This window comes from Labrus bergylta, chromosome 13 (assembly GCF_963930695.1).
Source record: "Labrus bergylta chromosome 13, fLabBer1.1, whole genome shotgun sequence".
Lineage (NCBI taxonomy): Eukaryota > Metazoa > Chordata > Actinopteri > Labriformes > Labridae > Labrus > Labrus bergylta.
Window position 1 is genome coordinate 6,577,215 of NC_089207.1, and position 144,179 is coordinate 6,721,393.

Consider the following 144,179-nt stretch of genomic DNA (forward strand, 5'->3'; position numbering starts at 1 on the left):
CTGTAAATAAGCACCAAGCTATGGACTGTATAACAGTCCTAAAGTACACGTAGAATAATACACAAATAAGATGGCAATACACAATAAGACTATGGGAAGCAACACAAATCACAGTGGGACGCTAAATACATAATAACACTTGTCAGATCAAATGGAATCTGTTTAAATGGCTTCCTGGAAAAGAAAAAGGACCACACACAGTTTATTCATGGAAGTCAAAGTGGTGTTTTCAGATTCTGTGGTGACAGTTTGGAGACTTGTGATCTCAAAATTGCGAGCTTAAAATGATTCAGTGAATCAGACGTTGAAAACATAATAAGTACTCTACCGCTGTTTACCATATTTTAGATGAGTAAGGCCGTCAGTGAGACTGCAGTAACACATCAGTCTCTGGTTGTGTCATTGTTACATTATGATTATGAAGGTCCCACTGGAGCTATTTTTGAACGGATTGTGTAAAAGGCTTCATTTACAGTCAAATTTCTACAGAGACTACAGAGACTGATACGTGTGTGTAGGTGAATACTTAAGAACCCATAGATAATAACCTAGAATTCACCATTAATGTCTGCTAATGTTAGGGGACTAAATGTTAAGGGGTGCCATTCAATAGTTTCCTATATAGGGATGGATTTTCCTGGCGGTTTTGTTGAAGCATTTTACTTATGGGTCTTAAATTAGCCGAAATGTCCCTATCATGCAGATTTATAAAGGTAAAAATGTAAACTCCATCAAGTCTGTCCTCAAGAGGAGAATAAAACTACTTGAATAACTCTTTTTAGTTGAACAAAGGTTGGATTGATCATTTTCTGATGCATTCAAGGAGGTCAGGAAATCTTAACCATGATGCTGCGATGAAGCATTAAGCTAAAGTTTAAATTTTGGTCTAAAATGGAATTTTAGCTTCTATTGCATGCAGATGCAGTATCTGTTTATAATGAAAATTAAACCGTCTTCATATTACCATGATCACTACAGCAGATTGTATTCCACCTGCTTTTGCTCTCTGACTGTTTTTTCCTGCATTCACCAAAGCCTGCTGATACGTGACTGGTCCCGTGAGCTGGTGACAGATCATCTCTACTTTGGTGTTTTTACGCCATCTGAGTAATGTGGTGCTCCCTCTAGAGGAGTCCTCCAGTAACAAGCGTTGTAAATAGGAAAGTATGTGAGCGTTTGCCGTATGGGTACGTGTGGTTCAAAAGCAATTATATTTGAGCCTTAAGTCTACAACATGAACATTAAGATATAAGCTTGAGATCTACCATGTTAGTTATTTAGTGAAATCCAACCAAGAAAAGAATGAAAGAATGATGTAATTTGCCTACCCCCCCCCCCAATATACTATCTACCCCTCCAGTACACCGAATACAAACTGTTCCACGATATAATAAAAAATGGGTATTTTTTCGATACTGTACAGTATCCTTTAGGGATCCTTATCCTTTAAGTTTACATCTTGTTCCCGTTTACCTACATTTATGTATGAGTATGCAATGTACATAAACCTAAAGTGTTACCTAATCCACAGCTGCAGAGTAAACTTAGCACTTCAGTCCAGAAATGTAAGTGCAAAGCAAACACCAGCATGAGGGACAATCCACAGGAAAGCAGAGAGGAGGAAGGAGGACCAGGTTTATTCTGGTAAACACTGTCTGATCTGATGTGCACTGAGATGGAAGAGGAGAGAAATAGAGGCTGCTGTCAAAGATAATGTCTCCCCCCCCTTTCTCTCCTTCTCTGGATCTGTGCATGCACTGAATAATTTAAAGCTTTACAGTACAGCGGGTGATAAAGTCAACCAAACGGCAGAGGCTCTGACTGAGACACGGGAAGAAACATCACTGCTCGATATTTGACTCTGTGTGATAAGAGGAACATGTAGCGCTCATCGTCTGCACAAAGAGGATGATTTACTAGATGAATATTTCAGAACAAGCTGGAATGTTACCTGATTACGCCTCAGTTCTACTTCATCATGCAGAGAGGCTTTTACTTATTTGAGCTTCATGTGTGCGTAGTTGCATTTCTCCTAGGAAAATTGGCAGCACTGTTTCCCTATGACTACACCTCATTGATGAATATATACTCTAGGCCTATCACACATGATTGCCTGTTGTGTTTTTGACATGATATTTTAATCCAGCAAGGTTTTTAAAACAACAATTTAAGACACCACATGTTTGCAAATGTGTCAATAATGGGCACAATGTCCTATTGGGATGTTTGAGATCATCAGTAATTGACAAAATAGATCCAAGGTTTATCACTTAATAGATTTCTTACTTATTGTTTACTTTTTGCATAGTTTCCCTACATCACATGGAATATATGATCATGAATTGTTTTATTATTATGCTAATGTTATTTGCTTTTTTTGGTATGTCTGTTATTGTTATAGGATTTTGATTCAGTCATTTCCTGTTGTTCTTATAGCGACTCAATATATGTTACTACCTCTGTTCAGGGTTTAAACACTGTCAGTCAGTTTTCAAGTCAGTCAGAGAGAAGTTGTAAAATCAATAGAGGAAACATGCCCTTGCTTGCAATTTTTACAGTTAAGACAGCACGAACATTTCTGGAAATTGCTACTAAATCCTTAAAACCCATTGCAGTGTCCGCCTTAAATTTTTACTTCATCATTATTTTTCGACCAAGTGTGGCTGATGAAGAGGGTTACTGATGTCAAACTCTGCCGCACTGATAAAATGAAGATCGCCCACAGGCTGTACTTACTCCGTGAATGTGTCTACATTTTAGTTTTTAGTGGCTAGTGGTTATTTAGCAGTGGAAACCTTTTTAAACTTTTACTTTCATTTAAAGTCAGTCAAGGGATTTAATATTTCAGATCTGAATTCTAATCTTTCCTGTTTAAATCCACTGGAAGTGTTTTTTTTAAATGAAGCTTTTATTTTTTGTTCACATGACATTTAGTTGTTGTGTTGGCTATAACCTGGTTCATTTAGGAAGCACAACACGTGGACTTATGTATGTGTGCGGGAGAGAAAGAGAGTTGAGAAAGAGAGTTATTGAAGTGGAGTGGGCAGGAAGCAGTGACTGACGGGAAGACAGAGATTAGCCGGATAGCGGGCTAATGTGTGTTTGACCTCCTGAGTGGCTGTAAGCAGCAGATAAGCTAAAGACCTGATTGTCTGTGGACCTCCTCAGACACTCGATGTAATGAGTTCATCTTTCTGAACATGTACAAAGGGAACTTACACAGACCACTCCACTCCTCTACCCCTGACCTCTGGGAGTCCAGACTGTCTACCTTAGACCTCTGCCTGCTAAGCTACTGGTAGTTTCTCCAGAAGTGTAAAAATACTTTTTTTTTTTCTTCTGTAGAGCGTTTTTAGAGTGAAGAGTGAAAAACTGCACTCAGGAGAGAAGCAGGCAAATGCTTTCTCCACTGACTGCATGCTGAAGCTGGTGTTTAAACTCAGGAAGACAGAGTCAAAACTAATCAGGGTTCCCACCCCTGAAGCTGGCAGAGGCTGTATTGAATTTGGCAGCCTGAGACGACCCAGAACACCAGGAAACCAACCTGCGGAGAAACATCCACCTGTCCGAGAGCAGCAAAGTGTGGGCGCTCTTGGGTTCCTTCATATCAAACGCATCACAAGTGCATCCACTCACACTCCTCCCCAGGGTTGAAGAGGAAATATTAATAAAGGATTAATAAGATTCTGTCTGCAGAGCATCTGGTCACAAGACATTTATTAATGATTTATGTTGTTTAAGCTGCAAATGAAATGATGTCTCACCGTATTAAAACGGCAAAGAAATTGTTTTTTCATCCATCATAGCCATCAACTAGGCTTGGTTCCTGTTTTTCCTCATTGTGTTTGAGTTTTTTCTTGACTCTTGGTTTCTATTTTGGGCTCATTCCTTCAAAGTCGGGAAAATGGTGGAAGGCTAAGTTAGCTGTGGGTTGCAGGATACAAAGTTTAATGTTGGAGACACATTGAAAGATCAGATTGGATGCAGACACTGTAAACAATGCTATTAGAGCTATTACTTTAAATTGTCAGGATTCACTGTTTTTCATGTTGTTTTCTAGTTGCCATGGATGTTTTTAGAGCCGCTTTTTAGTGCCCAATTTATTTCTCTTCCATTACAAAGCAGCATTGTTTGGTGGGTGGTGGTGGTGGACAGTGCGGTTTAACAGTCACACAAATGAGCTGACATGGTTCTTCTGGGAGATATACAGAATATGCTATGAGGCAATTCAACACATTCCTGTTTATTTCTGCTCTTAGGGAAAGCTGATGCTTGCTGTTTCTGTAAACACTTACCGACACCACACAGACTAATGCTGCAGAATAAGATTATAAACAGCTCACTCGTCTTGCTTTTCTAACCCTGACAAAAACTGAATAAGCTTGCAAAACTTCAAAATGCTCACACTAATCATCATTGTGAGTCCCCTTTTTCCAGCCAACACAGCCCACTGCTGAGAAACGATAATAATCCTCTGCGTTGGCTTTGCTGAAATGTCTTCATCCAGCTTCTTAAGCACTCTGAAAGCAAAGAGAATAAAAGCATGTGTGGAAATGCAAAGCCTGTATTTACAGAAAAGCAGAGTGACCATTTAAGATGATTTAAACTGAATGAATAGATATAAATTCTGTCCTTCCAGAGAAATACTATCAGTTTGGTCCCTTTTAATTAGTTAATTAGCCATTTCTATGTAGGAGGACACACTCACAGAGCAGATATGCTGTATACGAGCTCCCTTACTTCTGCTTAATTGATCCCCAATCAGCCATTCATTATTTGATTACCTCATTTAGTGTGCATGTCACTGGTTTGTACATCAGCTCAGTCAGTGACAAGTCAGCTCTAATTAAAGACCAGGACACTATAAGCAGCCATTTACAGGCAGGGGAGAGCCATAGAAATTCATGAGATTGTTTTAATCAGTAATAAAGACCTAAATTAGCAGCTTTATTGAGAATACGAGCCTTTCTGTTGTAGTAATGCCACACTAGGTCTCCGTACGTCTGTGCTCTTGCCAGCGGCTGGACAGGATGTGTCCATCTGCCTTAAATGGCCATTAAGATAGAATAACGTGCCACCATGGTACTCATAATTAAAGTCGTCTGGGTGTCCAGACAGGAGTGATTTCAGTCATTCAGTAGAAGGTTATACTCAGAATTTAATGCCTGTACAGCAAAGGCACACAGTCTCTGGGGGGAATGAAACATGTGACAGTTCAGAAGAGACATGTTGGTCATGTGCAATATTTTTTACAACTGGTTCTTGCAAAGCCCGCAGATGTACTTAAAAGTAACGATGTGATGAAACAATCATTAATTTGCTTTCTTTGTCATTTGGCATTTGGTGGCATTTCAAATGTTCATTGCTTTGGTCCCTTCGTCCTCTGCCATTTCTCTCCACTACTACTTCTCGTATTCTCTTTGAGGATGGCTAATTTCCTTTTTTGCAACAAACAGTGACTGCTAGCTGGATACCTTATTGACTAAAGTTATACTAACTGAAAACACAATAAAAAACAGAAGACATAGTTAAGTAGTGGGGACAGGATGTGTAATCAAGGGGGGAATAAGCAATAGAAATAGCATTTTAGGGGATGTGTGCTTAAACCTGTGACACCGTACATTAAGACAAAACTGGTTGGGAAAAAAAAAGGTTAGAAAAGGTTTGATGTTTTTCTAGATCTGACTGTCCTCTCATGACTGACAACATTTCCAGCATGGCGACCGCCATCAACAGGCTTTCAAAGCCCCCCTTCAGTAACAAATAGGGGACATCGCTCAGGCTTCATCCACAATAGTTTACAGTCTATGTTCAATTCCTGTACACAAGACAAAGAGCCATGTGAATTTGTCAACATTAGAACATTTACATTGGTTCTCTTTATCTTCCAAACAGTATTTTAGAGCACATTTAGACAACAGCTGCAAGGTAAACATTGCTGTCACCAGAAAAAGAAAGCTAGAATTTTTATTATTTTCATTCACTTAGTTTCAAGTTCAATTCAAATATCTGAAAGTGCAGTCAGGGAGGATTCTGCATCAAGTAGAGGTATGTCCCTTATTGCATTGAGAAAGAAACCCACAAACCGGTCTGCAGTATTTCAAAGTGTGTTGTGAATTGGGAAAGAGAGGTTTTGATAAGGTTTAGTCTTAGTTACATGTCATTGAACAAAATATCAGAGAGCCATGAGCAGATTCTACCATTTATTACACATATTACATTCTTAAATAAAAATGCTCCACTTAACAGTTCTTGCATAGATATCTTACAATACCAATTTAGAAAAGAATTATGAAACAGACCAGTAACAAAAATAAATTTTCTTCTTCCTTAATAAAGAACATTACCATACTAACATCATATAATACAAATAATATTTTAAACACTTTGTACAGCAAAAATTGTAAGTAAAACAACAGAAAGGAAAGTAAAACGTAAAAAAACCCAACAGATGTGAAGGTGATGTCGGAGAGGAAGGTGGGTGTGGAGTGAAGGTTTATGGATTGAAGGTTGAAATGAAAGGTATCAGAGTAACAGAGCCCCGGAGAGACAGGTGAGAGGGATGTTGTGATGGAAAAAAAACACATCTGCTGTCTTCTCTTTTCTCTACATGTCAACTCACCCCAGGAAATATAAAGTTGGTTTAGTTTGAGTTAGATGCGTATACAGACTGGATGATATAAAGGGGCTTTCTCTAAAGACAATAAAGGACTTGTCACTTATTTCATTATGTGACATGAACATTGGCATCCAAGTCATGTCTGTCTGTTCATCAGATTTTTGTTGTATGGGTGCTAATGCTTACTAATTGAGAGTATGCTCAGTTGTTCATTATAACTTTGGTCTCATTTTGACTATAACCCCGTTTAGAAACAGCCATAATTATTAGGAACGATGGGCAAAAGTAAGAAAATAAGACCCAAGTTTGGGAAGAAGAACCAAATTTAAATGTTCTCAATTGAAAGAAATAAAACAAATCTAATTTACAGCCAATCACTAATAGAGTTCTGATGATGATAATCAACAATATGGAATACAATAACTTTTTTTTTGTTACTTATTGTGAAGGCATTGCTTTACCAAAATTGTAAAAAAAATTGGTAGCAATAAAGTTGTACTATTTGACAAAGCTTGTACGTAAGATGAATAGAACATTTCTGAGACCAATTTGTTTGGCACATACAGAGGGGGGAACCACTGCCCTTAAGAAGTACTTGAACTTGAAGTTACCCATACAAATCCCTCAAGCATCAGGGTCTAGCTGTGCAGATAAACTGACAGAGATGCACCTACACGGACGAGTTGTCCGTCCTTTCACTGTTCTGACTGACGACATTTGGATAGAAAAGTGGAAAAGATATGACAGTCTTTCTGAAGAACTGCTTGGAGCTCAAAAGCTGCATAGCGCTTGAGAACAGCTCTCAGAACAGAACAGCTGGATATGTGAGGACTCTGAGCATGTTTAAACCCAAAGGGGCTCAGATGGTCGAGGTTTGGGTGGAGAGGGTTTCGGTTGGAGTGAGGTGAAATGTACAGACACAAGGACAGGGGCAAAGATCTGTGAATCTCTTATATACTGACACTTCAAGCAAGGACAAACACAGTAGAAACAGACAGTCACTTCAGGATGCTACTGACGCCAAGAAAATTCAACCAAGTCCCAGTTTGACTGAATGTTTGAAAGTACAACCTATTCCCCAGAATAACGGTGATGTAAAAGGCATTTCACCAGAGGTTTTAGTCTGTATGTGGACGTGTAGCAAAATGGTTCTTGGTGGCAAAGTGCATCCTGGATCAGTGACACATGTTAAGTGGATATTTGACAGAGTGCTCCAACAGACTATGCTAGCAGTGCGTGCACATGGAGAGTGTGATAGCTAAATATGATTATGTAGCGCAATGTTTGCGAGAACTAAAGCCGATCTATAGATATGCTGAAATGTCTGAGACAGTGCTGTTGCCAAATACAGATCTGTATGAAAGATCTCACACTATTTACAAAAGCTGCCTAAATTGACAATCCTTCTTCTGAGTAATATGTTGGAAACTGTGGAAACCGGAGCCTGGTCCCTGAAAGGACAATGTTAGAAGAACTGCCTGGAGTCAAGGACAATGTTTAGAGACTTTTTTTTAAATGGGTTTGTTGGTTTGAGTCTGAATTTGCTCTTCTTCTTACTCGAAACCCTTTCAGGCTATTTACTAAGTCAAATGGTTGTTAATTGCAGATACCTTGACAAGTTCTCCAATGAGTGACACGTGTCAAGACTATAAAGAAGAATGTTTAAGTTTAAATGGATGCATGAAATTTGGTACAATGAGACCATGTTCTAGGCTGCACCTGCATAACTTGTCCGTATAATTGGCCAATGTTTATACCTGTTGGTAAAAAAAACAACATATTGGTGTTCTATTGGACAAACCTACAGAAAGTGTGTAGACTTTATCCATCTTTTCAGATGAAGCTTGGCCATCCCAAGCCTCTCTGCTTGCTTTTGCATCAATACGTATCAATCCCAGATTCAGACCAACCTGCCTTCAGTAAGTTCCCAAGGACAGAAATTTCCTTTTAGGATTTCTTCTGAACTTTACACATATGACACATTGGTAAACTCTTGAACAGTTGGTGAATTGAAATTGGTTTCCAATGTAAACGATTTCCCAAGACTCCAGACCCACTCTGACTGCACTTTGATATGAAATTCACTGGTGCTATTGGCAGTGTGCTAAGCAGCTGACGTAATCTAAACTTCCTCACTCCTGCTAACCCTGCTAGCACAACAACACCAGACACCTAAGACCATGTGAATATTATTTTACATTTGTGAACAATGAGTTCGGCTCCAGCTAGCAGTAGACAAGGGACTGAAAATGTTATGGAGCATGAAGTCCGAGCACGCTGGTAATTAAGATTTAATGGGCCGATCAGGTGAGAAAACACTAACCCTTTTCCCTTTTACCTCCCATCCAAGACTCGTTTTCTGCATCTCTGCCTCTCAGCTCGTCACTAAATCTACTACATTCACAGCAGTTTACTTGCAAATATGCAAATCTTTGGGCAAAATGTGTAAAGTGTGCATTCCTGCAGCTGATAGTGCATGGACAACTGCTGTGGACAGAAAGGAAGAGAAGGGGTGAGGATGGATGGAAACAAAAATGGTATTTTATCGTTATAGGAATAGAGACGGTTGAGACTTTGCGGATAAATGGTCATTCATTTTATCTGTAATCCATGAGATAAAATGCAAAGGCTGATGTAATGATTTAGATATTCATGTGGGAAAATGTTTTCTTTAAATCTTTTTTATCACAGTTTAGTGTTTATTTTAATATATCTCACTATCTCCTGGCATTTCTCTATGCGAACAGGATCTCTTGTGTCTACATCAAATCTGTCCACTGGGTACAAAGCGCTGGAATCCGTCCATCTCAAGGTTTGCTCCAGACCACTCAGTTTCCCTGTGACCCAGAGCGATCTCATTAGCTGAACTGCGACTGGAGAAGAGGACCCGGGAGTGCTAATGCTAATCAGGGCTGTGGGACAGCTATAGCTGGCCTGGAGGAGCCTGAGAGACGACATGAGACCCGGAGCAACACTGTGACAGGAAACCTGCTTCTTCAGGCAAAGAGACGAAATGTGCTATGGTATCTGAAGTGACTTTGAGATCTGTTGGATGTCAAGATGGATTTTAATTCAAGGGGAGAAGAAGAGCTATGAGTCAAATTTATTGAATACTATCCAGCACAATTCCTTGAATCCTCTGTATTTATAGTTTTGCGCATATTGTCCGATATCTTGTTCCTTAAAATCCAGAAATGTACTGCAAGCTACACATTCTCTTAAGACAGTACAAAAGGGTTATCATTCACCATGGTTTTCCAAAGGAGCAGATCAATGTCAACCATAAATTAGTTTCCATTTTTTGTCAGCATGCAGGCAAAGGTTTGCCCTCGACTGCAAGACAACACGGCATTCGTCGGTTTTCTGTGAATTAGGTTCTCTTTTGGGGTTAGCAGCTCAGAAAATGAGTCGGCTAACGGAAAGCGACGAGACACATGGGGACAAAATGCAAATGAGCAGCTGATTATGTGTCCTACTTCCTCTTACTGAGGAAAAAACTGTTAACAACAACGTTTGTGCTGAATATGGTATTTTAAGGATATGATTTACGCGCAGATAATCGAGAGGCCAAATACTGATACTGATCTCAGCATTCGGATGAACAGGTGAGTGGATGTATGGATGAATGAAGGGTTTAACCAAAAAAAGAATAAACACATTGTCAGCCATCGCTTGGATTAAGAGCATTTTTCACCAACAGAAGTAAAAACCAAAATTTCTCCCACAAGGTTGCACACATGTTCAGCAGTTAAAAATCTGTTATCAACCACCTTGCTGAATCACTGCTTCCCTCACAGTTTGCCTAATGTGGACACACACACACACACACTCACACACACACTCACACACACACACACGCACACACACTCACACACACACACTCACTCACACAAACATACACACATATGCACATTCATGCCATCAAAAGCTTCACAAAAGTGCTACGATCCCCGTCCCTCTATGATTGTACGTCCTGTATAGGGGGGGTTCCTTCTACATCCCATTGCATGTCTCAACATTTTGGCATGACTTTTGCATCATCCAAGCTGAAGAAAACAACCATCAATACAGCTTTTGTTACAGAAACCAAACAATGAAGTAAAATCAAAAGTGAAACACTGGATTCATCCCAAACGTGGGTTGCTTTACGCTGTATTTAGCAGAAAGAGAGAGTTAGTAGAGAAAGCTGCCGCTGGATACAGAGGCCTCATATGGAGGCGGTCTCCCGCTGATCTCTCCTGACCCGGGAGACTTTGCCCGTGGCTGAAGGGCAGTTCCACGCTGGAGGTTTTTGGTATCGATTGTTCGAAGCTGCACCATAAAACCCCCTTGAAGGGGAATGTTTTCACTGTTTCACCTAATGAAGGCTGGCAAGGCCGACTGGCACGATGACTGGGCATGCTGGGATATGAAAACCCCCGCCAGCTTCAGGAACCGTGAACCCTTACCCAGTCGTACCAGTCAGAAGTGAGTATTAGACTGTTAGCGTGCGCTACAGGGCATAAAGGTGGTGGTGGGCGGATGGAGCAGCGGTGTAAGTGTTGGAGTTGGCGGTATCAGTAATGCCCTGATCACAAGGCGAGTTTAGATTTTCTACAACCCATTGAGCAAAAGAAGCAGGTGTGGATATTTGCTCTCCCCAGTTTTCACCTCTCATGAGATATTTTTTACATCAGAGATTCCAGGGTAAGTGATTACCCTTAGGTTAGCGATAGAAGCCATTGTTATGCATTAGTCTTCAGCGACATGGATTCAAAATCAGTGATTATTCTTTTAATAAAATGTGCTGACTTTCATGGAAAGTTGCCTACATCAATGCTGCAGTAATCAGATGATAAGAACAAAATGCAAAGACAAATTGTACAACAATAATGAATATTTCACATTGGGTTTCAAGGGGAAGTATTTTCAACTTGGAAAGAGTTTAGTGCAAGTCACAATGCAACAAATCCAAATGTCTCAGTTGGAGCTGATTTGAAAGGTAGGCTACCTCGCACGTTTTCTTGTAAACAACACCATGTTTACTTTGAAAGATTTCTGACAAAAATAAAATTTTCTAGTTTTACATTCAATGAAAAGGTTCATTTTACGTCCTTCTTCACAAAGTCATATTTATTTTTAAGTACTTAATTCTGCATTTATTCATGTGTTGGTTCCTTAGCAGTCTCCTTCTTTCTTGCCTTTGTTGGTACACTACTTCATATTTCTTGAGCATCACTACTTCCATCTGTTGGTCTGTTGATCTGGGTAAATAGATGTTGATTATGAGTTTTGGGATGTATATGGAAACTCAAAACTAAAATTGCAGTTCTGGTGGGCCAAAATCTTGCAGGGTAGCTTTAAGTGTGATAATCAGTTTCTCTGAATCGTCTTCATATAAAAATTTGGTCTTTTGTTGATTGCTGTTCTGTTGACATCAATTGTAGGAAAGTTTTCCGAGGATGTGATCCCACCAACAGTTTGTGCAACAGCCAAACGTCTGTTTAAGTCAAATTTGTCTGTTTTTTTTGGAATTGAAAAGCTGATTCACGATGTTTTCATAGAACCAGATGGGACCTTGAAAATTCAAATTCTCTGTACATTATCGACAGGATGAAAGCATCTTTTTTGGATTATCGATATGTTTTCAGCAGTTGTATGAAGTTTTGATAAAAGGCCTGTCGGAGTTGATTTATTTCTATTTACTCGAGATGAAAGTCTGATAAAAGTGGCTTATACCCCCGATTGCAGCTAAGAGTCTCTGAAGTAAAAAACGCTGATTAAATGAGAGGCAGAAACTGTAGCGAAGGATATGTGGGTGATTGTTGGAACTGAGAACAAGCTGATTTCTCACTTCAAAGGATTTGGAATCGTTTGTTACCTCCAGCCGAGAGCTAAGATACTCCTCTACTAAACAACAGTTGCTAAATTCCTACTGTGAAAAAAGATCTGGGAGCAGAACATATAAATCCAGGAAGAGTGTGTGTGTGTGTGTGTATGTGTGTCTGTGCGTACATGAGCTGGTGTGTATGTGTGTGTGTGTGTGTATTTGCACTAAAGGCTGCCATGCAGTGTTTTGTTTTCCAACTCTGTTCATTAGTTTAATAATTATTTCCTAAATCTTATTAGTCTTATCTCGAGAGGAGCCGTAAGCAAAAAGAAACTGCAGTGTAAGTCTGTGTGTGTGTGTGCGTGTGTGTGTGTGTGTGTGTGTGTGTGTGTGTGCATGTGTGTTGACGGAGTATGTGTGCTTGTTCTGTATACAATGTGTAGAGCGAGACAGGATTGTTTTTTGTGTTGGATTTTTTTTCAAGTCTTTTTATCATTTTTTTGTCTTTGTGTTCCTTTTTTCGCTGTAGAAAAAAAAGCACAGATAACATTGAAAAAAAGAAAAAAAAGTCAGTGCAGTCAATGGATACGAAACAGGCAAGTTTGACCAGGCCGTGCGTGTGACCGTGTCTGTCCGGGCACGGCGCACAAAAGGTCCGTTGGTGTCTTAAATCCCACGTGAATAACCAAAAAGCGGCTCATCAGCCTCTGCTCTTGCCCTGCAGTGATGCCAGGGGGATGAGATTTTAGAGTCTGTGAGAGCGCTCCAGGATGAGTTTTCATAGAATCAACAAAAAGAAACAAAGAACGAGGAACAAAAAAAAGAAGAAAGGTTTTGAGTTTTTTAAGCAAGTCCTCTGCCTGACTCCGACAGAGTGCGAAACCACGGAGGGTCATACGAGGGTTTTGTTTTCCATCTGGAGTGAATCGCAGGGCAGAAGGAGCAGCACAAAAAAAATGAAGACCTCTCTGCTCCTTGCTTTTATTTTTTCTCAAACAAAAAGAAAAATTACAAATCCCTTTTCTGAGAGTCGGTATGTTTCTGTTTTTTTCTTCTTCTTGTTCATCCGCTGGTTGCTTACAGACTGCAAAAGTACAGCCGGTGCACATGGGGATTAAAAGACCAACAACGTCCTCCTTCTCATCCCACACATTCTGTTGAAGTCATCTTAGATTTTTTTTTTTAGTCCCCCCCCCCCCCCCTCCCCCCACCTCAAAAACACAATTCAATGAGTTTTAAGACATTTTCTCCAAGAGAGAGAAAAGAACAAAGTGTCATTCTTTGTATCAACAACAATAAGAAGAATTATTGTCCTCAAAGTAGAAAAAAAGGGAAGAAAGTGTCGCTGCGCATTTCTGTCAGATGGCCTGCGGAGGCGGCAGGCGTCTCAGTGAAGGTGAGAGATGCAAACACTAACTGGAGGAGAGCCTGAGAGCTGCAGGAGCACCCGCTGACTGAACCGAGGTCCCATAGGTGCACTGAAACACCCAGCGTCCAACACGGGTTAGGATAGTCAGCTCTGCTAGAAGTCAATCTGTACAGTCTCTCTCCTGCAGATTTTGGCATTGTTGTTTTCTTCACGTAAGTAACTGAAGCTGACTGCGGCAGATGATGGTTTATTTAGTTCCATGTATGAGAAAAAACAATGAAAAAAGTTGAGTATTTGATTTAAAAATCCGGTTAAGCACTAACAAACTGACTATTATATGGATATTGAAGTTTCCCCACTGAACTATCTCCTCACCCAAAGTGACTCACACTGACTACAGAGAAAGAAAAAAGGCGGCGTAATGTTTCATCAAGCAAGTTAAGTATATGTTGGTTTGGCAGTGTCCAAGCCCCCAGAGCCGCATGAGAGCAGCCCGGGGTTCACCGGGATGATGCATTCAAAGACGGCTGTGTTGAGTGTTTACTATTGCAAGTGTGCGAGTGTGTAATTTTAAAGAAAATCAACAATCTAGCTACTCCTCGTTTTCCTCTGACTCCTGTCTGCGGTGAGAGAGGGCCGTCAGTCCGTTCGTTTTTTTTTTTTTTTTTTTTTACGGTCCTCTCAGATGGATTGGCCGCCCTGCAGGTGTCATGGCTTGCCGACTGCTTTAAGGACGGGGTGAACGAGGCGGGTGGTTGGTAGCTTGACTGCCCATCCCTCTCTCCTCCTTTCTCTCCTCCTCCTCTTCATCTTCATCTTCCTCCTCTCCCACTCCTTCTCCCTTCTGCCCTCAGATGTGCCTCTTCATGTGCAGGGCCAGGTGGTCAGACCGGGAGAAACACCTGCAGAGAGAAATAGGGAAACTGTGTCATTAATATTTATAAAACCTCCTGAAACCGCAGTAAAAAATATGTGAAGAAATAGGAGATATAATGTAGGGTTGATTTTTCATTTAAACTCGGAAAGAACAGGACAGGGGAAAAGATAAACACACAATTTGAACAACAATTAATAACAAAGTTCTAATGGAACGATGTGCTGTATGTTAGAGGATATGGCTAGTCACAGCCAATGGCTCTGTGTATTAGTCATACATGGGCCAAACTTCCAGGCCTCCTGAAGCACCCACTGGCTCTGTGTATGTCTTGGGAGCGCTCCATAATCTCAGGCCTTTTGTATTTCCCACTGGCATTGCGCATTTCCTGGAAATGCTCCACACTTTCCAGCCCCTCCCTGAACTCAACATTGCCTCTGTGTGTTTGAAGGAAAGCGTCCCACTGCTACTGTAGGGAACAATTAAATACTCCCTGAATCTGTGTTATTTCGAGGAGAACCTGATATTCTCAAGCCCGCCATGAACGATATGTTTTTATGCAGTCATGTTTTTGTGGATAGATATCACCTGGACAATCTAAAAGAGAGAATACTATTTAAACACAAAGACAGACAGAGACTGGCAGAGAGGCCGTGCTCATCTCTTAGTAGTCTACACACATTTAATAATTCAAGAAACTTCAGATATTTTCGGTCTTTGGTCGTACTTCATTGTGTCACACCAGTGACCCCAGATGAACATATGAAAGTCTATGTATTCAGGCTCTGTGATTTCCTAAACACGACTCCAACACGATCATAAATCACAGCCAGACCTCCACCGCTCTGCAGTCAGTCCTTGAGCTCCGGGTACAATACTATTGTAGAAACTAATTAGATATGCATCATGAACATAGACACTAATGCAGACAGGCTGGCAGTGCTCTCTGATGCCGGGCCATTTAACTCTGCAGTGACTGCACCTGGTGTGTGAGAGACATAAAACCAGGTGCTGCCCATGTGAAATGTAAAAGGAATCGTAATGTCACCATGATTTTAATTTTACTACAGCATGGTGAAGACATTAAAGCTGAGCATTCACAATAAAATGCATCACAAATGATATGACTAAATGAGAGGGGGAAAAGCAAAACGTGGGAGAGAATAAAATGGGAAATTAAATATTCACTTTGCCAGAGGGTTTATTCATTATTAATTAGTCAAGCCTATTAGATGTGTATGTGTGATGGTGTGTGTATTTAGGCAGGCTGTTGTTCTATCCAGACAAATGTGAACAAAAAACGCACAATGGAAAGTTTGTCACACCGTAGAAATATCTCTCAGGTGCTTCTACTGTGATTTATTCTCTCGATGTGCAGAAATGAACCCGTGATAATTGGGGTTGCCCAACTGGGACATTGACTTTTCCAGGGATGGCCTGAAGTTTGTGTGCACACACACAAATGAAGAGCCTTTATTTCCCCCTTCTGTCTGCACTAATTACATTGACTTTTAAGTAACACAAGATAAGGGCAACACATGCATTGTCAAGGCGTAATTCTTCATGGACTCAAATAAAGATTTATGTCCAAAGTAAATGAAAAAAATCGCAAACTTCTACACACTGAGTCCCACCTCTGGCAAGGCAAATAGTCAATAATAGTCAGGGATTTTGGGGTGGCCAATTAGATTTTAAGGGGGGGCCCATGCTCCTGGAAACGCCCCTGCTACTTGACAATTATGTCATCGCACATCATCTGACACACCTGTTGAATATTAGCTATGACAACTTCACCCCATAGGTTGACGGTTTAAGTCAATACAAAAGTGTATAAACAATAAAATATGAATCTGATAGTGATTGAAATAACATCCATAACATGTCACTCTATTCACATTCCCAAATAGTTGACGACTGCAATTTCATTGCTTCTTTCTCTATCTCACTTTCTGATCCCGTCCGGTCACAGCAGATGGATGTACAACAATGAGTCTGGCTCTGCTCATGGTTTCTGCCGGTTTGAAGGGAGTTTTTCTTGTTTATGTTTCCATTCCACTCATGCTATAAAAAATCTTGGGTCTCTTAAGTATGGTCTCGACTCTTTTTGTATAGTGTCCTGAGATAGATTTTGTTATTAGATTGCGTTAACTAAATAAGTAACTACATTAGTTACCAAAGCTTTGCTGTGCCCCTCAGTGCTTCCAGTTGATGTCTGCATGAGACACCAAGTTTCTGTCAGCAGGAATATAAAGATAAAATACAACATACAGTATCTATAATGTGGACAAAGAGTTTGTAGAAAATGAATAAAACACAGTGTGGACAGAGCTGACTTTGGCGTCTTCATTTGTTAAAGTTTTCAGACTTCACAGCATTAATGTGAACAGTTGAACTTTGCTCTCTGTTGTCTCTGTTCCAGTGTTTGCCCTCAATCCTCCGCTGGCCATGTGTTACCTAATGTACACCTCCACCAATATGTGTGTGTGTGTGTGAGTGTGTGTGCGTGAGTGTGTGTGCGTGTGTGACCGGACAGATGGCCATGCCAGTTACTGTGTCACTGTTGGGGTGTGGAGCAGCCAGACCAGCTGGTACCCGCCCCCCTTCTCCTCCGTCCGTCCCATCCTCCTCTTCTCCTCCTCTAAACTCTCTCTCTCTACTCCTCCTCCTCACTTCTTTTTGTCCTTTTCCTCATCACTCCTCCTTCTTCCAGCTCCATGGAAACATCAGGGGGTCCTCGCTTGATTAGGCAGGATTAATGACAGACTGTGTGTGTGTGTGTGTGTGCGTGTGTGTGTGTGTGTGTCTCCCAGGAGAAATTGTGTCAGATTGAACATTCTATCTAATGTTAACTTCTCCGTGGCTGCCACTTTCTGCCATTCTCATGGTAATATTTGGGGGCTCCACCCATCACAGATGTGTGTCTGTGTGTGTTACTGTAAGACATCCTGGTTGTGTTAAGCCGATTTCCGACAAACTTGTTATTTGAGCATCAAAAGGCATAAAAGGGAAACACTAGAATCTGAAAATTAAGGTGCTTCCAGACTGGGAGCGGTTACAACCTGCAACATTATGCATAATTTGAGACTTTTTTTTCTTCCATTTTGGGATCTGCAGACAACCTCAAATTGTATCAGACTGCAAATCACAGACTACTGCCACCCATCCCACATTATTGAAATGAGAGCAAAAGAGAGCAGATTAAAACCCAGAAATTGTTAGCAATATGCCCAATATAGTCAGGAATATGGCTTTTCTTCACTGATCTGACTGTCTTCTAATAAATAGATTAATGATTCACATAACTCAGATAGTGTTGAAATCAGCTCCTGTTTCATTTCCTTGTCTCTCTTTCTCTTGTGTCTGATCGCCATGATTACGTGGCAGGATGCAGCAGCAGGTTTTAACATTTCAACCAAGAACAGAACTCAAATTTGCCTGAAATAAATTGTGCTGAAGATTGACAGTAAGGAGTGGCGGCTCACACAAAATACAACAGTTCCGATCAGCCTCAGCTTTGTTTCTATACAAATATGGCCAACATAGGCTGGTGCTGATGCATATTCAGAAAACTTTGTTGTTGCAATTGATAAGAAATCTGCACAATATTTTAAAGAAATACTTTGAGATTGGATGTTACTTTCTAAAGATGCCTCGTGGAAGGTGATGTTTATTTTATATCAGCACATATTAGAGCAATTCTTTGGTTTCCTTTTGGAGTCAAAGAAGTAGATTTTCCTCAAAGAGCTCAGATGTCAGTTATTCAACAGTTTACAGGCAGACAAAGAGCAGCAGTAGACACACACAATAACTTCTACACTTGCAACACTGCAGACTTTGAATCAGTCAGGGTCTCAAACGGCTTATGTCTGTGTCATTGTGTAACCAAGTTTGTTATGTCTGCACATTTAAATGCTCATGTGTGGCAATATGACTTTGCATTTAAATGTCTTTGTGCTCTGTACACACGTGTGTGTTCTTATTGTGTCTGCGCCGTGAGTGTGTGTGTGCCAAAAAAGAGCTAATACAGTCCCCGCTCTCAGCCAGGATTAGAAGCTTCCAGCAGGTTTCTGGAGGGTTTTATGTCTAAAACCCCAACTAGAGGGAATCCACAACAGCCAATTACACTGTCTCTAGGGCGAAAGTGGGTGTGTGTCTGTGTGTGTGTGTGTGTGTGTGTGTGTGTGTGTGTGTGTGTGTGTGTGTGTGTGTGTGTGTGTGTGTGTAGTTCAACAGAAAGGTAGTGCAGACACACACACATACAGACACATACAGAGAGAGTGTATGTTAAAGTGGAGCTGGCATCTGGTGCCACTCAATTAGTCGTGACCAGTCTGCCAATAGCCAGAATCCATTTAACTGCCAACACAGGGGCATGAGTAAGCATTCAAGCACGCACGCACGCACGCACGCACGCACGCACGCACGCACGCACGCACGCACGCACGCACGCACGCACGCACGCACGCACGCACGCACGCACGCACGCACAACCTTTTTGGACTAAATACTGAACCTTCCCTGCATTCTCAACAAAATAACTTATATCACGTGTTCCTGTGGCCACGTTAAAAAAAAAAAAAAAAAGATTTCATTTGGGTCATAACATTTTATATTAAAGAGTTGACACCATAAGCTATACTTTGATCTTTTATTTTTGACCAAGTCAACAGAAAAGCAGGAGCTCCACATAAATGCTGAAGGAAGCAAATATATGAACTTCAAACTGACTCATTTACTGCATTTTGACTCCTAAGTGTTTATATCGGAATTTTATTTCCTTGTATGTATGGCAAGAGATGTGAAATGGGGTGTAAACTAATACAATGTCAATGCATGCTAAATTAGATGCAAACTCCCTACTGCTTTAGATGCATAAACATTTTTGGGAGGAAAAACTAAGTTTAAACATTTCAGTTCCCCACTTCATTCGAAAAAGAGAAACATTCATGCTAATAGAAACATTTATATTCGCTCTGATACCAAACAAGCTCTCACACCTCACATTTTTACTATCGCAGCCTGGTTAGTGGCTCCTTGTTCAGAATATAACATCTAGGTATAACTCAAGCGGCAACCTCTGTTGTTAAGCTAATGCAGAAGTACCAAATACTGTAGTTTCTCTAGTGTCCTATAGGCTGCCCTCAAAGCCAAGGAATCCCCATTAGGTCACAGATTAAAATGCACATTTCTATATTTGTAATAATTGTAAGAGGTGGTTTTGTATATATGTAAATATTGGTTTTGATTATATATAGGCTAAGAGTTATGCATAAGTAGATATGAAAAGGGGTGTGGCTGAGTTGATTGACAGGTGTCGCGTTGTCTGTTTGCCAGGAGGCTTAAGCCCCGCCTCAACTCCACCTCCTAACCAGTGACTAGATTGATCACAAGTTAGGTTAAAATGGCATTTCCAATATTGCCACCACCACCAATGGGCTTCAAAAGTCTGCTTCTCAAACCAGTTAGTGACATCACCGAGACCTCGTCCATGTTTATATACAGTCTATACTATATACCACAGACACCTGCTGTGTTGCTTCAAGCCTCCATTACTCCATAAAGGAGTAATTATATTCAGACTCATCCACTGCCTGAAACCAAAGCCCCTTTTGTGCTCTCCATGCAACATCACCAGACTTCTACAGCAGATCAAAGTAACAGGTCAGAGGTCACCAGAAAAGGTACTATGACTGTACTTAGATGGTTACATTTGATGCATCTGGCAACCGATCGAGCGTCGAAGTGTGACGACTTGTGAGGTTTTCTGTGGTTTACACTCAGAGGTAGCTTTATGATGTATTTTGCTTAGCTAAGCATAAAGTCTGTAAACACGAGATAATTAATAACCAATTTTGACAAATAAATATTATGACGGATTCTCTTAAACTTTCAATAATTCACTTTCTGTATCAGTATGTAACTTTTCATAGAAGAAGAAAACAAGTGTTACTTATCACATTACAAATGCACAATGATAACCATTAATTGTGCCTGAATATTGACATAAATGTGCTTCACTTTTTGACCTGACACCCTTTCTGTTGTTCTGTGTGACTCACATATTTTTGGAGTTCGACTTGTTGACAAAGACGGGTTAAACACTCGCCCTTGAAAGCCGAAATGCATCAACATACTTAAAATGTAAACAGACTGATTGTTTGTCATTGTTTTTAGATACAGCCGGTGCCTGTGTGTGTGTGTGTGTGTGTGTGTGTGTGTGTGTGTGTTTGTGTTTGTGTGTTTACCTGTCGCAGTGGTTGCACTTGAATGGCTTCGCTCCGGTGTGTTTGCGGTAGTGTCGTGTCAACTCATCACTGCGGGCAAAACGCCATTCGCAGCCCTCCCATGAGCACTTATAGGGCTTCTCACCTGCCAGAGAGAGAGAGAGAGAGAGAGAGAGAGAGAGAGAGAGAGAGAGAGAGAGAGAGAGAGAGAGAGAGAGAGAGAGAGAGGGAAACAGGAGGAGATGTCACATTTTATTATAATTTCTACATCTAATTTCACACGTCTAAACTACAGCTGCTCGCTAATGTACAGGTTACCACCCCTGGCTTTCTCTAAACCCAAGCACACCAACACACACACACACACACACGGTCACACACACACACATATAGCCCAGGGGCCCAGGCACGCAGACCAGTTTTAACACAACAGCCATTTCAATGAGCCAATACACTCAATTAGCTGTAAATGAAGTCTTTCAGCACTGCGGCGTGTTAATTCATAATCCCAAATTCACCCTGAAATGAATCTCGTTTTGTTCCCTCCATCACCAACCCACACACACACACACACAAGCACGGACACACACACACGTGCACACACACGCGCACACACCCTGAGGTGGTGGGATCTGAAATGTAAATGAAGTTTCATCCCCCACTTCACCAGATGGGAGAAGAGATGCTCTATTGTTCTCAGCCTGTAGTTATCTCTCCATGATAGAAAGCCTTCCAGCTGTGTGTGTGTATTTGTGTGTATTTTGTCTTGGGGTGTGTGTGTGTGTGTGGGTAGTGTGTTGGAGCAGACTGTCTTCAAATGGGATTTGATGATGTCTGAAGCTACATCCACACTGATATGTTTCTCTTTTAACCGTAGAACTTATCCTACCTTTACAGCAAGCATTTTTCTGATACCCTAAAACAAAGGCCTCATTCTCTCATATTTCTTTCCTTAGCTGTTTTCACACATGTACTCCTGAAAATTAAAAAAAGAAAGAAAGCCCTGAAATCTTCCTGAGTTGCTTATTAACACAGGTCGCTCACAGTGTTAGGTTTCCAGGTCGGACTGGAGTGGAAACGTGTGACGCAAAGAAGACGCTTGGAAAATCCAAGATGACAAACACAACAACAGAGTCCAGCACTATGATGACAGTTTTTGTCTTCATTTCAATACTACTTTTAACTTTACGAATTCACAGAGTGAACTAACGAAATGATCAGAACATACTGGTGAGCAGAGAGGATACCGAAGTAGCTTCTTTAGTTTGCGTACTGGTCTGTTATATATCATCACCTGCTCGCTCTCTGTGAATTGTCCTGAACATTTCCTTCTTTATTCTCACATCGACAACCCCAACTTCATGTGGCTTGAACAAAAAAGTAGGGCTAAAGTTGGGAGAAAAATTTGTCCATTTGAGTTCACACATCGAGCTCTTTCTTTGTTGCTGGTAATTTCTGGAATTTTTGAGGAGTTTTGTTCATGTGTGAAAACACTACTTGTTTCTGTCCTTTAAACCTGCGATGCAATCAGAAGATACAAGGAAGAGATACAAGAACAGAGGATCCGGGCAACAGGCATTTAACCCAGATTTGTTTTAAAGCACCTCTATATTTTACGATCTCTTTAAAAACCGCAGTATCATCAAAATGTAAAGTTTTGTATCAACTTACAGTACATCATGAATTCATTATGTAACCTCTAGTATACCCCAGGGGACAAAAAGACATCTACAACGGATACAACTGTGCATCCATGCTCGCTGCTCCTCTGGGGGGAGAAACCTCTCACCTTGTCCTCTTTACTCAAGACACATGTACATAGGACATCCTTCAAGATGACACACTGAGATTGATTTGTAGGTCACAGGCAGGAAGCCAGAGAGAGAAGACAGTGAGTATGGCTTTGAGAAACTGCAGAATCAGCTTTATTTAGAAAACTATTGGGTTCGCCATGTCTTCAGGTAGACTGGGAGATCAATTTGGCTTCTTAAAGAAGCAATAATGGTAACCAACGGATTAAGCTTTGAATGGTGATCAATAGATAATCAAAACATACGACCCCCAGTCCCCTAAAAGAAGGGATACAAATGACACTGCAGCTGTTTTCACACATGCACTCCTGAGAGTTTCTTAAAATAAAATTTCAGCACAACCAGAAACTGACATTTTCCAGAGTTGTTGTTCACACATGTCCCTCACTGTGTGTAGTTTCCTGGACGGGAGCAAAGCGGTTGCAGTCGTAATGTTTACAAGATATCCCGAATGGCGAGCACAGAGAGATAAACGCCATAATGACAGTTCTTGCCTTCATATCAATGCTAAGTGTTATCGAAATTATTTAAAGGATCGACAAAAGAGTGGAAAGTAAAGAGTATGAAGCTGCTTTATTACTTGCAGGATGGTCATCACTTAATATAAACATCACCTTCCCCCTTCTGCTGCCTTGCTCACACAGACTTTCTCTGAATATTTATTGGTGCGTTCAAACATTGACTCACCTAACTTAATACAGATTTAAAAAAGAAAATAAAAATTCCAATGAAGTAAAAAAACCTTAATGAATAAAAAATGAAACGAAAAACATAAACAAGTTGTTCTTTTCTCTGAATACACATTGATCAAATATCTTCCTCTTGTAGCCATATTAATTCATCATTGGCCTGAGTCTGCTCAAGGCTATTTCAAATGTCATCATGGCACGACACCTACATTGGATCCTATTATGTTACCCCATCTTTAACACGGTCACAAAGCACTTACACCCATCTCTGAGTTATTTATCAAACTGAAAGACATTTTTTTTTTTTTTTGCTCATGCACAGCTGCAGTTCTGTGTCTCTGTTCTGTTTTATTTTTTTTCTCGACAGACTAAACTTGTCATTTTCCATTGAATTCCCTCCCTGCTGCTTCTGCACCGTCTTTTACAGGAAATCCAATTCCTTTACTATTATGAGCCTGTTTGAGCATAGTTTCTGCGGTTCATTTCATTTTCACTATAACTCACAGTCTGGGTTGGGAAGAGAGAAAATAAAACTCAGTCCGGGGGGTCCAGTTTGCTCAGTTTAGACACCAAAACAATGTATGGTTAGTTAAAATTTTACTACTACGATTTTTACAGCTGGAAGATTACTGTATCCTTTGTTTGACAGTTTAAGGGAATCTTTGTCAAGATTTAGGTGGTCTCCAATACGTATTGATAGTAAATAACGTTAATTAAAGCAATAAATTCCTCTTTGTGTGCTTTATCGACAGAACACTAAGTCCTCCTGCTACAAAGCTTTACCAGCACTGCCTACATGTACCAAGAAGCACTGGTGCAAGCATCAGCAGCCTCTGCCTCCAACTCTTTTGTATTTTATTCGGCTGTTTACTCAGACTCAGAAACACTCTAAAACAACTACAATCGAATCCCCGCAATACAAGATAGTAGATTTTTTTTTAAACTGATTGGGAATGCCAGTTCCCTTTGGCTTTCTGTACTGTACAGGTGTTCTGGTGCTTTCACCTACAGTACATTTCCACCGCTGGGTGTTAGAGACATGGGTGGTTAAAAATTCACACAAAGGTAATTTGTTCAAAAATAGTTGCTTAAGGAGCCTGCAGTAGCTACCAACTTTTCAATCAACAGAATAAATCTGAAAAATAAACCTGCTCTACAGACCTGACTCTGGTAGATGGAGTTCTACCAGTCCCGTTCTTAACAGTACAGAGTTATTTTGCAGATTTGTGCACATTTTCATTTGACTATAGGTGAGTCTTGATGGAAGCTGTTACTTTGCAGCAAGTTGACCCTTCATTGTTTCTGAGGATTCCCGCTGCTTCAATAAAGCAGCCTCGTCTAAGGCTCACTAATTAAGGGGGAGACATTCTCAGAGTCTGCTCAAACATGTACTGTTATTGAAATCAGATTTTCAAACATTTACAGTATTAATAAAGATAAGCACACAAGCCTTTCTGGACTGCGCTCACTGTTTATAAAAAGTGATGAACCAAACTGCGACCCCCTGGTGTGTGGGTAGTGTGTGTGAACCAGGGGGTGGTAACTATAATTGGGGTTTTAATGACTCCTAATGGGGAGTAATACAGCAGCTTACAGTCAGTTAGCCAGATGTCCCAGCAGCCCCTGCACTGCCATCACAGCACACACCGATCTTCTTAAGGAGACAAACACAAACACACACCAGTCCAAAACTAAATGGAAGGAATTTGATCTAAAGTGTTTTACATTGGGTGAAGAAGTTTCTCGCTGCAGCAGTAAAGGATGTGTTTACAAGAGCTTCAGTTTTCTTGGGATGTTGAATTTGCACATTCAACAAACACAATAGAACCAAAAAAAAGTCCCTGACTGAGAGGTTCCAGACCTCCGCAGAGCTACCCACATCCTGCTCTTCCAGTTTATCTTATAGGCGTGATTCTGCACAAGTTAAACCACCCACTGATTCAGAACTGTTGGCTAAACTAAAAAACCTATCATCTGCTTTTACCAGAGCCAGGAGGGTTGGGAAAATCTTGGGTTTGATTGAGAGTAACACAAACCCAAAATAGAGGAAATTGAAAAGCAAAATCTGTTGCTGAAATCATTTGTTGTGCAGAAGCATCACAGTTGCAATCATAGTACAATTAAAAACCTTTTATAAAAAAACAAAACATGCAGCCACCTCCAAAAAAAAGAGAGAGAACCAGAAAACTGAACAAACGAAAGTAAGATTTTTGATGGCGTAAAATGACAAACAGATTACTACCAAATCAACTTTTAGATGCATATTGTCACTTTAAATTGATCACAGAGTCTTCACATCACACAGACACTAGCCTGTGAAACGAGACGGGAGGGACGGTGAGATGTGGACACAGGAGGGGAGGAGGGAGCTGAGGGATGAAGAAGGTGTGTCCAAAGACAGTATTTGTTTTGGTCTGAAAGTCTACTCTGAAAGTCACAAAGACAGAAGGCCTTGAGGGTTAAGAGTTATGCATACATTTGCATAATTAGGGGCGTTGCTGAGATTGACTGACAGGTGGGCACCATCTACCTGTTTGTCAAAAGGCTAAATAATCGCTTCAGATCCAGCAATTTGCCAGGTATTAGACTGGTTCAAAAGTTAGGTTTAGATAGCATTTCCAATATGGTTACCACCATCGTTGGGCTTCATAACGGCGCTTCAGAAATCAAAGGGTGGCGTCACTTAGACTACATCCATTTGTCATAGTCTACAAAAAAAATATATTATAGTGAAAGGCAGTGAATTTAAATGGTTACCCAGAAAAACAGAGGAGGTCCTTTTACTGTCTATACCTCAACAAAGGACACTTATTCAGCTTCCATCTGTCTGCTCGTCCACTGGATCATGTAAAAGACCTCTTGCACCATTTTCATGAAACTTGGCTGAAAGAACATCGACCAAGGAAGAACCCCTTACATATTCATAGGAACCCAATCACTAAGATGGAATATTATTGGCCGAAATCTAGCATGGCTGTCTGTAGAAGTGGATTTGATATCTAAATGTCTTCTTTGAGCAAATAAAGTTTTTACGACACTTGTTTTGATCAAAAATTAAGAATGAAAGAAGCTTCATTATGCAAACCCAAATGTCATACTGCTGCTATATGATCAGAAATATATCCAGACATGTAGTGGTTACACAGATTTGCATATCAGAGAAGATTGGGGTCGGTTACTTTACATATTTTCAAACTCTAACCATGTGGGTAAACAACAGATGCAGCGTCCTATATATATATATTCTTGTGCCTCCATTATGTTTGATGCTGTTTTACGCTGAGTTCCAATACATCATGTCAAATTGCGTTTCAGAACTTCACTAGCTCTAACTCTCTGTCTTGAATCCCCATGACAAAATAACAAAAGCAGGAAAAACTAGCCCTTCTCCCGGATAAATACGTGAGGTGCAGAGAAGGTGATGCAACGGCAGGTAAAAGATGATGTCCTACAGGAACATCCAAGAGTGAACGCTGCCCTCTTCCACTTTACTTCCCCCCACGTCCCGCATCCCCTTTGATCAGAGTCGTCTTTCATCCACAAACACAACGTGACTGCAAGGTGACGCACTTGTTCTCAGACTAAATGAATTCCACATCATGAGCTTGGCTTGGATTTGCATATTCAAATTCTTCAGTCAAATCTCTTGCAGTCGTTTGCTGATTTGCACCACAGGGATCTGGCTTTTGTTGCCGTCTCACTATTGTGCGTTTTTTTTTTTTTTGGAGGTTGGGCCTTCCTCTACTCATTTACTGTTTCTGATTTGTTAATGGACTAAATCAGAGTTCATGCATCTTCTGTTTTCACAGGTGCTTCTTATAAAGTTGTTTCTTCATGAAGGGTTACTCACATCACTCTTTTATACTAGCTGAATCGTGCTCAAGGGATGATTTTAACAAAAATGGTATCTACTACTGTAGAATCTTGAGCAACTATTTGGTGGGATTAAAGAAAACAACAACAATCACTTCAATCACTTCATTTCTCATCAACAACAACATGCCCCGAGTGGTAGAAATAAAACTCCACCAACTTTAATCATCATCAAACATCAAAGTCTGTGTACAGGTCTCGGGGAGTAGAACTGCTCATGAGAAGAGGTTTTAGTCTTCAACTTCAGTGGAAGTTGAAGACTAAAAGTTTCATCTCTCCCTTTAGGCTAACAGCTTGAGGCTACTTTAACCACCACTAAAAAAACACCTAAAACTCTTTCAGAGCTGTTGGTGTTTGAGTTGCATTTTGGGTAATGTAGAATCCAAGATTTGAGAGTAGATCAATAAAAGGTGGCTGCTGTGGTTTTACTGCATTAATATCCATAATCAATTAAAAAAAAAACTTTCCATCATGAGTCCAACAATATTGGAAGGCACAATGCAAAACTGATGAGATACTCTTTTGGTGAGCGGAAAGTTTTCGGAGCTATAAAAGTATAATGGGTTTTTATAAAGGCCTGTGAGCTTGATTGCCAATTCGGGGCATCGGCTGCAGTTATGAAGGCTTTGTGTCATAATAATAAAGTAATGAAAAGGCCTCAAGGTTTGGATGATGACCAAAAAAAAGAAAGAGAAGATGGATAAAAATGATATTGGTTGTTTCTAAGACAATAGTCAGCATGTTTTGTTCAGGGAGATTTTTTTGTTTATTGAGGTGTGCTTTTGTTTTGCATTTAGAAGAACCATAGAGGTAGTTCAGACACCATATTACACAAATAATCCTGTTTTTAAGTCTGTGTTAGAAAACCTGCGATCATGTCGAAGCGATTATGTTTGGTCCATCGATATTTATGTATGAAAATGGACAGCCCTTCTCTGTCTCCTTCCATTTTGCTGAATTAAAGCCAAACGAAACAATGTGACGGGCACGGACATATTTAACTGGTGACGTAAATTAGAGCCAAGACATGTACAGAAGGGAGCTGGCTGATTAAACTGTGGAAGTGACTACCACAGCATCAAAACTTTCTGGTAAAATGTCAAAGAACCCCAAAATGTCCTTACATTTTCAGGGTGTGCAGCACAAAGGGCCAGCCCCCCACCCCTCCAACTATACCCTGAATTTCTCTGCTTAGTAAAATGTCTGCATAAAGTCAGGGTGACCTCTGTGTGAACACAGCATGGTTTAAGTCAGGAAAATTCATTGTGAGCCAGCGGGAAGGGTGATGACGTTTATATCACGAGACCAGTAAGTGACTGGTGTGATTGAGGTGGAGGTAATGAAGCGGCTTCATACGCTTTTCAGCTCGCCAGCATGTTCTTCTTCACTCTTCGGTCGATAGTGGATACAGCCAATAAGACGAAGCATCGCTATGAAGGCCCTAACTGTCATTATAGCGTCGCTCTCCATCTTGGCTATCTCTTACATTACGATACATTACATCCTCAGCATCTTTTTTTTGCATCCCGTCTCCCCACCCATGTCTGACAATCAAAACTTAACATTGTGAGGGACATGTGTCAAAAACAAATTCAGAAAATTTCACAAAACTTAATAAAAAAGGTACAAATGTGAACTGTACTTTCTAGGTAAAGAATATTCTGCAACATATTCAGAGGGCTTGATTCTTCAACAGATTCTGTCTAGTTCTGTAAAAAAGAAAAAAATCCTCCGTGTTGAATCTTCAGCAGTGATGTCTGGAAGTGTAAATCCTCCTCCTCACTCTTCAGAGTCTGCCTCGCTCAGGAGTGAATACAGGACCAATATTTTCTACATACAATAGCAAACCACTTGGCAGCTTATCCTGTTGGAGAAATGCTACACTCAACCTGCATGTTCCTGTCCTTGTGTGTGTGTGTGTGTGTGTGTGTGTGTGTGTGTGTGTGTGTGTGTGTGTGTAAGTTTGTGTGATATGGGGTATGAGAGGGGGCCGCAGGTGCCAGACAGGCGGCCGTTTCACACCCGTCTTCTGTAATTGGCCAGAGCACCCACTCTTTCTTCAGTAGGACCCCCCTCAAACACACACACACACACACACATATAGATGCTATAACACACACTCACACACACTGTCGGAGGAATGAAGCAAGGCCAGCTCAGGCCTGACGCCACAGCAACCATGACGCCAGCCAATTATAGCACAGCAAGGCAAGGATGCGTGATAAAGTCACCTAGCAACTGAGGGAAGAGAGAGAGAGAGAGGGGGGGGGGGGGTGGGAGAGAGAGAGAGAGAGAGAGAGAGAGAGAGAGAGAGAGAGAGAGAGAGAGAGAGAGAGGGTGAGAGATTAACAGGCATGGACAATCAAGCAGCCACCAACCAATTATGGAAGAGTGTGATGCAGTTGCTTGGCAACCCAAACTGAATGAGCAAGAAGAGAGATAGAATGAGAGAGGGCTGGTTGGAGGTTGGATTTTGGTGTATAGAGGAGAATGGAGTATAGAGTATGTGTGTGGAGGTCTGGGGTTACAGCAGGGGGTTTCCTAAATCCACATGAAGTTATGGTGGTACCTGCTGAGGGCTGGAGCGAAGGTTGAAGTCTCTAAGAAGTCAAACTGAAGTTGGAGTATTTTTTTACATGTTTTAAACCCTATGAACTGAACTTCACGTAATTATATCCATTGTATTATATCCATAAAATCACAGATAGATATTTTGCACATTATATTGTATGATTTCCAAAATCATTAGAATATCTTTGAAATGTGCTTCAGTCACATTGAAATTCATGGTGGACATGAAACTAATATTTTCCAAGTTATCATTTGGAGGTTTCCTCATGCATATAATTTAATGGATTCTTCTCCACTAGGATGGTAGGAAGGAGAATGCATAGCTATTACATTCATTTAATATTATATTATTGTTTGAACAAGTAAAGGAACTGTACACAGATGCATTAATGCACCACAAACTGTTCATGCTGTGCAAACTCTGGGACACATTTTGGGTCCTAAGCCAAGACTTTGGAGAGAGCTTCTGCCAAACCCACCATTATTAATGAATTATAAAACTAATAAGATTAAGCAATGTTTTTTTAACAATACAAAGATAAATGGAAAAGGAGTAAAAAAAATGGTCAGAAAAATTAAAGCTAAGGATCTAGCGGCTCTTCATAGAAGCATAAAATGAAAAGGATAACTGTATACATCTGTCATGACTTTCAAAAGGTAAGAAAATCGGTTTTCAAACCTTAAATGTCAGAGGGAGCATTTAAATGTCAAACAACACTGAACTGTCAGACATTTCAAATGCTGCTTGAACATGTTGACAGACTGATGGCCTTAAGAAATGTCTCACCGCAAAAAACCTGAAATCAGAGGAAGGTTTCCATTCTGATATTTGGCCAACTCAGGGGTTTTTGCGAAGGTTATTCCAATGGAAATCAAACATTTGGTCTTCAACCTATTGAGGAAAATAATATGTCTCAGTATTTGGTGTAGATTGATGTAAATTTGATCTGCTTGTAGTTCTTCATTTAAGGGGTTCTTTTTTGGTAATGTAGCCGTTTTGACAGATTTACAAGAAGAAGAACATGTGGGATTGTACTGAGCCACTTTCGTACCACAATACGTCTACAAATGTAAATTTGGACGTTAGAACTACCATTAAACTTAACCCATGTAGACTAGATGAATAGTGGCGCTGTCAAAGAGAGTTAAACTAGTCATTTTCCCCCTCCAGTCTTTCCTTTTTGGCTTAATTTGTCAGTTTTATTTCTATGGTAAAGGCACATAGTCATCTGACAGCACTGGGTGTACTTTCCAAAATGTGTGTTCATGTTTGCTGCAGTGCGTTCATTAGTTATGTTTTGCAGTTGTAGGAAAAGACGCCCACACTCTGAGTAAATGCTCCCCTCAAAAATTTCATTAAGTACAGCTAGGACATTTGAAAGACACTCTTAAACTCCTTCCAAAACTGCTCGTCTATTCTGCTATCTCGGATGCCAAGTATGTTGTTAAGTGAATTGTTTTTGGACTGCTGCTTCAATAACAAGGATGATACAATTATAAGCCATCTACTGTTTTTCGAGATCCAACCAGATCCAAGAGAGGGACAACAAGTACACGAGAAAGCCCTGGCTCTGACTCAGAACATCTCTTACAGGATACTTTAAAGATTTACTGAATTAATTTGTGCATTTAATAATGGAGCAGCTCATCCCTAATTGAGAATTCTCATATAGTATCAGGATATAAACCTGAATTCACATTATGGCTGCAGCTCAGGGAAGTAGTATTGGATCCAAACAGAGGAATATTATTACCAACATTATGTGGAATTGCAGCACATGTACTGTATCCTCCTGACAGACCTCACCGTAATGATGTTTCTAATGGCCTCTGGTGTGCTCTCTGTGACAGTAAGTGCATTGATGTTGTGCAGGCTTTCTGCAGTTGCTCCTCCCCGCAGTCTCTGCTACGCTAATCCCTCCCTACATGTATGTTCAATGATTTATGGTCATAATAACCCAAAAAGAGGATTAAGCTAATTAAACCACAGTGCTGCGCTTGTAGTGAACACATCGGGAGGGAATACGCCGCCCCCACATTTATATCACACACATTCACATACACACACACACAGTAAAGAGGCTGCATTGCTTCAGGGTGTCTTTCTTTTCTCAGTGAATGATCCAGCCTCTAAAAGCTCATCGTTGGTTGGCATGACACGACTGTAGAATCACAAGAAGATAAAAGATACTGCAGCTAGCGGCCAGGCTAACAGAAAGCTAGCTGCAACTATAATAAAGCTGCAGCTCTAGGTCCCCGAGGCTACGCTAGGTGCTGCCCTGGGATGTAATGCTGTACTTAAAGGCGCCATGGTATGGTCCCTGGGATCATATAAGCCTGTAACACGCCGGATTAATGATGCCAAGGTTGCCAGTATTAACACAGTGGAAGGTCTGCAGGCTATATAGTGTAATCCAAGTGAATGTCAAGGAAACTGCTAACGCTAGATGATGACAACTGGAGGCCATGAACCACTACAGATCCTGTAAATGATGCTGTGGCTGAAGCTAAAGTTGAATAATGCTAGCTTCAGGTGGTACAACTCTGCATGGGCCTCGTGCTGTAGATTAGCAGCCTCAGTTATTATCGGACACCACAATCTGTGGTACACAGGTTTCTGTGACAACCGTAGACCAAAACAACCTCCAGTGTGAATGATTGCTAAATATATTTTCAGACAAAAAGTCATATTTTTTTTTAGCTCCTCTGAGTTTATTTTGTGATTTTACTTAGCTGTAAATGCCATCTTTGGTTTCACATTGAAGGAACAAGATCACAGAATCCCAGGCAGCAGCTCTTCCTAAAGTGTGTATTTTCTTATAAAGCAAGAGTGACAAGAGTGTTGTCAAGTTGTTCCTGGTCTTAAGCTGGTCCTTTGTTTTTTTTATGTTTTAGATGTATGTTAAACAAGAACAATTAAAGTGGTTTATTCCAAGATTTACGGAAAAGAAAAAATCATTTTCTTGATTATATTTCCTTTTCCCTATGTGTTAAAAGCAATAAATCGTAAGCTATTGCCCTTTTAATTGAAGCCAATCATCACTTCATCATAATCTGCATCAGTCAAATCAATTTTCACTTGTGTGTCTTCTTCATCAACCTCCGCCTCCACACTGTGACACTTTGGAAAGCTCACAGCAAATAGCCCCTGGACACATTAGCCTGGTGTGTGTTCTGTCTGAGGGTCAGTAAGAGGGCAGCTGTAGTTAGCAGGCAAAGCTGTGTGTCAGAGACGGTTGGACACGGCTGACTTCGCAATGTCATTTACTACCACTCTATCAATCATCAGGCAATTACTGAGGCAAGGTTTTTTGGCACTGAGCTGGAATCAAGGCTCACGAGGAAATTAATAAAAGCTGGAGGATCAACGGCGAAGCAGGAGAGGGAGGGGAAAGGTCCTAATGTCAACTGAATCTTAAATGTAAGGTATATTTTTATGTACATGCTGGGTTTTGTGCTTAGATTTTCTTAAAGTTCAAGGTTTAAGAACAAAACTGAAATTAATACATTTTGTAAAAACAGGGATGACATTGACATATTCTTAATTAGTTGGCTCAGAACCCAATCACATAGGCCTTCAAATAGATCAGCTGTAATTTAATTGTGTTAACAATTGTGTTTTTTTCCACCTAATTCTTGTGGACAGAAAGCTACAGGACAAGCTGTATAAACTTGAACAAGGTCCTAATTTTAAATCTTTGATGCCAGATCTCACAGACATCTTCAGACAATTGGTATCTTCCCCGCTGATGCTCTGCCAGGCCTGCATTGCAGCCAGCGTTGCTTTAATTCCAAGGCTGCTCATTTGCGGCAGTCTGGTCTTTGGCAACAAAACACAATCAGTTGGATTGAGGTTACATGACTCAACTAGACAACCAAGATTGGTACAATATTTGGTCATTAAAGTGCTTGGTTGCAATGTCTGTATTTTCTTCGGCTGCTGGGAAAACTATGGCTATTTCAAAAATGTTGGCTTGTCATGTTTTGTTACACAAATAGCTACATTAAAAAGTCAGATTGCTTTCTTGTTTGTGTTAACTTAAACATTTATTTAATGATGTGGTCAAAAAGTAGAGGGGATACGATTTTTTGTTGTTAAAAGGATTTCATTTTAGTTGCACTTACTTATCAGATTTTAAGTGTTTTTAATGCTTAAATTGTTGATGCTGAAGTTATCCCAAAATTTGGTTTTGACTCAAGGAGTGCCATACCAATTTCTTTGTATTGCAGATCAGTATGACAATCAAGCGCCATGATTTGTAATCCGTGGTTGTAGTGCGAGCAACCGTCATCATATAATGAATGTCTTACCTGTGTGAGTCCTCTGATGTGCCTTCAGATGAGAGCTCTTGGTGTAAACCTTCCTGCAGCCGTTGAACTGACACCGGTGGACTCTCTTTTTGTTCTCTGGTACGTCTCCTCCCAGGCTTCCTCCTCCACCATGCTCGCCGTCACTGAGGGCTCCTCCTCGGCTTGGCGGCGACGGTAATGCTCGCGCTGCCACCAGTTTAGCCGCTCCTAATCCAACCTTCTTTGCCACAAGTTTGAGTGTTAGAGTACCGTCTGCCGTTGCAGTCAGTGTTTGTGTTGGCTTAATGAGGTGGCGGCCGAGCTCTGGTGACGACGGCGGCGTTAGGGATGTAACTGCTGCACTAAGCTGTGCAGCGCTAACTCCTGCGAGGGCATGGTCTTTTGTTGTTAGGGTTTCAGTCCCTGCTTCTGACTGGGTCTTGCTAAGGTTGGGCACATGGAGGATTTTGGCCTGAACCTTGGGAAGAGTCACCAGTAGAGGAGGCGGGCTGGGTTGGTCAGGGAGGCTGGGGAGGAGGGGGTCCATCAGGTCCTCGTCACTGTCACCACCCTGCATGAAAGCCGGCGTTAAGAGACAGTCCAGCTCCTCGTCAAAGAGTTCGGAGAGTCGCTTGGGCTCCGTTTGTAGATACCGCTCCAACTCTAGGCACGTCTGCAAGAAACAGAAACAAATGGAAGCAAGAGTCAGACATGAATACACTTTGCATTGATTCTACAATGTTTATGAAGACTCTACATATGAAAGACGTTTTGTCACAATAAGGTTTAAATGGCTCAATCAAAGAATTCAACACAATTCTCATATTCTGTACAGATTTGTTTAAGCAAAGCTCATAAGCCCATTTATCTCAAACAAGTGTTTGATGGACGTTATGGCGTCTTTGTAACCAGCCAGTTTTGTTGTTATCCCACTGTTACCACATTGCTAATACCATTTACAACTGAACCTTCAGAACGGGTTACTTCTCTGATAACAGCTTCAATTACTCTTTTTGGTATTATAGACTTTGCTGTCATCTTTTGTTCATGATTTCAATATTTCTATGAGACTAGCAAACTGTAATTATTCTGTGCAGATACTTCCAAAGCTCCCTCCAAGTGGACACTTTAATTCAGTCATTCCCTAAATACGTCTGAATGAATGAAACAGATATCCATCAACTCTTAGACAACAAAGTATCAACTATGTTTAACTCACAGACTATACAAAACAAGGAAGTAATTCCAGTGGTGTCACCCATTGGTTTCCTTAAGAGGAATAATGAAGCCCATCAGTGGCTGTCGCCATATTTGTAGGGAATGCTGTCTCAACCTAACTTTCAATCAATCAGGAAATAGGCTGGCCTTAAACCTCCTGTCAAAGAGCTACAATGTGCCAATGTGGAAGTCAACTCAGCCATACCCAAAGTTATCTTGGGCTGTAAGAAATAAAATAAGATACCTTTTTATTTTAAATCATCCCCGGTAGAGTGTGTACCAATAAACAAATAATGCAACAGACCCTGCATCTTCTCTATTTAAAACTACTTTCAAGCAGTCCTCTTTCATTTCTTTGTTGGTGCACTTCTATGTATCTTTGCCAGCAGCAGCTGTTACTTGTGGATTGAAGCGACATAAAACAGAATGGGCAACTACTCAAAAAGCTCCTTAGCTGTCCATATACAGGTAAAAACGCAACAGGGACTCTTTATGGAGAGGGAAAGATCATGGCTATGGTTAAAAGAAACCAATTTGTAGGAATTGGGACAAGAAAACTAATCCCCAATATCAAAGTTGAACAGCTTGTAAGCACAGTTATCCACCATTTCTTCAAGGGGAAAAGGTTGATTGTCAGCCGATGGAGAAAACAAAATTGTGCAATTGTCAGTTCAACAAAGGAAAGTCAAGCGTCTTGCAGCTCCTTTGTTGTTGGGATATTCAGTGTTTCCCCCTGAACTCTCCACTTTTACATACTCTGTGTACCTGTGTATTTAAGTCCAGATACCCACTGCAGGCTTTATATATTTCTCTGCAGCTGCTGACCACGTCACCTGGCACACGGCAGTCCTGAGAGAAGAAGGATTTAGTCTGTGATTGATTGCTGCTGCCTGGGCCAGCTCTCTAGAGCCCTGAACTGTGGAAGCCTTGCCTGTTTCCCTCTGCTCACCCAAATCAACCAGCCGTGGAAGTTATATCTCACAATAGAGGAAGGAGGGAGTGCAAGATGATGGAGGGAAAGTCAAAGTAAGAAAAAAAAAGGTGAAGGAAAGGGGATTAGGAGAGAGAAATAGAGGAGAAAAACTGGTATTTCTGTAATTGTTTATTCAACCTTCATGCAGAGATTACTTAGACATCTGTGCTTTCAAGAACATAGCAGTGCCACTTTTGTAGCAGAGCACAACCACCACAATTGTTGGTCTGCTCGACTCCGCTGGTCAAGGGTTGGTCACATTACCTCAAGGGAATTATCCAGAATCCTTTAGGTCAATAACTTACTTCTCTTTCCTTAAAGGCTATACCTCACTTTACTCACTTTCATGTTTCTTGTGATGCCTGAATCCTCTTGCTTGAACTACAAACTGCACTTCTGAGGTCGACATGGCATCGCTTATTCGATCTGGCTCCTGCTTTGATGTCAAACACCTGCAACACTTGTTTCATTGAATTTCTGCTCCTTATCCAACAGGGAAAACGAGACAAAAGTAGCCGTTGTTGCTTTGAAGAGTTACAGATTCAAAAAGTAGTCCTTCAAACCTATACTGGTCCTGGTGATATTGTTTCTGTGATGTTTGTTGTTGTATTTGGAGAGGGGGAAGGACCGCAGCTTCATAACTGTGCACTCAGCACTTTCTTTGCAGGCTACCTGGCTCCTGCACTGTCCTGCAGCACAGAGCCTGCTCTGTATCTACTCAGAAAATGAATTTCCTATGTTTGGCCAAAGGCCTCTGGCAGCTGAAGGTTCTCATCCTGATCCCTTGGCTCTTTCCACCTCTGCCATCGGAGCAAATGACAGCCACTATAGATTTTTTTTTTTCTTAGCTGCAGCTGGTTGACTTGGTTCATTCAGCTGGGCCAGCGCTAGAGCTTTGCTCTGCTCAGCCTCAGTGACGAGACAGACAAACCAACACATTTAGTCTGAACATCTGTTGAGTGATGATAAGCTGAACTCCCCCCACCCCCCTCTCTCTTCTTCTCTCCCTTTCTTCTTCTGTTTAAAATAATATCTTTTTTTCCTAAGGATGCTCATTTGCATATGAACATGAATCAAAGTTATTTCTTTGGGGGGTTACACTGCTTCATAAAGAAACTTGAAAAGGAGACTCATGTACGCACAAAAGCAGTGTTGTCGACAAGTTGCAATGTCTTTCTCACAGCTGATACGAGTGCTGAGGACAACCTTACTGTTAGCCTTAAGTCCAGATTGTTGCTGTGATTTGTTAGTATTGGTATTCCTTTCAATAGTTGCAGCAATATCAAGTTAAGCATTGCCAAGGAGACTATGACGTTAAATTACACAAGGCTTATGCATCAAGAAACTAATACTGGAAATTTTGAAATATAAATCCAATATTTTAAATGGATCTTTAACAGTTAGAAGCTTTATATCGATCATGATTTAAACCAATCAAATCAACTTAAATGATTCATAATCACCAATGATGATATTTTGAGGTTTTTTGCAAAATCTTTGAATATCGGTTTGTAACATTAGTCTATATGGTTTTTAAGAAAACTTTATATTAGGTTTTGTACTTTTTTAGTGGATGTGGTGATCATTCTTACCAATCATGATAATTATAATGATTTATATGCCATAATTTAATTCAGTTGGCTTTTTTAGGTTAAACTAAGACACTGAGAAGCATTGACCTGTATATATGTATCCAATTAATACTCATACTTGTCCTTTGGTAGATATCTTATGCCAAAACATATCAACTCAATGTCAAAAACCTGAAGAGGGCTGCTTGTGTCACTGTGAAGGAGTAGGCACTCAGCTATTTAAAAAATAAAACATTTTAACTTTTTTTTCTTTTCAGGAGAGTGCCTCTGGAACCAACTCGACGTTCACTGGAGCTTTTTTCTTGAAATGTCAAATTTATCCTCCCGTAGAAAACACTTTATGTCATGGAACCAAAGTTGATGTCTCATGATGACGCTGATCCTGATTTAGTTCACGGAAGTTGGCCAGTGGATAATGTGGAAAAATTAACAACAATGCACAACGAGCTTGATGCGGTAATAACAGATAACATCATTGTTTTCCTGTGGTGGATAATATTCACATGTATTGGCCTTAATCTCACATCATTTGGTTTGTTATTTGTTATATTGCTTGGCCACATTAATCGTCAAGCTGGTGTGTGTAATTGCATCTCAAATAACTGAAATGATGATTAAAACTACAATAATACAAACAGACTTTTTGTTTTGCTCTTTAAATGAACCATAGTGTTGTTTATGGAGTCCTTGAAGGACATCATGATAACATTGTTTAGACTAGAAAAAATGGGAACCATTTCAAAATATGTATATTTTCGTTCTTCTCTGTGAAAAACTGAACCTGGGGTAACCCCAATATTATTGCGGACACATTTATTGAATTTGAATTCATACAGCTACAGATTCAAAATAGCACAAGGATGTAAAGGTCATGCAGAGGACTTTCATATAATTAATGCAGCTTTTCTGTTTCATTAATGTCACCAGAAATTAGGTTTTCCTCCTGAAGGATTTGGGCGGTTTCAGGACTCCCTTAAAATTACAATTCTGCCACTGTACTGCATGTCTTGTATACATTATTCATAATCACAGCAACCATGAATATCAGCTCTCTTTGATACAGTAAGTAGTCTCTGTTTGTGATTTCTGGCAGCATACTGGAGCATTGTTTCCACTTGGACTAGAAATCCAAAATAGAAAGGTCTGTGTGTCTCCTGGCGGGGGCTGGACTGATGCTGAGGATTGTGGGAGGTGGGCGAGGGAGGACAGAGGGTAGAGAGAGCCTGAGGCGGAGCGGCTATCAAACCCACGGCTGGCAGCGAACACACCGCCTCTGACATCACACGTATGACCTTCTCCTTGGTCTGTTTCTCCTACACACCATGAATATCAGGTAACAATGACATGTTGGGCCCGCAGCGTGTGTGTGTGTGTGCGTGTGCGCGTGCGCGTGTGTCTGTGTGTGTGTGGCTGCTGGCTAACAACTCAGACTGATAGCATGTGCAGGGCTCACCTCCTGTCCCTCTGCTCAGTCCCACACCATATGGAGAAAGGTCATATCGAAGCACACACACACACACACACACACACACACACACACACACACACACACACTTACACACACACACACACACACACACGCTCACACTAACACAAACAAGGGCAGCCGGTCACACTCCTTTAAATTTTTCCTATAAAATCATGTTATTCCATCGACTTTTGGAGCATTTCAACACTCGAATCCCTGATGGACACAAATCCCTTTGGTTGAATCGTCATCTCAAACAATTGAAGCACTGAACTGAAAAAGAATCTGCTGCGCTGACAAAAAAGTCAACGCTTCGAGACGGGGGGGGGGGGGGGGGGGCAACACAACTGCTTCAGGACAGGGGTCAAACAGAGTCCAAGAGTCTGCTGCAGAAAGAAACAACCAATCAGAAAGCTTCATGTTCTGATTCTGGCAATTAATGAGGGGCTGAGGTTAGCAGGGGATGCTCTGAAGCATTTATGAAAAACAAATATAATCAGTTTATATCAGTTTGCCTTGAAGATTGTGTATAGAAGCTGCATTGAAGAAAGAAATGTCATTATACAGACTCTGAGTTATAATGCTTTATTAACTCTTCAGACACTCCTCAAAGGGATGTTGAGCCCAGAATAGCTATTTCAATAACACAAAACCATTGAGATACATGTTTTTTTTCCAGATCTGATGCGCACGCCAACTTTGGTGAGTTTTGGGGGGCGTGTTCAAGCCTTCAGAAATGCGATGAAATTCACAAAAGACAGAATAATAATAACGAACATTTGCATTCCAACAGGGTCCATGCATCGGTTCACTGCTCAGGCCCTAATAAGTCATGAATACAGAAAATAATTACTCTGACCTGTCATATAGTGCGACGAAACTGCTTTCTGCAGTTCCATATGCTGCACTCTTACAAACATTTTTCATGACTGTGCTGTTCATTTCAAGAAATTCAATGCAGCTTGCATTCAATTTGTTTCTGCGTTAAAGGTCAAGGTTAAAAAAGGTCAAAGCAAAAGAAGTGTCAGGGTTATATTTATGGTCTGCTGTGTTCAACATCGGCATATACAGCTTTATTTTGAATGCCCGTTTAAGGGTTGTCAAACCAACTATAAATGCTGGACATCAGTTGGTCGATACATTTCACGTTTACTTTACATAAAAACTATCCGAATCGTCCATCTTGTCCTTCTGCATCCCCTCTGTCCTGCCAATAAATGGTTTTCCCCTCTATTTTTAGAGTTTCTGATTTAATATCTGGTCTAAAAAAGCTTCCAGTGATGTGCAGGTCCTGTTTCTCTCTGTGTGTGACGTGTGTGTGTGTGTGTTTGTGTGAGTGTGTCTGTGTGTGTTCTCGGGCCTGCTGAGGTCCATTAATAATGAATGCACAGAGCAGAGGGCTCTGGATGGAAGCGCTAAGAGCTTTTGACAGACAAAAGATCATCGAGGACGGAGCTCGGCAAACACACTGAAGTGGTTTCAGCAGGAGATGCTCCGTCTGTGTTTGCATGCACACACAGTTATGCCACCATTACCCACATTTCCATTAGGACAACAGTGAAATTAAGCAATTTACGTGATTCAGTGAAGTGACACTTCCTATAATGATCTACTTCACATGTGGTTATTGCCACATAAACCACCGGCTGAACAACATGAGGAACATCAAGAGCTCTCTTTGGAAAAGCATTCAGAATCTACAAAATGTAGAAACAATCATTGAGGGAATTGACTCAGCCCATTCAAGTATTTCCTAGACAAACTGTTGGTATATTTTTCAATCAAAATCTGGAGCAGGCACATTTGAAAGTTGAATTTTGTTCAATTCAGGGCTATGAAAAACACAAGAAACAGCTTTACCCTAATAAAATAAAACCATAAAGTCCATTAAAGATTGCTGAGGTCTCAGTAGCCCTTTGCGGAGTGCGATTCCACAACAGCACCGTAATGAAGCTCTGCCATCATTACGTCTTTGTGTATTCATATTGATTCCGCAACGATGATATTGGGGTCCAAATCTGCAAATTCACATTGCGTTATGGCGTTGCATTACAGCAGGAGCTTCACATACACACACACACACACACACACACACACACACACACACACAGTGCTGTTCTCCTTGCTGGCTCCACCGATCCCATCTCTCCCTTTGTTACTAACTCCAGTTGTGGCACAGATATGGGATCACTTGGTCCCTCCATTACGCCTCTGTGACAATCATATTGAAGGAGCGATATCACAGGGGTGTAAAGATCGCACCTGGAATGGGCAGTGTAAAAAGAACCAATTGGTTTCTGTAGAGGTGTTTTTGAAGCTCAACAATGGTGGTTGGAAATGTTATCTCAACCTAACTAATTAATGAATGTAAATACAGTCAGAGAGGTGGAGCTGAAGCATTCATTTAGCCTCCTGGTAAACAGCTATCAGACAATCTTAATGAATCAACCTTTTAATCTAACGTCTAGACCTTAGTCTGTTACATTCACCTGTTGGTCAACTCAGTCTCCCTCCTGATTATGCAAATTTATGAATAACTTCTAGCCTTAATATGATCAAAACGGATGATATGTATATAAAAACACATTCAAAACAGTTTTTACAAATAAATGGATTTGGATACCAAATTTGTTTTTTGAACGAGGTTGTAAACATGTTTTTGCTGCTATACAAATAAGCCTTTTTATATGGGACGTAATGGCGATTCCTTGGCTTTTGCAGCCAGCCTCAAGTGGACACTTATGGAACTGCAGTTTATGTACTTCATGTTAATATGGACAAAATGTATATCCATGAAAGAAAGTAGGAGAAAGTGATGATTTAAATATATATTCTAACCTGAGTGACAATCTGCTTAGTTGTCTCACTCGCAGCGCTACCAGCTTGCCTACCATAGTCTAAAGTAATTCTTTGCTCATGCTTATTCATGACTTTCCACATGAAATGAGGGGGAGTCTTTTTTTATCCCACACTTAAGATTAAGACGCGTGTGTCATTAGACAGACAGATGAAGCAGCAGCAGCTCAGCCAGCAGGGGATTCATGTTGGGACTCATGTGATGTAAATGTCAGGTGCACACAGAAACTGCTCGACGAGCTGAACAGTGATAATCGTACATCCACACCCGCTTCAGAAACAGGCCTGACCATCTCCAGCACTGCAGACATGTTTGATGGATTCAACAAAACCTCCTGGAGCTTGTCTACATTTTCCATACACGATCCATGCTGACATCAGCAGGCACAGGAACATTTACAACCAGGAACATGATTTTTAAGACACCTTGTCTGGGTTTTCAACAAATCCCCAGTTGAACTTGGTTACAGAAACCTCTTCAGCGATATCAGACCATCCACCATCAAGTCCATCGAGACTGTTCACACCAAAAGCAGCCATAGGTCGTTGGTGCAAGCAGCTGAGAACGACCAATGTTTAAACGTATTTTGTACAGTTTTAGTGGCCATTTTTATGAACAAGAGCAATGGAGGAAGTCAAGTTAGTAAAGGTATTGAGTATAACATTTGAAAAGCAGGATGGTCAATCCATCACTTTACATAGTTATTCTAACTTGTATGCCCAAGTTCGCCAATGTAACATCATTAATTTCACATTGTTTAAGAATGTGACATAAATTAATCACATGGCTTGACTTAACAAATGGACATACTGTAATAGAGAGACTAATGTAACAAAAGTCTCTCGTGTTTATCCTCAACGGTTAAAAATCTTTTGGTTTTTGTGTTGTTTTAATTGTTAATTCAACCTTTCCTGATATTAAGGCATGGGGAGGTGCTGTTTCCATCATAATTCTCAAATGCATTGATACAGATTTACAGTAAATTCCTTTTAGTAAAACTTAAAAATAAAATCCAGTGGACATGAACCGAAGTGTGGCTTTTAAGGTGAGGCAGTCTTCTCTTATAATTTAGTTATTGACTTGTTCGAGGGTCTTGGCACGTCTGATTGATTTGTACACTGAATGACGCTGTAGCAGAGTTTACACCTGTTGTAAAGGGTATGTCTTAAGGAATGACGGTTCCAACATTGGAGACCCAGGTCTTATGAGGACCCACACTTTCTTTGGGATTTCTTGGACACACAAATCTGAATCATTGATCAGAAAGTAGAATGGAGGACATAGAAAGAAAATGGTTACGTTTTGACAGTGACAAGTTTGGAGTCATGGAATTATTTTTTAATGAATGTTTAAAGTCTTTAGTTTGGACTGGTTGACTCATTTTGTCCAAACCAAAGGTCTTCAATTGCTATAAGTTGTCTTAAATTGAAGATGATAAGTAATGCAAGTCATAAGCAGATAACAAAAAACAGGGTTATGTTTCGTCATGTCAAGTCTCCGTACTGTGAATAGGCGATGAAGTATGTAATTTCGTATTTGCATGTTACTTTAATCAAACAAATATTGGCTTTTCACATCATTTTCATTCAACATAGACTATGATACCACAGAAAACCGATGTTCCAGTATATGGAGTCAGTTTCCTCTCTCTCTTCATCTCCTTCAGTCTAATCCTTTCAGTTTGTTCCTGTCTCTCTTTATCTTTGTGCGCATTAGAGTGTGTTTATTTTCCCCACACAGTCTACAGCTTTTGGCTTCAAATTATGTTTTTCTCTCCACTTTCTCGTACAAATAGGTCCTAATTAAAGTGCTTTGGCTTCTATAAACTGCTCTTTGAAGCTCTACCTCTTGATGGATCTCCCTCTCTTCGCACAGCAGGCTCTGATGGCTAATTAGCCACTCAAAAGCAAAAGGCAAAAAGAGGCTCTTTATTCAGCTAATTTGCTGATGCGGCTGTGTACACGGCGGATGTGTGTGTTTGTGAGAGAGAGAAGAGCATAATGACTTTTAACTGATGTGTGTGAATATGTAATGTCTCATGCTCCTCAGTGTGAACAGCATCAAACTGGGGCCATTGGAAGCGAGCTGCCTCCTTTATGTCTGAGCAAGAATCAACGCTGCAGAGAGCATTTGGTGTTTTGTTACAGAACAAAGTGTGGTTTGTGTGTGAAGTTGCCGGAGCTGTTAAGAGTTACTACAGCAGATTCTGTACGGAGTCGAATAGACTTACAACTGCGTATCCTGCAATCTGATCCAAACAGCACCAAACCGGATACATTAATACTTGTCTAAAGGACACTGAGAGGTAATAATATAATTTTCTCCTTCCTCACATGGTGTCAGATTCACCCAATCATATTAAACTCAAACTTAAGAGCCTGAATCCTCTTAATTATACACATTCACAGCAGTCACATGGCGGCCATTTTGCCAAGACATCACGTGAAGGTGCTAAGCCAGAAATGCAACGAACGTTATAATGTTGTACAGCTGTATTCCTGGTTTGTTAATATTTTAATCATGGGGAATCAGACATTTTTTTATTTATTCTTTACTGATTATCAACTTTAAAACAACAGGTTGTAAAAATGGCTTCATATTAAAAGGTAAAACAACACGTTTTATAACTTCTATGGGAAAAAAAACAACTTTTAAGGTAGTAATCTTTCTATTGGACTTTACTTTGTTTAGGCTTAAAAAAGTGTGGACAGGAAAATAACTACGGTTCTTTATCTTAACATCAGTGTTAAAGCTCCTGTTTGCTGTCATTTTGTTCATAGTGACGATAGATCTGTTATTTCTAAATAGATGACAAACAAACCTAAAGATGACCATCTTGTATATTATTCATGACACCTAATTATTACATAATTGACATAAAACATTTGTCAAATCAGCCCCCACTCCACTGGGTTCATGCTTTTCCAACATCTTTTGGAACCTGACTGCAGGGATTTGTTTCAGTCACAGAAGCCTGCATTTGGTCCAACACTCATGTTTGTGTGATAAGATATGACTTACAGTTGGTGTTTGAGTTTGTCCCAAAGGTGTTGGATTGGGTTGAGATAAAAATGTCTGTCAAGGCCTTCAAGCAAGATGGGAAAATTGTGTTTTCTTTGTGCTCGGTTGCAGTCTCATATTAGTGAAGGGCATAGCAAAGTCTAAAATGAAATAGCTAGCTGTAAACCCAACAATGAAAACCAGTCCAAATCAAGTGTATACAGGCATATAAATGAAAATATGTCTAAATATGTTCAGCCATGTGTTTGTGCACAGCAGCATACAGACCACATATTATTCTCTCCTCTCCTTCGGCCTGAACCCCTTTCTCGCTTATGGACAGCTGCCATTTTGGAGACACCAGTTTCCTCGTGCCTGCACAGCACCCGATCCAGAGCCAGCTGCAATAATGAGCCAACATCATTCTGCTGGATTGTGACCATCTCGACCTTCCTCTGCTTCCAATACTGCCAATGAAACAGCTTCAAGTACCAGTCAAAACCCTCTCTCTATCACTGTCAGAAGCGGGTATGATAGCGCTTTCAGTGCATTCATTCTGGGCTTCTGTCTCTGACATGCAAGAACTGGAATGTTTATATCCCAAGCCATTGGGGTACAGAAAGTAAAACACTTGAAAACATCTGGGATCCTTAAGCATGCCTGAATTAGCGTTTAGCGATGTTAAATGATCTGAATTTGAAAGCTGTCAACGAAAATGTTGTGTTTTCTATAAAGTAGCTGAAATCTTAAACTGAAGCTGTTGACACTTGAATGATATTTCCTCAGCCTTGTAAAAATGGCTAATTTCACATGATGAGATGTTTGCATCAAGGGGAAGCCCACTGTTTAGACACACTACAACAGCTGATTTCATCTGATGCACAGTTTGCGGACCAGTGGATTCAGAGTTCATCATACCAACACTGCTCAGCTTTGATGCATCAGTGTTTCATCTCTACAGCGAGTCTTACTCCAAAACTACTCATGTGCAAAGAAAATCCCTTTAGCTGGAGAGGCTTTGGAAAGAAGCTTGTCAATGATAAAAAAACCCCCCCAAAAAAAACCTGGATACGCTTATACTGAATCTCTGCATCTTCTGCTGACTTTGAATTGAACTTCTCATGTTGTATTTCTGACCCGGATAGTGGAATACACATGATGCTCTCTCATCATAATAAGAAAAACCTTGTTTTTAAAAGTCTCATATAAGCCTAACATCAATTTTTTGCACATCAATTGTAAACAGCATCGTGTCCTTACTTTATGAGGCTCCATTTTTATACAAATTGCACCACAAAGAGTGGTGCATGGGATGAGGAAGAACCCATACAATTTTTGAAGCTGATCCAGCTAACAAACAAGTACCAACAACAGTACCATTGGATTTTTGGCCTTGATAGATGTCTGCTTTGTCCAAGTGCCCAATTCTTCTTATTTAGGATATTAAAGAAATGATTGAATAGTCCATCTGCTTTGTCGCCAAATTTTGTTTCAGAGTTATTAACAGTTGTTGCAAAACGTCTTATGCAATACAACAAAGTTGCCCAAGAAAGATAATGGGAGGGGTATCAGGCATTTTCTCACAAATTCAAGCGCACTTTTTTGTAATCTACCCAAATATAAGACGATATCACACCATCAAACACACGGACACAACTGAATAGTAGGAGGTCAGAGTGTGGTCCTGGTTTTCCTCACTGTGTACACACACACACATAATCAATCTGTTCTGTATGACACTCTCAGCAGCAGTGATAAAGACGCTGACAAGGCACAATGTTTCCACAGCGACTGAGCCGACACTGTTTGTGTGAACACCTGGTGTGTCTGCTGTCGGCGTGTTCAGGTACCCTCTCAGTCTGCTGTAATTGAAAAAGCAGCAGCACAAACAGAGTCGAGTCCTGTGGGCTCTGATTTGAAAAAAAGAGGGGGGGGTCGGGGGGGGGGCTTTAATAAGAGAGGTTAATGGAGATGAGACCTGACAGAGGAACGAGGCGACATCGCTGGAATCACTCAGACTTTCATTTGAGAGACGATAAATCTGGAAATAACAAGGCTCAGTCCGGGCCTTCAGCAAATTACATCAACACTGAATATATCAGGGATTTATTTCAATTAACTAATTAACCTCTTTCCTTTTAAAAGTGACAAATAACATCGACAAGAGACCAAAGCCCAAAGGAAAGTCTCTGACCAGCTTCTTTGTCTGAGCAGTATGTGCTGAGTTGTATTTAATTTATTTATCTATTTTAATGGAGTACTGATGATGATTAAACATGATTAATCATTAAATCGTTGCTATTCGATAACTGTTCTGAACTTCTTCACATTCACATGATTAAACATGACTGTTTGATTTAAAGGGAGGAAAAAGCAGTAAATCTTAAAAAATGTGGGTCTGAAACAGGTAACACTTTGTTTTGTTTTACTGGATATATAGCTGTGTAGGGTCTTGGGTTTGGAACCAGAGGGTCCCTGGGTTCAAGTCCAGATATAGACCAATTATGTAAATTGGTCTGGTTGCTCGAATAGTCCCCTTTCCCTTCCTGAGTACCGGTAATATCTTATTCCTCTGTTGTTATTAAGGATATGCCTATAGTCGTTTATGCTGATAAATAAACAGGACATTGACTTTTGGAAAATTCTTGAATATCTTGATATGAATGTTAATAACTCATCATATTACAACAACCTGAAAACACCTATTTAAATTAGGCTCTTATATACCTGATGTGCTTAACAGCTAGTGAGGCAAAAAGAAAGAGACCGGTTTAATAGTTCAGAGAAATATTAGAGAGCAGTGAGCTCAGGAGGACGAGAGACAAAGAGAGATAATTAGCCAATGAGCGAGAGAGAACAGGAGTGAGTGAGTGCACCAAGAGAAAGGAGGCTCTGAGCTTTTATTGCACACACACACACACACACACACACACACACACACACACACACACACACACACACACACACACACACACACACACACACACACACACACACACACACAGACACACACACACCATCACCCCCGACCTCCAGCCTCAGCCAATGAAATTTTAATCAACAGTCTCTGATGGAGGAGAGCACTCAGACTCTCCTGCTGTGTGACTGCTCTCTCTCTCTCTCTATTCGCTCTCTCTCTCTCTCTCTCTCCATCTTCTCTATTCTCTCAGTCTTTTCAAGCATTTGAGTACGCCTGCCTCCGTCTCCCTCTCACCTTTATAAACACCACTCCTCCTCCTCCTCTTTTATTTTTTTTCCATCGCTCACATTTCACTTCCTCTTTCCCCATTCACAAAGCAAAGGTCGCCTTCTACCTCTCTTTCTCTCTGCTCTTTTACCTTTGTTTGTCTCTTTCCCTCCTTATTGTCATCATTTTTCTTTTCTTTTCTTTTCTTTTCCTCTCCTCACCTCTCCTACATACCTGTTTTTTTCTAAACTGCCTTATATAAAATCATTTAATTCATAGCTGATTTTAAAGATAAACAGTGAAGTGCTGCTGCTAATTTCTTAGAAAATTAGCCAGTTTTCTTTCTCTGTGTATTTAATAGACTCTCCAGATGTGCGGAGGATGATTCATTTACAGTTAAAAGAAAATTAATTGAACTAAAACAAATCACAAAGTACAAAATAAACAGCTTTCTACAAAAAAAAAAAGTGAGACTTTTTCATGTGTTTTGCAGCAGCTTTCTGATTTCCCAACACTATAACAGTGCACAGTTATAGTGTTGTCTGAATTCCTACTGAGTATTATCATACCCTGTATATACTGAATCCCATAATGCATTCTGAAAAAAGTCTAAAACCGATGTTTACTATCCAAGCATTATACACCATCATGCTAGTTATAAGGAAACTCTTGCGCTTCCTCCTCTCCACAGGTGGAAGTTCTCAGAGACGTTCAAAATAATTAACAGGACTCTTTCGCTCAGGCAGAATATTTAAAAAAAAGCCCCGGAGCACACGAATAACTTATTAAAATTAAAATTATTTAGGGGTGAAAGACTAGTTCTGGTGACGGCACAGCGCATGGGGGGGCCTTTGCACCGAAATAAATATACCATCATGCGTTATAGTCCAACCTTTGATGGGCATGAAGTGTTTTGCTTCACAGCAAATGAAGGTAAGCGTAGGGACGGGAGATATGATAGTCATCAAAAACAAAACAATGGTGACAGGCTGGTTTTAAAAAAAAAAAAAGAACAAAAAATTGAAGAAAAAACTTTGTAACAATAAGAATAAGCTGCTTCAGCAAAACATCTTCACCAAAACCCCTCAATGCTTTTGACGCAGTCAGTTGTATAAACATGAATATATCATTAATCTTGTGTGAGACAGATGAACAAGAACCTTCCGAGAAAAAAAACTTCTAAAAAATAAATGCTTCGCCTGGCTTCGTCTGCTCTTCCTTTCTTTCTCCCTCTCAGACCAAACTGTCACATCAGAGATATTACCCAGAACTCTCTCTCTCTTTCTCTCTCTCTCTGTAAGACACACGCACACATGCTCCCTCTCTCTCTCCCCCTCTCTCTCAAACACACACACTCTTGCACATGCACTGAATTTTCACTGTCCACGGTTATTAAATACGAGGACATAAATTTAATTAACAGCTTAATCACTCACATGCACACACTCACGCACACAGACAAAACACACACACACACACACACACACACACACACACACTGAGCTCTATGAGGACAGGGCAGGTACGGCCTTTTAATTTGAGGAATAATTTAATACTACTTAACCAGGCTTATGGCTGCTCTCTTTGTCCCCCTAGCTGTGTTTGTGTGACTGTGTTTTTGTGTGTGTCCCGGCTATTTCAGTAATTGGCTGAGATGTCGGGATTGAAATCTGTGGAACAATCATCTGTTCCTCTGTCTGTTGTGCTTTCTGTTAATGGAGCTACTTTCACTCTCTCTGTCTCAGGCTGTCTCTCTCTCTCTCTGTCTTTGTGTCTGTCTCTATCGCTCCTCTCTCTGTGTCTCTCTCTCTCTGTCTTTGTGTGTCTCTCTCTCTCTGTCTCTATCGCTCCTCTCTCTGTCTCTCTGTGTGTCTCTCTCTCTGTCTTTGTGTCTGTCTCTATCGCTCCTCTCTCTGTGTCTCTCTCTCTCTGTCTCTATCGCTCCTCTCTCTGTCTCTCTGTGTGTCTCTCTCTATCTCTCTTTTTTCATCTCTCCCTCCCTCTCTCACTACCTCCCTCTCTCTCTCCCTCTCTGTAGATCATTTATCATGCTAGTCCGACAGTCCTTCACCATTTGACCAGAATGGAATAAAGATGAGCTAACTGTCCATATGCAGACATTATATATACACACAAACGCACAAGCACACGAACACACGCACACACATATGCACATACACACAATACCCTTTCAGTCCTCCTGTGCACAAACGGCGCTTATCTTCTAGTACTAATTGTTTAATTGACTGTGTTTTGGACAATCTTGTGCAATTATTGTCAAGTCACACATTCTTTTATTTTTAAAGATTTCTTTTTGGGCGTTTTGTGCCTTTTATTGGAGAGATAGAACAGTGGATAGAGTCGGAAATCAGGGAGAAAGAGAGGGAGAGAGAGAGTGGGCAATGACATGCGGGAAAGGAACCACAGGTCAAATTCAAACCCGGCCCGCCCGCTTGAAGGACTACAGCCTCCAAACATGGGGCACTCTCACTAACCACTGCGCAACCAGCGCTCCTGGGATACTATTTTACAATAAAAAAAAACTCAGCAGCATTTACTCTGAAATTTTTTATTCATTTAGAGAATCTGCTGCAAAATAGTGTTTTGTTCTGCATCTCGTCTCGCATCATCTCATCTCTAAATGCGTGAACAGAAACTGAACATTACAACTTCAATAAAAGCTACATGTTGGGTGTTGTGGAGGCCTGTTGAATCAGAGTGCCTGCAGGCAACGCTCTTGAATGACTGTTGCAATTAAAATCTGTGTTTTATTTTTATTATTTAAATCATTTAAATATAAGTCATCGAGATAGAAAAGGCAAACGTTTAAAATCATGTGTGTGAGATCACATCCTGAAACCTTACTGTGATTGTATAAGACTATAAAGAGATACAATATAAAGTGTTTCTGATTGGTTTTCTTTGAGTAAGGATCCACTTTCTTTCATGAAAATCTAATATTTGGCTCGACTAGCTTGATATGAAATAACTCCTGTCTTAATATTGACATTGATAACTTGCTACTTAGATATTGTGGTTATTGTTTCTGTGATAACACATTTTAGAGGAAAGCTGGAGAAAGGAGTTCAATGTAACTGTAATTTCAGAATAGAGCGATAATAAATCTCATCCATGTTTTCATACTCATACAGTTTGTATCAGCCTAAGTGAAGCTGAGATACTTGAAGCTCTGAGGGTTTTTCACTCTGAGTGCCTTTGTTCACTTCAATTCACACCACGGTGCGAGAGCCACGGACCATCAGTGAACGCCGAACTCTTGACTTTACAAAAAACCCTTGACTCTGAAACTTAAAGAGGAGTAAATGTGAGGGGTAAAGACACTTCTGCCAAGTGCTCTGATCACAAAAAGCTTTGCAGGAGAGCAGGTAGAGGACAAAGAATCACATGAACATAAATGACACGATGACATTCAGCTTAACTTGTAATTCACCGACTCACTCATTCATATTTTACAGACTGTGGATTTTCCAGAAAGAGAAACTTTTCTGTCACTGTGGGACGTGTTCAACATGCTAACCTGACACACCTAGCAGCAGGTAAACCAACATGCAAATGTAGATGTCGCCATAGCAACAGTTTTTTTTAAATCTTACAGGAACCTTCAAGGTATAATATGCGATTTTCAGAGTACATGTTGCACTTCAGAAACGGTCTCTCAGACCAAAACAAAGCTTGTCTTTTGCCATACCTCTACTGTCCCTTAGCACACTGCTCCTCCCCCTCCCCCACCTGTCTCTCAATGTTCAGACTGAGTGCAGCCATCTATGAGACCAATCTCCACTCAGATGTGCCGCTATAGTTGATTTGCTTCTTATTTCTCTGAAGTATTTTATACCAAAGTGTCTTCTGCGGTGCACTGGATATTCTTTGGATGTTTCTCTACCCATATCTCAACAAACATTTGTTCTTATCAATTTATTCTTTGTGTTGTTAATTTAGAAAGCAGGCTATAAAGGCATTAAAGTATCATGATACAAGATGCACTGAAAGTTCCCAAATACTCATTTTGAATTAGTGATCATATTTCTTTTTACAATATTAGATTTAATTGGGGCAAAATCACAGTCATTTTAACATTCTTATAGTTGTATGGAGTACACTAAGTCATTTTCTAGACTCAATCTGAGAGCCAAATAATACATCCAATAAATGTTTGAAGTAGAGTCAACACAATCTGTTACATTCAGCGGGGAACAATAACGCTGTTTTATGATAAGCGTTTTTTTACCTGAGACTTTAGAGGTTTAAAATGCACCCTGGTCTGTTTTAAATGACACATTACAGTTTTTGATGCTGAATCACAACTCCTGCACATTTAATATCTGGAACACAAACACACAACTGCGCACACATAACCAAACAAATCAACACCAAAGTCTTGACACGGAATATTATCTCGTAAACAAATAAAGCACTGTCAGTTTGACATCAGCAACACGCCAGTAGGAGAATACGCGTGTTAGACTTTGCCTCTTTGGGGACGTCTGCTCTTATTTTCAGCTCTAACAACTTGCAGTTTGATATTGTAAATAGTTAATGTTTCATTATTTATGGATCATAGAAACTTGCTTTCAGAAGAGACTTGTTTCAAGCGTTTGAAAAAAAAAAAGATTTGACAAATATGCTTCTGCTCCACGATTTGGTTAGTTAAAGATCCATTAAACAATATTTTTTCCTCATTAATAATGAATCAAATGACACCAGGATAAGTGAAAATATTGCCAGAACTTAAAAAAATCCCGCGGAGTCAACAACCTAAACATTGCTGCGCAGCCTCGGCACAGAAACCAAAACAATGCTGCTTTAACTGTAAAAACAAAGGGATGCTGCGATTAGGGTACAAGCTAACATTATGCTAACTGCCTAGCATTAAATGACAGATTTCATGTCATGATTTTCACCAAGTGGGTCACTGAGTCAGGGATACACACTGAGTTGCTGCTCAAAGCTCTGAAGCATTTCATTCAAACCTGTTTTTTTCCCTGAAAGAGGGGAGAGAAACTACACTACCGGAGACGTTTTTTTGAAAACTAAAAATACCCTCGGCTGATTCTGCCTCTCTGACAACTCTCTGAGGGAAACTACAGCGATGCTACAGAGAGAGAGGAGAGGGGGAGTGTTTCTGAATGTTAAAAAACGAAGCTTGTTTGGGGATTTTGAATACTTGTGCAGATATTATTGAATACAACTTTCTTTAACTGAAGTTATCATTGGGACATTCTTCTGGTTATTTCCATACAGATCATCTGTCTGGATTTGTGCAACTCTAAATGCTAAAAGGTAAATGTATGGCTTTCTAGATTAGGCTGAATGATTCGACTAAATATTAAAATAGACACTACATTTGATCCAATAAAACAGCTCAGATCCAAATGCCAAATATCAGTCATTACAATTCATTCCCAAATGTCACAATTGAGGGTAAAAGGGACTCTTTTTTTTTTTTTTGGAGAGTCTTGGCATTTCATCACTTAATAACATTTTCATTTCTCTCTGTCACTCTAATGTCTGAACCCTCCTTCAGTTTAACGACACTGACCTTCAAGAGGGGGTAGAAAACGAAAGCCTGGCCCATACAAAAAAATGTTTAAAAGTTTGACAGACCCAAACAAATAATCGTACATCTTACCGTTTTGTTGCCATTGTATGCGGTGATCAACGAAATGACCATAACAGCACACCACACACAAACACATTCTGTTAACCAACAACCAGAGTCCCGACTCTTAAACTGGACATCTCACAAAACCTATCAAGGTAAAATGCGACTAACACGAGTCAAACGCAAGAGTAAACAAACACGGCGGACGACGGGCAGGAAGAATTTTGAAGAGGTCCAAATGCAACTAGCAACACTTGCAACATGAAGATCAACTTTATGGACAAATAAGACTGATGCGTTTCGGCTTGTGGCCTTCATCAGGGTCATCAGGAAGAATTTGCAATTGTTTTTGGACAACTCATGCAAAAGACTTAAAAGGATATGACAGAAATAAAACTTGAGCGAAGACGGAAGCAACAAACTTCATTGGTCCTTGAGATCCGACACTCAAACCTTCAAGGGCAGAATCATTTAGAAATATTTTAAGACTAAGGGACACTGGGACACACCTGCAGCCAGCTGAATAAAGTGAGATGGAGACAGTGACAGGATGGATCTGCAGGGAGGAAAAGCTTTCATAAAAATGATGTCAAACTTTATTATTCAGTCTGAAATATGAGGCGGTGGTGATACTCAGGTGACTCTTTAAACTGATATTAGTCTTCTAATCAAAATGTCCGGTCGCTCACATGTGTCCACTTCAAGCAGGGCGGATGTGATGAGGTTTGACTGACTGAATATTTATCGAGTGGTTGTTCATTCTGTCTACATACTGGTCTAAATGACACAATCAAAAGTAGGGTGGCTCGGGACAATATTGACAAAAGCAGGCGTAACCCTGTCTAAAGCTAATAAGCTCATATCACACACACATAGACGCCACACACACTCTCTAACCTCTCCTATCAGGCCTCTCTCTCCTCACTCTCCCTTCCTAATTGACCATGAAAGTACCCCATAAATCGAGTTACTGCATTGTGCCTGTCTCGTCATATAAAAGTGCTTTAATGGTTTTGCTAGGAGCTCTGTGGGGAACATTAGGCAAGAACTCTCCACATTCATTAGCCCATTAGCCTGTTCCAATATTGACACTGTCTCATTTGTCCCCTCCGCTGTCTGTCAGGGCCCAGACTCTCTGGGACCAGGTCTGAAATCTGCCCTCCGGCTCTTGCTTTGGTCCCGATCAATCCGTGCTGTTCGCTAACAGGTTCAACCATATCGCTGCGGGAAATGTCTAGATGCTGAATACTTGTGAGGCAAAAGAAAGCACAAACCAGGCAACACTTATTTGTAGTAGTTTGGCTCTTCGCACAGATTCCATGTAGTAAAAAAGTGTGGGGTTTTTTTGAGCTCAGGGGCGAATTATCCAGTAGTTTTAAATGTCTAATGTAAAAGTCAATGAAAACAGTTCTGTCATTCAAATACTGTTGGAGAGATAGATGTCAAACTTTTCCCCTTATACGAATCAGAATCTAAAGTACAAGAACCGACCGACATGGGATTTTTGGGGCATATACTGATATTGTTATTAGGAAGAGAAAAAATCTGATTCTGATAAATCGGCTTATATCTTTCTTAGATCTGTCTTCGACCTGATAGATAAAGATATACTTTTCTTTCTTTTTTTTTTGCGTTGATTGATCCCTAAGAAGAAAATGAAGAAAAGATGGTCAATCAACTGGAAAGTAGCTGAGCATGTACGTGCATCACAGCTTAACACTCTGGAGAGTGATAATGCTTGTTGTTATCCATACAGCCAGAAATAGAACTGTTAGTGTAATACAATGATTCTTAATTGAAACGCTATTTGAAAGGAGAATAAATCTAGTAATATCGGCACATATCTGCGATAAAATTAGCCGATAACGATAATCACTTGATGTGCTAATATCGGCCGGTATTATCGGCTGGTCGATTAATCTCTAATCTTAAGAAAAATCTGTAAGATTTAACCCTGATGTTTATATCAGATATACTACTTAACTCTTTTTTTCTTTTTAAAATCACTGGTTTACAACAAGTAAAGTTTAAATATAATATAAAAATGAAGGTGTAGATGTTTAAACCACAGAAAAAACAAGTGAGAATAGTTCAGGATTTCATATTCTACTTCGTTAAAGCTGCATCACTGAATTGCTTATAAATGTGCTTTTTGAAATCTCTGTTCATAAAAAGTTAACTTTCAAACAATAAAGCTGCTGCTGCAGCAAGAGAAGTCGCCTCGTATAACCTGCATATATACACATATACATATATATATATGCATGTGGTAATGATATTTTCAAAGGGAATTCTCATTATGAAAGCACATTGTGTATGCACATCCAATAAACACATTTCAAACATTAGCACAGAGATAATATACCGTCTCAGAGAGTTCATTCCTGTATCCACGAGTCTTACTTAACACACTGCACTGAACCCACTGAACCCACTGAAGTAGAACATAATGTAAATGCTGAGATAAGAGACTGAATTCCTGCCAACTAGCCAAAGAGGAGACAGCATGCGAGTGACTGCGTTTGCACACACACACACACACACTCTCACACATATTTTATATCTTGCATCCAAATCCACAGGGGGCTTCTGGCTTTATTTAGGTATATGAAAGGCATACCGCGGCGTGTGCGCGGCAGCTGGTCCAATCATGATAAGTATGCAAATTCACATGTGATTACTTTTATACTCGTGCTTTGTGAAGTGAGGTGAGTTTGACTTCAGTATTAGCAGCTGTCAGCAGGCAGCAGCGCTTTGAATCCTGCTTTGGAAAATGCTGATATTACTGCTGAATTTTCTACAGCGTGTGACAATATGACAACCCATCTATAACTGTGTGTGTGTGTATGTGTGTGTGTGTGTGTGTGTCTCGGCATGTGTGTGTGACGGAGTACAAGCCTGCTTAAGGTCAGTCAAGCTGTGTTGAGCGTGGCCTTTATAGCCCCACCCCCCTGTGGAGGGTCCTGGAGGGGGGTCTGACCAAGTTCACGGACATTTTTTTTCCCCTGTCGTGTTGGTGTCAGAGGAAAGTAGTGAGAGGATCAGGCTTTAGCACCTGAGGCCTGCGGAGTCTGTCAGAGGGCAGAACCACCGCTGTATATAACGAAGGCTAACATTGTTACCGTAATTCTCTGACTGAACCACCCTGCTGCTCCCGGAGCTGCTGACTTTGGGGATGCTGGGTTTCAGGAACATAAGCTATTTATGTCCCTGGTGTCCACTGAATGTCTACCCTTCAGAGGAACTGTTTGAGCAGGAACCTGCAGGATTCAGAGGTGTGGTCTGTAGTTATTGTTGGAACTCTTTCATTAGAATCAGAAAAAAATCTTAAATAGGATTCAGTCTACATTTGTATTAACAGATTCAGTTAATAAATAACCTATAGTACAAGTAAAGAAATCATGTTTAAACTTTGTTATATGCAATAAACATCAACAACACTCAATGAAACGCACCAAATGCTCCCAAGTCCGGAGTCAAAACAGCAGTCAGTCAAGGACTTTATATGAAGATAATTCCACTAAACCAACTAAGCTAAGCTTTACGTTTTTATACATGAGGTTATGTCCACTTCTTTTTTTTTTAAATTGCATATGTAAAACATCCTGCAAGGAGAAAGTTGGATGATTTAGGTAATATGACAGGACAAGTCATCCAATCATTAGGGAGCTATCTTAAGGAAACCATCATAATTAGCTGCAGCGTTCAGATTAAAAAAAATGTTGCTGCCAAATCTTTAGGAAAGCATTAGGCTATTTCTCACTAATGCAACAAAGCACAATTACATAAAACTGTTTTCAATTTGTAGGCCGTGATACATATATGAATCTTTTAATGAGCAGATAAAGCTGAGCATTATTAAGCTTGCTTCCAGTTGTAGCTCCAACTTCCTGTATTCATCCGGCCGCTGGCAGAGCTCATTAACTCTCCCAGCAGTTATTGGGCGAACTGTCGCTCATCGGCCATCCCTCATGCAGTTAAATGAGGTTATTGTTGGTGACGATCGTTTAGTTTAAATGGCTTCTCCTCCGAACAACAAGCTGGATTTTATCACCAGCACATCAGTCTGAACACAAACAGACACCACAAGCTGTTAAATGATGTTCTGCATGATGACGGCGTTTATATATGATGTCAGCAGCGTGGTGCTCTGTGAGTGTGTGTGTGTGTGTGTGTGTGTGTGTGTGTGTGTGTGTGTGTAAGGACAGACTGCGTACTACAGCACACATGCTGACTTTTACCCCCTGATGTATTCCTGGTGTATTGCTGACAGCCTGCAGTCTGAAGAATACATGGCTGTGTGTGTGTGTGTGTGTGTGTGTGTGTGTGTGTGTGTGTGTGTGTGTGTGTGTGTGTGTGTGTGTGAGCAGCTGGCAAGTGTGCAAACAACAGTATCTTTGCTGCTCAGTAGAGTCAGTAGTGTCACGGTGGAGGTCATAGCACAAAAATGTTACACACTTTTGTGGGTTGTGCATTTTTATTGAGAGCAGATGGAGTGAATTAAATTTAATAAACAGAGCAGATAAATTCATTAAAATAATAAAAACACATCTGTTAACCTTCAGCGACAGACTTGACCTGACAATAAAAAAAATCTGGATGTTGGCGATGGAGCGCTCCAAGCAATTAATGTTTGAAGCTGTGGAAGTGACAACTTCACTTGTGGCAGCTTTGCAAAAATATTTCAGCAAATTTCTTCATGAAAAATGAAACTAAAAACAATGTTTAAAAAATCGAAATGTTCTCCAGTGACAGGTAGAAAGTTACTGGACCAAATCAAATCAAAATGTTTGACTTCTTGTTTGGTTTTCACTATGACAATAAAGACTTGTGTGGGTCTGACTGTAGGTATGGACATGACACATGTGCCTGCCAATTTTCCATCATTTAAAATGACTAAACTTGAAGTTTGCCTCCGATATGATATGACCTCTGGTCTCCTGGGCAAAAGGTCTGGACTTGTTTGAACAAAAATTTCAGTTAATGAAATGAATGCGTTCATTTTTTCATTCGTATTTAATCCCATGTTATTTTTGTCTCTTTAGGCGCACTGTGGATGAGCCTCCACAGTGTCTCCCTTTAGTCACAGAGACACAAAAGAAGACCCTGCTGCATCGTTGCATGTCTCACTTCACTTTAAAATAAAACTCCTACACAGCTCATCTGACGAGTCAATATTAGTATTGATCTCATTACGTCAAACGTTTCAATTTTTAACCGTTCCTTTGAGTGGTTTTCATTTACTTTTTAATCTGTAACAAGTTCCTTTTTCCAGATAAGTAAATGTTGTGCCCTTAAAGGTCCTTACTTTATTTCAAAATAAAAGTAGGGTTGAATTAAAAAAAAAGCAAGAAAACTACTCTAATCTTAAGACTCTACAAACGTTTTAGATAAAAGCCTACATTTTTTTTTATTTTTAAATGCCGAATATTGGAATTTCAAACATAAAATTAAAAACGTTATTAATCATGATTAACTATTGAAATTTAGCGATTAATCGGGGTTAAAAATATTAATAGTTTGACAGCCCTGATTTTTATCTTTAAAATTAACAACATCAGCCTACTTGGGTAAGTATTTAACATTTCACCACAAAGAAATGCCCCCATATCTAAACCATGAAAATGACTGATAACAGCTGTTCAATGGGCTGATATCACTGTGAGTCTGAATGCAGCCTACATGGAAAAAGATACAAAATAATCTTCTGTTCAAACTGGAATTCAGGTTGAAGTCCAAGTTCAGAGAGTCCATGTAAAATGTGTCAAGCTAAAAATAGTTTTGCAGTGGGTGAATATTTAGTTGTTAAAAATAACTCTTTGAAAAAAAAAAAAACACATCAGGTAGAAAAAAAGAGATTAATGCTCTCAACACGTCTGCCGACCACAAAGACTCTCCACATGTTTCTTGTCACTTCACTGACAGTGAGACAAACATAAAAGGCAAAAGTGCTATAAAAAGGCATCATCAGTGGGACTCTTTGCAGATGTTTGTTGACGTGTGTGATCATGAAGATTAATAAAGATCAACCAAAACTCAGAGCAACCTGGAAACACAGCCAAAGATAAAACAGAGAGTAAACTAGAGAAATACAGAACAGTTGGTTAAAATCAGGACAATATGTCTCATTTAGGTAAGAATCTGGTTTCTATTAAGTCCTTTGGAAGTGTTGCAGTGTGTGTGTGTGTGTGTGTGTGTGTGTGTGTGTGTGTGTAATCTAATCAGGATATGGAGATTACCATTAAATCGTCCGGCAGGGATTACACTCCCTTTCACCGAGCTGATTCAGAGGCCACACTTATAAACGGGGGTTAACAGCTTGTTATAAGATGCTGGAGTGTGTGTGTGTGTGTGTGTGTGTGTGTGTGTGTGTGTGTGTAACTGTGTGTGCGTGTGAGTGTGCGAGTGTATGCGTGTGTTTGTAAGACGTACGTGCCAAGCTAATCTCCGTTGGTCCCAGCGATGAGGGGGCCAAAGAAAAGCAAGAGAACAACAGAGAGACAAAGACACGATGAGAGATGGGAGGAGAACAAAAGAAAAACACAAACACACACACACACACACACACACACACACACACACACACACACACACACACACACACACACACACACACACACACAGAGAAAATGATAGAGTAAGAGGCAGTCACCCAGCTATAATAGAGTAGAAGAAGAATATAGTCACCTTTCCCCTGTGTGAAGTCACATCAACAACTCTACCACAGTGTGTTCCTGTGTGTGTTCCTGTGTGTGTATGTGTATGTGTGTGTGTGTGTGTGTGTATGTGTGTGTGTGTGTGTGTGTGTGTGTGTGTGTGTGTGTGTGTGTGTGTGTGTGCTCACTGTTGCATGCAGTCTCTGTCACCACATACAGAGATCATAAGTTAAAGCTCACACTACCTGATACATTCTGAGATTACACGGCTGTGTTAAATACCTGAGTCTGATTGGCCAATCATCTAAAGCGATGGTCTACTCTGCGCTCAAAGAACAGCGCCCCCCGCAGGCTTGAGAAAAAAAAAAGACACGCTCGCTGAATAGCTTTGAGTCGAGCGAGCAAATGTTCAACTTTCAGAGCAACCCGAATCTGAGAACTTGTGGGACCTTCGAAGGAACCATGGCTACTTTCAACACCATCACGCCCACAACAGAAACAGCCTCCTTCAACCGTGATTGACACCTTAATAATCAATCAATCAAAACTTTATTTATATAGCACCTTTCAGACAAATTAAATTGCGGTTCAAAGTGCTTTAAAAGAGTGCAGAAAAGTTATTGAAGAAAAAGTAGTTTATAAAATCATTGAGATAACTTAATCTAGTTTTCTACTCACTAGAGAGTGAGGAAGACGAGGAACCAAGTCTGGCCTGGACTCTAAGAGGGGGTGCTAGACCTGAGCAGGGGTGCTGTCGTGGTAGCCCCGGCATGCTACCTGTTGGGCCGCTGTTTAAGCCTGATGTCCTAAAGTTATCTAGAAACAGGAGTTCGTGTGTGAAAGGGACTTAACACTGAAGCACTACTGACACATTTAGAGGAAGCTCAACAGAAGGTCCTTCACATTCAAAACAATGCAGATTATTGGGTTCCATTTCAATCAACACACCTGAATCAACATCAGAGTCGGACTTTCAAACTATATCTAACCATTCAGTTTATCGACTCTGCCAGCTGTGAAGCAACGAGTGCTTTCTTTATCCTCATTGGAACCCGAGTTTCTAGTCATATCCTGGTTAAAATAAGGTGTTAAGGTTAAACACAAGACACCTGGTGATTCATCCAGGTTTCTTCATTTCTCACCAACTCACTTGTTTCTGTATGTAGAACTATATTCATAAATCAGAACAATGTGATTACACCCCCAAAAAATAAATCAAGGCTAAGAGGGAGAGTGTGCAGAGGATATGATGACGTGTATCAGAGAGAACACAGCAGCTCTGACCGGTCGGTGATCAAGCTATTTGGGGGACTGCTAACACCAAAGAGAAGCTTTAAATCAACACTTGAGCCAAGTAGAGGGGCTTTACTTTACAGCTCAGCTGGACTGAATTTCAAACACAGAACTTTATCTCATCATGAGCCACGCTGATGATCTCAGAGCGATGCATCACGTAGGGTAAGAAATTAAAGAAAGACATCTCTGCCAAGGAGATCCACACCAAGAAGTCAAAACACTAAAAGTCTTATTTCAACTTGTGCAAAGTTTATGCAAAACTGTCACTGATTCATGCTCGTCTCATTCCTACATCTGTGTCCTGACGCAGACCAGAGGTTCAGCACACATGACGTCACCTGGTCCACACATGCTGCTGCTGGATGCTCAACAACAGAGAAAAACAGACTTTACTCTTAGTTTTCACCTCGTTTCATGTTGGTAAGAAAAGCTTAACTAACTCATGTTCGACCTAACTTAAGAAACAAATGAATCTATAGAACACAATGTAACATGAAGTTGTTCTTTAGAACGGTATTGGCTTATAAAGTTCTACAGAGGTTTTGTATTTCATGATTGTATCACACTGGTCAGGGTGATAATAAATACCCGTATACATAATTTGTCCCACCTCTTCTATTTACCACAACGTTATTAATGTGATGTCTCTACTAACCATGTGGGGATACAGGGTCAACTGTCAGTAAATGATCCCACACTCAAGTCACTTCTAAGATGTTTGGTTTTTCATTTAGTGGCTTACCCTTGAAATGTTGAAATGTCCCTTTACTGACTAAAACAACTCAACCCAAAAGATACATACACTAACACACACTGACTTTACCGTCTAAAATCACTGCGATAGAGCAAAACATGAAACTCTCTCATCTGTCTTTTCCTTTTAAGGTGAGAAACACACACTCTCTCTCTCTCTCTCTCTCTCTCTCACACACACACACACACACACACACACACACACACACACTGTGCCCGAGGCGTAACACTGATCATAAATAAATGCATAACGAATGAAGTCATCACTTATACACACAGGCACACACACAAAGACACACTCCAAAATGTCTTTGTTTCACACACACACAAAGAGTCACGCATGCTCACACTACACAATGACCTCATCCCTCACATCACCCCCCCCCCCCACCCCACACACACACACACACACCCTCATATACAGAAAGGGTCAATCCATTAAGAAACAGCAGCAGCTGATCCCTCCCTTTATGTTCCACCGTTTAAATTAATTCATGGCATCGTCTCCTAATAGAGTGATGAAAATTTATCAAAGAGAGACAAATCATATCAGGATTATTAATTGTCTCATTATATTCACAGCAGAGTAACATGTAATCAGTATCACAATGTAAGACAGTTTCAGAAACTGTGTGTGTGTGTGTGTGTGTGTGTGTGTGTGTGATCTTATTTGTATTGTTCATGAGCTACACTGATCTGCCTACACATTCAAAATCAAAGACTTGAAAGACTCAAAAGCACCACAGAGCTACAAGAACATCTCAATCATAATGAAATATTTAAAAGTGTCTGTTTTTTTATGACTTCAAGAAACTCACAAGTCCGGAACATATCAAGAAAACACACTTTTTTTTTTGTGCTCATTTGATCCCTAAAATGCTTTGTCACACATACATAAAAGCTGTCAGTCCTCAGTGCTGGGACTGACGATGCTCAGGCCTCTGAATTAAAGAAACTGAAGATATTTTCTGATTTAAACGAGTCTTAATGAAAACATTCATCTTTTTCTGTTACTTTTTTTAGTATTACTGTTTTTCTTAGCAGCTACTTTGCCTGTTTGTTTTGGGACTTGGTGGGGCCGTACTGGATACATAAAGGTAACCTTTTGTTTTTTCACTCTGAATGTGAAGGACATCAAATCCGGACAGACAAATGTAGCTGTTGTCAAAAACAATGGAAAGGGCGAACCCTGCATCAACATGAATCCATATTGCAAATTGTTGTGGTTTCTTCTTATTTTATGCTTCAATATTTTGCCACTGAGTAAGTGCAGGTAGTAGTGGTAGTGAAGTGGAAAACCCTTTGATGTTGTCAATGGGATCGAGCAGATCCCAAGATGTCTGTGGCGTTCGCACATTTCATCAGAAAATGCATCACATGAAGATCAGATCACACAAAACATTTTCTCAAAGCTCGGTGCACACAGGGCCTCGGTGAAAGGTTGTTCAAACACTAGGCCTCAAGAAAGCTCAGAATTCCCCCAACAGCTCATCACTATAAGAAGGTTATTGAACTTCTTCTAAATCATACTCGTTTTTTTCCGTTTGTTGATAATGGAAGGGAGAACTATCCACTTCAAAATCTCCTTTGAACCCGATACATAATCACGTCTTCAGGGTAACTCTGTTGCCTCTTAATATTTTGCTAAAATAAAGAAAAATACATAAAAGTACAATCCCTGTTCTCCCACAAACGTCCTCTAAAACCAAAATGCTGAAATGCTGAAACGTTGCTAAAAAAAAAGTAACGGCAAAAAATAAACAATTTTCAGGTAAAAGTTAGAATCACTGTTGGTTTAAATTAATTTTTGTGTTTGTTCTAGTCAATGGAGAGCCTTAACAAGGGTGTGTGTGTGTGTGTGTGTGTGTGTGTGTGTGTGTGTGTGTGTGTGTGTGTGACTCAAGGGAGGTTTCTACTGTCATCACACCTTTTTTTTTAACACCAGCTCTCTCTCTCTCTCTCTCTCTCTCTCTCTCTCTCTCTCTCTCTCTCACTCTCCTTTACCTCCAGAGCTCTTTTTTTTTGTTTTGAGGAAGCCACTGATCTCATGGCCTTGCTGGAAAGCAAAGCGGGTGGACACATGACTCATGCATGCCTCTGTGTGTTTTGGTGTGTGTGTGTGTGTGTGTGTGTGTGTGTGTGTGTGTGTGTGTGTGTGTGTGTGTGTGTGTGTGTGTGTGTGTGTGTGTGTGTGTTCCACACTGGCCTGATGACAGCCTCTCTGCATTCGAAAGTTGTCTTGGGGGTAAAAGAGAAACACCCTCCAATTCTCCACTTTGCTGTGTCCTGCAGTTCATCCCTAAATAATTCAGATGGCTCCCGCCCTCTTCCCCAGACACACACATACACACAGACACAGGAACACACAGATCCACACACATACACACAAACACACAGATCCACACACATACACACAGACACACACACACACACACAGATCGTGTCTACAATTGGCATCAAAGTGAAGTTTGCTTTTCATCCGGCTAGAAGCGGAGGTCATGTCCACACTAATGTGCATAAATCTGAAAATGCGTCTTGTTGCCTTTGCCCTGAGCACACAGCTGAACTCTCTGAGGACTCACTGGTCCCATGTTGTAATGTGGACTGGTTATAAACCAGCAGACGTAACTGGATGGTTCAAATTAGAGTTACCTATTGTATTGATTATCGAGTTTGTTAACCTCAGCTGCACTGATTTCCCACTTGACATGCGTCATTATTCACAATCACCTGACAACACCTCCTTCCAGTTGGCGCTCTACTTAAGATGAAAGATTAGAAGTCTCCCTCCCTTGGCTCTTTCATTGCCAGCTCTGACCTGCACCAGTATTGCACTGTAGCTTCAGCCACAGCATCCACCTGTAGGCTCAGACTGTTCTGCTGCTGCATTAAATATGTGCAACAAATGCAGGAGTTGTCTGACTGAAGGGTAGATTATTTTCTTGCTTTATCTTTTAAAAGTTTTCTAAATGGGAAAAAGTTGCATTTTTTTTCCAAGGTGACTTATTTAAATTTGTATCCGGCTTAAAAGTTGTTTTCTCTGTCTCTTAAATGACATCAACACAAATACATGACAACAAAGCTAAAGAAAAGAATCCAAATAATAGACAGGAATATGTACCCAAGCACGGGAAAATGATGTTATATTTTGATATAAAAACTGCATTAAATAAAGTAGCTTGACACTCTTCTTCCTCAGGGCGTTAGAGTAGAGGTGTGCTGGGATAGGAATAGGTAAGTGCTTCCTTGTTGTGTCAACATCTCGACATGTGACATTCCCACTATTTTGGGTCTGTTTTCTCTTCCTTTTCTTTCCTCTCTACTTCGACCTCTCCCACACAAGAGTGTCTGTAACCGCTTCAGAGACCTCCACTACTACACGGAGGCAAGGTGGTCCACTGCTGGCTTTCTTTCTGCCATTTGTCCTCACTACAGCACACCTGGATTTACTGAATAGTACCTGACACACAGTGAGATCACCAGCTTTCATTCATTGCTTCTTTACATTTGTTTAATTAGAAAACAACTGAAATCATGAACCAATGATAATAAATAAAGCCATAGGTCACTTAATCGAATCAATACAGCCAGGTTAAAGGACTATTCTGTGGATTTATGATGATACCTGATGTTCTTTTTTTAATCCATTATTCTACCAACAACCTTTAAAAATAATTCTTCCAGGGACTTAATGCAGCAGCCAAAAACAACATGCCTTAATCGCTATTTTTCATTTGTGCACATACTGTATCTTGAAACAAAAATGACAGAAGGAAACAATATCTAAAAAGAAAACATCTGTACTGAAGGATAAGCTTCATCGGCGCACAAAACAAGAGAGACAGAGTCAACAGAGAGTTTTGAGCTGCTCGAACCGAGCAGTTTGTGGAAACAGTCGGTTCATTTATTCACAGACGAGAGCTGGAAAGCACAGGTGAGTTGAAAAGGAGCATAAAAAAGAAGAGATTTAACCGTTTGATTCTCTACACTTCTAAAGAAATCACAAGACACCATTTTCAATCAACCTCAATTTACCGTGGACACACCTTCTAATTCCCTGTCTTCTTCTTCTCTGTTCGTATTTTCTATCATGTTGTTGTGGTCTGCAAGCACAAGTATACACACACACACACACACACACACACACACACACACACACACACACACACACACACACACACACACACACACACACACACACACACACACACACACACACACACTGCAGCACTTGTCTATTCCCTCAGGTATTGCTGTGCAACATTGTGGATGAAAATAGACAACGACCCACATATCACAGTACAGCAGGCATGGATGGCTCTGCCGGGCCAGACACCACAACCATTTGTCCACATGCAGCAGCAACACACCGGCGGAATGATTTAGAAATACTTGCATAACGTGAAGAAATGACATCTAGTGAAAACTTGAAGCCTGGTGAGCCAAAGCATGAAGATTAATAACAAGTACTTTAATTTTCTAGATGAATATAGGTGGACACAAGGGAAAAAAGAAGTTAGGTTAAAGGATTTGAAGAGTAAAACACTTCCTTGTTCATGTTTGTAGACACACATAGTTCCTTCTTTAACTTCATAAGTAAATATTAATGATCCAATCAGTTTTATTTGAGTTTCAAACTTTCCTAAACTCTGAGTCAGACCACTAAATTCCGCAGCAGGAAACATATCATCGGAGGTAATGACATAATGTGGATTCAGTGAGTGACTCAGACATTAAACATTTCGCGGCCCTGCAGCTGTTTCCACCTCTGTTTGATATCCAGCGATCAGATCAGGTGGATTCAGCCAATCACAGCGTCAGGAAAACATAAAAAGGCAGACGTGGGATGAGCAGCTAATGAAGCAGAGGCGAAGAAGTTACATCTCATGCCCTCACAGTTTTTGCTTTTAAAACCGAGATGGTGAGGAGTTATGGTTTGAAGGCAAAGCCAGTGTGAGGCTGGTGTTCAACCTTTCCAACATACTAATGCAGTGACATCAAAGAACGCTGGCCAAAGGAGATGTGATCAAATAAGATTGAACCTGGACAACCCAGTGCTCTGTGGCTTTCCTCCCCTCTGCGTTTGCTTTTGATTGTTTTCTGGAATCTTTTCTTTTGGAGGTTATCTTTTTACACATTTGCAAATAGTTCTGCATGAATAATAGCTCCATAGACTTGCATTTACTTTCTCATAAAAGTTTTGCAAAGTATTTGTAGTCTAGCCCTAATTACATCCGTGTATAATAGAGGGAGGTCTTCTTCTTTTTAGCACCTGTTGACCATTGAGGGACACCAGTGGTAGGACTGGGTATCACGCACAAGATAAGCAAAACACTCTTAAAAGGAGAAACAGCTGAAAAATAAAACATGAGGATTAAAATTCTACAGGAAGCTTTGAGGAGCATCTTAATGCTGCATCATATCTAAATCCTCTATAGAGCAGTTTCAGCTTAAGACAATAAAACTGTTAAAGTAGACTCTTATTTCTGCCATCACTGTGTTTCTATCTCTCTCCATCTCCGAGACAAAGAACTGCGTCTGCAGCAACTCGGGAAGAAAAACAGGACAAATTCCCAAGGTCATCCTCCTCCGCTGCATCTGACCCATTTACTGTCCCAATCTGCACCCACCCAACCACACACACACACACCAACACACACACACGCACACACACACCGACCATGCATTCAAGCAGAAAGACGCACCGGAACGCTGGCACGCTCCTTCCTTACTGCAACTCTGTCTCTTGTTCTGTCTCAACACTGACATCTTACACACACACACACACACACACACACACACACACACACACACACACAATATAGTATGCTCAAATGCCCTGAGACAATGTGACATCCCTAATGAAAGTCTTGCACAAGAGCTGGTTTCATGCAGACACACTTCACTAAAGCTCTGAGGCAAGAGTTCAACATTATTGCATATTGACATTTAAGCTCTCTGCTGCGATGACAAGATAATAACTGTGCCATCAGTTTACACTAGGAATTAATAATCCCCTGCAGGTTTTATTCAATATGAGAACAAACATCAGAATGAGTTTTTTGTCTTATGTTTTCGATAATCTCTATCAGATGTAAATTTGGCAGAAAAACTGATCCAAGTCTGCATGCATTTAAACAATTTTGAGTCACAATTTAGCTTTAAAAAATATTCCAATTAAAATGAATACGTCACAGTTTTTTAAAATTGTATCATTATTTATAGTTAAGGTTTACAGTGGCACATACTGGCACATGGGGGCACTGCTTATGGCTTTGCATCCTGGAAATCTCGCTGTACTTACTTCCTCAGCATGCAAAAGGATTTAACGCTTTTAGTTATCTAGAGTTACTATACGGTTCCGCTTTTCGATTAGTTTTTGTTCCGTTACAAGTTCCTTTTTCCGTGTTTAAGTTATTGTACCTAACCTTTGATCTACCAAAAAAGTCCTTGCTTCATTTCAAAATAAAAGCATGGTTTAAAAAAAAAACAGCAAGTAAATTAAAATTATATGTAACAGCCCAGCAATTTTTATATGGGAAATTATGGATGTTCAAACATGCGATAAAAAATAAAAATAAAAGAGTTTTGTGAACACAATTAAAAATGTAATGGTTTGAGAGCCTGGTCAGTACAAATGTATAAAATTCTCTCCAAAGATTGCTGCAGTCTATATTGTCTTGTTCCTCCCTACACAACAGAGTTACCAAACTAGACTTTGAGCAATGTTCTGTTTGTAGCGTTGGTCTTTAACAAAAGATTTGACTCACTTTAAAGACCAACTTTAAAAGTGATCGAGGTCTAATTTCAACTGTAGTCTTCTAGCCCTTTCTGAAAACCAGCAGCGTGTGTGTTTGTTTGTGTGTATCCTGGAAGGTGCACTGCCAACTGTAAGCCTGGGCAGGCTAGCACACACAGAGACACTCGCTTCCTCTGCCACTGTCAACATCCTCTGCACACTATGAATGATGTCATTACCAAAACACACACACACACACAGCAGTCACATGTACTGCCTGTGTGTGTGTGGGTGTGTGTGTATACTCTGGTGGATGTTGGTTTTCACAGGAGCTGAGAACTAAAAAGGCAGGAAGAGGGCGTGTTTCCGTCCAGATGTGCAGATATTAAAACAAATGTGCAAAATAAGTCAACAGAGTGAAATGTGAATGTGTTTGTTAATTAAATGGAGCCCTGATTATATTCTAACTATATCCACATTATAAAAAGAGCAGCAGTAACCCCTTTTGAACATCATAATAAGTGAAACTGCTGCTTTTGATGCTACTGTAATTACTATTGCGTCTCCTTTACACACCATTATGTTTTCATATTTTATTCTGTATTTTTTAGGAAAAAAATTTGACTCTTTGGGGGCAGTTTAAAAAAAAGGAGAGGAAGAAGAAGACAGAAAATAAGAGGAAGCAAGTCCTACACACTCATTGTTTATTTGGAAAATGTGTTCAATCAGCCTTTATTTCTTCTTCTCTTTGCTGAGTCAGACCACAAGAAAAACTTTAACTATATTTAGGCTTTTTCCTATTCTTTTCATTCTGTGTTTTTTATGCGTGCAAATTCAAAATGTACATAAACAAAAGGATGTTTGGGGAAAGGGGGGCTGACAGGGAGGGCGGGAGGAGGGGGACAGAGGGAGGGAGAAGAAAAAACAGACAGACATGAAGTGAGAAAGAGAGCGGGGTGAGTAGAGAGAGGGAGAGGGTTGGATGGATTCCAGGTCACAAGGCTTTATCCCTGAGCCAATCGGTCTGCAAACACTGGCTCAGCAGGATGTAGAGACACAGTCACACAAAACACAACACACCTGTGTGTGTGTGTGTGTGTGTGTGTGTGTGTGTGTGTGTGTGTGTCAACACAACTCAGCCTGCGATCACCAAGAGGATTTCTCTTAATAAAAAGGAATCAGATCAAACCTACTCAGCTTTCCTTCTTCAAAAGAAACTTCCCAAATACAATTGTGTGAGCCAAAAAAATCCAGTCTCAACAGAAATTAGATGAGTAATAAATACAATGGTTACCCGATTATACTATATATCGATAATTTGGAGATACAGCATTTTCAAAGTCATTGTCAAAGTTAAAATGTGATACCTATCTTCTTTTAACGGGTGAAATGCTTCCTGTATAATCCACAGAATTTAAGGACAACCATCAATGAATTTAAAGTGATATATTGTTCGTGGTCCTGTTAAAAAAGTGACCCCTCCGTCTACTGACATGAAAAACTAAACTTGTATTGAGTACTTTTGCTTGAAATGGAATAAATTGAATTTATTTATACCGATAATTTGATACTTTTTTTTAATGGACTTTCCAGCTTCACCTTTCTTTAGTGTTAATTCTATCGGTCAAAGCAGGAAGAAGCAAGTTTTCACTTTTAAGAATCTCAAACAGAGAATGCTTGCCACTCATCTAATCGACCAATCAAATCATTGTTACGATTCTTTAGTTCCCCACCAAGTTGAAACCATTTACTTCCCTTCTTCTGAAGAGTACACAGTACACAATACAGTGTTTCCATTGAAACTAACAGTTTTGTTTCCCCAAATGATGCAATGATTAAGACCAAAGTTTGTGATCGCTTAATGCTTTATTGCAGATGATACCCTGAAGTTCCATCTCAGAGCTTTGACCACTCTTAATCTACTTTATACACTTAATATGTGCAAAGAGAATATGTAACAAAGAACCTGGCTTTGACTAAAACCCAGGTCCCTTATTCTTAAAATATACATTTGGCATCCTCCAAACAGAAGAGATGATTGGACAGCTCTTTAGTTAGTAGAAATGTCACTGTTCTTAGAGCCGTGTCAGCAGTTTTCCCCCTGCTAACACTCTCACGAAGCTAGTCCAAACACTTCTCTCTACTAAAGCCACAGAGAAGAAACTGATGTACATTTTCTCATCTGACAGCAGATCACACCGCAAACAAGCACATTTCCTCCAATGTTAGACTCTAATAAATACGAGAAAATCAATATATATATATATAAGCAACTCATGAAGCACAGTGGGATGATTCACTACACAATAGCTGATATCCAGTGTTCTGCAGGCATGGAGAGATGAATGGGTAAATCTCCTTGTAAACTGTAGTAATCAGCCTCTGTGGTGAATAGTGCTGGAGAGCTGCCCTCCATAGAGAAGCACTCATCTTGAAAGATCAGGCCGATGGTTTTCACAGTAAAAGCTCCCTCTCCATCACCAGTGCAGTTCATTTGTTCTGCTTTCCTGCCGCAGCAGCCTGACTGCTCACTTTCTTATCTAATCTCTGCCACCGTAGACTGAACGCCTTATTCACTTACTGAATTATGGGCTCTAGGGCGGGCGGGAGTGTGTGTGTGTGTCTGTGTGTGTGTGTGTGTGTGTGTGTGTGTGTGTGTGTGTGTGTTCGACTCGAGTGATTTCAAATTATGAGGAAAGAACAATAACTGTGTGTGTGTGTTTGGGGGAACGATAAAAAAGAAAGTGAATGAATGCAGTGATTAGAGCGGCTCATAAGGAGAAAAATATTGGCACCAGTTCCCACACTGTAAAAAGTGAAGACACAGGTTTGTCACTGAAGGCTTCTGTTTTTAAACATCTGGCGTCTTGCACAGCTTCCTATTTTTTTCTGCCATTTTATTTTTGGGTTGCTTCACTTTTACAATTTCATAAAGTCATGAGTCCATGTCACACCTCATTATGGACAAGAAAATGCTGACATCAAAATGCTAATAAAACGCTCCATAACTAGGTGCTTGATCATACTTTAGACTTTAATCCATCAACTTTTCATCCAGCTTGTCCTGTCAGAGTCATAGTGGGCTGCAGTCATTCCCAGCATGCAATGGGCAAGAGGGAGGTGACTCTGCACAGCTTGCCAGTCAATCTTAGCTGACACATAAAGACAGACTGTTCTGGTGGGTTATGTTCAAATGAAATAACAGGACAGTTGGAAAACAACAAGGCAGTCTCCGGTTTTCCCCCCAACAGTTTAAGAGTTACCGAAGGATTAACAAACTAAAAGAATAGTAAAAAGTTTGGCAGCTGCAACAAAATCATTTTTACACTGATTGAAATTGATAAGGATAAGGAGAAATACGTTTTGGATATCATTTGAAACGCAACCTCTAAGTTTAATTTGTATTATTGTGGTGTGATTGCTTTGAATAATCACCTTGCAATAATCAAATAATCTATAAAAACAGTGGACTTTTAGCTAAAAAGTTCAGCCTAAGTGGATTCTTTAAATCACCAGAAGGGGGCGAGACAGTAAGCCTACTTTATTTATTACCTCTATGTATTAACTCAATCACTTGATTCAAGTCCTCTTCATCACAGTGTTGTGTTTATTTTGTGAATAATGTACCCATTTGAGACAAATAGAAATTGATGACAGGTGTATAGGGCTACTATTCAGCTGATAAGATGCTAATTTTTTTAAGCTGGTCAAAATACAGCGATAAATCTCGGAGCGTTTTTTTAGTTTTGGGAGTGGAAAGTTTGTCCTGTTGGTGACTTTCTATGAAAGGTCAGAGGATCACCAAGGTCATTTTCATAGCAACCTCTATTACAGTTATTAAGGTAATTCACTCCAGACCAAAGTGATAACAGCCCTGACAGCTGATGACACGTTAGCAAAGTCTTTAACGCTGTTTGTTGAGCAAAACCAAGAGTCGACACGGCCAAAGACACCAGTGATACAGCAGCTTCTTCATTGTATGAAAAACATGAACTAGCTTAGTGCGCTTTAATGAAAAAAGTTATCTTTCTTTAATTAATAAAGCATTTTCTTTGTTTTCTTTTAAACACTGGTTTGATTTATTGCTTTAATGTAGCAGCACTAGAATTATGTTGTACCGCTGTTATAATTAAGTTTTTAAACCAGCAAAATGAATCCCAGGAGTTGTATCATACACTCACTTTAATTTGCCCTTATAAGAACATTTCCTGATACTTAAATGAGTTTTTACAGAATAGTTTCTTCCTGTCTTCATCTCTCTGTCTCAAGTCTTCCTCTCTGTCACTCTTCCACCTTCCTGTTGTCTCTTTCCTCCTTTTCTCTCCGTTCCATTGTTTTTTTCTCACTCGTCTTCCTCTTTAATTGTCTGCTATGACTATGAGGAAGCAGCTGCGCACCATAGACAATTACATAACTCTGTGTGTGTGTGTGTGTAAGTGTGTGAATGTGTGTGTGCAACTCTGTGGTGACACAGGAAGAATGGCAAGAAAGACAAAAGGAAGACAGGGTTTTAAAAATGGGGGGTAGGGGGAGTGTCCTATTCCCTGACTAACTTCCACCTGCATGTATTCCTCTAACCTCTGCTGGTGTTTTGTTTCTCTCTCATCCTCCACTTTCTCTAACCATCACCCCTCATCCCCTCCATCCATCCTCCCCCGGTCCCTACATACAGAGTTACTGGGCTGTGAAATGTGAAAAACTGCAGCATGCATGGCAATTCATTATCTTGTCAAACTTCCCAGGGCCAGCCTGAAGCCACAGAGGGAAAGAGAGAGAAACTGAACGAGAGAGGCAGACATAGAGAAAACACAGCTCTTGCAGAGGTCCTTCAGTAGGTTAACAGGTTACCAAGAGATGAGAGGAAATGAAAACAATGGACACGCGCACACGAGAAGCTGCACAGCTCGGTTTGTCATGACTGTTTTGGTAAAGATCTGGGTTCATCTTTGGTGGAGGTAGCAACAACGTAACACAAATAAAATATTCTAAACTTCTAAAATGTACAGATTCAAGCATAAATCAAGAAAGAGATATTCCCATTCTGTGGTAAACTTCCACACAAGGTGCGATCTCAATTGATTTTGGTTGTTTATATTGAAAATAGCATAAAAATATATGATGATACTCGTGGCTTTGCAACAACAAATTGGCAATATGTATCCTGTAAGTAGAAAAGTGAGTGATGAATGAATTCACTTATAATGAAAAGAACACAAAGCTTTATTGTCAGTGTTGTCCCAATACATTAAGAATACAATGAAACTCCCTGACTTAAACTAATGTAATAATACGTTTTCTCAAATGTAAAGGTTGTTTTTTTTGTCCAGATTTAACTTGTAAGATGGTAGTGTACACCCCGGCCGCATAGGCATCAGAAAGCTCTAAATGTCACATACTGGTTAAGACAAAGTAAGAAATGGGGATTGAAAATTATGGATCTTGAAGTGGTGATAGATAAGTTTGAGGCTATATGGTGGACCTGACAAGACAGATTAAGAGATTTGCTGATCTGCATGTGGTTAAGTTTGCAACAACAGTCTCTAATCGGATTATAAGATGCTAAAAAATTGCGATTAGTGACATTTGTTACCTTTTTGTAATGCAGAACTAACTGAGGATTGGACATACTATGTTTAGAGCTGCAATGAGTATTGTGCTCATAAACTGCTGTATGTACAACATTGACAGAATGCACTCCTGAGAGAGATGCAGGCTTGCAGGGCATAATGGAGACTGTGTGTATCAGTAACACGGAGCTGGTTCGAAGCATCGTGCTGTAACGACCCCCGCAGCAAATAAATCAATCAGCTTGAGAAGATCTACAGACACACCGAGCACACAAATTAAGAGACAAGATGAGAGAGAGAGATGGTGAGAGAAGCAGACTGTGTAAAGCAAGGATATAGGCTGGATACCTGCATGCAGCATCTGAGTATTAAAACCGAGATCTTTGCACAAAAACAACCAACCTCTGCATCAGTTTTCACCTCCACGTAGCCTCAGCTTTCATTGTGTCTGTTTTCCACACTAACTCAACTGACTTTGGCGTGGCGCCGCTTGGAAATAAATGGATTTAATCTAATTGGGAAGTCTGGGTTCGCCATTTTATCCTTGGACACTCCACACAAACACACACAAATCCCTAAAGCCCGTCACATCATCCTCAACCTGCATGGATGCAGCAATTATATGCAGAACATGGGTTAGTGCTGTCAGAGGCAACAAGGCTGATAGACAGCAGAGCGAGAGAGTGTGTATGTGTGTGTGTGTGTGTGTGTGTGTGTGTGTGTGTGTTTTCCACATGTTTAGCCATGATGCAAAGCAGCTGATAAAAGAAGTCTGCAGGAGGAAACAAAGACCATGGAGCATGATCCAGCGACAGACACGAAAGACAAATGTCACACACAAATCATGTTGTTTGTTTGTTTGTGTGTGTATGTGTTTGTGTGTGTGTGCGTTTGTACGTGTGTGTGTGTGTGTGTTGCTCGGTCAGTCTGACAGCAAACGGCCAATTACTGTCGAAAGTGGCGGGATGAGTCCTGCCAGACCATAGCTTTCCATTAGTGCATGCCAGCCGAGCATGTGTGTGTGTGTGTGTGTGTGTGTGTGTGTGTGTGTGTGTGTGTGTGTGTGTGTGTGTGTGTGTGTTTGTGCGTGTGTGTGCGTGTGTGTGTGTGTGATGGAGTGAATGAGGGGATGGAGGGAGAGTGAGGGAACAAGAGTGGAAAAAATGTGGGTGCGCCTGTTCGCACTGTGTCAGTGAGTGTGTTTGTCTCTCTTTTTTAGTGTGTGTCCCCACTGGTGCAGATCAATTTGAGAAAACTCCTCTGTCCTCTCTGTTGTTGCTTTCCATACACAATAAGCCCGCACGATACAATCTGAAAAGCTCTCTTTGTAGACTATGAAACTCACACAGTGGGCTACTTTCAATGAATGAAATGGATGTATTTTTTTAACTAAATACATGATGGAATACATCCTCACAGCACTATTCAAATCAATCAGAAAATGCATATCAGCTTATTTTCTCAGTTCATCCCAGCTTCACTTCAGGTCCGAGATGTTGTTAGCCTAGCCTAGCCTAGCACAAACCCTCGACAACTTAAGAAACTAGTCTACCGCATTAACGGTGTCTTAACTTTCTGGATCTTTTGATAGCTAGCTAGTAGAAAACATCCACCACTGCACCTGGAGATTTCATTACTGATAGCTCATTAAACCAAAGTTATAAATGGAAATCATAGATTTTCTTGTAGTCTATAGGGCAGAGGAATTACAAATGAATAAGTAAGACATGCAACTTCAAAACTATGCCCACATAAATGGTTGCCATCTAAGCTCAGACGTCCAGCAACTGCTTTTAATAGCATGTAAGCTAATAGTGTGATAGTGTGTCCTCACTGGTGAAGATACATTTGAGAAAACTCATCTTTTCCTCTCTACGTTCTTCCATACACAATAAAACAAGAACTTTCCACTCTGAAAAACTGAGCCAGCATCTTCCTAATATCTATCTTTGGAGAAAATAAAAACTCAAAACCATAAAAGGACACATGCTCAAAGCAGTGACCGAGGCAGAATCACATATCAGCTTCGATTCAGGTCCAAGATGTTGTTAGCCTAATTAAACACAAACACTTTAATTAGAGGTAAACTGCTATAGCTTAAAAAACAGGGGGAAATTAGTCCCCCATGAGCTTGAATTATGTCTTAACGTGTTGCATCTTTAGCTAGCTACTGAGCACAAAATAGTCACCAATAAACCTGGGGGTTGTTTACTTTCAGTTTAGCTATTTGCTCATTAAACCAGACGTCTAAGAAGAATGCAGATCCTTTTTTTTTGGGTGACTAAGCCAAAGCAAGTTCAATTGAAGCAGCAAGAGAATAATATCTTTACTGTATGAATAATGATGGCTAAGCTACTGAATTTGACTGAATCTGTCTAAGCCTACACATCATACCAAGTTCACTCTCTAACTTCTTCTGTTAAGGGCTCCCACAAGTGCTTATAAAAATATATCTCTTTAGCTGCTGCTTGTTCCACTTTCTTTGCCAGCTGTCTGCTGCTCGGTGCATGGCCGGTGGGAGTTCAGAGTGAAATGCTAAAAAAAAAAAAAAAATGCTGCCTTCTGCTTTTTGATAGCCTACACAGAGACCGAAAGATTTAATTACTGCCCCTGTAAAACCAAAAACATCAAGCTAAAATAGACTAAGGCTTCAGAGTTGTAAATAATTTCATCTGGGTTTTTTCCATCACCAGTCAATGTTGAAGGAGCTTTAAATTTTGTGCGGACATAAGAAGGCTTTAAAGTTGGTGTATTGTCCCTAAGCTAGGCTAAACGGATCTTGGAACAGTCTGTATTTGATGCAGACGCTGAAATATCGGACTAACCTTTCAAAAAGACAGCTTGTACTTGTCTCCATTACCTCAAGTTGCACACTATTTGTTGCCAATGAGGGTCCAAATCAACAATCTGAGACTTCCCACGTGCCAGTTTAAACTCAGGAAAACAGGTGCTGCATTCACTTCTGGTTTAACGATATCAAAACTTTAGCATCCCACAGGTATTGATGTTGAATTTGAAACGCAGTGTTTGTACGAGGCTGAAATATGTAAAACAAAATCGTTTTTCTGCAAATATAAGTGTGGATAAACTGAGTAGAATTGCTTTTTCCAAGGATTGCGTTTCTGTCTCTAGGCAACAATTTAAACAGCTTTTTCAGCCATTCTCCGTAAAATGAGACATGACATCAAAACCCGAAACTCTAAAAAACCTCTCAATCAATTAACAATATGCTTACAGACAGAAAAAATAGGTTACAGGGGATGAAACTACGAGCTGTTTGGACTAAAAATAGGATGAGGCAGTGAGAATTTGTGTCAGTAAGACAGAGAGGAGGGATGACGGCTGGGCTTCATTCAAGACTATTTGTATATACATACACGTGGTCCAGGCCCTTTAAAAACACACATTTGACTCACCAAATACCATGATGGGAGCAGATTTTTTTCACCATACAGGGACCTTTTGGGAGACTTGGCTTGAAAGAAAATTAAATACGTGGCAGCACAAACTCTACTACAGGGCTCAAGATGGCTATCACTTAACAGCTTTCATTTCTTAAGTTCAAGAGGGTAAACTTGAGGGAAGATATTTGTAACATCCCATATATTGTTTTTTTTTCTGCTTATAATAGTCCAAAAAATGATGTCGAGATCATTTGAGTGTCTAAAATACCTTTTCAGATTTGCAAAAAAATACATTTTCCACGATTCTCCTCCTGACAGACCACACACTGATCATTTATTTGCCTGTGGAATACAGATAATAACCATAACTCTGCTTTCCTCCTTACATATTAATACAGTCAGGATTTTACATGACAGGAAAAGGTAATAACCCACACACAGAGTCTGGTAAATATTCTATAGTGGCTAAAAATGTATTATTCAACAGGATTATCTGCAAACAAACAGTGGCAGATGCGGATATATTATTTAAGAACGAGTCACTAGCTGTTAGGCATGTGTCCATCTTCTGTGGTATCTGTGTGTCTGTGTGTGCGTGTTGTGTGTGTTGTGTGTTGTGTGTTGTGTGTGTGTGTGGTGTGTGCGTGTGTGCGTGTGTGCGATAATCCAAACATATCACTCTGACAGACTGGTCTATCGATCAGATCCGTCACTCTAAAAACAGCCCTCTCTCCTCCAGCATTAGCTCAGACTGCAAAACAAAATCACTCCACTTTCACCTTCAATCTGCTCTCACTCACTATGAAATATAGCAATAAGTCCCCTTCATATAAATATAACAGGACACAGAGACTCCAGACATTGAAAGAAAGATAAGGAAACACATTTTATTTTACTTAGAAACCCCCTTAAACTTTTAGTCTTCCCATCATGGTACAAATGCAGCAGATAATTGACTTAAAGGGGCAAGATCAGTTAATGTTCAGTCCTCATCGGATTCCCTAAATCTTTTCTCAAAGAAAAATAGAATTTTCAGACTGAAATCCGACGTTATTTATAATTACCAATGATAAGGGGGAATTGTTTGGCTTAAGTGATAAAACAGCTGAATTTGGTGAATTTGGACCAAACTGAGGAAATAAGAGACTTTTTAAGGAGCAGCATTTTCATCTGGATCCCCTGTTTGTGTGTGGCATGTAAAGTATTTTTGAAACAATCTGACCATGATTTCACAAGACAACGTGCTCCTGCTCGATCATATGTGCAGGGGTTGCATTAACCCTCGATGTTTCAGGCAGTCCACAGTTAAGGGATTCGACGCGTAAAGCGAGATGGTGCGTGGATTTTACGCTTTTTTTTTAAACGCAGTCCATCCATCGGTGCGTAAAGCTCTGTCTGTAGCCTATCCTCTCCCCCTCGCCTCCCCCTTCTCACCCACTCCCCCTCTATGAGTGTGTGTGTGTGTGTATATGTTTTCTCCTGTCAGCGGACCTCGCCGTGCTCCATGTGAGCGAGGAAAAAAAAAAAAAAAAAGACGCAACTACACGGGGCTGCTGCTGCCGCTCTGGAGCGCTCTACTGATGCAAAACAGTAAAAAACACACTCAGAAACCACCAACCAGCGCACATGTGACATTTCATCCCAGTTTCTAAACCCCTTTAGTTTCCCGGAAAAGATAATAAAACGCATCTCTAACCTGCTGCCAGTTCTCCTCCAGGGAAGGCATCGCAGAGAAATAACCAGTGTCATGAACGAGTTGAAGTTCCTGGAAAATACTGTAATTCGCCAACAGATCCATGCTTGATGCAAAAAAGGAAAAGTCAGTAAAGAAGTCCGGTTTCCGCGCAATAAAAACGCACTTCTCCTTTCCCCCTCTTCTCAGACTTGTCAAATTAAAAGAAACAAACGCTGGAAAATCCCAGCCGGTGCAGATGGAGCGCACCTGAGCACTTTTATTTAAAAAAAGGAAAAACAGGAAGAAAAGAGTTGATTATTATATCTTTGTCAATGCAATCCCCTCTCTTCTCTGCTCGCTATGTCACGCCTCTCTACTCAGTCCTGGATCGGGGGTGCCAGATCTATTTCCGCATTGCCAGATTGCCAATCGGTCTCCCGTAAATGCTGCCAGGTTGCCAGGTTTGCTCCGCTTGCAGCAGCAGACTGGACCCCGCTGCAATCCAGGCGACCGGCGCGCGAGGGGAGGGAGCGAGGGGAGGAGCCAGCTGTCAGTCACTTTCATGCGTGACCTAATAAGGTAAATAGGGTTGATGATGTCACTGGCGTCCAATTAAGGAGGCGCTGAGACTGGAGGAGGGGGCGGAGTTCTCGGGGATACTGAGCTGCTATTGGCTGCAGCAGGCTGTCAGTCCGTCTGTAGATGGCAGTGAGGGGTGAGTTATTTTTAGAGGCCTATATAAAAGCAGCAGCATTCCTCTCTCAGTCATTACAAGCGGCACAAGCGGAGAGGAGAGAAACGGAACGCGTCTTCTTCTGCTAACACGAGGAGACAGCCACAAAAAGATGAAATATTTGAATAAATGTTCGCAAAGAATCAACAGAGAGTGAGAAGAAACAGCAGTGGTGTTGGAGATAAGATGCCTGTTGTTTTTTCTGAGGTTTTACAGCTTCACCGCAGAGACTCCGCCATGTGGTTTCCATGTGGTGAATCTGCAGAGAGCAGGGAGGGAGAGGAGAGCAGAGCTCAGCACGATCCTCCCACCTGTTCACTTTACAACACTTTATCCCCCTTTTGTTCATTTCTGGAGTAAATCCAATTGAATTAGCATTTTTTTTGTTGTTGCAAAATGTTAAATAAAAACACACACCAGGAAAAAAGTGTCACTAATCTGACAACAACTGTTACTGTTTATAAATGTTGATCTTCCCTTTGCAAAATGAGCCCTAAAACCTGCTAAAATACTTAAATACGGAATAAAATTCATCAAACATCTTGGTGGGCACACATGCAATTACTTTCTTTCCAACACTGCAGTGATCAGAGAGAACTTTTGAAATAATTTAATTTAATAAAGTTTGAGATCTAAGTGCAAAATAATCATGCAAGATAAAAAAAATTAAAAAAAACTATGCGTGCTCCAAATTTGGAAATGAGAAATTACAAATACTTTTGTAACAGGGACCTACACAATTCTTGAATTTAAAGAAATGTATTCATTTTGAATTATGAATTTGATAGTTAAACACACATTTGAGGTACAGCTTTAAAACATGTTGAACTGTTGGCTCATTTGTCATAAATCCTGTTTAAAAAAAGGAAACAGTCATGTGGGTAATGAGAAGGAAAATTGTGTCAGTATGTCAGAAAAGCTTCTTCAGTATTAATACCTCTACCCTTTCAGTGTAAATTCTCAGTAAAGTTTCTGTGAAGCTCCATCCTTCAGTTGTTGCGTGACTGCAGCTTGTGTTCAAACAGGACAGGTTCAACTGTCCGACTGCTGTTTCCTGCCAGCGCCGTTACAGACACATCTGGGTGATGATGCTCCAGATGTTTGACTATCTTATATGATACGGGTCACTTCCTTAATGAGTATCCAACACTCTACAGGTGAAGTGGCATCAGAAGCTACTGAAACATGTATGACCTCTTTAGATCCAGGGGTTTAGCAAACTAGCATTAAAACAGACAAGAACTCAAACAGTGACACTTCAGAGTTATCATGTGCTATAAACTGAACTTTTAGGGTATATTAACAATAATTATTAAAGTGCAGACAATGAGCACTTATTTTGACAAATAGAAATACTGTTATATTGAAATTGTATTAAAATGGGCTTTAATAACAAATTAAATGAATAAGAGTTTTTAGGGGATTCTTAGAACTAAATATATTAGTTTAGATGTTTCTGCACAGACTGTTTTTGTCAGTGATGCATTACATTATAGGTCTAAGTTTAGTTGATTTTACTAACATGGCTAACAGGGGGACAGACAGCTGGACAGAGAGTAATGACCGTTTATAAAGCCTGTGAATTAAATACATTTTAAAGGAACATATTGTAGAAATCACTTAAATTAGACTCTCAAATGACTGACGATGATTTTTGAATCAGCAATGAGAGATACTTTCAGTCACAGACAGGTCTTCACCTTCTTCATATCCTTCTTTGGCTGTATTCACATCGTTCATCCTTTTCTTTCCCGTTCTTTGCCCCAAAATAAATTCAAGATTCTGGATTCATTTCTAAGGTTTTGTCCTTGCTGAATATGAAAAGTGATATTTTTCCCTCTTGACCCATGGACAAAACCATTTAACCTATGACCTGTAGTCCTTTTTTCAGACTGCGTTTCAGCTAAAGTGCTGTAAATAAGCTCAGCTGTCATCAATTCACACTGCGTTTCGTCATTGTGGAAGCACGGCACAGCAGGAGCTCCACATACACACACAGTCAGACATGCACAAACACACAGCGCTGTGCTCCTCCGGTTCCGCTGATACCATCTCGGGCCCTGCAATGCCTCTGTTACTACCTCCGAAAGGGGGTATGGAGGGGGTATCACTTCGTCCTCCCTTTGCGCATTAAAGGCGAGACGTAACAGCGACTTAAATAACACACCTTGAAACATGAGTCTGAATCGGGCTATTGAGAGACATGCTACTCACACACATAAGCCTGGAGTACGTACATGCACAAGCAAAGTCTTTGAATATGCATCTATGGAAAGATGTCAGACCGTGTGGGCTCCAAACAGGGGCACCACTGAGCGGTTTGGGTTTTGGTGCCTTGCTCAAGGACATCTCAGCAGTACTCAGGAAGTAAACTGGCAACTCTCCAGATGCCAACCCAAGTCTCAATGGACTGAACTACTGCCACCCATCACTTCAATGTGATGATGTCGCAGATTTTCCAATTTTCTCTCAGATTAAAGAACGTTTTTTTCAAATAGAAAACCTCAATGAATAAAAGAATGGAAAGAAGCATCTTTATTGAAGTTGTCTGGAGGTTTAGGTTTACTGTCAGCACTTACAAATGATTCTTATTACTGGGGTCTATGGGGGGGAAATACTTTTCAAGCTGCAGGGATATTTTATGCCATAACACCGTGAATGGCCAACTTCAAAGCAAGGCCAAGAAGCATACCTGTATCCAGGCTGTGATAAAACATCCATGCGATAACCTCATTGTCTGAAACTTACCTCAACCTCTGACACCATTAGCGTCACTGACACAAACCCCATCACACATCCATCTCTCTCTCTGCAAACTACATTAATTGGATTAATGAGGATGCAACAATTAAAGGTCAAAATTTGAAACTCAAATGCGACGTCTTAGACAACACCAGTCTAATCTTGACTAAAAACCTTCAGGGCGATGTATTCTGGCACTTTTGTTTAAGTATGTAAGTAACAGAGAGCTCGGCTGACTGCTGGAGGTGGTGTTCTTAAAAGGTCAAAACTTAATCTGAGGCACGTTTAAAGTGCTCCAACACTGTCAGTTTGATAAAAGTTGAGATATGATGAACTTGTATACCACGTCTATACACTATGCTGTGTATACACAATGATCAGGGTGAATACTTGATTGTGATTGGCTGCAGGGTGTCCATTAACTCCCAAGTATTGGACACCTTGGGTGAAACTTCTTCATTGATTCGCCTGTCACTAAATGAGTAACCGTAGCAACAATGAAGCAGTCAAAGCCTTTCATTTTAAAGAATTTGGTAAACAAGCTACCTTGTCTCACATTATGCATTACTTAGGAGGTTTGAATAATATTTGTTTTAATACTATTTGTATCAAATATTAAACGTATACTTCTACCTATCTGTCTCTTAAGCAGGATACACACTACAAGATAATTGGGCTGATTTTGGAGGGGCTGAGATGGTATTCTGCCATTCTGACAATCCTAAGCAAAGTCTTGATTTTTTAAAGGGTTCCAAAGATGTTCTTGTCAGGTTTTCTTGAGGTGAGAGGTGTGTTAAGTGTGATCTGATCTGATCCAAAGGACAACTTCAGTACATACGGTCTGATCTCCTGTGTGTGTTGAGACCTGAGGGTAGCAGAGTGTACACACACACACACACACACACACACACACACACACACACACACACACACACACACACCTGGAACGAAACAATAGCCAACTGGGAAGCCAGCTCACTGAAGAACAGCATGACATGGACAGCCACATCTTCATGCTGTCTCCATGTCTTTTTTCATTCTGTAACTTTTTCTTCCTGAATCTTCAGTTGAAAACTGTTAAAAAATGATTGCAGATTGTTCGCCATGATTGACAGCGATAAATAACATATCTGTTAATGTGTGGTGCGCTGTTATCGTCACATTGCGGCTCTCCGTGCACTTTATGAAGAAAAACTCTTTAATCTATGATTTTGTTGTTGTCATATGTTGTCTCTCACATTTTAAAACATCTTTGAGTCTTGTCCAGGCATTATGTAACAGCCACATGATATGTACCGTGAATTTACTCATTATGGAGTTAACGTGTCATTGCGTGCCTGCGCCTCTCTCTCTCTTTTTCTGCTTCTCCTCAGTGTCTCTCGTCCCCCGGGAGACACGCTGCAGGCCTCTGAGGACGAGCAGGGCCAGATGGCTTCTAGATTGCCTGTTTCAGGACATTTTCCACATTGATTTTTACAGCTCAGTCTGCCACTCGAGGATCAGAGGAAGGAAGGAAAAGAGGAAGGAGGAGGGAGGCAGGAAGGAGATGCTGCAAGAGAGAGTGTGTGTGTGTGTGGGGGTGGAGGGATGGAGAAAAATGGATCAATACTACTACTGACAGCCTATAAGAGGCCCTTATCAGATCCACATGCAGCATCTCAGTGAGATTCAATACTGAATCTACAATCATTAACATCTTTAACAAATAAAAAAACCAGGTCAGTCAGAAGCAACACAACTTTCCCCACAATTGACCCTGAACACTACAACTACCATTATCTACTTCCACTATTACTCCTGACATTACACCTCCACTTGTATCTTCAGTTTTATCAACAGCTGACTGTTAAATCAAGAATAAAGTGCCTTCTTCCTCATCTTCCTACTTCTCTTTCACCTCTTTGTTCTTCTCCTCCTCTTCTAGTCCTTTTTGTCTTTGTTGATGTCTATATCCTTAAGTCTAACCATTATATTACTCAAACCCCCTACTACTCCTCATTCCCCTCCTCTTAGATTTCTACTGCTTGGTGTTGTCCTCCTCCTGTTCATAGTATTCCTCTCCCTTCCTCCAGCTCCTTTACTTCTCTTATACTCCTCTTCCTCTTTCTTCTACTACATAAACCAATCTTCCCCTACCTATAACTCCTCTGACTTATGCTGGGACTCCTTTTCCCAGTCCCCCTTTTTCTCCTCCATCTACTAAACTACTCCGAGGAATCCAACCTTTTTCAACTACCTTTGCTAATCCTTCTCGTCCTCATTCTCCTCCTCCTCTTATAACAACTAAAACTACTCCTAATACTCCTCTAACAACCTCCAATATACTCCTACAACTCCTGCTCCTACTTCTATTATGCCTACTACTCGTCATGCTCCTCTTCCTCATATAGTCCTCCTCCTAAAACTAATTAAAATACTTCAACAATCTTTTTATTAAAGAACCTAAAACTACTTCTCCTCCAATTACCACTATGCTCACTCCTCTTCTAATCCTCCTCCTCCTCCTCCAACTAATCATACCTCTGCTCCTTCTTCAACTATACGATTACTTCTCCTCCTTCTCTTCTAGTTCTCTTCCTACAATTAAAAGTACTCTAATGACTCCTACTCCTCCTTCTCCTCTTTAACCAGGAAACTCCTCCCAACAACAACTAAAACAATTCCTACAACTCCTCCTCCCCCCCCCCACTACTCCTCTTACAAATTCTAAAACTACTATTGATTCCTACTCCAAATCCCCCTCCTCTCCTATCACTATTAAAACCTCCTCCTCCTAGTGCTCATCCTCTTTCTGCACCCCCGGCTCTTCCTCCATGCTGCTGCTCCTTTTGTCCTCTTGCTCCTGTTAATAAGTACCACTTCTCCCCCTTTGCTATAGTCCTCCTTTTCTCCTACGAATGTCCCTCTTACTACAACTTCTCCACCTCCCTCTTTTTCTCCTTTGCCTCCATCCTATCCGTTTGCTCCTTGCTTTCTCTTATGTGTAGTCCTCCTCCTCGTCTTCCTCTTTCTACAACTGCTCCTACTAGTCCTTTTACTCCTTTGCTATTATTCCTCCTCCTACACCTCCTCCTTTGTCTCCTTTCTCCTCCACATTGCTCCAATTACAAGTCCTCCAACTCTCTCCCTTCCTCTCCTTTTCCTCTTCATTCTTCTGATGGCTTCCACTCTGTCTTCTTTCTCTTTTTTGTCTCCTCTTGTTGTTGCAAATGGTTTTAGAGTGAAAGAGAAAATGAGAGAAATTATTAAAAAGACACAAAGAGGATTAAGAGAGAAGAAGAAGAAGAAAAAAGCGAGAAACGAGTGAAGGAGAAAAAAGAATTTCACAGTTAAATGGATCATCAGTGTAATTCCATGTTTTCACTTTCTGGCTAAAACCACAGACCAACATAAAAGCTCTCTGTGTGTTCAAATGCATGTGTGGGAGTGTGTGTGTGTGTGTGTGTGTGTGTGTGTGTGTGTGTGTGTGTGTGTGTGTGTGTGTGTGTGTGTGTGTGTGTGTATCTACTACACAACCTTTTAAAGGCGGGCATCGCCGCCCAGCTCCACACACACTCATGTTGTAATCTTATTATTGTGTTGTGTTGTTCTGGCACTGAGAAGAATTGGATGAAGAGGAGGAGAGGAAAAAAGCATTTTAGCACTTTTCTTCCATCATCTAATCAGGACTGGAACTTAAAGCCTGTGGGAATTAGGTTGTGAATAGTAGAAAAAAAAAAAGCATGATATTAAAATTGAGTCTCATTAAGAATTTACAAAAATATGAGACAGAATAAATGTTGCGTCTTCAAGATCTTCAACCAGTCCAGTTGTCTTTTGGATTAAGCTTGGAATCTACCATGACCTGGATGACTGAGAACCTACACAGACAATAAATGTTGCTGTTGATCCCTCAAGACTGTGTGGGCATGGCCTTTCATATTTTTATTGACAATCCGTCTGACTCCGCCCACAACAACAGTCCCTGTGAGCACTAACTGATTTCAACGTTGAAGTTTGGTTAATAAAAAAAAGAAGAAGAGTGAAATCAGCGAAATGCTCCATCCACAACTTCTTTGCCTATAGCATCACAATGAACTAGGCTAGTCTGGTCTGAACTTTAAGTTATTGGTAGACTGAGGAAGAAGATTATGCTAGTACACTCCAAAATGTTTCTATCACAATTACAATGTTTCAACCAGACGTCTTCTTCAGGGGATAATTTTTTGAAGCTGAAGAAGACCTCTGGTATCGACACCTGGCTCAAATGAAGGCAGGGTCAATTCAATAGTGGATTGAAACTCATTTAAATAATTAAAGATGCCTACTATTGTGTATTAAACTATGTTACAATTAGAAGGCTGTTGTGATTTTTTAAAGATTTATTTTTGGGCTTTCTGTGCCCTTTAATGGAGAGATAGGACAGTGGATAGAGTTGGAAATCAGGGAGAGAGAGAGTGGGGAAAGACATGAGGAAAAGGAGCCACATGCTGGATTTGAGCCTGGGCCGTCCACTTGGAGGAATAGCCTCCATACATGGGGCACGCACACTAACCACTGCACCACCAGTGCCCCGTGATTTTAGCTTCAAAGATTGTTTTGATATCAACTCAAATGAAAAACCAAATCCTCTGTGTTTTATTTTTTGTGCAATTTCAAAACAACACATACAGCTGTTAAAACTTTTACATTTTCTAACAGCCTTATAGTCAACACAAAATGATAAGACCTAACAAATGTTAAATAAACACAGATATGATGATAAATGGATAGATAGAGCAACGCCTGCTGTTAGTCCCATACATTCTTAAAGCTGCCCTGATTTCTGACAAAGATTTATGAGAATACTGTTCATGTTTAAATGTGATCGCTATCTTTCAGCATGTCCGAAATCCTTATCCTGGCTTTGAGGAATACTTCAGCTCGGTAACACAGAAACAAACAGGGACACTGTGTGTACATACACATCTTATCCTTGTTTCTGATCATTGCAGCTTTCGTACAGGTGCAGAAACAATCCGTTCTTTTGAATCTTCAAGATGCATCGCTCCACTTCTACGAGCTTGCCTCAGTTTCCCTTGCTGCTGCAGAGCCTCGGGCTTTGTGAATGTTTCATTTACACTCTATTTTAATACTTATTTCTATTTGGAGAAAACTAACAGTTGGAAGGGTTAGGGTTTTGTTTAGATACAATGTGTGAGAGGCTGCCAGAGAAGATCAGAGGCATTTGCATTCAAGAAGTAAGAATGAAAGACACGTTCAAGCTTTTTTTTTTTTTTATTATGTGAATTAATTTTGTCGTATTTTATTTTTTACAAGACATGTTTAAGCTTTATTTGACTATTAGGACAGGAAACAGACCTGCAGACAATGTCACAAAACCGTCTTCCTTCCTGCAGAACACTGCACATAATCCTGAGTAAAAGGTGAACGACACATAGAACAATGCACAGAGCCTATGTGGCTGTGACAGAAGGAGGCGACACAGACACCATGCTCTGCTGTGAGAGTCACAGCTGGATCACTGAACCGGACATGAGCAGAGAACCAGAGGTGAAACCAGGAGCTGTGAACCACGAGAAACATGCTGGATCAGAGGCCTCAGACTAACACAGGAGCAACTTAGCATATCAACTAAAAACAACAGAAGGATAGCCTGTTGAGATAGAAAGAAAAAAGCTTCTCTTATGTGTTCTGACCATATGGACAATGTGTCTCCATCCACTTCAGTTGTACAAATTTGAAGCCAAAATACCCCAAGATGAGTGGTAACATGAAGAGGTGGTGACAACATTTAGGATGAAGACCTGCACAGAACGGATCTGGCTGCTGACCAAAGCACACATTAAACTTACAATAAAATATCAAAGACCTTTCAGGCTATAGAACAGATTGTTGCGTCTGTTTGGAAGACATCACAGTTCTGGAAAGTTCAATGACAGTACTGGAAGTTATGTTTTGTCTTTCCGTTCCTCCTCTATTCTGCTTATCTGGTAAAGAACACGACAGGAAGAGCATCAGTCAACAGAGCTGTCAGTCAAGATGTTACATCTGCTCTTTTTTCACAACGAGTAACTAATTCAAAATAAGGTTCTGCAGAAAAATGAACATTTGGACTTTAATCAGAGAGGTAATAACTAACGATCATGATAGAATCCTGCTTTGAGAGAAAAATATTTGACATGTAATTGAATTTAAAAGTATGCTGAAGGTCCCATCTGTTAACATGGAGGAGGCAGGATTTATGACTGAAGCCAGTCAGTAGGGGGAGCTTAAAATCTGTTGGCTCCACATCTAGTGGGCTCTTGTTTCCTCCATCTTTTAATACCTTTTAATAGTCTGCTGTGTCCAAAACGGCACACTTCCATACTTGTCCAACTATGTATGTATTTAGTATTGTAACAGCGCTTCTTGGGGTGATGTTGATTATTAGTTTAGCCCTTGGTTGTCTTGCGGTTAACAGTACACTACACATTCCTAATTCAATATACCTACGAGTGTAGGTAAGAAAAAGCACGGGGACCTATATTCTGTTGTGCGTGACATACGCTGACAGAACAACAACAGAGATACATCACTCCACTTATTTTTGAAGCAATATCCCTCCGCCAGCCGTAACCATGAGCAACCTTAAAGGCAAAGTGCACCATATCAAACATTTACACTTTCATACAATAGAAATTGTATGAAAAGTACAAAATTAAATCAAATAACGTGTATCATCTCAACCTGAGAAAAATAGAGATCTATAAAATGAAACTTCAAAAATAAATCTCGTCTCCATCTTACAGTATCAAACATTAACCGTTCTCCCCATTTTATTTATCAGTAGTTGTAAATGTAAATAATAGATTGATCAGTCTATTATCATACTCTGTTGTCACTGTTAATATTTCAAATTTTACATTTTACCATAATGACTGACATTGTACCTACATATAAATCTGCTTATTCATTGTTGTTGCTTTGTTTGTCTCTATCCTCTCCTTCCTCTCTATCCCACTATACGAGCCCTACACAGTTGCAGCAGATGGCTGTTCAACATGAGTCTGGTTCTGCTCGAGGTTTCTGCCTCTTACAGTAAAAGCATTTTTTTTTTAGTATGACCAGAATACAGACTTGGTCAGTGATAATTTAAACTTCATCCACAACACTAAGAAACATCTTAAATAAATACTCTTACACAGTCAAGACAAAGATGCAAAACACCTGCCTTTCCTGCCGTTAAATAGAATCATTTTCCTCACCTCCGCTCTCTAAATATGTAGCTGTGATATTTCCTGTCTGCTCCCTCCTCCTCTCATGTCTGTGATATTTTTAATAATGGAGAAGAAGAAGCAATATATCCTTGAGCTGAGGGAGCCATACAGGGTTAAGCATATTCTGCGGCTAATTGCGCTTTCTGGTTTTTAATAAAGAAAAACTACACGCCTGCAGGCCTGTGTGTGTGTGTGTGTTTAAACCAACACCAGGCATGAGTAAATAGTTGAAAAGTCTAATACCATTTGGCTCTGTCAGTGTGTACAGACACTAGTGCTTGTTGTGTATAATCGTATCTGTTTCTATGTGAGAATCCCTTACAGCACAACAGTGGATGGATCAGTGGTTTAGTCCAATAAATCACAAGAAGAAAATGAAATATGTGAAAATTGCTCAGGCATTTAGAAGACAAATCGTTTTTCTTGTTTGCAGCTGCTGACTCTTCCTGTATCTTTGACACATTTTATGTTGTTGATAAGATAATGGCAGGTTAAGGACTCCTTCGACATGTCGAGCTAAGACGTCCCGAGTATCCGATGTACAGGCAGAACCAATGATTTTTCGATGGACAATCTCAGAGCCCATCGGCTTTCAGCTGATGACAATGTAGGCTTTGGAAACTTTTCAGCAGTTAGTGAAAAAACAGACTTCCAGCCAAGACTCCCTTTTCCATTGCCTTTGTTTACAGTTTGAGTGGCAAATTGAGAAACCAGAATGGAGTTGGAGTTAGGAGTCGACGTCTCAGAGCAAATTGTTAACTTCACTTGGATGAAGATCTTTGATAATAGAGAGTAAGAAAATTCATCTTCAGGGATAATTTGTTGAAAGTAATCCAGCAGGGTCAAAGCTATGGGATGAAATCAAATCTTAAAGTATCAGGATAAAATACAATAATCTAATCCTGTTTTTTTATCTCGATAAAATCTCCAGTTTGTGTTGTTCAGAACTCTTCAGTGGGATTATGAATACTTAGATTCTGAAAATCTGAATTATCCTGATCCTAGCAGAAAGCTGGATTCCATTAACTAAATGTGAGAAAACTGTTAAATTGAATGGAAATAACATGTGTACAAGATGTTGATACTGAAAGTAAAATATATTTTGCATCAATATCAAACCTGACATATTTGATTTAGAGAAACCGAGGATCTTTCAGTTTGTGTGGGATTTTGGCGCCCCCTGTGGACAAAGTATGTTTTGTGAAGTCCCCTTTAGGGCACTGCTAATTCAGAGTTTTGGATCAGGTTGATCAGATCCAGTTTATATATATATATTTAAATGGGATCAAAGTGAGTTTAAATAACGGGATCTTTGGTAGAAAAAAGTGGATTACTTAAACCAGATCATTCTTGTCATGATTAAAACTTTTGAATAACCGGGGCCCAGGTGTCTGCAACTGATGGATGGGGTCCATATTGCACTATGGATGATGCATTCTGCCTCCTTAGCTTTCCAAACAGATTGTTATGCAATGGTATGGTACTACTGTGACTACAAGGAGAGACCAGGAAGCTTCCAACACCAAATGTAGTGCCATCCTACAGAGTTCATATACAGAATATTTCAACAGAGATTAGATGGATATTAATGACTCAAATTAAAACAAATGTAATATGAATATTTTACATTCAAAAGCTTACCAGGTTTGTAAGCTTTAAAAATCCTCCAAACTCATCATTGGATGTGTAAGCTCCGTTCATCCCCAGTCATTATTCACTCGTTTAGACTTCCTGCTGCTGCAGGGTGCGACTCATTTCAGATTTAAATTGCAAGAATAAAAAAAACTGTGAGGCTTCAGGCAATTCTTTGCATGGATTGTAAAAATGTAGCTGCAGTTTCACTAAAAGGGAATCCTGGTAAACAATGAGGGAGCGAGTGTGGGAAAGGAAAGGCCATGAAAGTGAGCGGTGGGTGGATGTCGGGGGCTTGAGGAGCCCATGGAGACGTTATGCTCTTTATGAAGCCGTAAAACAAAAGGCTGCTGCGTTTCCCTTCATCACAGTGACCTTCGTTTGATGACCGGCCCTCGTCATTGGCTCTTTAAAGACCCGGGTAATGGATGTTTATACATGGCAGACATAAACCGGCGCGCATAACCACACCATCATCCTCACGCCGGGCAATAATCCGCCTCGGGCTCCGGGGTTTTATGATTGACAGAAGCGAATAAATCTGTTCATTTGGATATGCTGTGACAAGAATTAATTACCAGGCAATTGTGTCTAACATATTAATTTAGAGGAGATTATACAATGCATTAGCCCGACACTTATTAAGCATGGTTATGTACGCCTGCGTTTGTGTATTGAAATCGCACAGGCGGAAAATTCAGTCCAATTTGCCATGCTTGGCTCCCGTTAACACACTGCTGTGTCTCTGAAACGCTCCCCACTTCCTCTCATCCTGCTCCCTTCTCCCTCCGCTCTGCTCTCTGCTCTGTCTCTGTCACCAGATAGATCCAAAATCAGAGCGATGCAGGAAAGTTTGGCGTCACCCGGGGGTCCAAACTAGTGCGACACTCAGAATAAAACTTTGGCAAAGCTTTGGGAAAAATGGAGAGAAGCACTTTTTTTTTGAGTTTCTCTCTTGAACAACAGCCAACATCTCGCTCCATGGAGCCGTCATTAAATTCCACACAGAAGGCAGATATTATCCAAACTATCCAACAATATCTTGTAATGATTGTTCTTAATTATAGTGGGCAGATGACAAAGAACTTCTTTATCTTAAAACTGTATTACATCCAAGCTCTGCACAAAACGAAAGGACATTTTATGTTGAACATATGTCGTAATTATCATATAATCTCTTTCAACTGAAACCTAATGTTGGCAATTATCTATTTGCAATGACAGAGGCCTTTACTGATTTAAAACAACTATATTTTTAAAACCAAAAATTATTTTAACTTTTGTTGAATAGTTTTGCAATGACAAACTATTTTCGGTAATTTTGTAAAGTTACTCAAAGTGAAAAAACTGACCAAAGTTTTTTTAAACATCAATTCAAACAGCAGCCAGATAGATGGTTGGTGAGGGGGCGAGAAATTTAAGGGTTCAAACCAAACTTAGTCTGTTTCGTTTCTGCCAAAATTACACGCTCCAATAAAAAAATAAAAATAAAATAAACTGGTTTCAAGTTTGGGAAGAGAGAAAGTGTAATTTGGAATATCCCAGTAAAGTTATAGAGGGACAGGTGGTGAGATTTGGTTAACAACCCAACAACAGTGGTCTCTGATCGCACTGTGAGACAAGTTCACAGATGGCTTATTTGGAGTTTTGGCTGAATTGGCAGAAATTTTGGACTAATCTCTCACAATGTGACTTCCACTGTGACCCATGTTCGACTAAACCAACCAACTAAAATATGACAGGAAGTAACATAATCCACTAATGGAAGGGACTTTGTGGAAGTCATTTTTGATTTAAAAAAAGAAAAAAATGTGCTAAAACTGTAGCTAAAGTGATTTCATTTGGTTACTTTATTTGAGTAAAGTAAGTGGTGACTGCAGATGATGGTGGTTTATATTTATGTCCATTGTAGCCATTCAATGTTACATTTCACTGTGATTGTATCCTATATCAACCAGACTTCAGGGCAAGTTTATCTTGCATGTGAAGAGAAACATTATTGAACTTGATTAAGTGACATCTTGAAATAATAATAATATATTACCAGATTGAATAAATAATTGAACTATAGCAACAGTGACATCACTCATTAATTCCTCGACTGAGTAAAAGAAGTCATGAGTTTGGCATTCATCCACGGCCCATTTCTTTTCAGCCGGAAGTAACTATGTGGAGTACCACGTAACTTACAATAACCGGTCTTCTCATTAGTGCTGTACACAACAGAGAAAAGTCAACAATAATCCTGACTCCTTCGCTGAGCCATAGGTCGATGTATACTAGACAATGAACAAACCAATAAGCTGTGGCTGTTTGCTAATTAGGGGCCCTGGGGCGCCACCCCCTCCAAACATCAAAGAAGAGTATCTAACTGTCTTGACGTATTTCCAACTGAAAGGTGATAGAACCAATCACAGGACAGAAAATGGGACATAACAATGAGATACATTTGATTGGATTGTTAGCTTCAACTAAGCTTTTTAATTGGTCCAAAATTATGAAAATGCCAACGAGTGAAGGACGAGTCATCAGATATTTGAAACGTTTCACAGGAGGAGAAAATACAGAATAGTTATTTTGAGGTAAAAATAGTCAGATAATGCTTCATTGAAATATATTAAGCAGATGATGGCTGATAAATGAACATTAAACAAAGAGACGGATATAACCAGGAAAATGTATTTTTTTATTTCATGGGGACTTTGAACATAAATTAGACAACGTGTACAATGTGCCTGGCAGCCTGTCAGCACCTATCAGCACTCCATAAAAACAGTTTCCAAATTGTACTGGTTCATTTCTCTGTGGACACTTTAACTTCCTGGTTGAGGAGCGCCAGCCAAACAGAAGTACACCTAACGCTACATTCGACTTCAGCGTGTTCACATGCTTTCAGTTTGAAAAGCCTTAACGTTGTAACAGCAGCAAAAAAAACAATGTGGATGCTACGAAGAACATGTGCACAAAGTCATTAATGTTTCTAAATGATATTTGAGTAAAACGTCGATGTGCAACACGTTAGGTAATAAAAAGTTTCTTAAGATTAACAAAACATAGTTTGCCCCCCAGGTGACAAATATGACGGCAAGTCCGCAAGTCGGGGAGCCTAATTCTATACAGAGATTCCGAGTTGTATTTGATTTTCCAAAAATTGGTTTTGTTATTGGCTGGAAACATGTTTATTTCCGCTTTAAAAGAGGAAATGTTGTCAGAGGACTTTGTTGAGGGATTTGTTGGCTTTTGTAGTCAGTCTCAATTGGACACTCAAGGAACTGCAGTTTTCCAAATTGGCTTTACTTTTCAACATTGGGGTTTGTTCCTTGAGAATATTCTCTGACACTAACTGCGGCCTGTATTTACAATTCCCCTCTGGCCTGAGGCGTTTCGCTCCAAGAAATAAAACCATGCTGTGTGTGTGTGTGTGTGTGTCTGTGAGGTGTTTCTGCGGTGTGAAGCCGTTCTAAACTTCTAACTGAAGCGCTGTCATTCTGCTGGTTTTCATGTTGACTTTAAAAACAAACTGACAAACAAATGAAGGTATAATTGGAGTCTGTGCTCCCGCTGAGAGACGACTGCTGCATCACTGAATAGATTAGCTGTTTGCAGGCTGTTGCTATGGCGTCGTACTCCACCGGGATGTGTGTTTGGTGTTTGCGAGTCTCCTATTATTGAACTGAATGCTTGTTGTTACCCCGTGTATTCAGCTGTGTGCCTGTGTGTGTGTGTTCCCATTTTAGAGCATTTCTGTGTGTTATCTTTTTGCAAGAATGTGTTTGAGTATTTCTGTCTGCCTGGTGTTGGTGTGTGAGTTTTTCCATCGTGTGTGTGTGTGTGTGTGTGTGTGTGTGTGTGTGTCCCTGGTGTGCTTCTAGCAAAGCGTGGCGTGTTGCTCTAACAGGCTTGTCCTCCATTAGTGGCTCAGCACTGGGCTTAAAACTGGGAGGGAGGAGAGAAGAGGGAAGACATACACACACACACACACACACACACACACACACACACACACACACACACACACACACACACACACACACACACACACACACACACACACACACACACACACACACACACACACACACACACACACACACACACACACACACACACACACACACTCTCTTTGAATTCTACTTGGATGGAGCTTAAAAATGACATTGGGATGACTGGACCTCACTGCAGCAGAGCTCTGCAATTATTGAAAAGCTTTTCTGAGCAGGTCATTGACGAAAACTGACATATCAAATATGCCATACCTCATGTACCATGGACAATATATCATTAAATAGAGATGTCATGATATCTCCAGAGTTGATAAGTTTCATAAAAGAAATGCAGTATTTCTAGAAAGTCCAAATCATTCCTTGACATGGTACACCAAATCTATATCTCCAATTGCATACATTTATTTTAAGTTTTTTTTTTGGCCTTTTTGCCTTTTTTAGACACGACAGCTGAAGAGAGAGAGCACATGTTGGGAGGAGAGAGTGGGGGGATGACATGCAGCAAAGGGCCGAGGTTGGATTCGAACCCCACAGAGAGGAGCTTTCCAGAGCCTGTTTAGCTCCATCCCACACCGCACGCCCTGCCCCACTCGGTCTGTTTCTTGGTTATGGCAGGCTACGTCAAAAATAGACTCAGTGCCTATTGGATCAGAGCAAAAAGGGCTGCTGGCACACTCCAGAGACGGATTACGGCACGCGCTGAGGAAACACAATCATTGACTAGAATTGGAGCACATGACGCCATAGTACGCAGCAGTGACGGAATGCGACGTTTACAGACTATGTGGAAATTGCAGGTTATTGTCTTCATTTAGTGAGGTCAAGAGTAGATGCGTTGGTCAAGTTACGCTTAGAGCACGTTCTGCCTTATGCCAGCTACTTCGGCCTGATGCGATAATGGACTGAGTAGTTTGAATTCAAACAGTTCATTACAGTTTCAATGTGAACTTTCTCCCCAGGTTCAAATGAATGGATCCAATTTTCTATAAAAAAAAATGACAGTCCTAGTGTCTAATCCATCCATCAAAATATAAGCAGGAGAAAGACGAGGTGTGTGCGCTGCTAGGCAGAGAGCAGGTGTGTGTGTGTGTGTATGAGTGTTTGCAGCGGAGCGACAGAGAGCATAAGCTGTCGTGATAACAAGCATTAAAGAGCTAATGATAGCCTGTCTAATCAGTGAGTGAGTTATGTATATGGTCTCATCACATTAGAAACCTTATAAGGTTAAGGCTTTTATAAAGATGCATAAAAAGCAGTTTGAAAGGTCAAATCTGAACCTCTTATGTGCTAAACTGTATGCCAGAGGTAGTAAAAGTACATTGTATTGTCATCAGTTTGATGTTATTAAGTACTTTAAGTATTGATAGTGCAGTGATTTGTTCCCTGTGAGTGTTCACGATTATACTAACTTTACAGATGCGTTGGTGTTTATGTTTAGTTTTGTTGCTTTAGGTGTTTAAGAGTTGAGTTTAGAACAACAGCTAAGACAAACTGTCGTCTTGATACCAATTTCTGATACCTCTATTAGGAAGAATGACTAAACTTAATTGAATTTTACTGAATGTTTTGAGTTGTTGTTGACTGAAACTAGACAAATATTTAAAAAAAAAAGACAAGAATAAATTAGTAAAAATGACTAAAATGTGACTCAAACTTATAAGCATTTGTGTCCTTAGACAAAGACTAATTCCATAAATGATTGTTAAATTAACTCTGGTTCTGGAGTTTTGAATCCGACAGAGCTACGTTTTTTCACCCTTGCCTTTGCTCTTCATGCTAAGCTAGGCTAAACACATTCTGGACCTCTCTCCGTACTTTTTGTTGTTATCCAGTGAGTCCATAGCGGTCCACATTACAGCCAGCCGCACACAGTGTGAGGAGAGTAATACACTCACATAAATATATACAGTGTACCGCAGTGCCCCCGGCCTCTAACAGACTACATAAATCCCATATTTACTGACAGCGAGGAAGCTGTCAGACACACAAGGATAGTTCATCACACCATTAGAGACACACTGACATCCCTGATGACTGTGCGTGTGTCTGTGAATGTGTGGACATGTGTGAGACTGGGGTGGGACTACAGGCTGAGTTTGATGGAGAGAGGAGCAGTTTAATCGTTCTCTAGATAATTCAAGAGGAAAGACAGAAGTGGAAGAAGGACATATTTCGGTTTTTTTTCATTTCCCTTTTTTTAAAAAAAAAAACAACAGTTTTTATATTTTTCTCTTGTACTTTGACCAGAACTCTCTTTTTGGGGGGGCTGGTATCTGAGACTTGTAAAGGAGATGTTTAACAGCTGTTTCATAGTCTAACAGTGAATGAAAGTTCATTCTCCATTCATGCTTTAATAATGCTTTTTGTATGCTGTGAGTAATAGAAAAACATCCATAGCTGCAGTCAAGATACAACCTTTTCAGGGTGATTTAAAAAAAAAAAAAAAGTTTCAAACCAGCAATAGAGGAGTTTTACTGTCAAAATATGCTTCCAGAATGTTGTTTTTTTTAAACACACAGCCCTGAAATGTCAATTTTTAAGTTGTGATTGCAAAAACAAATCCCTTTTTACACACTTTAGGTAACAGCAGCATTTTATATCAGAGCTCATGTACTCAAAACAATTCCCTGGCGTCTTACTGAGGGCCGTTACCTCGAGCTGACAGGACTCACACCAGACTCCAAATGGATAATTTAAAAAAGTAAATCAACTTAAAACGTGTTTACCTTGACTTTATGTCCTTCTACAGAACTTTTCCCAGTATTGAACATGAAATGCAATGATTAAAAAAGGCCTTCAAAAAGCTGCTTGAAAGCATAGTTATCAAACTGGAATGAAAGGTCGGGTAGGTAAAGAAATGAACACGCCAACCTACTTCACCATTTGACCAAATAATCCTATGGTGGTTTTCTGTACATTTCATTACTATTTGTTCTCATGAAACACAAAGTATAAAAGAGCAGAAAGACCTTCACCACAAACACAAACCAACTCTCTGCTGTTTTTGTTGAATCCCAAATATACAAGACTGCCTCAACATGTGTGAGATCTTTGTCTTACTTCCTTAATTCCATGTGTTGTGGCCAAACCTTCTACAGAGGATCTCCTGGGTATTTGTACTTCCTGGTTGCACCATGTATCTGAGGAAGAGGGGGATAAACTTTGTCTGTTGTTGTTGAAACACGTCTTTCTTCAATCTGTGACTATAAATATGTTATTACTCTATGATTACTTCAACTTTAAGTAAACATAATTGGTTAAATGGCAAATATATTTTAACCAGAATGTCTGTTACTTTGAACATGTATTTAAAATTTCCCCCACGAGTGGTTTAGTCCATTCCAATCAGTTAGTGTGAGGGTACAAGGGGTGTGTTTGTGTGCGTGGTTTATTGGTTCCACACTCCAGTCCAGTAGCTGGCGGTAATGAGCCTTCAAGTTGGATGCCAACTGCCAATAAACCCAAAAGAAGAAGTGTGTGCTTGTGGTTTTTCCGACACCGTGGATAAGAGTCTGAGCCAACATGACCATACTATTTCAAAGGTAATACTTTTTTCCTGATGAAAATCTTTTGCCTAATACTTAATCATTACCTGACACTGATGAGGGGGGAAAGCTTCATAAATATCCCTGAACATGATTGATTTCCATATTTTTGCCCATGATTGTTTGCTGATAAAGAATGAACAAATGTCTGCAAAGAGAAGACAAAAGGAAGGAAAAATAAAAACGAGAAAATGGAGAAAGCGTCACTTTTCTTGTTGTATTCTAAGTGAGGAGATGAATAAATGTTAAAGGATGGATGGACAAAGAAGGAGTGAAAGGAGAGGGAATGTTGATACTTCAATGTGATTGAAGAGAGAGAATACAGAGAGAGATAATTTGACCCTTTTCTCCTCTGACCATGGCTCACAAACACACACACACACACACACATTAACACACTTTTCACAAAGGTTAATGTGATGCTAATGTGGCCTATATTGAGAGGGTGATCATTATTTTCAGACCTTTGCTCTACGCCTCACCTGTTTATGAATAGTGTTTGTAGAGGCTGAACAGGCGATCACATCCTTCCCTCATCTATAGTAGAGCAAAAACCACAGAGCAAAATTGACTTCACTAAAACCACTCTAGGGAAACTTTTCAAACATCCAAACTCTGAAGTTACAGCCTCACGATGCAAGTTTACATGACGGAACATTGACTAGTGTAAGAGGAGGCCTTAACGGCTCAATGCTAGTCATTTATTGTTTGCTGTCTTCTCCGTTTGTTATTGTCTTTCATTCTCTCTCTAAACACGTTTGCTCATAAAATGCTCATAAAAGAAAAGTTACATTAAAAAAATGAAAGAAGAACAGCAGAGAACGCTAGTTTGATACGATTAACCGTGATAACAATGTTTTGTGCACTTCTTTTCTTTGCTCAGACCTCAAATCTTTCCATGTTTTTGGAAGGTTGTCAACAAAATATTTTAGTTCAGGTCTTATTATTGCAAAGTTCAGACTGCATGCGTTATTTTTCAGTTACAATGGTCACCATGTCAGATTAGGCTTAAAAAAAACATTCATTCTGTGCTTGTATTCTTCAAACTCAGAGACATTCTTCAAACTAAACTTGAACATTATGACATTTTCCCTGTGATACATTGATCAATTGACGTATCTTTTTTTACCCAATCATCTATGTCTATTGGATGGAGTTTGTGTAAAGACCAAGCTCTAATCGGGCTGATGGTAAAAACTCGGCATGAGGTTTCTTTAAGGTCTTTGAATTTCTGTTGCCTTGGTCTTTTAAAGCAACAATTAATTATTGCTCAAAGGTCTGGTGCTTCAAACAAACGATACCTGTACGTATAAAAGCACTCGCTACATAAACCCGTACCCTTCCTGGTGTGTTTTCACTCATCATTGGCCTTGGACTGCCTGAAGAGCCTGATACAAAAGGCACTCTTCCCCATCTCCCCTCACTTTATATATATATTTTTTTCTTCTGCTAAGCGTAATACTTCATTGCTTGTGTGAAAGCAAGCCCTTTCACTGAGTCACATCCTGGGAGATATTGATTTATCCGAGCTCTAATTGCTATGCAACTGCCAACTGCCTCAGTGTTTGAGTTTTGCACTGGAGGATAAAAAGATGGTGGCTCTTGATTTTGGGTTTTCTGCCTCCAGGCTCTGAATGTGTTGACATTTTCCCTTTTAGTTACCCAACCTTTAAAACCTCTTTATTACCCATAACTCTGTTTTTCATGTTCATTTTATTCTCTCTATCTAAGTGGGGTCTTTTGAGTGAGTGGTGCCACATGAAGGCGTTTATGTCTGGAAACAAATGGCCTATGGGTTGATTGAGTAGTGTATGTGTGGACAAGTTGTTTTTTGTTTTTTTTGTTGTTTTTTTTACACTTAATGGAATTTAAAAATGGCCTGTCTGAAAAACCAAGTCCTGAATCCCACCCTTGGTTTTACCATTTCTTCATCAATGGTGCCACACCATTGTTTCAGTCCATTATTCCCAAATCCTAATAGTCCTAAGAAAATTCCCAAATGGACCAACAGTTAATTTGTCGGTCAGCCCATTATCCTAAAAAAACAAAACCCACCATTAAAAAAACACAACCGTCTGAACAAGAACATTATGAACTGTAATATAATGCTGCATCAGTTTAGCTGGCCCTGTCCATGGTGCTGAATTGGTGGGGGGCAAATTCCAATTCAAAGATATGACACTAAGACTCTCTTTGACAACTGTACTTTTGTATTTACGGACTCTCAATGCCAGTAGTTTCAAAAGATGCCTAACCAATCCAAAGAGACATTTACAAACCTTTGGGGTTTTGGGATATTGCGTTTTGTTTTGTGGGATGATCATTTGTCAGCCAAATTGGCTTCCAGTCCATTGGGATATTATTGGGATTATTGGTATTTCTGAATAATGGGCTGTAGAAATAATAGATTTTCCCTCCCCAAGTAAACATATAAATAAATGTTACATTTTTACTTGTGACTTTTAAAGAATTACAAATTCCTTCCAAAGAGTTATTGTCCCCATACAGTTTTCTTTGACACATGTTATGTTTCCCCGAGTTCATAAAATGTGAATTTAAAACCTCCTATTGTCTCTTGCGCTGTAAACCTGTGTGTGTGCAGCCCAAATTGAATATGAGCACTGACTGGATATCCAGCAATATGATCTGACACACTGATGCTAATATGCGGAAACATATACTCCTTTGGCCCAAGCCTAAGTAGTATTATAGTGTAATATAATAGTACTATAATAGTGTTGTGTTGGTATGTCAGTGATTGTCAATGTTTTGTCTGTATAATGCATACTCACAGACAAGTGATGTAGTGAAGGTATGACACTATCTAGCTAATAGGTGGTCATTAAATCATAACGGTGTGGGACAGAAAAGAGACTGACAGTGAACAAATGTAATGATTCAAATATTTAAGAAGTAATTCCTACTAACTTAACTTACATTTCATATTAGCGCCCTCTCCTGGCAGATCTCTGTGCAAATTGAGATTGTTGCTAATTAACTCATCCATGCTCAGTTGTTCAATGTGTCCTCATTTGCTTAATATAATAATGTCTGTTTTGTGTTTTGTGGGCATCTAATTGAATTGCTTTGATGTGTTTATGTATTTTTCAGATGGGAGAGAGCGAAGAGACCTGCAGTTATTACAGAAGTGTTTCATTGTGGGAGAGGACACTAATTGCTAACTAAGAGCCAGTTAGTGTCGGACGCTAATTGTGAAGAACAGCAGAGCTAACAGGGGAATAGAAAACTAGGTTAAATCACAGCATAAATTGACTGGAGATAAATATGAGTGAGAAAATACACACAGTGTGGTTGAGTTTAAATACGGATAACAAGACGTGAGTTTCACAGTAGCATTTAAGCGAGAAGAAAAATGTTTTAATGGAAACATTCATTGACATTTAAGATGTATGTCTAACACAGAACGAGTGAGATTCATTAAACCTGAACAGAGCAGTCAGTGAAAAAGAGAGGGGATACAAGGATAAGAGCTTTTCTTGTACTTGTTCATTAGCTGTAAGGAGAAACTGATTGTGAAACTGAAGAGAGTGTGAGGCATAAATCCAAGCCCACTTTGGCCACTCAGCAATGTCAAGAGTTTCAAATGGGTTGTACAGTGGTGCTACGATAGTATTCCCTCTTAAATGTTCAAATAAATAGTGCCTTTGATCCACTGCCAGAGAGTCTTAACCTTCTTGCTGACCTTCAGAGTTCCATACTGGCTGTTTTTATTTTCAGATTTGTGCCACGTTGGTTGACTTACCTTTAATTTATTTTTTGCTTGTCCAACACGATCATAATTTAGGTACAAATTCTCATATAGCTATAGCTAAAAAGAAAATCAGGGGTTATAAGTTATGATAATGAAATTGGTGACCAAAGATTGTAATTAGTAACAGGTTACAGGTTCTTGTGTCAGGGTTTTGGCATGTGATCGCATGTTTACAGAAATGACCTGAAACCAAGGCCAAACTCAGTGGCCATGCATAAGTTGCAGTACCTGCAGGAGCAGGTAGGCGATGCTGACTATAACTGGTTAAGGCCTGCATCCTTTTCATGACGCTGGTGACCAAAGAATTCTGCATTAACTCATGTTTATAAGCTGGTCCATCTGGAAAGATGAGTTTTAGACCTGACAACAAATACTTGTTACAGGTGATAGATGGGATGTGACATCAGCATCGAACCGTTGTTCTGCACATAATCAGAATGTTCTTTCTAGAGTAAGTCATAGTTTTCTCTGCAGAGGCAAGACTGTTGTAGCAGCTCTACCTTTAACATTGTGGCTGACAAGACATGCTGAATTGAAATTTAAGTCATCTTAAACTTTTCTCTTATTTGTCATTAAACTTTTTAATGCGCGCTGAATGTGACCTTTAATCTAAAAAGGCCCCAAAATGCAACAGAACCATGACCTTTTACAGAGGACTAAACCATGTCAGTCAGCTGTCACACGGGGCTTCCAGTTTGTGAATAGGCACACATAAACAAAGGGGGCTTTCCTGCTGCAGGAGAACATTGTTGACGTAAACCTGCTGCCTCTTATCTGTGCTCTGTGCCCCACCTTGCAATGCCCATGCGTCAGATTATGTCCAGAAGGCCTGAAGCATGACATAACAAAGATGATCAATCCTCTGTAGGCTGTTTAATTTTGGAGGACATGCAGAATTAGCGCGCTGACCTTCAGCCCTCTTAAGGACGGGCTGCATCCTTTGCAGGAGGGCGGAGCCTGACAGAGGACACAGCTGCAGACGTTCTGCACAAAAATGTTTTCCTTATTATGATTTGCCTCTCTCCATGTGTCACTCTTCAGGATTTCTTTAGCAGGGGAAGAAAAGGGGCTTCCCAGTGTTTGTGTCCCTGGGGCCTCCAGCTGTGATGCTAATTTAGTGTTGACATGCTAGCTAAAGAATGCAGCCTCCCTACTTGTCTGTGGCAACTGGAATAGCTCAGCAACTCTGGGCTGTTTCTCTTATTTATCTTTCTTTTCTTTGAATGAATAAAAAAATAACACTCCTTTTTTGAGGCAATCCTCCCCTAAACCCTCACCCCACCTGACTCCTCCGAAATAGGCATTCAGGACTGGCACCTTGGCCTCTGAGAGCTGGCAGTGTGGAGGTGTTTTGAGCATCCACCAGGTTTGGGAAGCATCATTAGCATTGACATTAGCAGCTGCCACCTCGCAGCCTCTGAACTATAAAGACTGCTGGGGTTCAAAGGCTCTGCTTCCATAAACAGATCTTTGGGAAGGGGAGTGGAGATGGGGGGGGGGGGGGGGGGGAGAGAGTTGAGAGAATATTTGAGAGAGATTAGGTGAAGGAGAAAAAGGGCAAAGTTGCAAAACAAAAAAGAAATCCCAGTGGCAGCTCTGGGGAGGGGGTGGAGGCTGTTCTGCTTTTGTATCTCGCACACTCTTCTCCTTCCTTTTTTCTCTCTGTGTCTGTAACCTCTCCGTCAGTTTAACTCATTGTTTGTTTGTTTTTTAAACTGAAGAATCTTATCATACTCACAAACAAAAAAACAGGTTTAATAGCATTTTAGACGAGTTAAATTATCCGAACAAGCCATGCATCTTTAAGTACACGTTCAAGCTAAACCGATAGTGAGGAGTTTTTAACTGATTACGAAACAGTCACATTTAATTATGATGCATCTGTATGACCTAAAAAATAAGCAGAAAAGACCAGAATTGTCTCTCCTCCCTGCTAATGTTACCTCATTGCAACACATCCTGCAAAGAGCATTAAAAAACTTCTCTCTTCAATCATTATGGCATTGGGCCACCAAATTTGACAAATAAATGTAAGATTCTCAAAATCTTCTTTAAAATCTGGAAAATTAGACAATGCATGTATTCTCAGATTTTGTATAGTTGTATAAAAAACTGATTTCGATGTGTGCTCGTGGTCTGATAACAATGTTGGTAAAGGTTGATTGTTTTTGCAGGTTACATGTCATTGCTCTTTTCACATTCTGGCATCAAGAGAAAAAGGTGGGTCATTTTTTTTTACATAGATAATTACTCGGCTAATATGCACAGATATACATAGACAACTGCCCACATTGAACAGATAAAGAGTGGCACATTAGGATGTGAAATAAGAAATGGACCAATAAAATGTGAATTTTATCATCATCATTTCTCTCCAATGCATTTAGTCAGCAGCTGAGATAAACCAAAGCTGTGCGACATGTGAAGCTACAGGGCTCATCAAGTTTCAAATCTGTAACCTTTGCTGAACATTTCAGTGGTTACATACTCAACAGCATTGTATTAAAAAGGAATATTAAATCAGCTGCGCTTACTTTTTCCTTCAAAGCTTCTTTTCCAGGCACACAGCGACCCACAGAAAACAGATTCCGACTCAATTTGGGGTCCCAACCCACCAGTTGAGAACAACGGCTTTAGAGCAACATAGCCACATTTCTTGCAAACTCCAATTTTGTTTTTACCTTCCATTATTTCTCTCTCTTATTTGATCTTAACAGAGGTGATAACAGCCTTAAAAAGAAGACAGCCTCAATTCTCTGTCTTCTAAAATGTAGCTGTAGCTGTTCTGTATCAGCTTAAGAAACATGAAGGTGACATACATTATCTTACAGTTTAGCAATAACCAACAAAGCAAACTTACATTGAATTTCTAAGTTTAAAGGACTTATCTATGGCCTCCATGTTCATCATATCCACATACGTTTTCCCTCAATCTTTGGGTTATCATTGTTAATGGACTTAATGTTCCTGCCTGGAAGTATAGAGAGGAAACTGATATCATTCTCCTAATCTGTTTCCATCTCTGCAAGCCAGCAAACCAGCATATTTTAAAACTGTCTGTGTTCCTTTTGAGCGTGCAGAAAAGGTTGCCTGCCTGCTCAGTGGTGAGAAGGCTTGTATGTGCCTGCATGAAGCCTCAGCAGCTGTGAGGAGAAAGTGGGATTAACAAAGCTGATTTAAAAGGATTAGAGGGTCCAACAGAAAACAGAGGACCACCAGGACACCTTCTGATCCACACATACACACACAATAATGTCAAGTATCCCATAATCCCTTTCAAGTGCATTGTCTCAAATTCTTTGCCCACCCTTTTTCCATTGCAATCTCATCCATAAAAGCCGGTGAAGTTAAAAGATATGAAAGAAGAGGGAAACAGTCATGGGGAGAGTGTACGAAGTTCCTGTGGAGGATAACGAGAAAAATCAGAGCGACGTGAAATGATGTGAGAGGATCACAGGCAGAAAGAGAGCTGCAAAAGTGGATCATGAATGTAAAGATTCTGTATGTCTCCATGCATTTCTGACTGAAGCAGTGTTTCAGTGATGAAGCACAGCTTTAGTTTTAGGTTCATTTTCTGTCGTAGTGATGATCATCACTTTTGCAGGGTTACTGTAACAAATCAGTCGCATATGTCATACACGATGACGAAGAATAATCAAGGTCAACTCTCAAAATCAAAAGTTCAAAACGAGAACTACATATTTTAGGAAACAAAGCTGGCGAAGAGGAACACGTTTCCATTCAACACAAGCAAGAAAAGTTAACACAAAACCACATGAAGACAGGAAGAAACAGGCTATCATCATATCCAAACTTCCATCCATCCCATCCAATATCTTTACCGCTTTTCCTGTTCGAGCGATCCCAGCTGTTCCATATCCAAACTTAAAAAATACAATTGTGGAGACTTTCAATACACACACAGTCTCGAGGTTAAAAATGAAGTTTAGGTGATTTACAGGACTCTAAAATTGCTAAATTTTAATTATGTCTCTCTATTTGGGGGCAGCCGTTGCTCAGATGTAGCGTTGGTTGTCTTTCTATCAGAAAATTGTCAATTTTATAGCTTCTCAAAACCACACGTCAAAGTGTTTTTGGGCAAGACACCAATCCCGATATTGCAAAAACTCAAAAGTATAAGGAAGTGAAACAATTAAAATGATAAATCAGTAAAACAGATAAAAGAAATAACATAAAAGAGCAATAAAAGACATTGAGGAATATAGCAATTGGAGAATAAAACAAAATAAGACAGGATGAAAAGGAAACAGAAAATAGAAAGGCAAACACAAGAGGATGACATCACATAAAAGCAAGTGCATAAAAGTGTGTTGTAGGAAGTGAAGCTTTGTTTGCATTAACATTGAATGCACATGAACAGGATTAGTTGATACTGGTGGGTACTTAACATCCTCGGCCTTTATAGTGTATGACACGGTGTGAATGAGTGACTGTGACATGTAGTGTTAAAGTTCTTTGAGTCGTAAGAAGACTAGAAAAGTGCTAAGAACAACACAATTTACCATTTTGCTAATTGTAGAAATTTCAAGTTGAAGTAAGATGTTGAGGAGGTCTGAAAACTGTTCTACACTCTCATCCGGCTGCATGCTGGTGCAGTGGTTAGCGCTGTCCCCTCACAGCAAGAAGGTTCCTGGTCTGAACAGCGGTGGGTAAGGACCTCTCTTTTGTGGAGTTTGCATCTTCTCTCCGTGCATGCGTAAGTCCCTGTTGGCTACTCCGGCTATCTCCCATTCCACAGTTCAAAGACATGCTGGTTAGAATAACTGCTGACTCTTCATTTGTCCGTATGAGTGAATGTGAGTGTTACTGGTTGTTTGTCTCTTGTATGCCAGCCCTGTGATTGACAGGTGTAACCCTCCCTCTGGTGACTCTTTTAAGTCCCGTCTCAAGACACACTTTTATATTTTAGCATTTGAGTCCTCTGGTCCTGAATAGACCATTTATTTCAGGTTCCTTTGTTGCTTTCTTTATTTTGTTGCTTTCTTCATATATGTATATATGTAATAATAATAATAATACATTGGTTTTTTATAGCGCTTTACTAAAAACGCAAAGACGCTTTGACAAAACATAAAACAATAAAACGAAACAAAAAACGATGAGGACAGTACATATATATATTTCTCTCTTGTGGACGTTGTGATCTCAAGTTTTTTTTCCCCTTTTTTAATGTATTATACAGCACTTTGGTCAGCTGTAGCTGTTTTTAAATGTGCTTTATAAATAAATATGACTTGACTCCTCTCACCCAATGGCAGCTTGGATTGGCTCCAGCATCTGCGTCAAGTGGTACAGATAATGAATGGATGGACATGTTGCAGCCTCGGTGTGTGCAATTTTCAGAACATTTTTCAGAAAATGTGCAAAACACATCTCAGGACAAAATCTCATCTGAGATACGACACTTTCTAGGAACAATGCAACAAAAAAAAAAAAGAGACCGCACTTTATTTCGAGGAATTTTCCTTGGTACACTGGCTGCTATATTTACTTGTCACCAGCAATTCAGACCATGTCTTTTTCTTTCTCTTGGACACATAAGAACCCACTCTGTCAAACACATACATGATTTAATAACCCAAGCTGCAGGATTATTTTTTATTTAAAACATTTTCCAGGTTAATTCTTAGATGTAAATGTTTACAGTGCATGTATTAATAGAAAGAAAAATGTACCCTCAGCATACTATACCTGAAGTCATTTACAACGATTTTGTAATGTACAGACACACACACACACACACACACTCAGTGACTCTCCCCATTGGCTTACTACTGCCTGACAACCAGGGGGGGACCCGGGGGAAAAAAATCTTCTTCATCGCCATGGCTACAGGGACCGGGGATGACGGCGACAGCATTAATTATTTTAGCATGGGGAGCGGCTGAGGTGGAACGTCAGCGGGGTGTCAATAGTAATTAAGCAGCACCCGCTCTCACGTGTCACTTCCTGTGCCCCTGGTGTGTAAGCAGGAGGTCGAGACGTTCTCCTGTGATTACTGCATGTTCACTTCCTCGTCTTCGCTCTCATTAGTTTGATTGCTCGACTAAAATGATCAGCAGTGAAGTTGATTGAACCCATTTGAATGTTGGGGGTTTTTTTTGGGTGTGATTACTGCTTCTTCGATGTTTTCAGTACTATTTTGTCTTCTCCTTGTTTGTTTTGATGAGGTAGTATTTTCATTTCAATTTTCTGTTAGCACCTGCAAAGTTTGGCTTTGAGCACGAGTTTGTGTCACTCATGGGTAATTTTATGGCGCTATTGTTGTGCCAACCTGACATGATTGAGCTGGCTGCACATCATGTTTGTGCGTGTGAGTGTGCATTTGTGTGTGTGTGTGTGTGTGTGTGTGTGTGTGTGTGTGTGTGTGTGTGTGTGTGTGTGTGTGTTTGTGTGTGTGTGTGTGTGTGTGTGTGTGTGTGTGTGTGTGTGTGTGTGTTACTGTGGTACTGGCAGACAACTAAACATACAAAATAACAAAATCCTTTTAAAGTAAAATTAAAGAATTCAGATTTCATGTAGCCTCTGATAGTAACCCCATATTTCGTCTGAGCTCCTTGATGATATTTTCAAACTGTGTTGGGAAGTTCAAGAAGCTGCAGTGCAAAGGGGAAACAGAGAGCTTTCAGCTTTGTTTGTCTCTGTCCTTCTCTTTCTTTCTGTCTCTCTCTCTCTATCCCGCCTTATAAGCCCAACATACTTACGGCAGATGGATGTTCAACATGAGTCTTTTCTCAACACAGGACAATAATTCAAGTCATCTACTTTAATAACCCAAATTGACAGTTTAAAACTGAAATGAAAATGTCTCCTCAACGTAATTCTTTTACCCATCTTCTGTCCTCGATTGGCGCCGTAAGTGGCGTTTCACGCTTGTCATACTTTGCTTTATGACTTCAACACCGCATGAAAACAAAATCTAGAGGGGTTACCTCGGGTCATATTTTGATGCATTCTGCAACAGATCAACCCGATGTATTTGAACATGGATGGATTTGTCTCAAAAAATTGATTTGTGATCAGTTTGAATCTGGAGCCAGGCCTTTCTGATTTAGAAATGTCATCAACAGAAGGGAGCACATTAAACAATCTGACACAATCAGGGAGACTGGTTTTTTAAGATTTAATGATGGGCTATGAGTCATTCTATATGCCTGAGTGTGTTTGTTAAAGAACACGTGTGCTTAACCCCTCCATTCGCATGAAGCCACAGTTCATTTTTAGATCTGATGCGATATGGTGTGATGACACTGGCTTTAAAATCATGGTAGGCTCTGGAAAAGATTTTCTCCTGTAAAGCGATGAGATCATCCCTCCAACAGAGAAGTCTTGCTCTACTCCAACATGTTTTATTCAGCGATGACATCATGTTACTGGAAGACTTTGCTTCCCTCCTCGATGAAGGTCATGTGAGGCAGAAACCATGGCTGAGAGCGGGTTGTGAAAAACAGCCAAATTTTGAGCTTGAAATCCTCTAAACTGCAGTTTTCTCGTTTGTGCTTCTGGTGATTTTCTCCAAACTTCTGTGAACCAGAAACCTTATCACACATTCTGTATCCACCCACACACCAAAAACACTCACACACACACATGTACACACACACACACACCTACGCACATAAATTCACACCAGTTATCAGCTTTCCACATGGATAGACACAACGTGAACACACATGCACTGTTGCCCCTCTGAAAATCTCTGCTGTGCAGTCTGAAACTTCTCAAACTGCTTTCCGCCTCCTCACCTCCTGTCTCTATACTACATCTCTGTGTATCCCTCCATCTTTCCATCTATCTTTCTATCCACCCATCCCTCATCTGTCCCCGTCTTTTTCCAAAAACTCCTCTCCAAATTTGCGAGGTGCTGGCATGGGAGCTTCGTTATGGAATGAAAAGTTGCGGAAAGCTCTGTCATGGCCCTTAAGTTTGTCTGCGTTAAGTACAGTTGGAAAGACGATGAAAGAGAAAGTGACTGAATGCAAGTTTGAGGATGGTGAAAATGATTGAATTTGGTAGATAAGTTTGCCTGTTTAAGATGCAAAGACTGGACCAGAAGTCTAGTGGCCTCTTGAGGCTGTTCATTAGCTGTGTTCACTATTTTAATTAAGCTTTTGAAAATGCTGAAATAATCTCGTAAGAACAAACAAAAGCTAAAGCGAAAGGTTCAGTTCATGAAGGCCTCATGCATGTTTTCCAAATGTAATGGCAGTTCACCTGATAGTTGGTACGATAATTTACATAAACCAATTTATTTAAACCACTGACTACATAAGAAACAAGAACACAACCATTGATGTGGAGTTTGGTATTTTTCGCTGAAGCAATCTTTGATTTGAGGATCTAAGAGTGACCATAATTCGACAGAGGCCATATCTAGAGAGGAGCGAGGGCCCAAGCAAGCACTATCATCTAATGCTAGCGCTAGTTTGTTCGCAATGTGCATCTGTAAATCACAGCAATCGGAGTATAAATTGGTATGCTGGTTCAAATATTGCAGAGTGGTTCATATATTAAAATGTGGGTAACAGACCAAAAGAGCAGAGAGCTCAGAGCTATGGACAACCTTGTTTGAAGTCTCAGTGCCCTGATACTTTTATCAAAGTATGGTAACTGTCTGGCTTAAATTTAACACCATGAATAAAATGTAAAAAAAACAAAATCGATATCACATTCAGAATAAAGGAACAATCCTGATTATTGTAATTATTTTTAATTTTACGTATGTGTCTCAAATGAAAATGGTCAATCATGTCCACCATCAGTCTGGTCTGGCATTAGGACACCAAACACCGTCCACGTGGACTTTTCCTTATCTCTCCTCTCCCTTCTCATCTAATCGCTCCTCTATCTGCTCCGCACCATCTGTCCCTTCATTTGAATAAATGCCACAGGTAGTTATGTTGTATTTTTCATATCCCGCCACAGGTCTTTTGGATTTCATCTTCACGTGTGATGTAGACACTATCGGGACAAGAAACGACCATCTGGTGCTCTTCCTCAGATAAAAATCACACGCGTGCATCACATGGAACATCACAGGTACAGTGCTGGCAGCGCTGGTTTTAATTTTTTAAACAATTATTTTCAAGATGTCTATTGAACGGGACTTAATCAAATCAATGGAAGGAATGAAGCTCCTTGGATGCGAGTTGAATATCTTCAAGAATACGATTACAAATCTGCCTTCCACGTCTCTGATTTATTCACACCTGCATAAACGGTTATCACTCAAGACCTCATTGTCTTTGACAACATTTAAAGAAGCCAAATCTGACAACAACAACTGTTTTCAAGCTATTATGTTGGACAGCAAACAACTTATTTGATTGTATGTCTGCCCTGAATGTAATAATGTTTGAGCTATAAGCTGGAAGAACGAGCATTCATCAGCCCAGTGACATCTGCAGTGTTTGGTAGCCAAGGATTCATCTATTAGGTATGTGTGTGTGTGTGTGTGTGTGTGTGTGTGTGTGTGTGTGTGTGTGTGTGTGTGTGTGTGTGTGTGTGTGTGTGTGTGTGTGTGTGTGTGTGTGTGTGTGTGTAGCCTGCTGAGATGAACCACAGGCTACAAAATCTGTCTTGTTGGAAGGATGGCTGGAGGTTAAAGAAGAATCTGAAACAAAAGACAGAAAGCTCTTTAATTCCATATGAGCCCAGGCAGGAGTGGTAATATTTTTTTTCCATCTTTTCCTCCGCTGTTGTCCCTCAGGAAAATCTGTTTGTGTGTGTGTGTGTGTGTTTGTGTGTGTGCAGCCACCTGCTGAGCAGTGCATAGAATCTAGACGGGTATTTCGGCGTCAATACTTCAGGGTCTGTCTGATAAGCTTGGCCTAAGGGGAGAAACCAAAACCAAAATAACAACCCAGAGACGGGGAGAGAGCTGCAGGGGGAAGAAGCATGTCGAGGGACAAAGATGACAAGACAGCACAACACTGAAAGTATATTTAGGTACAAAGTACGCTGATCCTTTTAATTTTTTTGTCACACATAAAAAAACATCCATATTGGCAACTAAAAATAAAAATGTTCTGGCTCTTTTTGTCTTTCGCTTTGGCCTTGCAAACATATAGGGCTTTCACACTTGCAGAAAACTCAGGATGTTTGCAGCAGGAGCTGTATGTGTGAACGCAAACAGCCGAAGCCGGAGAATTCAGAACTCGTACGGTACTTCCGCGTCTTTTATCGCGTCAGGTCTTACCTCAAGAGACCCCCCCCCCCCCCGCCCCCTCTAGCAGTATTTTCAGGAGTGCATATGTGAAAACAGCTTCTTGGATACTTTCCTGTCTCTGCACAAAAAAGGAAATAATTTACAAATCTCACAGAAGACCGAAAATCACAGTCTTAAAATGATCAGTTTTGTTATTTTACAAAGATCAAGTTAAGGTTTATGTTCAAGTTCAAAGAGCAATCATACTCATTGTCAAAAGGGAACCAGTTTTGTTTACTGAAAGTAGAAAAAGGGTGAGACGAAGGTTTCCAATCTCAAAGTCTGTTGTTTTTTTTGACCGATAAATCAGCTGAACCTTCTGTCCTGCAGACTCTTTATAACACACCTGACGTCCTCCTTTTCGCTTCAGACAGACATGGGGTATAATTCTTACAGCTGCTAGACACCTTTGTCACTTTGTTGGCATTAACTGAAATGACTGATGCTGTTGTTTTTCTTTGGCAGACTCCAGCTGAAACATGACGCAGCCTCTTAAGAGGACAATGGAGGTAAGAATTAGCATGATCAGGATAAACATGACAGCACACTAAATGAATGAGGCTACAAATTAAGAGTGGTCATTGCCGTTAATGGCAGCTAGCTTTTAATGCAATTGTTGTGGCAACTTGGAGTGTTTTCTTGCAACTGTCTACACAGAAGGTAGAATTTTGCGTCACATAATAACAGGCTGTGTAGTTCTTGTACAGATACTGAGACTAAATGTCTCTGGTACGGTCTAATTTAAGATTATGGATAATCAATGAACTGATCCAATACCATTAGCAGCTCCAAAATCAACTGCTGTCTTTTCCCAAAACAAGTAGCTTACACAAAAACATTTATTTACAGTAATAGCCACCGCTAGCGTCTACTTTTTAAGATTCAGATTAAACTATTACATGAATCATGTCGTATAGTATTGTTTTGTATTATGTAACAATGACAACAACAGTCTGATGCTAGATTAGTGTAGCATTAAGCATCAAAGCTAGCAAAGTGTTAGCCCATCAAACTGTATTTTTAAAATGTATTTAAATTTAAGATTATAATACTGACGGGTAAAAGCTCAAAAGTTAGAAGTTTCATGGTAAAAATTGATTTATTTATGATTCTCAGTGGAGTAAACTGCCCTTTAGAAGGGGCTAACCTATCTTAGATTAGCTAGGTTTTTTTATGGTTAATTTACATTTTGTTCAGGATTGTGATTATGTGTACTGACTGATACCGTACAATAAAAACATTAAATCACATCCTTACAGGGCACATACAGCTGTGAAACATATAAATATATATTTTTTTTTTTTTTTCTTGCGGTCCTTGTTAGTTTGGTCTGTTTGTATCTGTTTTAAAATATTTATGCTCATACTCAAATCTTGGATTCATAATGGGTGTAGACCTTAACCTTTACAAACTACAAAGATTACAAATAGCTGTACCTTTCATTGAAACGTTTTTTAACTGTAAATATGCTGCACAACCAGAACAATACGATGTGATAATTCTCACCATGATGACCCCTTAAAAACAACAACAAATCTGCAGTTCATACAAGCTGCTTTAAGTTGCGTGTATAGATATATATGTGTCGTGTATATGATGTGGCTTTCCCGCCAGAATTGCACTGAACTAGAGGCCAGCTGGTGTGATATCTGAAAAAATGGTCTTTGTTAAAAAGAAGGGGAAAAAAATCCAAAAAGTGAAGTGAAGATATGATCAGGCTAAAATGTTTCAATCCGTGAAGTGATTTGTAATTTCCACCTCGACTTTAATCTACTCAAGTTCTGCAGATGACCTCAGGATGGGGGTGACTGTGTGTGTGTGTGTGTGTGTGTGTGTGTGTGTGTGTGTGTGTGTGTGTCTGTGTGTTTGGGTGGGTGGGTTGGGTGTTACTGAATAATTCAACTGTTCTGCCCAAATTCTGTGGTGAAGCCAGGCAGAAAGAGGACAACATGCAGTGTGTGTGTGTGTGTGTGTGTGTGCGTGTGTGTGTGTGCGTGTGTGTGTGTGTGTATTGGCAGGGGGTTGGATTGTGTGCGTGTGTGTGTCAGTGTGTGTGTCGAGGGGCAGCAGAGAAGGTCAGACATGTTGAGGGGATTTAAATGGGATTTCTTCTCCTTCAGCCCTAAAAAGGTGCAGCGGAGACACAGCACTGAAATTGGGTCAAGGAAATGGGTGAAGGTGAGTGTACCCCCCAACACACACACACACACACAGACACACACACAAACTGAATACACAGGGGGTCTGAAGGAAAGCCCACAGAATGATGGAAAGATCACTGTGGAAATACTCAGGCTTTTATTCCTTGAAAAACCCTGAAAAGTAAATATTACACAAGAAACTACTGGGATCATGTGGCCCTTAAAACTGGCAAAACAATGCCTTGTTTCAAAACATTTTTAATTAATCAGCTGTCTGAAAACCTTAATAATTGTACATCATCTTAAAAGCTATATTCATTGCAGTGTTTTTTTTTTTTTTACATATGTCATATCTGCAATGTACAAAAAACAGTAATATAACGAAGCATTTCCCCCGTTACCTATCAGACATTATCCATGGAAGCAGTTAACAAATGTTTGTGTGGCTTTCTCTTTGTGTGTTGCTTTGTTACACCCCCCCCCCCCCCCCCCCCTTAACCCTGCTGAGGCCACCAGGAAACAAATTATGTGTTCTGTACTAAATGTACCATTTAAATCATGAGGAGAACGAGGCTGAGAGGGTATAGAGGACGAGCGACAGTGATGGGCCTTCTATTCAGAGTTTAACATTAAGGATTCTGCAGAAAAAAAGGCCAAAGAGACAGATAAATAAAACTGTGCAACTGTAGGTTTATCATGTCAGGTGAATTTGGATCAAAAAGAGGGATTTGTAACTAGTTTTGAATACATCTATTACCAACACGGTTGTTGATTTGAAGTGCAGTCTGTGTAAAATTAAAATTAAAAAACCAAAAACCAAAGAGGTACTGTTGGAAAAGTCCTTCTTTAGCGTGTGAGGTTTTCAGATGTTTGTACAAAATGTCGCGTCATATTGCTCAATAGTTGTTCAGATATTTCAGGCTGGACCATCACCATCCCTTGAGTTTAGCTACTAGTCAGTCTAATGTCAAATAGTTTCTACCTTAAACTGTAAAATATGAATGTAGCTGCATGCAATGTCACGCATCAGTTTCTGAGGATGTTTTTTTTGAATCCCAGAGATTACGGTTGCTATATTAGACATTTTTTCTAATTCTAACAATCAATCTAGCAAAGAGGTGGAGCTAAGGCACGCCTTAAACCTCCTGACAAACAGCTAATGTGAACCCACCTGTCAGTCAAATCAGCCTTTAATCACCCCAAATGTTACCTTCACTAAACCATTTGAGTTTGTGCTGTTCTTTAATAAAGTACTTCAAAGGAACAGGGCTCATTATAAAACACACTGGCTGGTGTGTGTTTGTGCAGGCACACTTGTATTTTATGTAGTTGTATGTATGCATGTTGTGTGCATAACTGTGTGTTTTCCTTTGTGTGTGTTTCTGTGTGTGTGTGTGTGTGTGTGTGTGTGTGTGTGTGTGTGTGTGAATGTGTGACAGTGACAAATGGCAGCATCCTCCAGTTCATCAGTGAAGTGGCTTCTGCTTTTGTGCGTCTGATGATAACTAACAATAACTGCTACGAGACTTCAAATGACTTGTAATTGCATCACGCATTTCATAACAAGGTCCTGAGCTCAATACACAGCCAGATTTGTTTTTTAAGTCACGTTAACATCATCACATCATCACTGCGATGGCACTGACAAACGACCGAGTGTGCAGAATACTCAGCATGGTCGGCCTCAGCATGTGGTCTAATTCGATTTAGTCCAAATTTGTTCTAGCGAGCTGCTCATTAAGTTGAAGGTTTGTTTGTCTTCAGAAAACATTAGCTGAAAGTAGATCTATACGCTGTAATTGAACTCCTATGTAAACTAGGTGAACACAAACTCATCATTCAGTGTAATGACTTTTATCCATTTCTCAGAGAGAAATAGATAAGACAAACAGGAGGGGACAGTGGCATATGAAGATAATTAATGTCCCCGCAGAAAACGGTGGAGCAGTCAAAAACTCCTGCTGAACAGGACGTGTCAACGCCTCCACAAGCTTCAGTCTCCACGTTGGAGACGAGTTAAATTAAAGGAGTTAGGAAGCTATTAAAAAGGCAATCTGTGAGTTGTTCCTTTTTCTTCTTTTTTTTTTTCGCACTGATGAATTAGAGGTGAAGAGCAAGTTTTGGATCTCTAAAGAGTTCAGCAGAAATGTAAAGTTAACTCGACTGCAAAAACCCAAATGAGCAGAAAGCACTCGTGTGAAATGAGCTGTGCAGGTTCCACTGGAAACAAAAAGAGATCGTTGCAGATCTTTAGAGGAGCACAACTTCTTCTCTTTGCAAGCTGAATGAAAGAGGGAGTTGTCATGCCTCAGAATGCCAGTAAAATGATCCTCAATAAGTGGCACTGATGGCCTAGTGGTTATGGTCGCACCCCATGTACAGAGGATATAGTCCTCCAAGAGGGTTAAAGTCCGACCTAAGGCTCCTTTCCCACTTTTCATTCCCCACTCTTCCCACTGTCCTATCTACAAAGAGGCAAAATGAGTCTGCTGACATGAGTATCATTTTTAAATAATCATTTATGAGCAACAATCAGTAACACTACACAACAATGACATTTGTATATAAAGTTTAAATGCTCAAAATTAAAGGTTGAACTTTAAGAGTTTCTAAGTAAACAGTTTCCCAGCTTCCAATCGTTGTGCTAACTAGATGCTAGGCTAACTAAGCATCATTTGCAATGATTATGTTGTGATTTGCAAACCTGGTCTCACCTGTGCCTCCTGCCCCGTGTGCAGAGGCTTCAGTCCTTCAGGCTAGAGTCTTAAACTTGACATTTGCTGCCCATGTCTTACCTTTCTTGCTCCTCTTAATATGTATGTCACTCTCTACTGTCTGATCTATAAATACATAAAATGGCCCAAAAAATATATTTAAAAATAACTTAAATTTGGTACTTTATGAAATATTGGTAAAAGTGTGGCCTTCAGGTCCATGGACATGTTTTGAAACTACTGTTTTCCAGATGGAGGTTTTATTTGTGTCTGATACACAAAGGCGTGTCCAAGTTGAGGTTGCACAAAGAGCTTCAAAGTTCAGATCCGGAGGAGGCAGTGATGGATCGATGGTTAAAGGAAAACAAGAAGACTTTGAAGCAGGACAGCTGGACATCGTGTACTATTTAACTGATTTCAAAAGTTATTATTACAATGCTAATTCTGTGAAACAGTCACAGTTTGGTTAGGCACCAAAACCAAGTGTTTGGGGTGACAATTGCATGGTTTCTTAAGGGGCACAAACAGGAGTCTCTTTGGAGAAAGAGAAAGCGCTATCATTCAATCCAAGACTTTTGTCACATACAGATGGGCTGTAAAATGCATAAAATGAATTGTTGTGCCAGGCAATGCAATTAAAACACAAGTGTTACTGCAAAAGACACAAATTAAGTAAAATGAGGAGAAATAAAAGTAATAAATTGACCTAAGCTTGTATGTCACTTTTCTAGTCTTCTGACTTTCAAAGTGCTTTATTACACCGCAGGTCATATTCACACTTTAGAAAGAACAGCAACACAACAACTGACACGTTTCAGTTTATGTTGATGAAGGCCTATAGTGCTGAGACACATCTGTTGTTGTGTTGCTGCTCTTACACGGATAAAGGAAACTAAAAGGACATTTGTGTGCTGACTTTTCTGTCGCTTTCTGTCCTGCACCTGGAGTCATGTTTACTGTCGAGTGTGCTCCTTTTTTTTGCTGTTTTCAAATTCACACATTCCCAACACATTCACACACTGATGGCAGAGGCTGCCACAAAGTGTCCGTCAGTATTAAGTAATCCATTCATACACAGTTACACATTGATGATGTAGCAACGGAGCAATTTGAGGTTAAGTGTCTTGCCCAAGGACACATTGACATACTGTATGGCTGCAGGAGCTGGGGATCGAACCCCAGACCTTCACATTCTGGACACGGCCTCTTGATCTGAAGGCTGCTGTATGTGATTGAATCTATTACATTTACCTACACTGATAGGTTCAGTGTTAAGTGGTCGAGCTGACTATCATGAAATAAATAGAAAATTTAAGTTTAAGTGACAATTGTGATGACTTCATGAACTGCTGTGAGACTACAGTAGGCTCAGGCAGAGTTGCTGCTTCAAACCTAAGGAGGGAAACTATGGGTTTTATTTGAGAAGTATACATCTTTGACAGGAATGTAGAAAAGTAATTCAGCACCCCTTTAAGTGGCCATTTATTGTTTTATTTTGTTGGGCCCTGCTTGCATTAAGGGTTCTGTATACTCAGTTACCTCTCCTCCAAGTCCTTCACCATTTCAAACGTCTCTCTGTGCTTCCTTGTGGGCTATTTGACCTACCTCCTGACATTGTTATGTTCACACTCTCGAAACCTTTAGAGAGCAATTCTCAACAACATTGCAAGCCGATTACAGTCTGTTCAGTGTTGGCTACGCGGCTACAAAGATTTTATCTGACACGTATGGACAACTCCTTCTCTCCCCTGCTGCTGCCGCCTGTCAGCGCGAGCAACAAGCACAAGGCCAGAGGACTTTAGGTTAAAATATGACGACGCGCTTAAATACACATTCAGTTCACCAGCGTGTCTCTCATGATTTTGGCTTAAGAGCTGAGTGTTTCCCCCTCCTGTCCATCAGCGCTGAGGAACAGACAGCGTGTGAGATAGAATCACAGTCTGTCGCTGAAGCACCAGCAGCTACATAAACTCTCCATTTCTTTCTCTCTGCTATTAAGGAAGGAAAAAAAAACACATGACATTAATGATATTGAAAATATGTAGACACACACCCACGCCTAATTTCCGTCCGTAATTTAGCACTCAATTTGCAACACAAACTAAAGCCACCAGCAAGGTCCATTAATCTGTTCCAGTTAGACCACTTCCTCCCTCTCTCTCTCCTTCTCTCTCTCTCTCGCTCTCTCTCTCTCTCTCTCATGGGCAGCTGTGTGTGTGTCTGCTTGTATTGATCTCTGCTGCTCTCTGTGTCCATTAGTGGCCCAGGAGGCAGACGCTCTGTCTCTCCACAGTGTGTGGGGGTCTGTATGAAGGTTTATCAGATACTCATGAAACTCTGCAGACTCTGCCACAGCAGAGGCCTCCTTTTGGAAAATGTCACAATTATAACAAAAAAAAAAGCTTTTAAGAGGCAATTTTAGATAACCGTTTGAGTCGTTGTCAATATTTTGTCAAGTGTAATAAGAAAACATTTAAGAAAACCTGACTGATATGATTAATTCTGCATCCTTTTAAACATTTGATAATCAGATATTCCAAAAAATCTTTTGTAAACATCATGACAGATAAACTGAGGAATGTTTTTTAAGGTCCTCAAAGAAATCGCCGAACAATCGAATACTCAATCACCTGGAAAAACCAACAGGCGAATTATCAATCTTTAACATTATTTATCACACATCAAATTGTTTTTATGCTTTTAGATTCAGACGTTCATTTCCCCCTTCTCTTTTCTGAGATCATTGAAAAGTCTTTTTGTTTTCTGTAAAATAAAATAAAACACAATTTCAGTCCATTATGTCATATTTGAAGGAGCCCCTGTTTCCATCAGTCCAAACTGAAGTTACTCTTTTTACAAATTATGTAAAAAAACACACACAAAAAAACACAATTGCGATATTGTGGCATCTGAAGTGATCTGGTTTTTGTTTGTAGAAAGAGGAGTACTGTCACCTCACAGTGACGAGGTTCCTGGTTTCAAATCCCTGTCGTACAGAAGCCTCTCTGTGTGGAGTCTGCATGTTCTCCCTGTGCCTGCATGGGTTCTCTCCGGGTACTCCAGCTTCCTCCCAATGTCCAAAGACATGCTCGTTAGGTTAATTGGTGACTCTAAATTGCCTGTAGGTGTGAATCTGAGTGTGGCTGGTTGTCTGTCTCTGTATGTCAGTCCTGTGATCGACTGGCAGACAGTCTAGCGTGTTCCAGGGCAGCACGAGGAATTGGCTAAAATAATTCTTGCTAGAATTCATCAGCGGTCATCTAAAATCAGAGGTGGGCACAGTTAATCAAAAATGTAACTCTGTTAACCTTTAATCCGTGAACAAAGATGTCGGTATCCTTTCATCAATTTATTCAGTTAACCAGTATTATGAAAAATTCTGAGAAAACTCAAAATGACATGTACATGTACAAATAATAGATTTTTTATAACATATCACCTCCACTGACCGCCCATCCGCTTGCAGGGCCTACATGTTTTTTCTGATTATTAGCCATCACTTAAGCAAAGGCTGTTCTGTGTATATCACTCTGATATACATTACGAGGAAAGCTACAATTTTTGTGATTCTGACCATTTCAAGATCCAACCAACACAGCAGCCACGATCTACGCATCAGTCAGACCACGGACTAACAAACAAGTCTTCCTCAATTCATTCTTCGTACTGTTTTTAAGGTCTACTGTACTCTTCCAGTCACAATATTTCAACAAAAACTGTAACAGATTTAATGCCAACTCATTACATCCAGATCCAGTAATTGCTTCAAACTTTCCACCGCTGTTCAACTGTGTTCTCTGTACTGCACATGCACTCTGACCTTTTCGATTGACACCTCATTTGACCAATCAGGACCTTACATTCACTGCTCCTAGGCTACCATAGCCAATGAGAGCCTGAGTAGAAACAGGACTTTCTTTCTTTCCCCTCCATGGCCGGCTTAACACTTGATACAGTTGTCAGTAGAAAAAAAAAAAGACAGGGTCTCGTCTCTTCAGAGATTTAGGAGCAAATGAGGTCAGCTGACTTGAGTTAGCCAAATTGAATATGAAAATAACATCAACCGACAACAAATTAACCCGAAGTTAAAAGTTCCAATAATCATTGTCCACACTACCGACCTCTAAAATCAATCCGGCTAAATGTTAATTTTGGAAAGATTTATTTACTGCATAAGCGCGGCTAATCATCCCCTGTAGGATGTTGTTTCTCTTCTCTTCTTCTACCAACTTTATTCTTGTTTCTCAGGTTTTAAATCAGACTGTAAATAATGGCCCCTTACGGTAACATAAGTTTTGACTGCGAGTCCTTAAATACTAACTGCTGGCTACACAGGAAGCCCTGAAAATGTCTCTTCCAGAGTCTACTCTTTGTCAGATGATGGCTGATTGGTTTTGCTGGATTTACAGGGACTTGAATTCATTTTTTACTCACTTCATCGGTCACATACATTTCTCACCTGATCAAATATTATTTTGCCTTTTAAAAAGAAGCTTGACTTTTTTTGTGCCACATGGAGCAAGAGATGCTGGGAACTTGCATAATGAATTTCAGTAGACAAGAAAAAAAAAGAGCGGTTTTGTTTCAGTGTTGTGGTACAGTAATGAGTGCATACTTAAAAGCTCATAAAAGTCCATTACAGTTCAGGCCCACGAGCTCAGTGCAGCAGGGAATGAAATGAAATCTTCTTGGACTTTTTTTCTTTTATTACATACTTTAATACGCAGAATTGTTAATTTCTCTTTAGAGATTCCCACAAAGTGAGCAAGGCAATGACTACAGTGTGCTCACCATCGCCTAAAACTATCGAAGAGTGTTAATATAAGTAAATCTATCTTACAAGTGGCCCTCAGCCAGAAACAAACAGCCCATCTTAAGTGGACATGATGTTTTCCCTTGACCTAATATCACTCGTATCGACCATCTCGCCTATTTATCTGCATGCACCAGTGGAGTGTCTGAGTGAGAAAGAGGGAGGGCGAGCGAGAGAGTTAGATACAGCACTTAAAACACTGCAAATATTCAGAGCGGCTACAAGAGGCTCATTAAATTTTGATGCTCTCCTCTCTCTGCAGCTCTTATCCAAGGTAATGGAGGCTAATTAGTGCTCACACATACACAGCATCGTTAATGGGGAGTAACAGAACCTGTCCTCTTGATTCACATGAGTCTCAGTGCTTCCTTTAACGGAGGAGAACAACAACAAAAAAGTCGTGCTGAATGCTTAAACCGTGTCAACAGAAGGAAAGTCTGTGATCCAAATGAGAACCAGGACGCATGGATGTTTTCTGCAAGTAAACAGCATCAACACATTTTCCTTCACGGTCTTTTAGGACTGCAGTCATTTTGTAAGTTACATTCGAGGACTTCAGAGTTTTACCTGTTTTAAAAAGCAGAAAGTTGTTCTAATTGGGATTCTTGCTATCCAAAAAGTATCTGCTCCTGAGGTTCAGCTCTCTCTTTAAGTTCTCTCTCCCTTTAATATTAGTGGAAATACGAACAGTAATAGAGAAAGGTCAGTCTCACATTGGAGTACTGGAGTTTGCCACTTAAAAAAATCTTCAATCTCCTTTGTGGAACCTCCATTGTTTGTGATTTTGATGCTTTTTCCAGGCGTAAAAATGCAGAGGGATTTTTTTGGGGTTTGTAGTCCAAGTATAATTGTGTCAAAAAGTCCAAGAAGTTCTTTTTAATCATGTTTGTTTTGTTCCATTTCTGTGTTCTGTCAAGTTTTGTACCATCTGAGCTCAAAACTGCACAATATTTTATTAAATAAAACTGATTGGTGGAAAAATATCAGAAGAATTTGGGTCGTGTTTTTTCATGAAGGAGGGTCCTGAGGCTAGACCAGCTGAATCACTGCTCTGTTGATTCAAATGGTAAATGGACTTGAGCTTGTATTCTGCTTCTCTAGTCTTCTGTCTACTTAAAGCGCTTTTACACCGCAGTTTACACCAACCCATCCACATCCTGATGGCAGAGGCTGCAACAATATTTAAACTCTCCATCAGTATTAACCAAACCATTCATACTCATTCATATGCCACTGACAAAGCAGAAGGAGCAACCTGGGGTTAAGTGTCTTTCCCAAGGACACATCGGACATGTGGCTGCAGGAGCTGGGGATTGAACCCCGACCTTCTGGTTAAAAGATGGCCAACTCTTCCACTGATCCACAGCCGCCAGCAGGAATTAATTGTGTGCAGGAAAACAAACTGTGTAGAGATACAAAGAGGCAGATTGGGCATTATGCAATCCTGACTTAATCTGACGACTATTTAATTTTCGCATTTCATAAATAAGGACGTCACTTCCAGAAGTCCTTTGTCTCTAACCCTTGGCTGCACCAGAAGACCTGAAAATTTGGCCTCCAATTCCAGAGGCCATAATGTCGTCAGACAATCGCAGATGGGTTCTGAGATTGAAGGAAGACAAACTTAGGTCCCTTGGGACTCAGGCTTCAGGCTCAAATCAAATCAATAAAACTGACTGATTGTAGTTTTCCAAGTTATCAGATTTTACTTTCCAGAGCCAAAGCATGAGAAAATGCAGACACATTATCTCACCCTTTAGTGCTGTCAGGAAGTGGTTGCACACTCTTGATATAGGCAGCCAACATGAGACAGGCATAGAAATCCAGTTGGAATCACAGATTAAACCGCCTCCAATTAGTCCTTGGATCTGATTTACAAGAAATGTTTTTCATGAGATTTTTTATTACAGCCCAACCTTTCTAAAAAACCATTCTGAATTCAGGATGGATTTTCAAAAAATAAAAATGCAGGTTACAGGTTTTTTTTTTTTTCAGACATCAATGTATTTGAATCTCTGCTTCTTGAAAATAACCATGAAATCAATGTTCTCATCATTATTATTATTTTGCACATACGAAACACAGTTTCGATTTTGAGAAGCAACATGAGATGGGCTGTCATCTGCAGGTACCTCACTGGATGCATCTTAGCTAGAAAACTACGATTCACAGATGGAGTCTCATCCAGACCAAGTTTCCTTGCTTGATCTTCTCAGTTGCCTGGTCGGTTTTTCCTCTGTCTTTGAGTTAGCGGATCATGTCAGATGATGTGATAAAAGCGTTTCTGACGGCAGTTTCACCATCTTTCATGTCGGCTCAGAGCGGCCAGACTTGAAACATCCTGGTCAGGAAAACAGAAAATCATTTCAGATCATGTTTGACAACTCATCAACAGCACTGGACACATCTCCTCTTTCTTGTCTTTTCTTTTCTTTTCTCTTCTTCCCTTTCCCGCCTTCCTTTCATTTTCCACGCCTGAGTTGCCAAACAGATAAGCCTCTGCCTCTGCCTCCCATCACCGCTATTTCACTCTCATTACCTGAATTACTGTCATTTTCTGCTCTGTGCCACAACACAGTGATTGCATGTAGGACTGAGAGACAAAGCAGCAGGAGAGCTCATCTCTGTGATTCCACTGATGGATGCTTGGATACATGTGACTCTTATTTACTGAGAGATTCTGTTTGTGTTTTGTTTTCATCTTGTTTGTGATCTCTGCGGTGAAAGACACAACAAGCATGGATACATGAAACACCATTATTACTTATGCATACAGACATTAATCAAAAACCTTCTGGAAGTTATAAATATGTGCATTAGAGTTCTTTTTCATTAGCCGGTTGAAACCTCACTGAAGTGGAAATTGATCTCGGAGGAGGAACAAGGTTTAGACATTTTCGTCATAACATGTCATCATGGATCAGAACTGCAGATCAGTGAGTGTTGACAGCTCTCTGCCTTAACACATATTCACTTTTATGTAACCAATAACTGAAGGGTATTAACTGCACTTTTATGACTGCAGTTTGTATAGACTTAATATTAGGGCTGTCAAACGATTACATTTTGTAACTGCGATTAATCGCTAAATGTCAACAGGTAATCGTGATTAATCACAGTTTTAAATAACGTTTGAAATTCCATTATATCGTTTTTTTTTCATTCTTGGGCTTTCATTTTGTACTGCCTAAGGCTGAGACTACTTCACTTGCTATTTGAAAATCTAAAGCCGGGGATACACTGAGCGAATTCATGACTATTCTCACCTGATTTATGAGTCACATGTTTGATTCTGAAGTTGGGCTGAATTGTAGTAGTTTGTTGGCGGTGTATACGGGCGATCACGGCCCTTTGCTGTTCCCAACCAGTCGGAAGAATTAGCGCCATGTTTTTAATTTTGGTCGTACAACCGCACACACTCAAACAGTGAGAGCAGAGCCATGAGCCAATTACTGGCCACGATTTTGCAAATTAGCAGACAGCGCCCGAAACCACCATAGCAACAGAAAGTATGCTTTTTAATGTGTCTTACCCCTCCTATCATAAAAGATATGATTGCCAGGAACGTCGGCTGGAAATAGCAGTGGTCATCCAGCTGCCACGGGAAATATGTGTTATGCTTTAGCCTGCGAGCTAACAAGAGTGTTTTTGTTGTTGATGACAATTGTGCAATTCCAGATTTAACACGTACAGTGTGAGTACTCAGGTCCTGTTTGGCAATCGGACCGTATCGTGTGAGCACATTTACAGCAACTCAATTTCTCATAATGTCTCATAATCATAAATGTTTGGTTATTCAGTTAATTAGGCAATTTATTGCAAACAACATGGATAACACAGCTTTGCCAAACCTCCAACCAAACAAGCAAAATATTCAGAGACAATTCCGTCATGCGTCATCCCGATGCTTTAATATTTCCCAGAATTCAAAGCGTGTAGCTCTGGGTTTTAACTTGAACGGTTTTGAAGTTGAGATGCTTTGTGACAGGAGTGTGTGACGTGTTTGTCACAGGAAGGACTGAAACCAAAAAAAAAACTGCAACACCAAAAGTAGAATTCACTGTTCACCACTCTTTCCTTTTTTATTTTTAAATAAATCATCCCTCCCTCTCGTTCCCTCCCTTTATCCCTTTTTTTCTTTTCTCTCTAACTTCACTAAATATGACTTGATCATGTTTCACGACTGAAGGATTTGAATGGGTTTAGCCTTTTCTTCATTAGCCTCCCTAATCCAGGATTTCTAAACCCAGCAGGAAGAAGCCCTCCTCCTCAGTCTATGTATGCAAAGTTGTTTCATTCAGCAAGGACTTAAAATTGTGACAGCTCCCATGCACATATGAGCAGCAGCATCTAAACAGCAACTAATCACCATAGAAACAGGCGACAATCTGCAGCTGGTATAGGAGCATTGGGTTTCCTTTGATTGGACTAACAGGGTTACAAGGACTTCATTGTGTTCACCTGGAACTGAGGGAGCTCTAAATTGTTGTAATTTATAAAGGGCTTTTACACTAAATTGTTTTACTTTGTGCCTCAATGGCAAACAATGTTGGCCTAACCTTTGCAGCGTTTTGCTCAAGGGCATTTTCTTTTTAATTATTTTGGGGCTTTTATGCCTTTGTTTAGTAGATAGGACAGAGGGTAGATTTAACAATCAGGTTAAAAGAGGGGGGGGAATGCAATGTGGGAAAGGAGCCGAGGGTCAGAGTTGAACCCAGGTCATCCATTCCAGGAGTATATACTGTAAAGCATGTGATCTGACCGCTAGGCCAAGCGACGCTCCACTGTTCAAGGGCATTTTGATACATTAATGAAAAGGCAGGAATTTGACCATCAACCCGGGTCAACACCATCCGAATCCTGCAAATTAAAAACTGCAATTTCAAACTTGTGTTGCAGTACAGCCAATTTAGATTTATTTTAGCAAATTACACTTGAAGACGGTCTATTATGCTGATAATACATATAATGCCACAATGTTGGATAGTTTTCAAAACACACAATTGTTGGCGTAACCCCCACCGGTGGGATTTCCTGCCGCCCTGAATGAGGCGTTACCAGAACTCCGCGAGACTTGGCCAGAACCTGTTCTGCAGACATACAATATCAGAGCAAAGTTGTAGGACATGCTTATCGGGAAGCTCACTCAAATTTCCCTGCGACTGCAAACAGAGCCGGCCAATCAGAAGAAAGTAGGCACGAGACAGACTTACATGATTAATGGTGACAGTGAGGATAATAGATCTCATTAAAAAAAAATCATGAGCTTTAATGAATTGGTTGGTACTTTGAGTGCCTTCAGCTGTACATGACATCCTTTATCTGAGTAAATTAATATGAAAATCATTTTTGTACTACAAGTTGTGAAATTGTCGTCTACTCACAAAACACTGGTGGTTGGAAAAACCTATTAATTCCTGTCTTTCTTTTCATCTGAATATTTCCTGCTAACACTGAACATGTTTCTAAAGTAACCCGGTAATGAAAAGACCTACATGAAGTGGTGGCATGGCTCTGTTGTTTACAAGCTGAATCACACAAAAAGAAGTTTCCCTCTCTGAACATAGCATGTCCATTACTGAGTGACCTTCATGATAATTGATTTACCATGTTTCACTGCTGAAAAAAAACAAGTCATCCATGCGTAGAGTCTGAGGGCCTCTGAACATACCCTCACTGAAAAGTTCGAACAAATCCCTAAGTGAGTTTGTGTTTCAGATCACATGACTCCTGCACCCTCGCCGTCTCACTCACAATGACGTCAAGCGGAGGAGAAAGCGGTGAACGGTGTGATGTTACAAGCCCAAAACTCAAGTTCTCCCCGTCTACACTTAAACACCTTAAACAGAGTTTTTAGAACATCTTCACCCTGGAAGGATTTTTCCAAAAGGTGCGTTTTCAGCGACCGAGAACGCAGTTTGCGTGTGTATGAAAGGCCAAAACGGACAGATAAATGTTTTCCTGTATACATGTCGACAAGGCCTGAGTCATACCATACAGAGACTACCTTAATGTTAACTCTTTGCAGGAAACGAGGGAAAAGAATTGTTGGTTTTATGTGTACATTGTAGATAAAACGTCTCAGTTAGTATGATAGATTTCAATCTCATATTAACAAAAAATATTCTTATACCCTTCTGTTCCTGCTTATTATACCTCAATGAAGTTTATAATGTGTGTTGGTGCAAAGTGTTCAGTTAGACTTAATAAACCCCACAAACAAGGAGTGTGTTTTATATTGTACAGTGAAAAGTCTAGTACAAACTCAATTTTTGTTTTCAATATTGGATTTTTTCTGATTTCAAAACATGCTGTACGTTCTTCTAAAAAACAATTAAGAAATGATTTATCAAGTAACAGTATATGAACTTATGTTCAAGTATTCGTGTATGACGTAGTATTGGGGACATGAGTGCATGTGACAGTTGGTAGGTCTTTTTTTTTTTACTGCTTTTCTCACCTCCCATTCATTTTTCTTGTTGTTTGTCCTCTTCACTCGTCTGCGTCTCATCCAGAGTTTCTCCCTCACTCACTCCCTCTGTTTTCTTGTCCTTTCTGGACCTCACCTCCCCTCTTCTCCTCCTCCCTCCTCCCTCCTCCCTCCTCCTCTCATCTGTCTCTCCCTCTTTCTTCCCTCAGCAGCCTGTAACGCAATTCAAGGTGACGAGTTCACGTCGTCTTCTAGGGAGCCCTTCTCTCCTGACCTACTTTTACTGGCTGCTTCACTGCAGTGCACTTACGAAAACACACACACGCACGCGCACAGGCACGCACACAGACTGAGACTGTTACAAAACCAAACAGTAAACACACAGATTAAAATATAAAATGTTATAACAATAAAATACTTTTTATCACATCCAAATCTCTCAGGCTTTAAACCTTGTTAACCTTGTTAACCTTGTTCATGTAGCCACACAAAAACTGGCACATTTTTCTCCCTCACACAGAAACTTTCACACTCTGACGCAATAGGAGAAAGGTCCTGAACAGTCGTAAAACTTAAATTCATGATCCTGTTGCTACAGGTCAACGCTTCCCTGTAGTGAAACCGAAGAACAGATTCAATGACGTTAAAAAACTAAAAATATACTGATACGTTGCTTTTGGTATTTTAAAATATGTAAGTATCATAGTAACATATGTGAAATAAACGGAAGCAAATGACTAAAGGTCAATATTTACTTTTTTCTCCTCTGTTTTAACTTAACAGAGGACACAAACAACGTTCTTTATTTCTACTAAATGAATGCATGTAAATCCAGCTTGTGCCGACTTAGAGTTAGAAACTGCATTCATAAATGTGCAGGAACAAAACACAACAGACACTTTTTAAGTATATAAGAAGATTAAAATGTTTAAATTAAATGTCAGACCCCCAGGAAACATCAGATATAAAATGTTCTTAAGAGGAAATTTAATCAAGTCATTAAACAAAGAACAAAAAAAGTGAAAGAGTAAAGCAATACAAAGACTTTGAGCCCAGCTGAAAATGTCCTTAATATAAAATCTCAAATCACAACAAAATATTCTAACTTCGTGTGAAACCAAATCACTCAGCATCAGATTTGGGGAAAAAAAACAGCAGTAATTTGACCCAAGCTAAGGGGTAAATGCTTTCATCTAAAACATTCCTCCCGCTCAGCATTTTTCTGCACATCAGGGCTGGGCGCCCGGGGGACGATCGGGGCAGAAAACAGCGTTTGCTGGTTGGCAACAACAGCAGAGACACGGCGCTGCCAGTCTGCAGCAGGCAGGCCAGAGCAGGCTAAACCCTGCTGGCAGGGGGATGTGAAGTGAGACGCATTGACCTGGAATCTGGAATGTTAGACTAACACTGTTAAATGATTCATTGGCTACAATGTCGATTAGAGCGACACCTTCATCTTTATTTGATATCAAGGCCAAGGAGAGTGGAGGGAGGGGAGGAGGTGGGCGGGGGTGTGAATGGATTAAAGAAGGAGAAGAAGAAGAAGAAGAAAGGATTGGTGAAGAGCTCCTCAGTGGCTCATGTCGACCACATTACAGGACTGTGGTGGAACAGAGAAACTACACTGACTGACTGCATGGTTGTGGTTTTACAAAGAAGTCTCCTTTGTGTAGAGTTTCTCTGTAAAGCAAGCTGCTGCTGAAAGACAGCTCTAAGATCTTTTTCTGTTTTAAAATGAACCAATGGGGGAATTCTTTGCTTCTTTAATGTTGATTATATATCCCCAAATGTGAAAGAAATGCAAAAAAGAAATCCTGACAACTGTATCACTGAAGCAAATCTGCATTTATATTTCACACCTCAGGAAAGATCAATCTGAAGTCCATTCAACAAACACACATTTTAAACGTTGTATACTTCTGGTCTTGGGGACACACCTGACCAAACTTGCAATTTTACTTTCTACAAATCTGCATTTTGATGTTATTCCAGCAAATTGAGGACATAATAATTGTGTGTAAATCACAACACAATTGGTCTCTTATTCTGAGTTATAATGCTGATGTAAGCCAGAGTGAAGCCTCAGTGGAACTTATTATTTACATTTAAACTGAGCCTCCCAAGAAACAGATGCACAGGCACTCTTTTCTTTTTTTTTAAGATTTATTTTTGGAATTTTTGTGCCTTTATTGGAGGGATAGGACAGTGGATAGAGAAGGAAATCCGGTAATAGGGAACGACATGCAGGAAAGGAGCCACAGGTCAGTTTTGAATGTGGGCTGCCCGCTTGGAGGACTACAGCCTCCAAACATGGGACACACTAACCACTGCACCACCAGCGCCCCGCTCAGGCACTCTTTCAGGGGATGTAATGAAGTGGGATATTCCAGCATTCAACTTTACAGACAGGTCGGGAGTGGCGTATGTCACTTCACTTTTGATATTTTTGATGATCACTTAATTGCATCCTAAAGCTTCTAATTGGAATGTAAAAAAAAATGCAGCACACAGAAAATGTAGACATTGCTGGAAGTTTATTTAACTTTCACTGCTGGCTACATCGGAATGACTTAGAAGTCAGTCATCATTACCATGCATAATAGCCATAGCCAATGGGTCCAGAGAGTTGTATGGGGCTTGATGTGGATTGTCTCGCTTTTGGAGCCAGCCTCCTCTGGCCATTTACAGGAACTACATTTTTTGTATATTTACATGTACTTTGTTTCTAAGCCATAGAGGTTGCATTTGGCAGAAATTCATCCAGAGATGTTCTTAAGCCTTAAAAAATATATATATATTGTAGGAAATTATTATTTTTAAGATGAATGGTTTATGAATTCTTCTTTTCTTTCTAAACCCAGTTATTGGAGTTGGATTAACCAATGATTTTGTTTGATGCAGATGTTGACACAACAAGTTGTTGAGCCTTGGAAAGCATGCTTAAGCACTTCTACATCCATCTCTACATTGACCCAAACAGATATCAAGTGTATCTTTTGACCACTAGCAGCCTGAGGCCTAATGCTACCCCGGGTCAACAAAAGAAATCAAACAACATTAGAAAATAAGAAAATAAACCAAATCATGTTGTGCTGGATGTGGCTCTATGTGACAACCCCTTGTGGATTTTCATAACCCCCCCTGTAATTTGCTGCAATGACACTCATAATTCTTTTTGACTGAGCTCCATGAAGGCCAGCAGAGGTGGTGCATGCGGTGCGGAGCTCTGGAGTGGGTCGCAGCTGTAAACAAGCCCGGCCCGCCGCCAGAAACCTGGCAACCGGCAGCACCAGCTGGCAACACAACAACTGCATTTGAACAAACACAAACACTTCTGTACAAAACTGTGTGTGTGCCTGTCATGTATTTTACCCAGCATGCTGTGGGCTACGTGTGACTGCATGCCAGGGCTGTGTGTGGACACTGAATATTTGTGTGTGTGTGGATCACTGAGAGGCAGACAGACAGACACTCACAGCGAGAAAGCGAGGGGCAGACGAAGAGGAGGAGGAGGAGGGGGGTGAAGAAAGGGTCAGATGAGAGGGAATAAGTAGAAACTGTCTCTTTTTCTCTTGATCCGTCTCCAGGGAGATTTCTGCACTTCACTGTCTGATTTACTCTCTTCTCAGTCTCTTTCAGGCCATGTCCGCACTAATGTGAATACATTTGAAATAACATCTTTCTCGTTTGGGCCGTTTATCCGCACTAATCGGAGCTGAAATTGCTCTTCAGCGGGAAAGCATCTTAGAAAAAAAACTCATCTCTGCAGCCGTTTGGTGAAAAAGGAAAAAAAAAAAGGCTTTTCACAAACTCTCCTGTTTGGCTGTCAACATTAACACAGTTGAAACTCTGTGAAGCAGCAACATTACGAGACAACTTTCTGTTGTCTCCAATTCAGTTCTTTGTCAGTTAACACAAAGACTTGTTCACTTGAATTACAAAAGTTTGAGGGTCTCAATTCAACAATGCATTCCTTGTAAAAATCAAGCTTTAACAGAGCCAAAGGAGCTATGTTAAAATAATAAAATGGATTGAAATATTTAGCCTTCAGATGTATTAATCATAAAACTCCATAGAATAATTGTGCAAAAATCAAAAAAACCATAAACACCTAAACAAAGAATAACATTATCTAAGAGCAGAAGCATTTTTGTTGATTGTGACTTTGCAGAATTAAAAGATGTTTTCTGTTGTTCTTAGTGAAGATATTGTTCTGGAAATCAATTCTTAAAAAGTTTCAAGGATGAAAAAAAAGGATGGGAAACTGTTTGAATCCTATCCAGATGCTGCAAATTCATGTTGAGGAGCAAAGAATGTACACAACTTTATGAATCCATTACCTGAAAATAAGTGAAAAAAAGACAGAAGAAGAAGAAGAGTAACAGGATCCACACAACAAACCAAATCGTTAATGTGTGTTTTTGATCAATATGAAGGAGCCACACTCCAAAGTCAGACAGAGACAAAGCAGGATGTTGAACCAGCCACAGTTTTGTGGAGGTAAACATGATGAAAGATGGCTGCTGCGTTCCTCGTGCTCTCAGACAACATCTGGTTCTGTTGTCTGCTGCACCTAATGAACAGCAGCACTGCATTACACAGATACAGAAGGCATTGATGCAATGTTCCCTTCATGTTCGCTGTAATTGCCTGTTTACGACTTGTAAATAGGCGTGAAGTAAACATTTGAATCTCTCCCGTCACTACCTTCCATTCTCCCCGTCATAGAAGTAACATAAGTGCAGATAATATATGAACATATCTGCCAACGGCAACTTAAATAAGCATCATGATATACCTCACAAACACATACTGCACCCAACACATGAATTTGTTTATTATCTGTTTACACTCACACAGACACACACGGCTCACAGTCAACACCCTGAACAACAACACATGACGGAGCTCATTACAGGAGATTTGATTTGAAGCTGCAGAGCCACAGATTGAGCAAACATGCAGGTCTGCTCGCCTCATATCTGCTGATAATACAGCAGCAGCCACTGAGCTGCTCATAATACCTCAGCAGACATACACACACACACACACAAGTTTGGACACATGTTCACAACTAAACAAGGCAAAACAAACAGAAGATTTTAGGAATATAGGAAATGTGATGAGACCGAGAAGGGCTAAAAGGCAAAAACTTTTTTTTAAATGTTGAAGACGTTTATTTTTAAAGCATGTGGGTCCATATCTTAACAAACAAAAAAACTAAACAGAAAAAAAGGAAAAACTATACCTGTATTCACAACTTTAAATTATGAGGACGCTTTATAGAACCTTTTTGTGCCTTTTATTTTACTTATCACCCAAATAATTCACCTTAACTTGAAAAAGAACTAGCACCACACGCGCACGATTAGTAATTCCCCAAATTCCCCAAATTCTGAAAACTGTGGACCAATTTGTCATTAAGAATATTCTGGGGCCCAGCAAAACCTTTAATCATTAAACTCTTGTCAACATGTCAGACCAAGATGAAGTATTTACCAGTGTACGTTAAGGTAAATGAAGGGCTGCTCACTAAATTATTTTGACTGATTTTGAGATATTAAAACATGATTACTCATTGATTTTACAACACATGCATTCATGGAACATAAAGTCTCACGAACAGGAGGCTTAGACCCGTTTGGCCTAAAGTTAGGTGGGTGAAAGTATTTCCTACATGGAGCCTTCCATTGTTGGGCTTCATAACCCCTCTTCAGAGAGCGATGACATCGTCCAGTGTGTCCATGTTTTATACAGTCTTTGTGTTTAAACCATCATTGACGTCCCAGTTGAAATGAAATGTTTATTTCCCTATTTTAACCCAGCCCTGCGGTGTTAAAAAATCATTATCTGCCAAATGTATTTCGGTAAAGCATTATAATGAGTATTTCTATATAAAAACAAATGCATTTTCTCTTCCTGTGGAACATTTCAAATCCCTGATGATTTATCCTGCATTTAGGGGTGTTCACTAATTTTTTGACCAATTAAAAAGCTTTGTCGAGGAGCGACGATAGCCTAGCGGTTATGTTGCACGCCCCATGTACAGAGGCTATAGTCCACGTTGTAGCGAATGTGTGTTTGAGTCAGACCTCGGCCCTTGGCTGCATGTCATGCCCTAATCTCTCCTCCCAAATTTCCTGTCTCTTCACCTGTATCTGATAAGGCAAACGGCCAAAAAAAAGAACTTTGTTCGTAAGCTTTGCCTCCCAGTTAGATTGTTAGCTTTGAATTCATCCCAACGGTATGTCCCGCCTTCTGTCTTGTGATTGGTTCTACCCCGTTTCAATTGGATATAAGTCCTGACACGGCAGTAAGATGCTCGATTCATGGCAAGCTTCCTTTTTTTCTTACCTTTAGTAGAAGATTCAGTCTAGTGTCCACCGTTTAATTCTAACTTTGACTAACTTTGGCTGGCTAACAGAAACAGCTCTCTCACCAAACGTTAGTACAGGAAGAGGTCATTATTTCAGAAAGAAACAAACCAGTTAGCTGCAGGACACCAACACGAAGTGAAGGAACTTGTGATTTTAGAAATCTAGGAGGCTTACTGGTGTCCTCTCGGGCCCTCTGTGTGTCTCAGCGTCGTGTTACTGAGCAGCTGAATAACAGCAGATCATGTGGTGGAGATACAAACCCAAACAGGAGGCTGATAAAGACTGTTCACTGGAAAGGTTGACTGTCCCCTAGGGTGCAGCTTACACACACGAACACACACGCTCTCACACACAATGAGCAGTCACATAAACACAGCCACAGCCACCTCGTTTTTTGGAAGGCTTTCTGGAAGAGTTTTGTCAGATTCGCTGTGTTCACACCTCCGATCAACACTAAATTTCTGTGACGAAAGTGACTCTGACTCCTGATGCCCGCCTCCTCCTCTTTCTCACCTTCTTCCCATCACATTCTCCGTCTCTTTTTCTTCACTTTGTCCCACACTTTCGTTTCCTTTTTCTCCTTCTGACCGTCTAGCTTCTCGTTCTTTTCACTATCTGTTCTTTCTTCTCGCTCCTTTTTTAGGACACCTTCTCCACTTCTTCACCTTTGTCCTTGTCCTGACTCCTCAAGCCCTTCAAGCCTTTTAGCCTTCACTTGTTTCTCACATCCCCCGTTGTCTTTTCTTTCCTTACCCTACTCTCCTTTTTACCTCCTTCCCCTTTGGATCTCCTTCTCCTTCCTCTTTGCTCTCTTCTTCCATTCCCCCTCCCTATCTTTCTCCTTTTTCCCTCCTATTGTCGCACGCCAGGGACTTCTTTAAGTCTTCCTCTCTCAATTTCCATCCCTTCGTCTCTTTTCTGATCGTCCTCCTCGTCCTCTCCTACTGCTGACTTAAGTCATTTTCACTCTTTTCTCTCTCTCTCTCTCTCTCTCTCTTCTGTCTCCTCTGCTTACTTTCTCATTACTTTTCATTTCTCATATCCACCGCATTGACATTTTCCTTCTGTTTCCTCCCCCTCCTCCACACTAACTATGTCCGTCTCTTTTCGACCTCGCCTGCCCCCGCTGTGACCTCACCTTCCTCCTCTCTCCTTCTTCTTCTCCCTCGCCTTCCTTTCCTCCTTCCTGAAACACCAGGCTGAAACTTTTCCACGAGCCACAGCGACACAAAGTTACATAATGCATGAACTTGCTTCCCCCTTGTCTTCCTCTTCCTCCCCCTCATCCCCCCCCCTTCATCCCCACCTAATCAAACATGGATCGGAAACTGTCGAACAAGCAGCATTGTTAGTTTTCGAAGCTGTACACTTTTTGTTTGGTTACATAGTACATGAAAGCGCCTCCTACCAAAATGTTTGAATATGGAAATCACTGCTTTGTGTTGTCTTGGGTGTAATGAGCTCCCCGTGTGCCATCGCCACATCTGGGACATTAATAAAGAATAGGGGGAGGAGGAGGAGCGGGGGGGGGAGAGAAAGAGGGAGGAGGGTAACGGGTTGAAAAATAGAGAACACATGAAACACAAAGCAATACAGCCGACAGCAATGCCACGCTTTGAAGCATCTCCCAGTGGGTGTCTGTGTGTCTCCTGGTGTGTTCGTGTATGTATGTATGTATGTATGTATGTGTGTGATTGCTCTACCTTATCAACACTCTCTCGCTGTCTCACACACACACACACACACACACACAAACGCACACACTCACACAGACACACAGACACTCACGACACCCACAAATGCAGAATAAACAACAGTTTGTCACTGTCAACTGCTAAATTCACAGAGGCAAGTGGCTGCATGCAAGTAAGGATTTCCAAAAAAAGATTGCTCACGCGCACACACACACACACACACACACACACACACACACACACACACACACACACACACACACACACACACGCACGCACACACACACACATGAGATATAACAAATTTGACAGATTCTTGACTTGTTTGGACTTTTTATTTATCCAACCTGGAAATTTTTAAGGGAAACTTCAGGAAACACATCAGGAAAGGTGCTTGTTTGGCATCTTACTCAAGTAGCCAAAATGTCTCCTCGAAAAACAGTTGTGTAAATCTTTTGCCAGATTTGAGATGAATGATGTGTCAGAGTCAGCCAAGACGTTGTGCAGCACTGGGCCAAAGCTGGCCAGAGAGTTGCTAACCGGAGCTGATTGTCGGCCTGAATCATCCAGGCTAATGTAGCCGTCACATCACAGACACATTTATTCTTCTGATCCACTGTCTTCTTGTCTTTTTTTTTTTTTTTTAGTGTCGGTTAGTCTGTTTTGGATTGTTGAACGCTGTTTTTTTTCTTCCTCAAAAGAGTTAAAGGAATAATGTGCTTATTCAGCATCCAGTATATGGCAAGGCGCGATGACACATTATTAATGACCTTTATGACCTTGTTCAGTTTTACAATTAACAGGCTGCACATCCTGACTTATAGTAGCAGCAGTGGTTTAACAAGTTTATTGTAAAAAAAAGAAAAACATGAAAGACGGCCAATCATTTGTCCAATCACATCAGAATATAAAACATAAGAAAGAAATGCCAATTAGCTGCCAATGAAAGAGATGTGCGTCCTGTGGGAAACTTGAGACAAGCCAATAAGAGAGAAGACTCAGGTCACCTGACTGACAAACGTTTCAGGAACGTTTCACTTCCATTTGGCCGGCGTCCCTCAACCAGGAAGTGTTTGTATTCGCATAGAAATAGATTGGAAAACATCTTTAATGACTGCTGAGGCTGAGGCACTGACATGCTACCAAGTGCATTGTACACTTTTTCTAATACATGTATTCTTTAACATCTTAAAGTAGGCTTTCTTCTCCCGATGTTTAGAGGGGGAGGCGCCCAATGGGCCCATTATAACAAACACCAACTGCTGTAAAGGTGCTCCTGCTGTTTGTTTGTTTTGGTTGGTGTAATTTTTTACTTTCTAGAAAAAGAGAGAAAGAATAACTTTTAACCACCCGCCAACGAGACCGAGAGGAGAAATAAATCTTTAAAAAGAACGCACACGAAAAATAGAAACAAAAGAAAGGGGCTTTTACTCATGCTGTTCTTGAGAAAGAATGCAGATTTCACACTTTGTGTTGTCTTCTCTTTTTAGACATGGAGGCTATGTCCACTTCTTTTATGTGGTGGATCAGTTGACAGCTGAAGGACTTTTTCTGTATTTCTACTTCCAATATGGTGACTGGCCAAATATTATTCTGTGTACATTTTGAAAATAATTCAAGGTGCAGCAAAGAATCAACATACCTCACTTTGCAGAGTCTACTTCCTCCAGTAATATTCTGTGAGTATCCTCCAGTGCAACCTTTAAATGCGACGCATCAGGTCTGTGTGTGTGTGTGTGTGTGTGTGTGTGTGTGTGTGTGTGTGTGTGTGTGTGTGTGTGTGTGTGTATGTGTGAGTTTGTGTGTGGTTGTGTGTGTGTGTAGGGTCCTTCCCAGCATGTACAGTATCCAATTAAGGCCCAGAACCCAATTTACATTCTGCTGCAGCCTTGGCCAGGTGGCTGTGGGGGAACGGAGCGAGGGAGAGAGGGGAGAGATAAAGTTCTCCCCTCTAATTAAAACTGAAACATGGCTTCAGTCTGAAGGTGCGGGCCACTTTTTCTCTCAGGCTTTATCTAGGTCAGCACGGCTGTAAAGTGACATTCAGAAATACAACCAGTGGGAGTGTAAGGGGATATTTGATCTCAATTTTAAATTTGAATCGGAATGAGCCTCCTGCTGAGGATACTGTCGTTAAACTCTGCACAGAGCGAGCTGTCAGACACACACATCGCTTCTTCAGTTTACTGGAAAACTTCTCAACAGAAACCCTCACACTGAAGTTGTTTGCTGGAGGCAACTGGTCATGTTGTTTCACTTTGCCTACAGCTGGGTTAGCGTTGAAGACGATAAAAGCCTCAATATTTTTGTCAGCTTTCTTTTCCTTTTTTTTGAGTTACGATAGAACTGAAACATTTTACATGTGTGCAGCTTGATTTACTGCTCTCTTCTCTTGGTTTGATGCTATCTCCACGTTTTCTTTCAGAGGTTCTCGGTTAATGTGAATTGCAGTCTTTATTTTACAACAAGGGCCTTAAAGAGAGCCAATAAAGCTTCTCAAAAGAATACATCTTCTTGAGGATGTGCTTTGAGATCATGATCATGTGAGATTAAGATCATGATCATGTGAGATTAAGAGGCTAACAAAGCTAGCCTGGGAACCAGACAAATCGGTGACCTCATGTCATTATCGCTCTGGGGAAAACGTCTCGTCCTTCTCCATAAGGACAAACTTCCAGCTGGCCTGAGTCTGACCCCGTTCAAACATTTGTCTAATATTGGTTTAATTGGTTTTAATCTAATATAACACAAGGACTGTGCAGAGGAGTGCCTGTTGAAGCATTTCCTGTAAACAACCAATATGGCTGCCATGTTGAACAGTCTGAATCGACTGCTTCTACAGTATTACAAGAACTAGATGGTAGTTTGTGACATGTACGTATAGTAACTGCTTCACAATCATGTCATAATTGGATGTTGGAACTAGTGTGTTGCCTGACTGGATGTAGGAATCAAAGGCAATTATGTCTGCGCCCATTGATAACAGTTTATGAAATCCATCATGAACATAGACTGTTTTTGAACTGAGAAATGATATTTGAAAACAAGTCTCGTGATGTCTGGCCACTTATCTGTGGTTTAGTATCTTTAAGCTAGCTAACTTAAGTATTGTTTAGTTATTAGGTCTCATGCAGGCAGCTGATTTGAAAGAAAAAGCTCTTGACAGATGCTATCTGCCCGGCACAAAAGGGTAAAGGTATAAAGATAGTAGAAAGATTGTAATGGAAGTGGAACATTTTAGCAACCAACTAAGCACATTTTCTGTTTTTAATTATAAAACAGGTGACAAACGGGGAGTTATTGTTTGCCATTTCATGTAGGTTTAGTTTTTAAAGCTTGTTGCCTTCCCCATGTACCAAAAGTTGATTCCTCCATATTTAATTTAAAGACAGAATGGCATCATCTGCATAAAGTGTTTGTTATCCACTGACTGGTACTGAAAATTATTCATTCTGATGGCAGAAAGGTGTGGCCTGACTTTTCATTCAATCAAGTAAACAAGATCAATTAAGTCAATCAACCAATTAACCCAGTTATTTTTCTCATGTGGTCTAAGTTTAACATTTTAAAGCTTTTGGATGATATGAGTAGTAAAGTTTTGATTTGAGAGAATTTCTAGGCTATCTTTTTTCTTCAGATTTTTAAAACGTTCCTTTATGCTTTAAAACTTTAAAACTTGGCTCAGCATGAGAGGTTCTTCATTTCGAGCTTGAAGTTATCAAGAAATGAAAACAAAGATATCTGAGGCCCCACAACCTACAGTATTATTCTGTTAAAAACGCCAAAAGCAAGATGCACAAGATTTTTTGCAGCTGAATGAAGACTTTAAATCAATTCCATTTTCTTTACAGTAGGAGGTAAAGGCCTTCTCGTTCAGTTTGTAATGGTTCTTATAGAGGTAACCCTCTCTGAACCTTCATGTCGTTATTATTTTATGTTAGTACAACAACTGAAAAGACAACTTTATGGTAATTAACCCTTTCATAATGTTCAGAGAATTCTTTATTTGATTGTGTTTATATTTCATAAAACAACCTCTACTTTTTAACTTTTTAAATAAACAATGCCATTCTCAAATGAACTCTCTTCAGCACCATGGACAGCAACACTTCCAAAGCTCTTAACATTGGTATTTTCATCAGCTTTATTCTTTGACTTTTTGTAGAAAGATTGATGGAAAATTACACGGTATTCCTTTTCTTTAAACTACGAAACAGTGAAACAGTGGTGATGAAACGCCTTTTGAGAATTGCGATCGTCTCAAGTTACTCTTCATGTATCAACTTGCGACATGGTCTCCCATCAGGAAACCTGCTGAGAGTGAGTGTTTTGTTTTGTAGTCGGCTTCCTGTGTCATCCCTCTTTTAACATAATGAACAAATATCTGTCAGGATTTCAGCTGCTTTTTCGACATGTGATCAAGTCTGCTCTGCGCTCTGTGTGTGTGTCTAAACGGCTGTGTGCTCTGTTTAAAAAGCCACTGTGTTGTATTATTTATCAGCCTGGGGAGAGTTGCTGTTCTCATCTCATCTCTCACTCCTCATGTGCTCTGATTGTCTCTGCTAATTCCTGCTTGTTCAGGCAGGTGAGATGCAAATGCAGTCGCTGCTCATTTGCATGTACACGGAATAAAAGTGGAGGCAAGAGGAAGTCATTCTTTATGTCGTGTTACTGTTGGATGCAAATATGCTTTTTACCTACTTTCTGTTTATTTAAATCATCTTTTTGAGATGTATTTAATGATATATTAGTGCAAAAACCCCATTTCATTTGTCACTTTGTAGATCACCATCATCATTTTTACCTCCAGTATTCTGAAACAATATGGAATCACTTTAAAACGGTGCAAAAAACTTCAATCAGGGTCCAAAAACTCATTGGCCAAGGAGGTGATTAAACTAATCTGGCAGCCAAATTCATAAATTGCGTTTTTGTGTACCAAACTCATTGGTTTCACAACATTTCATTGAAATTATAAACAAACTCAAAGAGAAGGCCAGAACATGTATCTTTTATTGATCAATTGTTTATCAATTGAAGCCCGAACACAACTATTTACCCCCCAACCCCCTCCAAAACAATTGAATTTAAATGTACCTATAGGGATATAATACACTAGCTATTTATTTACTTAATGCTAATGCTAGCTAGCTGCTGACTGCTGACAGCAGGGTAGCCTTATAGTCAACAATGTTGCATGGTGGCTGCTTTGTCAGAGGCAGGACTAGTGTTTGAATCAACACTTTAGGCTGTGTTATAACATGCCGCTTAAAGCGTTCTTTTCCTTTGTTACCCTTTCTTTCTCCACTTCTCATGTGTGTGTATGTGTGTGTGCATGTGCATTTAACACTTCCGGCCCCCCCGCCCACTGCAGAATTCAGTGGCCCAGTTTAACCACCCCAGTCAAAAACGTCTGACTCCACCACTGGTCATCCCGCCCCAGCATATCTCAGACACGCAGACAGCAAAGAAGCTGCAGCTACACCAAAACACTGACAAAAACTCAGAATAACTTTTTTTTTAATTACGTTACTATTTTTGGTAGATACATTTACTTTTGTGATAACATTTGTGTGCAGTATGATTACATAGAAATCAGTATTGATGTCATGTCACTTCCACTAACCAAAACACATTTAACTTACCGATAAGACCGTAAGCAGCATCTTTCGTTAGAGCCCACAGAAGAACAGATTCTTGTGAAGCAGACAGTTGTGTTTATGTTCTTTCCATTTCATGTCACCGTTCCTTCTCCTCTCTGCTAATCCAGTGCACACAGCGATTTATGAGCTTCATTTGTCAACATAGCAGTCTTTTAGACAGTTAATTCATTCATATTTAAAATGCATAATGCTGATTTTGATTAAATATGCAGAATGTTTGGCCTCGAGGAAAGGCAGTCTTAACTTTTAATTTAAAACACCTTATGTGAACATGGAGCAGGAGTCTTGATTTTGGAAACAAAAGTTTCTTCTTCTT

The 144,179-nt window shown here is 40.2% G+C and overlaps 1 protein-coding gene across 1 annotated transcript; it reads right to left on the reverse strand.

Moving 5' to 3' along the window:
• Window positions 1-6,190: 6,190 nt before the first annotated feature.
• On the reverse strand, window positions 6,191-80,629 carry klf7b (Kruppel like factor 7b). The gene is made up of 4 exons (XM_020633955.3): window positions 80,159-80,629; window positions 34,151-34,802; window positions 20,917-21,040; window positions 6,191-14,699 (listed from the first exon to the last, which is right to left on the reverse strand). The coding sequence occupies exons 1-4, from the start codon at window positions 80,258-80,260 to the stop codon at window positions 14,648-14,650; spliced, it is 930 nt and encodes a 309-aa protein (XP_020489611.1). The 5' UTR covers window positions 80,261-80,629; the 3' UTR covers window positions 6,191-14,647.
• Between the last annotated feature and the right edge of the window lie 63,550 nt (window positions 80,630-144,179).

What these genes read in the sequence shown, in the direction of transcription:
- klf7b (XM_020633955.3), bottom strand. Translation starts at nt 80,260, where the DNA reads ATGGATCTGTTGGCGAATTACAGTATTTTCCAGGAACTTCAACTCGTT. An exon ending in TGGAGGAGAACTGGCAGCAG is followed by an intron (nt 34,803 to 80,158) that starts GTTAGAGATGCG and finishes TGTTTCTTGCAG; the next exon opens with ACGTGCCTAGAGTTGGAGCG. An exon ending in ACATCAGAGGACTCACACAG is followed by an intron (nt 21,041 to 34,150) that starts GTAAGACATTCA and finishes TCTCTCTGGCAG; the next exon opens with GTGAGAAGCCCTATAAGTGC.